Raw genomic sequence first — 144179 nt, 5'->3', positions numbered from 1 at the left:
TAAATGGGGGCAGACAGTTTTTAAACACAATTTAAATCACACAAACAGATTAAAACAGTCTCCTAAAACCACACTCTGCAAGATGTATGTAGTCTTTTTACTTAGAAGAGGGGGAAAAAGGGGGGAAGGGGTGGGGGGTGCCACAAACTAGCAAGGGAATTCACACAGTCACGGCAAAAACAATTTTTTAAATAAACACCACTTTAAAAGAGGCCAGGCTGCCTGAAACACAGAGAGTCCACAGTAAAACAAACACTTTTGAACAAATAATACTATTTACCCAGAAAAATCTTTGGGCTCCTTGCCTAGGTCTTTTTGCAATCCTTGAACACTGGGCTGTATCAGGACACAGGGGAGATGCACATGTGTTAAAAGCCTCTTCCTAACAGGAGTAGCAGATGTGTGCAGTACTCAGTCATGATAAATAATGAAAGTGTATAACAATCACCATGTTGTAAGCAGAATAGACTGTCGAGGGTTTAAACTAAAGATATTCTAGAGTTAAAAACTGGGTAGTTCTGTGACGATTCTCTCAGACATTGGGGTGTGTGGGGTGGGATTGGAAGAAACAATACTGAGAAGGCGTAGGTGGGAGGGTGAAGAAGCACAATGGGCAATGAGGGCAGGAGGGTAAAAATAAAGGTTATTTCAATCACAGCACAAGCAGCAAATGGACACTAATTAAGATGAATCAATCTGTGCTTGGTCCGAGTGGAGTGGCATTAAATGACGTGAAGTGGAGTTGTATTGTGCGGCTTTTAGCGGAGTGGAGTGGCATTGTGTGGCTTGAAATGATGTGGTGTGGCATTGTGTGGAGAGGATTGCCATTGTGTGGAGTGGAGTGACACTAAGAGCAGAAGAGTGCAGTGGCATGTTGTAGCATGGATTGGAGTGGAGTGGAATTGTGTGGTATGAATTGCAGTAGAGTAGCAATATGTGGTGTGGAGTGGCATTGTGTGGCATGGAATTGCTGGCGTGGAGTGGCATTGTGTGGCAAGACTCGACCCTGGAGCATAGAGTGGAGTGATATTGTGTGCCATGCAGTGGAGTGGTATTGGGTAGTGTGGGAGTGGAGTGGCACTGTGTGGAATGGAGTGAAGTGGAGAGGCATTGTGTGGTACAGAAAGTTGCCTTGGTTGCCACTGATTTGCTGTATAGCACTTCAAAGCCTTGTGCTATATAATTGCAATTATAATACAATATGCTTCCAATAATCTCGACTTATGATATGTAAACATCTGATGCCTTTGATCTGATGCAGGAGCCTGTTAGTATGTACAACACTTCTGCGAGAACTGTTTTTTTTGTGCAAATAAATGCGTTTTAGACCAGGAGGGGCCAGTGGTCGAGGAAGCAACATATATCGTATTGGTTGGAGAGAAAGGAGATGTAGCCAGGTGGTGGCAGTGATGTGGAGCTACTAACATTTGAAAGCCTTTTTTAAACAGAATTAGCAGATGTGCTCAGATCATGACAGAGAATAATAATCATTTTTTGTGAGACAAGGCAAACAGAACAGACTGTTGGAGGTTTAAACCAAAGATATACCAGAGTTGGAAATTGGGGAGCTCTGTGATGATTCTCTGACATTGAGATGTGGGGACATTCAACAGAAGAAGCAAAACTGAGAAGGAGTGGGTGGGAGGACAAAGAAGCACCATGGGCAATGGGGTGGGAGAGAAAGAAGAAACAGTACCTTGATTACAGTTCAGTCAGCGGACGGACAATAGTTCCAGTCATTGTTTTGAAGTGCTGAACCTGTGGGGCTTCTGCTCACTTCAACATATCCCCCCTTGTGCTCCAAAATGTGAGACATGCCCGGTGCCTGTAGGATCTCCCCCGAGGCGGGTACTAGAAACTAGAGGAGGGCTTGGGGAGCTGGAGGAGAGAAGAAGCATGTGCTTATTGGTGGAATGCAGAGATGGATGGTAAATTAAGGAAGCATACAGGTGCCATGCAGTGGAGTTGCCAGCTGACCAAGATGCATTTGAGAAAATGGGTCACATTACAGCCGTATTACTCAACCAGGACTAACACAGGCAGAGACAGAACAAGTGATACCTAGTTCTTGTTGGGAAGTGAGATGCAGTGGAATCAGGTCAACTAATGTTCCCACAAAGAAAACGTGGCTCCACGGGACGTTGGGAGACTATGTCGCTACAACTTATTGAGCATACGAAAGATGAAATGGCTTTCAAAAAAAGATGATGCAACACTGCCAAAAGCAGAGTTCAAACACATCCTCCAAGATTTCAGAGCTGACTGGATGGAAAATTTAAAGCAAGAGTTGGAGTCCGGCTGCAATATGAGAACTAAATCAATCATTACACTCTGGACAGATGTGGATTAAATAGGCCAACGGGTGGAGGCTACAAAGGACACACTGATAAATATAGAGCAGCTGACCAGACCCTCCAACAGCAAGCTAGGAGACTTGGAAACCACCACAGTATATCTGCTAGACAAGAACGAAGACCTAGAACACCGTGCAAGAAGAGGCAATATGTGCATTGCAAGTGTTTCATAGGAAACAGAGGGATCTGCTCTAACTGAATACGTGCAATCTGTCTTCAGACAAATCCTACAAGTAGAGGATGGAGAAGCAGTAGGAATTGAGAAAACACACAGAATCGTGCCAAAACTCCAGTAGCGTAGGTGGTCATTATGAACATGGCGGGAAAGACCGCACTGGCGGTAACTACTGCCAACAGGCTGGCGGTCTGGACCACCAAATAATGAAGCACATGAAAAACAGCCAGCTTGAAAACCACTCACCGCCAGCAGAGGAGTGCCGACATCGACGGAAGAGGCCACCCACAGGCCGACGGAAAGGCCCCACCTGCCCAACAAAAAATGAAGCACAAGACCGCCGTCAGTTCTGGGGGCGGGAACCACCGCCACGCAAAGCCTGGCGGAAACAAACCAAATAAAAGGAAACACTCACCGGAGGCACAACCCCTCACACCATCACAAGCCATACACACCAGAACAGGAGGTACTTACCCGACACAAGGCCAATACAACCTGTCAAAAGTACACACATGTACACACCACACCCCCACAATGAAACGATGAACAATGTCTCCAGAGTGTGCCAACATCAACACTGGGCACCCAAAATGTAATAGATTTTGAAAATTCAATGTTTAGATAAGGCCATTGGCCAGTCCAACACAAAAAAGCTGAAGGGACCAAATGGACCAAACTTGACTCCCATTTGTGCACATGGTACTCCACCATAAAGGGACATCAATGGGGCAGTGAGGGACATCAGGGAACAGGGGCAGGGGGTGGGGACTTACGTCTGGTGTGGGGGCTTGGGCTTATGTTTGGGAGGTGGTGGGGGTTTGGGGTTAGCCTTGGAAGGTGGGGGAGCAGGCTTGGACCGGGGGGTGGCAGATGGACCAGGGCCAGCACGGGTCTTTTTGCTCACTGGGGAAAGGGCACGAGAATGGGAAGGGCGGACTGGGGCGGACTTAGACGTGGAAGGAGTGGACAGGGCAAGGAGGTGGGTACGTTTAGGGACGAGAAAGGGTGGGCCAGTGGGTTTGAAAAGGTCAAAACGGGACAGGAAAAGTTTTTTAGGGGCAGTTGGGGTGGACATGGAGGAAGGTGTGGGAGTGGAGGTACAGGGAATGTTTGTAACAGGTGTAGGTTTGCTGGACGTAGATGCTGGTATCTGTACAGTATGCTGAGGTGTGGTGGATGTGTGTTGGGTGGGTGTCTGGGATCGTTTGAGTGTTTTGGGAGGAGGGGAGGTGGACACATTGGGACAAGACAAGCTGCCAGTGTACATGAATGTTGTCTGGGTGTCTTCAGGTCTGGTGAGTGTGCCACATGTGTCAGTCAGTGTCACTGTGGTGAGTGCAGGTGTGGTGTATGGGGTGCATGACTGGATGTCTGATGTTGTGTGTGGTGACTGCAAGAATGGGGTCAGCAACAGTGAATGATGGTGCAATGCTTGTGGGTGTGCATGTAGATGTGACAGTCAGGGGGAAGTGGATGTTGTTGTGTGTGCCTTTCTGTATTGGCTGTGTGTATGCCTGTGGTGGGAAGTGTGGTGATTGTGTTTTTGTGTATGTTTTGTATGTGTTGAGGTGTGTTCATGGCTGTCTGAATGTGTGCTTGGGATGGGTGAAGGGAGTGAGGTGCTGGAAGGGGCAGCGGTGGTTGGAGGGGAGACAGAAAGGCCAGGGACACTGGCTGCCGTCAAAGAGGAGGCCAGAGCCTGAAAAGATCTCTGTAGGCCAGACATGGCACTGTGAATGCCTTCCAGGTATGCATTGCACTGCTGCATCTGGGGTGCTAGCCCCGGGATGGCATTCACAATGGTTGTCTGCCCTACAGAGATGGTCTTCAGGAGGTCCATAGCCTCCTCCGTGAAGGCAGCAGGGCTGACTGTGGCAGGGGATGAGGTGCCTGGGGCGAAGGAGACACCCACTCTTCTGGGTGAGCGGGCACGGGCAACTGGGTGGGGAGCAACTTGGAGGGCGTGATGGTATGGGGATGGCGGAAGATGACACAGAAAGGGTGGGCCCACTAGAGTCCGCCACCACCAGGGAGCTCCCATCGGAGGAGGTATCAGAGTCACTACTGCCAGTGGTAGTAGCCTCCCCCGTGGTACTCCCCTTGCCCTTCAACCCACTGGTCCTCTTGGCATCGGTCGACTCTGCCTCCTGGGAACCGTGGGCCGCTGCATCCCCACTCGCCGGTGCCACTGCGTCCTCGCCAGATGATGCTGATGTACACAAAGGACACAAGAGCACGGGGATGGGAAGACAAAACATGAGAGATATATGTAAATAACTGAATGGATATACATATGTGGTTCACTCATACTCCCACCCAGCTTATACACCAACACGCAGCACCTACAGCTATAGTAATGTCTATGCCCCTAACTAGTGGCCACAACCCTAGCATACAACTCTTCTCCCACATGACAAAAGGACCTGATGAACTGAAGACCTGCCCCTAAACATTTCCGTGCCCATGGGGCCCGAATTGCTGTAAGACACCTGTCAGAATACCTGGCACTAGACAGTATACATCTGACAGCACCCTTAGACATCCATCAAAGAGGCATGATATTGTGTTGGTACTCACCCTCTTATGGCTGCTGTGCAGCTTCCAAACGCCCATCCAAGTCTTGATATGCCACCACCAGAATGTGGCGCATTAGGGGGGGGTCAGGGCCCGACGGACACCCCTTCCTCGTTGGGAGAACTTCCCTAGCTGGGCCTCGCAGGTCTTCCTGGCCCAGCGCCACAGGTCCTCCCAACGCTTCCTGCAGTGGGTGCTCTGCCGGTTGTAGACCTCCAGGGTCCACACCTCCCTGGCGATGGCCTGCCAAAGTGCCCTCTTCTGATGGGCATTGACCTGTAGGGGACACACAGAAAAGAAACACAGAGTTCAGAAAATGGCCATATGATACAGCTGACTATACGTCCCCTATGGGACGGACACTTCACAAGATCATTTCACCACCTCACTCACGGTACTTGCCACACATTCTATGCCTGTGCAGGTACATACCGACCACACATGCATACAGTCAGCCGCCACCATCACACACATCCATGCACATCAACTGCCTACTCACCTGCACCTCTGGTCGCCCATATAACTTGGCATACAGGGGTAGGACCCCATCCACCAGCTTCTCCAGCTCCTCCGTGGTGAAGGACAGGACCCTTTCCCCTGTGACTCGTGCCATTTGAGTAACCAGAGTCAGGACACAGCAGCACACTCAGTGGTGTACTTACATGCACAGGATCCAGGAGTCAAGTGAACCTGGGGTGATGACATGGCGTACGCTCCGTGGCGGTGTGCACCGTCACCGCTGGCGGCCATCATGATAGGCCCAGATTCCCTATTGACAGCCATGTTAACCAATGAATGGGTGCATGGCGGTGAACACCGTCTTACGCCATAAGAACAACCGCCAGCGGAATGAGGTCTCTTCCACTGCTACATATCTGGATGGCAGGGGGCGCCATTTTGCTAGCACAACGCAGATATTTTGTTGTCATGGGCCCCATGCAGGCCCTTTGGACCCCATTCCTTACTAGCATGCACACATGACTCTTTCCTCCCCATAACAGTCCAGACCTATGACCTCATAAATGTCCCTGCAGTTGTACATCATACATCGCTTGTATGTAATCTACATATCGTACAGCAGTTGTTCACACACAACATGTTGTGCATATGTATATGTGCCCCTCACATGTTCTCTACTTCCTCTAGGTACAGACCCATGTGGCGAGAGAGGGCCCCATTTGTGTACAGACCTCTTGTTGATTTGGAGACCATGGTGGGACGTCACATCATTATCAACTACAGACTCAATCGTGCTACAATCCATGAGCTATGTGCATTACTGGATCCAGTACTGAGACCGGCTAATCGGAATCAGCATGCCATCCCTACTGAAGTGCAAGTGCTATCTGTACTCATTTCAGGTGACAGTGGGCATGGGTGCAGGGTTCTCACAGCCAATGTTTAACCTCATCCTGTCCAAATTCCTGGATGCTCTTGTACTACACCTGCAGACAAAGGGCTGACCTCCCTGCCATTAAGTCTGAATTTTATACCTTTGCTAACATACCTCATGTGATAGGTTCCATTGATGGCACCCACATAGCTCTCATCCCACCAAAAGTAAATGAACAGGTGTACAGGAACAGGAAGAATTACCACTCAATGAACATACAGTTGGTGTGTACTGTAGACCTGTACATATCACATGTGAATGCCATGTTTCCAGGATCAGTCCATGATTCATTTGTCCTGAGGAACAGCAGTGTACCACACATGATGGACCAACTACAAGGGGACAGAGGACGGCTTATAGGTGAGTGTGTATGACACTGGTTCTGTACATAGCTGACAGCCAGGCTGTATGCAAGTAATGGCAGTCTGTTACAGTCCTGTTTCAAAACACTTTTGCAGGTGATTCTGGCCATCCCAACATGCCTTGGCTCCTGACACCTGTGAGAAATCCTAGGACAGATGCAGAGAGGAATTACAATGAGCTCCATGGACGTACCAGGAGAGTGATAGAGCGCACTATAGGTCTCCTGAAGGCTAGATTATATTGCCTCCATCTCGCTAGGGGTTCCCTGTGTTATGGCCCTGAGAAGGTGTGTAGAATAGTGGTGGCCTGCTGCATGCTGCACAACGTGGAGGAGGGTGCTGTATATCCAGACCTGCATCATGTGAGAGAGGATGAGAGTGATGGTGAGGATGAAGAGGGGGAAGATGTCCACTCCAGGAACCCGCTGATCCAACTATACTTCCAGTGATCATGCGGTACTGCTCACTGATGATGTTGTCTGCAATGCATAATAACTGTCTGACTTATTCACTATTGGGATATGGGGTCTGTAGTCATTGACAGTGTTACCTGTATATAGAGGTGGCATGTGCCATTGAGACAAACATGGTGTACATTTCTGTTTAGTCCACACAGTGTTGTGCGTGGGGTGCCATTCCTGCAATAAAGGTCTGATTATGGAATTGACTTGACAATCCATTCACATTTACATTTGATTCATCAATATGACAGGGGACATACGATTTGGTGTACATGTGTTTTATTTGGTGTCCTTAATGCATTGGTGCGCTTTACAGAGATAGGGAGTGGGCTAATGGTGGAGGTCCATTGTAGGTACACGGGCTGGGCGATTGGTGTTATAGGTCCATCTGTCTCTTGCAAGTTATGTTGCTATTGGCGGTTGAGGATGGTGGCACAGTGGAACACTTGGGAGACAGTCAATGTCAGAGTCACTTCTTGGTGGGGACCTTGGTCTTGGCAGGTGTTCCTGTGCCATATCTGGGTCTGAGGGTCTGTTTGAGGGTCTGGTGTTGGGCTCAACGGGTAGGGGTGCTGGTCTCCTGTGTGTCCTTTGCCAGTGCCACCAGTTCAGTAGCTGCTGCAGATGTGGATGGCTGGTCTGTTTCCTGGGCAGTGGTAGGGGCTTCTAGGTTTTTGGGGGTCTCAGGCAGGCTTGGGTAGTGGTGCTGCAGCATCCCTGCAATGGTGGCCATGGTGGCATTCAGTTATTTCCACTGCTCCATGGTCTCTTGATGTTGGGCTATCTGTAACCTTTGACTCTATTCCAGGGTGGCCAGAATCTGGCCCATCCTGTCCTGGGTATGGTGGTATGCTCCCAGGACCTCAGAGATCACCTCCTGGGCTACAGCATCCATCATTTGGCCTCCCCCCCCCGGGCTACTGATGCCCTCCCACTGGGCCTTCCCCCTGTGCCTGTGTCCCCTGCACAGGTCTGGTAGTACCACTTGTACTGGGGCCATCCTCATCCTGCCTGTTAGTAGGTGGAGAGTCTGGCCTCTGTACTTGTGTTCCACCAGTCTGTGACCTGGAGACACTGGTGTGGGGGTCATTTGGCCAGAGCTGATGTTGGTGGCTGGGTGGTAGAGGTGTCAGTGGTATCCTGGGTGGGGCTGCTGGAGGGTGACATTCCAGGACTGTGTGACGGGCCAGGGTATTCCTCACTGTTCACATTTCCCTCTCCAGTTCCCTGAGTAGGGCCTCTGTCTCCGTGTGGGGCCCTGACACTCCTTGGCCTTTCCGTCAGGGTGGCATGGGTGGTGGTGCCTGTGGGGGGGGGGAATGGACATGTATGTTACATTTCCTAACTAGGATGAGGATGCACATCTCTGCCCTATTTTTTGCAGTTTCTTCCCCAGTTGGGCCAATCAGGGACCTATAGTGGGGTTGCCATTGCATTTTGCATGGGATGTGGAGGTGCCTTGTGGGTGGTGTTGTGTCATTGTGATTCCTTGCAGGTGGGTGGCTGTGCACAAGGGGAGGGATGTGGGCCTGTTAGTGGGTTTGTGGTTATGCAGGGTGACTAGATATCATGTTTGTGGCCTGGGTGGGATAGTGGTGCTGGTGGTAGTTGGAGAGGTGGGGTGGTGCATGCACTACAGGTGTGGTGGATATGGGGTAATTGTAGATGTCTTACCCGGGGCCATTCCTCCAGTGAGTCCAGTGAAGCCCTCAGGGTGCAGGATGGCCAGTACCTTTTTCCTCCCAGTCAGTGTAGTCGGGGATGTAGGTAGGGGCCCTCCCCCAGTCTTCTGTACGGCGATGTTGTGCTTGGATGCCATTGACCTCACCTTCCCACACAGGTTGTTCCATCTCTTGTGGATGTCATCCCTTGTGCGTGGATGGTTTCCCACTGCGTTGACCTTGTTCACTATTTTCTGCCATAACTCCATCTTCCTGGCGATGGGTGTGTGCTGGACCTGTGCCCCGAAGATTTGTGGCTCAACCTTGAATATTTCATCCACCATTGTTCTTAGCTCCCTATCTGTGAAGCGTGGGTGCTTAGGGGGTGCCATGGTGTGTGTTGTGGGTGGTGTGTTGTGTGGATATTGGTGAGGGTGCTGTTGTGTGGTTGGGTGTGTGACTTGTGTGATATTGCGTTCAATGTAGGCGTGTTTTGTTGTCAATATCTGTCGTGCTTTTGACGTTGCAAAGGATTATGGGGTGTGTCTGTGAGTGTTTTATAGTGTTGTGGATGTGTGTCAGGTTTGTGGGTTTCAAACTTGCCAATGTGTGCATTTCTTGCTGTTGGGTCCCATTGCTGACCGTGAGGGTCTGTACCGCCAATGGCCGTTCGACATCCACTAACCGCCATGGTGATTTGTGCATCATTCTTTGGAGGGCTGGGGATTTGTCTGCTTGGCGGTGGCGTGGTGGGGTATGCAGCCTTTCAGCCGACAAGGGCCCTGGCGGCGGCTGTAGGTAGCAGAATTTTATGTGGATTCTGTTTTTGGCATCATTATATGGCGGGTTTCTGTTCACCACCCATGCCGGTCTTCTGTTCACCGTCGCCACGGCGGCCGACGTTGTTTACCACCATGTTCATAATGAGGGCCATAATTGTTAAGCTGTCCTCCTAGCCACAAAAGATTAGCTGTTGCACGAGTCTAGAAGAGATTCATGCCTCTGCTGCCTATATGCTAAAATAGTCCTGCTGCAGGGTCTGGCCCATACTACTTGCAAAAAAAGGAAGTGCCTACGTCCGATGGTGGATATCCTGAATTAAAAGATCCTCTACTTCAGATGGACTTTCCCATGTGGTTCCCACCTCCAATTGGAGGAGATACATCTTCATATAACAACAGTGCGAGGGGGCTACCATATTTCCTACAAGGCCCACAATAATGGAGTCCTAGCAGATGCAGGTAGGCCGGCGACAAAGATGGAACTTAACAAAATCACAGCTTAAGGCAAAGAACACAATACGTTGGCAAAAACAAAGCAAGCACTGACAAAGCCACTAGCTCTTGCCAATGAGAGGGCTATTGACTTTGTCAATGTTAGTATCTTTTAGCTATGTAGCTCAAGAGCACACAATTTAAGCATTGGAAAAGCCAATAGGTCTCGCCTTTGGGACGTACTGGCTTTGCCAATGCTTGTTATAAATAGCAAGCTTGGTCCTCAGAGTACTGACCTAGAGCAGTGGTTTCTAACATATGGTCCGGGGAACCCTGAGGATCTGCGAAGCCTCCTCAGAGTGTCTGTGACTGCTTAGAAAATTAAATAATATTGATAGATTAATCAAAGTGGCTAAATGTGCAACTGCAAAATTTAAAATGTATTGTAAATGTCACGGAATTTGAAATTGGAGGCTCAAAATTATATTAGTATCCACAGATTGATTCATATGAGCAATGCAGATGCATCAAACTGAATATAATATGAACGGTGTTTGGCTTCAACTGAATTTGTAAAAGCTCCAACTTACCTATTAGAATTATTTTTATTTATTTATATTTGTTTGCAAATTAAATAAAATATGTCATCATTTGTGTATGTGTTTGATGAATGCTTGTTTCTGTATTTTTTGTGTATTGTTTTGTGTTTCAAATCATCAGCAATGTTTAGGCTGGGGTAGCAACTTCAAGGTATGAATTGGCGGGGGGAGTTTGGAGGGAGGTTAGTGTTAATGAAATGTCCCTGGATTGCAATAATGATCCAGTGGGGATCCCTGGGTTCCAGTAATAATAAAGTGGAGGGCCACAGAAGTCAAAAGGTTGGGAACCACAGACCTAGAAGGGTGAAAATACTTGCCTGACCAGACATATTCAAAGCTAAGGGCCTGATTACAACTTTGGAGGAGGTGTTAATCCGTCCCAAAAGTGACGGTAAAGTGACGGATTTACCAACAGCCGTATTACGAGTCCATTATATCCTATGGAACTCGTAATACGGCTGGTGGTATATCCGTCACATTTGGGACGGATTAACCCCTCCTCCAAAGTTGTAATCAAGCCCTATGTCTTGTAGGTTGCATGCAGATTTCAGAAACAGGTGCATCAGTGCTTAATGTGTGCTTGTTGTTCCCGGTGCAGAGCACCAGCACTCATTTTTGGGGCTGGCACTTATTTTTCTGCCTCAAGCATTTACTGCGAGCAAAAGACACCGATGGGAAAGACAGAGGAAGAGAAAAACGAAAAAGCGTCACAAAGGGAAAAAGGAGAAAGCTGCAGGAGTGAGCTGAAGGGGCAGAGAGAGGCTGTAAATGGATTAAAGAGGCCCCGGATGGCTTTAATCAATCAATCAATCAAGGTATGTATACAGCGCGCTACTCACCCGTGAGGGTCTCAAGGCGCTGGGGGGGGGATCACTGCTGCTCGAAAAGCCAGGTCTTGAGATGCCTCCGGAAGGCGAGGTGGTCCTGGGTGGTCCTGAGGTGGGGGGGGAGGAAATTCCACGTCTTGGCCGCCAGGTAGGAGAAGGATTTCCCCCCTGCGTTGGTTCGGTGGATGCGCGGGACGGCGGCGAGAGCGAGGCTGGTGGAGCGAAGTTGACGGGTGGGCGTGTAGAAGGCGAGGCAACGGTTGAGGTATTCGGGTCCCTTGTTGTGGAGGGCTTTGTGTGCGTGGGTGAGGAGCCTGAAGGTGATCCTTTTGTTGATGGGTAGCCAGTGCAGGTGTCTCAGGTGGGCGGAGATGTGGTTGTGGCGGGGTACGTCGAGGCTGAGGCGTTCCAAGGCGTTTTGTATGCGCTGAAGACGTTTCTGAAGTTTTGCTGTGGTTCCTGCGTATAGGGTGTTTCCGTAGTCCAGGCGGCTTGTGACGAGGGCGTGGGTCACAGTTCTTCTGGTGTCGGCGGGGATCCAGCGGAAGATCTTTCAGAGCATGCGAAGTGTGAGGAAGCAAGATGACGAGATGGCGTTGACTTGCTTGGTCATGGTGAGAAGGGGGTCCAGGATGAATCCGAGGTTGCGTGCGTGGTCTGAGGGGGTCGGTGCGGTGCCCAAGGCCGTGGGCCACCAGTAATCGTCCCAGGCGGACGGGGAGTTTCCGAGGATGAGGACTTCCGACTTGTCTGAGTTCAGCTTCAGGCGGCTGAGTTTCATCCATTCTGCGACGTCTTTCATTCCATCCCGCAGGTTGGTTTTGGCGGTGGCTGGGTCTTTGGTGAGGGAGAGTATCAGCTGGGTGTCGTCGGCGTAGGAGATGATGTTGATGTTGTGTTTGCGTGCGATGTCGGCGAGGGGGCTCATGTAGCTTTAGGATTATGTGGCCTCAGTATTCCGTGTTTGCACATTTGGTTGCACAGCTGTGTGTTTAAGAGGAGAGCTTTGGGCACTGGCACTTTTTTATTTACAAATTAAGCACTGAGGTGCATTCACCCACAGTTATCCCACAACTGCACTACCTGTAGACAATAAAGACACATGTCCCTGTTTTGAGATCTGTCTGGGCTTGGCTGTGTGTTCTCCAGTAACTCAAGTGCCACTCTTATGCAAAGTTTGCACAGCGAAGGGGCATGACCCATTGTTGCTGCCTGAAGTTGTTTATTGCCAACAAGTAAACACAACCCTCTTTAGCAACATAAAATTGCATTGGTGAGTGGACATTGCACAAGGCTAGCTTTGAAGTGGGTGGTTTCGGGCACCCCGCTGCTACACACACAAGAGGTGACTGTCATGTGTGTACAAGCCATGACACATGAATTGTAAACATGTCTCTTCTAGACTGTCTAGCCGAGACCTAAGTTGAGCCAAAACATAAAAAGCTCTAAACCGATGTGTTCAATTGTGCATGCTTATGCGTTTGTATACTTTTGCTTTTATGTTGATTTCTTCCCCTTGGTACTGTATGCGACCACGTTGCAAAGGAAGGATAGAGAGGAGCACGGTATGTTAACTTCAAATTAAACTTTTCTCACTGCCTTCATGGGATAATGTTGGACACAAATGACCTAAAGCAAGGGAATATTTTGCCTTGTAATTATTTGCTTGAATTTAAGGGCAAGTGTGAGTTACAAAACAGTAATAGCTTTGCCTTTTTTCCAAGTTCCACCAAATGTTGCTTTTGTAAAGTCAAGCAAAAGGCCATGTCTATGAACATAAACAAATGTGTAAAAGCACAACAAACAGGTTGATTATATTATAATACTAATTTTGACGTTTATAATTATGAAGTTGATGTTTGCCCTCGTGGGCCATTATTAGACACCCATGATCTATAGTAAGTGAAGGGACTACATTGTCCCATTTACCCGTGAATATCGACTTGAGAAGAGTCATTAACAAAAAGGTAATAAGTGATAGGGGAACAAGTAAAACATGAATAAAAAAGAATCAAAGTGAAAACTTAAAACAAAGTATGGATGGGGTCAAGCAAGAAAGAAACGTGGGAAAGACAACCAAAGAAACTAAACATTGTGTACATAAGTGTATGCATAAAAAAACAATAAATGCTTTACCTTTGCCTGCAAGATTTCCTGTAATGTACAGAATACATGAAATCATGGTGTGTGGTCATATTTATTGCTTTAAGATGGATTTCCTCTACTATAAATGCATATAAAGCAGCATGTTTGGATGTGAGAGCCATCTGGCTGCATTTAGGATGGGTGGGCAGGAGGGGGGAAAAAGGCAACAGAGGACAAAGCCAGTGAAAACACGAGCACTTGTGTGGAGGGCTCACTCACAAAGAAAAAAGTAGCTACTAAAACTGAAACCGCGGATGGACACAATTACTTGGTCCATGCTCTGTGGGAGAGCTAAACACAAGAAGAGGAATGAATCATGCATGCATGCCATGGACAAACAGGAGCAAAGGATATGAGAGAAACGATAGAGCGAGGAAATGGTAAGCCTATGGGCGTGCTGCAGCCTACTGAATTGTAAGCAACATGTCTCTTCGAGACAGTGCATGTGCTGTCTAGCCGGGACCTAAGAATAAGAGGTATCTTTGCCAAGCATAGTGTCTGTGGAGGTTCCTGAGGCTAACTAGATGGATCTACAAAGTGGCCAAGCAAGGCTCTCAGCCTTCAGATGCCTATTTCAGAAAACTGTGGGAAGTATGGTTAAGAATGTTTTATTTTGTTCATATTTGTTAGAGAATTTTGTTGATTTACTAATGTAATGGAGGTAGGTGTGGGCTCACCCATGGGGAGACAGCAAGAGCGAATGTAATTGTGAAGAAGCCGTATCACGTCATTTTTCAACTACGCTTACTAAGATTGGCCTGGCTATTTTGCCTTTCAATATGTGGGGACTCAAAACCTCTGTGAAAGTTCAAGGATTTACAATATGTTAAAGGAAATGAAACAGAGAAAGTCCATTTCAGGGGAATGCACACAGATTTAAAACAATACACTATGATACTCAGATACACTCTACAGCACTGAATAAAACGAATGGAGTAGCCATCCTGTTATAAATTTGTTAAGGGCAATAATTCTAGAAACCTTAACGATGAACAGGCCCGCTACGCCTTTTAAGAGCTTAAGCTCAAAACGCAGAGTTGAACAATAGCCAATCTTTATGGCGTAGCCCAGGTCCGGATATCACGTGGAAATTGTATTTTAACATTTTAAATGTAGTTAATTAATGTTAGCCATGCTGATAGGTAATCGCTTACTGAAACCCATAGGCAATACAGCCAGTGCTTCCAACGGGCAGTTGATGTCAGGTTCATGGTATCAGCAGTTTTCAGCATCACAGCAATAACCGCCACTAGGTTTTAAATATATATATATAGATATATATATATATATCTATATATATATATCTATATCTATATCTATATCTAGATATATATGCTCATTGATTGGAAAGATCAAGGGATGATAGAATGGGATGAATTCCTGTTTCTTAAATGTGATCATCCGAAAATTCCAGTTCTGTATCTTCTCCCCAAAATTCACAAGGATGCGGTTAACCCACCAGGGAGGCCTATAGTTTCGGCTATGGAATCGCTCCTGGAAAGTACTTCAAAATATATTGACTTCTTCTTACGTCCTTTTGTGGAGTCAATACCCTCTTATGTTAAAGACACCACACATTTTTTAAAAATCATTGAGGATATCGTATGGGAAGATGACTTCTTACTGTTAACCCTAGATGTGACTAGTCTGTATACGAGCATAGATCATGGCTTGGGGGTGAGAGCTATTAGACACTTTCTCAGAGCAAGGTGACTGTCTTTTTTCTTCCATTCGGAAATGCTATGCACTATGATCGAGTTCTGTCTTAAGAACAATGTATTCATCTTTGATGGTCATCTGTACAAACAGCTTCAAGGGACAGCTATGGGCACCTGTTTTGCCCCCAGCTATGCAAATTTGTTTATGGGCTGGTGGGAGGAACAGGTGTCAGAAGAAATTACCCAATTCGATACCAATGTGGTCTTGTGGTGTCGTTTTATTGATGACATTTTTGTAATTTGGAGGGGTAACGAAGAAGCAGCTATGCAATTTGTGCGAGATCTGAACACCAATGAGTGCAACCTAAGATTTACTGAGCATTTGGATTCAAAGTGTATAGAGTTCCTCGATGTGGAAATTTCTGTGAAGGGTAGTAGATTAGTGTCCAAATTGTATAGGAAGGCAACAGCCGGTAATAGTCTACTAAGTGCTCACAGTGCACATCCGGGGACTCTAATACGGAGTATTCCGTTTGGAGAATTGTTGAGAGCCCGGAGGAACTGTAGCGAAGAAGCTGATTTTCACCAAGAGTGTAATGTGATGTGTGAAAGGTTCAGGAACAGAGGCTATGGGGCTAAAGTGATCGATCAAGCCAAACGCAAAGTGGTGACATTAAGTAGAGATGATGTTTTGTATGGAACTAACAGAAGGCAAGAGAAGGAAAGTGAGTCCATTAGATTCATTACAACCTATAGCAATCAGTCGTACAAAATACGCTCACTACTTAGTAAGAGTTGGCATATCTTGCAGACGGACCCTGTTTTGGCAGACTGGATCAGTGATAATCCCCAAATAACTTTTAGGAGAAATAGATCTCTCAAGGACAACTTGTGTCGCAACGAGATAACATCAGTAGGACGGATACAGAATACGGGAATGAAAGGTTTCTTCTGTTGTATGAAGTGTAAAGCCTGCAAGACCAGCAATAGTTGCAGGACATTATATGTTCCAGGAAGGTTAGACAGCTTTGTAATTAGAGGTAATTACAATTGCAATACATCTTACTGTGTGTACTGTCTGATGTGAAAAATTGTATGTGGGCAGCACGATACATAATGCAAAGAAAAGAGTTTTAGAACACAGACGAGCCATTAGAAATCAGGATAAAAACTATCCAGTAGCTAGGCACTTCTTCAGCCATCATTTTGGCAATGAGAATCTACTGAAGTTTGTAGTTATAGACCAAGTAAGGATGAGTAAAAGGGGAGGCGATAGAGAGAGATTGTTACGTGTTTTAGAGTCTAAATATATAATAGACTTTGAAACGTTGGAACCTGTAGGGCTAAATTCGAGTGAGGAGCTGAGCATCCATCTAGGGTAATCGATACTTTGTTTGGTGGGTGGTCATCTGATAGAGAATGTGAAGTAGGGGTGATTTTTTGAATCCTATTTGATTCTTAGTAGAAGGGTACAGGTGTTGGGGTCTATAAGGTTTCTACAATAGAAGAATTTGTTCGTCTACCCACTTGGGTAGAGAAGCTCCATATACCAATATGAGATCCCCCAATAATATGAGATCCCCCAAAAGTTTTGTGTAGGTGTACAGGTCTATTTGGATGGTATAGGATGATATGTAATTAATTCAAGCATAGTTAATAATGTTCAGGATTTAAGTGATATATTGAATTTTAAATTTTGAAAACATTCATAGTTAACAAACTTTTATAATGCAATGAATTATTCTATTTACAATTTTTGTACTTTGGCAATTGAATTTTACTCTATTTATTGTGCGAATTATGATATCACATTAATTTAAAGATTCTGATGGATTTGAACAATAATTTGAGTTGTATTTTGATAGGACTATGGTACAAACTACTGTGAAACTTATTTATAGATGCACTTTAAGATGGCCGCCACATTTTGTGTCTTTTGGTGGGGATTTGAGATTTTGTCTGTTTTTTATGTCTAGGATTGCATGGTTTTTAACTTGGGGCACTGTAACAATGATGTATCCATGAGTAAGGCTGCTGCCGAAACGCGTTGGATTTGTGTGCTGAAATAAATTGATTTGCACCTTGGAGGTGTCCTGGGTCTCCTGTGATTTGGAGGAGAGTTGGAGGATTTATTAGGGCCTCTCGGAGCCCACCCGGGACCGCTGTGTGGTGTTCCTGCAGTCCGAGTGCTTTATGTGAATTATATATATATATATATATATATAAATAAATAAATATATACATACACACACACAATATATAACCTATTGGTGATCGCCTCTAGGTTGTTATAGTTAGGATCTACTTTCTATACAGTTGCTCCCTTCAGTACTGTGTAAATACTTGATATCACTCTTTTTGAAGTGAGGATTTTGCCTATCATCTTTTCAAACTTTGTCTCTAGTACCTGCTGTTCTTATCAGAGTGTGCGTAACCCAGTAGCAGAGCTGTGCTTAGAGTAGTCTTTCAGTTTTCTTTAATCTAAACATGTTACATTGATTGAGAGACTGAATTTCCTCTTAGAAAAGATCAGAAATTGTCAGACAGCCACCCTCCTTCCAGTGTGTGTATGAGCCAGTCTTTGAGAAGAGTGCAAAATTTACGTTATAATATATTGGCGTGTATGGAGAGGGGAAGCTAGTGAGGCCGGGTGTCTCAGTAACCATATTCCAAATAGAGAGGAGGGTGCCCACCGGCTTAGATAAGTAAACCTTTTGTGGCCAATCTTCTTTCCGGAGCCAAAGTAAGGGCCTGATTCTAACTTTGGAGGACGGTGTTAAACCGTCCCAAAAGTGGCGGATATACCACCTTCCGTATTACGAGTCCATTATATCCTATGGAACTCGTAATACGGTAGGTGGTATATCCGCCACTTTTGGGACGGTTTAACACCGTCCTCCAAAGTTAGAATCAGGCCCTAAGTCCCACAAGGGTTGCCCCACTATGGTATGGCCTATAATGACCCACTTCTTGTCTGCCTCGCATTTGGACCATTCTGTGATGACCCTTAGTTGGGCAGCCCAGTAATATACCTTGAGGTCTGCAACAGTCATGCCCCCATCCTCTCTGGACTGCTGCAGAAGTCACCGTAGCACCCTTGGCTTAGCCCTGTTCCAGACAAACCGATTGACTTATCTAACTAAATTTTCAATAAATCAATTTCTGCATTTCTACTCTCATTGACAGGGTCTGAAATACATTCAGTACCCTTGGGACGATATTAATTTTCATTGCGTCAATCTGGCCATCCAAGAGAGTATTAAATTCTGCCATTTGTTAAGATCACGTTTTTCTTCAAGGAGCAAGAGAAGATAGTTTACTCCATACAACAGGTCCTTGTTAGATCTAAAGTGTATTCCCAGATATCGTGTCTGTTTTTAGACCCACCTGAATGAACGCTCCATCCTCAGAGACCCCCTGGGTGATAAGCTGTGCATTATAAATGTTAATTGATTGATTGATTGAGAGCCTGTACCCCCAAAGGTGGAAGGGTAATATTCAACACCTCTGATTTGTCTATATTTTTAGCCCTGCTATCCGTTTGTACCAATCTACCTGTCAACCATGGTAACCAGTAAGTTTTCAGGATTCCCCAGCATTAGGAGAATATAATCAGCACATTGTGACAATCTGTATTTGTCCACCCATATTTGATACTAGTTATATTATGGTCTCTCATCATTCGCTCAGTCTCTATGCTTAAAGCAAAAAGGACGAGAAACATCAGGCCTCACTGTCCGGTGCCTCTCTTTAAATGCGCCAGCCCTGAGAGTGCACCATTCAAGGCAATACTCACCATTGGAGAACTATATGCTGGATGGTTAAGAACCGTCTGCCGTATCCCATCCTTTCCAAGGCCAGCCTCAGGAAGGACCATTCCACCAGGCCGAAGGCCTTTTCAGCACCAAGAGACACCAACACTGCTGGCATATGTTTTTTCTGAACCTTCTTGACCAGGTACACCATCCTTTAAATATGGTTGTGTGTCTCCCTCGTGGGCAAGTCTGCATGGATCTGACAAGGGAGAACCAACCCTTCCTACTCCCTAGGATAGTAGAGTATAGCTTAAGATAAGTATTTATCAACACTTGTGGATTGTAAGAAGAGCATAGTTGTGGTTTGTCCCTTGTTCGTACAAAATCAAAAGTGTTGCCTCTTCCATGTCTGTAAAATATTTAACTATAGTTAAATAATGTTTCTAGTTTTGGAACCAAGAGGTCTTGGAAGGTTTTTAACAGGAATTTGTAAACATCTTCGGGCCAGGGACTTTATTTCAGTTTGTATTTTTTATCGCCAATTTTCTCTCCTCCTAAGAGAGCCCTGAATCTAGGGTCTGTCAGTCAGTGTCTTTGAAGCAGGGCAGTACTGCCTCTTCTAAGAATTCCAACTGGCTACCCATAGATGTGTGATCAATAAAAAACGAGGTTAAGGCATGGGTCATGCGGAAAACCAGAGACCATCCGTCTCGTGCGAAGGGAAGCGCGAGCACGTGCCCCCAGCTGGCGCGCACCGCGGCTCCTGAGGGGTCAGCCCAGGACAGCGGCGCGCAAGACCAGCCACTCCAGCAGCAGCAGCGCCAGCAGCGTTGGACGCGGTGCGCGCGAGAACCCCCGGGGCGCACCTGTCAGACTTACTATGGTCTCTGGTTTTCCGCATGACCCATGCCTTAACCTCGTTTTTTATTGATCACACATCTTCGAAAATATTTGAAGTTTTTCAATATAAACTTCACTTCTACATTGTTTAAGCCTTGAAAAAGTCAAGGGTGACGAAACACGTGTCGGCTGTTTTCTCTCAACTATGGAAATTGTTATTGGCTTCCAATTCAGTTGCCGAATGTATTCTATTGGATAAGGGCATTTCTCAAAAACTACTGAGCAGATTTACATCAAATAAGCGAAAGTGTAATCTGCGTACCTAAAGCTGACTTTCTGCCAAATTTGGTGTAATTCCGTTCAGTAGTTCAGGCTGTAGCTTTGTTGAAAGGTCCTATGGGAATTAACATGGGAAACACAACTTTTTGGACCACCCCCTTTTTCTCGGCCCCCGCTTGACAGATCACCTCAAATCTCTCTGTGTGCAACAAAAATCAATGGGGCACTTTTGTTTGTGAAGGTAACCAGTGAATCCGCTCACCACGAACATGATGCTTATGCGTGTCGAGGCCCAGCAATGAACCGCCCCACTCCTTGAATGTGGACAGTACTTTGAGGGCTCCCCACCAGATATTCCAGTCCCCAGGCACAATTCTTGGTTCCACGCTCACACCATGGCTATTAAATGGGATCCAGCAGACAAAGTGGATACTTACAAGGGCACCACTCTCCAGGTATCACAGTTAGAAGGTGTGAGTCCCTCCTGGGAGGTCTCTGATATCCCTGAGACCTCCACCAAAGAACAAAGGACAAGCCAACAAGCCCCTGGAGGGCACACTTCTGAGGGTCACGTAGCAGCAGGCAGTCAGGCCAGGACAGCCACTATTCAAGAAGGGTGCCCGGTCCCTTCCAAGGGCTATAATTACTTCTCATGCACAACGATTCCTCTGGCGTTGTACACCACGCAGTCCAGTATCTCTAGTCCTGCGTCCCCACAAGTGTATCTCCAGTTTGCTGCAATGTGGCACCAATAGTTCTACTGGAGTGTGCCTTTGAAGTTGGGGTGGTTCAAAGGGTACCCCTTTGAACCACAGATGTCTCCCCTAAATTTCAGTCCTGTCTGCCATGGGGCCGTGGAATGCAGATCTTAATCTTTACTGGGGTCATGATCTGGCTCTGAGAGGCCAAATGTCAAAACCTCTCCCTCCAATCTATCTAGCTAGGCCCTCAAATGGCAGAGGTCTGTCATTCTGGTTGTGTGCCCAAGGTTTATAGCTGTCACTGGGGAATGCACAGATGTGCTCCCTCAGGCTCCAGTGTGGACTAAAGTCCAATTAAAAGGCACACAAAAGAGTTCTAGAACATAAAAATGCCCACTTCCTAGAAGTGGCATTTCTAAGTTATTATTGACAAAACCACCTTTACCACAGGGAGGAGTTTGTCAAGGTGAATGCAATGACAGGAAACATTATGAGGCTGCTCCACTGCAATCCACTATTGCAGCTAGGAGTAATGGTAAACTTTTCACATGTTAACCTATGAGCAGAGTAGCTCTCATGGGTAATGAAAACACACATGGGCATTCTTCACGCCCTGGGCATATGTGTCCTTGCTCACACACAAACCTGCAATGGCTGGCTGGACACATGTCTAAGAACACCCTAGGTGCAAGTTGCGCACACACAGGCCTGCTATAACAGGCTGGTCTCATGTTTAAGAATGCCATAGGAGCAAGTGTGCACACATAGGCCTGCTATGACAGGCTGGACTTATGTTTAGGAAAATCATAGGTGCAAATGCGCACACACAGAGAAACGCCACTTCATAACATCTGTAGGAAAGGAACACGCACTTTCACACTGTACTTACAGTGGGAAAGTGTCCAGAGCCTAAAGGCCACTAAGAGAGAATCAGCAAAACCTACAGGAAAAAAGCAAAAAAGTTTGGGGAAGCACTACCTCAACGCGTCATGTCTAACACGGGCGGTTGTGGCAGGTCGTGACCGTTCCCTTTGAGAAAGCTGCCACGCAAGTGGAAAATATGTTTGAGCAGCAGAAAAAAAAGCAGCCGTTTGACGCACTGCGTTGCCATTCACACTGAATTTACAGAACAGAACAAGCTCCCAGTGCTAAAAATCAGAACAAGCAGGGTGACGTGCCTGAATTCCACCCACTCACAGAACTCTGCGAAAACGTACATGGAATTTTGCAGAGTGAAACTCCATGAGTTCCACTTAGGCCTTTAAAAATGTTCCAAGGATGGCTATGTTTCTTATGCTGCCTATCACATGGGCAAGTGTTGAATGATAGTTTTCCAAGTTTGCCCTGGAGAAAACCTATTCCACATTTAGGCAACATTGACTAAGAGTCTTTGCTGATACCAATAATAGAGCAAATACTGTACAGAACTGTCGATTTAAATGAATGTAGCTGAACTTTGTGTAGATTCTTCATTTTCTATTTATTAAATCGTTTTACTTGCAGAGCTATAACCTATTGGTGGGTCAGTGTGTTTAGAGCAGCACAGCTACCTCCATAGTAACTACCCACAAGCTAGGCACGCACATACCAACCTTTTAGGAACATTTTCAATGCACGTGCTTGCGCGGGCCCTGCCTTTGCGCTGCACATTTATCAATTATAGAGAGTCACCACTGAAACTGCAGGTTTCTCGTTGAGGAAGTTTGGGATAGCTATAATTAGGAGATGGCCATGGAGAGCAAGGAAGTCTTTCAACAATTTCGTAGGAAAATTGTGCTGTAAGTTGCACAGTCTGGCTTTATTTTGTCAATGTTATCTTAGATGGGACTTCAAAATACCCATTTGGAAGGTTTACTTTCCTAAGAGACCATAAATTATTGTAATATTTGATGAGTCTCTGCCGCGAGCAGCCACCAGAGCTCTCTTAGGATTGTATCATAAAGGAAGCCTTTTACTAAGGAAAGTCTTCAAATGTGCCAAGGGATCCAGTTCAAATTGCACACGATACAGAAAACTCACTGTTGCCCTGGGTGCATAAGTGATATCATATGACCAATGACTAACACACTTTAAGAATGTCATAAAATTTGGTATTACCCCAACATTGAGAAGTTATTGCTTCGACCTTCAACACTTTTATAGTGACATCTATATGTATATACAAATAATAATAATGGCAGTATTTCTAATACTGAAAAAGCATTATTTGTAAAAGAGTAAAAAATAGGAACTATGAAACTGAAACCGGGATAAAGAGGGCATGAAAGAGAAAAAAGGGAGTAGACTCCCACCCTTACAAATAATGGAGAGAAATAATATAAAGAAGTTGAAAGAGACCGAGGTCGGGTGAAAACAGAAAAGAGAAAGGACTGGACAGGGAAGGTGAAAATCAAGAAGAAGAGACTGGATAGAAAAGAAAAAAATGGGATGAAGGGGGGTAACTCCCTTAAAGAAAAAAGGAGAATTAAAAACACCAGACATAAATAACATGGACGCGTGGAGGGCAATTTAAAGTTTTAAAAAACAAAAAAGATAATTAAAAGCACAATACATAAATAAGAAAGGGAAAAAGTAACCTGGAAGTGTGGAGGGCAACTTAGATTTATTAAAGAAACAGAAGTAAAGACAAAAAGAAGAAAAACATTAGATCTACAAAAAATATACGAAATAGAACTTAAGAGCAGTACAAGTAATGGTGTACATTCTTAATTTTAGGTGAATCTTCCATCCATTCCAATCTGGAAAAAACGTGGCTCTGCGTCAGCCTGTTAAAATATGAGTGACTAGGCTACCTCCATTTGCAATTGGCCATCTGGAAGTACTTGCCATCTTTGCCCCGTCAGTGCCGTGTCTGAAATTGAATGCTCAAGAAAAAAAATAGAAATGAAGAAATATGTACCAACTCGTGACTCGTAACCTTAGACACCAAAATGCAAGTCCAATTTGCAGTTTTAATCAAAATGCCACGGGCTAAATGCTTGAGTGGAAACACTAAGGGCAAGATGTACCAAAGGATTTTACCCATTCTATGTCTATGGGAAAATGCTTTAGTACATATGGACCTAAGAGTAGCATACTGATAATTGATTTGTTCTGAAAAGAGGAAAATGTTTGGAGGATGCTTTTTAAGAGATACCGCAGAAAAGGCCCTCACGGGACGCTCCCATTTTCCTGTACTATTTTTATTAGGTATGGAAGTGTTCTCGTTTTGACGCAGTAAATCACAGGCCCGTTCGTTGGCTGCGGCGCATACTCATGATTGAGCGAGTCACAGCAGCTGCGAAGATGCGCCCTGGCAGAGCAAGAGAGGTTTGGGGTGGGGACACGCCACCCACCCCGCTGTCCTAAGGCGGTTCATTTTACACAAAGCGCACTACATAAACGTACCCTCTCGCTCACGTGTCCACGACGGAATCGGGAGAGGCTGCCACAGCTGTCTCTGCTGACGAGTGCTAGGCATCACCTGTCTCTGGGAATGCTGCCCACGGCAAGTGCACAAACAGCCCCATGCCCGAAAAGGCCTTTCCGTGGATTCCAGGCGGTGGCATGTAGCTTTGGCAGGCGCGGTTCGGGGGCGAGGAATGGCTGTAAGCAGCATCGGTAACAAATGGTGTTTATCTTTTGACTATTACGGCTTGCTCACACTTGCTTTTAAAGTTTCATGTATTTAAAAAAAAAAATCAAAGTCTACCCCACATGACCAATTTAACACACAGACTGTGATGCCATCTGTATTTAAGCAACGATAACTGTGTGAGCTGTGGCTTTTGGGCGTTGTTTGAATGTTCTGGTGCTTGGAGAACATATTGATCTGTTTTCTGATGGGTAGCAGGCGTTCACCCACTCTCCCTGACTAAAAAAAGAGATATTTAATTATAAGACCTCTAATTGGCATACTGATAACGTCTCTGGAAATTACACGACACAACCTTTGCCCAGATGACCACATCATAGGAAATTACATTCTCTACTGTGGCCCCCAGATCAGAGAAAAGGGCCTGTGGCATCTGACCCAGATGGCATCATGATAAATGCGGTAACATAAATGTTCCATGTGCGTGTGCAGGGTATAGAGGGGAGTGAGCAGGGCAAATCTCAAGCTTGGTTCCGGTTTAAGGTCTTGCTCTGGCTCGCCGGTGGTACAAGGAGACTAGTAAACCAAAATAGAGCTAAGCCAACCACGCAAGGAGGTGACCTTTTTCCTTTAATGTTCATTTACAAAAAAAAGAACAAGTTACTTACCTTCGGTAAAGCTTTTTCTGGGGGATACAGTAGCTACCTGTGGATTTCTCACCTTATGAATTCTCCCAATGCGCCAGCATTAGACGGAAACTTTCTTCTCAGCTCTTCACGTCGACGAGGACATCACAATTGCACGGCTCTGCATGCGACTCCGTCTGACGTCATCGTGGCAATAAGAGGTCCTCGCCGGCGTGCTGACGTCAGTTTCACCCTTTTTTATGTGCCTTTGAGGCAAACAGGTGAAAACTGACCTCACAAAAACAACATGTATATTGCAATCCAAATACCAAATAAACACAATATTTATTTACATAAAAATACCCAAAAACATACATACAAAACTAAAAAAAGATGTCTTGGTATGACCAGACAGGCAGCGGGGAGGTGGGTGGGGCTGTGAGGAATCCACAGGTAGTTACTGTATCCACCAGAAAAAGCATTACCAAAGGTAAGTAACTTCTTCTTCTGATGGATACAACTACCTGTGGATTCCTCACCTTATAAATAGAGTCCCAAAGCAGCACCGCACTCGAAGGTGGATGCCTGACCGGTCACACCAAGAAATCCTGCAACACAGAATGTGCAAAATGGCCATCCCACCTAACTTCAGAATCCAAGCAATAATGCTTCACGAAAGTGTGGAGGGAAGTCCAAGTTGCTGCCTTACAAATATCCACCACTAGTAGACCTCTAGCCAAGGCCGAAGTGCAGACTTAGCCCTGGTGGAATGGGCTCTAATACCCTCAGGAGGAACCTTCTTTGCCAGTGAATAACAGATCTTTATGCAAAGAATGACCCACCTGGATATGGTTCTCTTATGGACAGCTTTGCCCTTCATCTTGCCCACATATCCAAATAAGAGTTGGTCATCCACACAAAAGTCTTTTGTTCTTTCAATATAAAAACTCAGAGCTCTTCTCGGGTCTAGGCAATGAAGTCTTTCTTCCTACTTTGAAGGGTGGGGAGGAGGTTAGAAGGATGAAAAAGTAATAGACTGCCCCATATGGAAGGGAGTGACAACCGTAGGAAGGAAAGCGGCCCTTGTTCTCAACACCACCTTCCCAGCATAAAAGGATGTAAAGGGAGGTTTGACACTAAGAGCCTGGAGCTCACTCCCATTCCTAGCAGACATGATAGCTATGAGGAAAACTGTTTTCAAGACTAACAGCCTCAATGAACAAGAATGTATAGGCTCAAACGGTGAACCCATTAAAAAAGTTAGAACCAAATTCAAATCCCACTGAGGCATGAGAAACAGAGTGGGAGGAAACTTGTTAGTCAGACCTCTCAAGAACCTGACAACTATAGGAGATTTAAACAAGGAAGGTTGATCAGGAAGGCACAGAAAGGCCGATAAGTAGCCTTTCACAGTCGCAACTGCACAACCCTTCTGTGCTAAAGAAAGGGCAAACAGCAAAACATCAGATAAACGGGCCTTTAAGGGATCAATTTGCCTCTCTCCACACCAGGTAACAAATTTTGCCCATCTGTTGGCCTAGACAGTTTTGGTGGAGTGTCGCCTGGCCGATAAAATAACATCAACCACTTCTGGAGGGAGAGAAAAAGAACTTAGATTGCCCCATTCAATCTCCAGGCATGTAGGTGCAGGCTCTGGAGGTGGGGCTGTAGAACCTGCCCTTGAGACTGCGAGAGGAGGTCTGCCCTGTGAGGGAGACGGAGCGGAGGGTACAGTGAGAGTTGGAGAAGGTCTGAGTACCACACCCTTCTTGGCCAATCCCGAGCTATTAAAATGTCTTGGGCCCGGTCTTGGTGAATCTTCCTCAGAACCCGAGGAATCAAGGGTATGGGGGGAAACGAGTAAAGTAACTAGCCGTACCAAGATATCTGAAACGTGTCCCCAGTGCTCCTTGCACTGGATACTGGAGGCTGTAGAACGACGGGCAGTGCGCATTCTTCCAAGTGGCAAACAGGTTTATCTGTGGAAAAACCCACATCTGGAAGATGTGAAGAACCAAGTCTGGATGGAGACGCCACTGGTAATCGGCCGAGAAATGCTGTCTCCGACTGTCCACACATACATTGAAACCCTAGCCAGATGGTTTGCTGCTCTGCAAATCCAATGGTCCTGTGCCTAGGACCAGAGCCGCAGAGCATCTCTGCAGAGAAGGTACGACTCTACCCCTCCCTGCTTGTTGATGTACCACATTGCAGTAGTGTTGTCCGTCAAGACCTGAACTGACTGACCACGAAGGGATGGGAGGAAGGCCTTGACAGCCAGAAGTATCGCTCGTAATTCTAACAGATTGATGTGAAACATCTGTTTCACTGGAGACCAAAGACCTTTGATCTCCAGGTCCCCCAGATGAGCTCCCCACCCTAGAGCGGAAGCATCCGTTATGACTGTGGCCACTGAAGGTGGAAGACAAAACGCCTTCCTTGGGAAAGGTTGCCACCCAGAGCCCACCATCGTAGATCCACTGCAGCGTCTCTGGAGATCGTTGACTCCTCGAGATCCCCTTTGTGTTGAAACCACTGCTTGCGGAGGCACCACTGGAGAGCCCTAGTGTGCCAACGTGCATGAGTGACCAACAGAATGCAAAAAGCGAACAGACCGAGCAGACGTAGGACCTTGAGGTCTGTAACAACAGCTAAATTTTGAAACACTAGAATCAACAACTGAATGTCCTGAATCCGCTAAGGCGGAGGATACTCCAGATTCAATGTCGTATTCAGTACTGCCCCTATGAACAAGAGACGCTGAGAGGGCTCCAAGTGAGACTTCAGCACGTTTACCGTGTAGCTCAGGTTGAACAACAACTGTGTTGTCATTGGCAGGTGATGCAGTGCAAGCTCTGGGGACTTGGCTTTTATCAGCCAATCGTCCAGGTAAGGGAATACAGACACTCCCTTCCTTCTGAGGTTTGCTGCAACCACCGCCATTACCTTCGTGAAGACTCAAGGTGCGGAAGTAAGACCAAAAGGAAGGACCGCAAACTGGTAGTGTTGCAACCCTACCACAAACTGGAGGTACTTCCTGTGTGATCTCAGAATGGGGATATGAAAATAAGCATCCTGCAAGTCTACAGACACCATCCAATCCTCCTTGTTCAAAGCCAAAAGCACCTGCGCTAGAGTCAGCATTTTGAATTTCTCCTGTTTGAGGAACCAATTCAAAATCCTCAGTTTCAGAATAGGCCTCAATCGACCATCCTTCTCGGGAATCAGGAAATATCTCGAATAACAACCCTGACCCCCTTTTGTGCTCAACTTCACTCCACCATTTGATAAAAGGACTTGAACTTCCTGCTGCATCAACAGGAGATGATCTTCTGAACAAAATGAAGAACGGGGAGGGATGAAAGGGGGAAACTCCCGAAAAGGAAGGGCATAACCTTTCCCCACAATACTTAGCACCCAAGAGCCCAATGTGACTAACTCACACTTGTGGAGGAAATGAAATATCCTGCCCCCTACGGGAGAAGCATGACTTAAGATGGATGGACAACTAGGGCTGCTTTCCTTGTTGTGTTCCCCCACAGGAAGAGGATGAGGCAGGGTGCTGTTGGGTGGCTCCTCGTGTCCTAACCCTCCCCCGCCCTCTAAAAGATCTAATGAGAGGGTTGGCAGGCTGTTGAGTGCTGGACTGAGGCCTTCCAAAATAAGTGGATCCACGGCCAAATCCCCTAAATCTCTGAAAGGATATGAAGAGAGTAGATGCAGAAGCCTGTAGCCCCAAAGATCTTGCAGTGGCCCTGCTGTCTTTGAAACGTTCTAAAGCAGAGTCCGCCTTGGCACCAAACAACTTTTCGCCATCAAACGGGAGGTCCAATTAAGTTGCCTGGATGTCTGTGAAAACCCAGAAGACCTTAGCCACGCATGTCTCCTGGTGGCCACGGAAGTACCCATTGCCCTGGCTACCGAGTCTGTTGTATCCAAACCAGACCGGATGATCTGTTTGGCCGCCACTTGGGTGTTCAATAGGAGCTTGTCAATTGCCCTTGCATATCCTGAGGCAAGTTAGGCACCACAGCTCTAGCTGTGTCCATCAGGGCATGAACATATCTACCCAGCACACAGGTAGCATTGACTGATTTTAGGGCCATACTACAAGAGAAGAAAGTCTTTTTGGCTGCTTGCTCCATCCTCTTGGGCTCCCTGTCCGATTGAGTAGCAGGAAAGGAACCAGGTGCAGAATGCGCCGAACAAGAGGCCTGGACCACCAAGCTCTCAGGAGTCGGATGTTGGGATAAAAATCCTGGATCCCCAGGAGCAACCCTGTACCTCCTTGCTACAGTCCTGGACACCGCTGGAGACGTCACAGTCTTTCTCCAAATGTCCAAAATAGGCACAGTAAGGGCGACATTGAAAGGGAGCAGGGGCTCCGCTGAAGTGGAGGAAGGATGCAATACCTCTCTCAAAATGTTTGTCTTTACTTCCGCAGATGGCAATGGAAGCTCCAAAAATTCCGCAGTCTTCCTTATGACAGTGTGATAGGAAGCTGCCTCCTCCGTAAATTCACCCGGGGATGAAAGATCCCACTCAGGGGAGATATCCAGTCCACTAGCTGAGTCCAGACTCTGAAACTCTCCCAAGGGCTCAGAAATCTCTCCTTCCTCCAATAACTGTCGCTGGTATTCTTGCTCTTCCAAGAGCCTCAATGCTCTCCAATTCGATCTCAGCCTGGCCTCCAACCTCTGCATCGACAGAGAAGTTGCCGACGTTGACGATGCCGGCTTCAGGACAGATCGACATGGCATAGGAGATGGAGATACACTTCGGCACCAGAATTTACTCCATCAGCGCCATCGGCATCATTTGAGGCGACATCATCGGTGCCGAACCAGCACCCTCAGCCTGATAGAAAGGCACACACGGAGCCGACTTATATGGAGCCGGTGAACCCAAGGAGAACGCTAGTGGGCCCGTGGGACCAGCCGGGGCACCAGCAGGGGTCATAGCTTTATTAAAAATGCTGAACATAGCATTTAGAAAAGCTGCCGGATTCACTCCCGGATACGGGAAGGCAGGAAACCTTTGTTGTTCTTGTGGCGGTTGGGTCGGATCTGAAACCGGTGCCACTGGCTCCTGAACCAACACAGGTGAAAAGTGAGTCGGAGGACTCGTCGGGGACTCGACCATCTCGATCAGTGATGGTGCCGGAGAAGTCTGAGGACTCGGAGGTTGGGGAGTAATAGTAGGACTGACCTCCCACGCTGTACAATGTTATCTAGAAGGAGACCGAGATTGAGACTGATCTCTAGAAGAACGGCGTCGAGAATCGTGCCGGCGCCGCTTCTTGTGTGATCTCGCCGACTTATGAGATGAAGAGTCCCTGTCTTAGACCTCCAATGACTCTTGTGTCCTCTCTTGGCTTTTGCTAAGAACAGTTTAGCCTCTCTTTCTTTTAACACCTCTGGATTCATCCTCTGGCAAGAAACGCACCCTTCCAAGTCGTGGTCCGAACTCAGACACCACAAACAGTCTTCATGAGGGTCCGTGACTGACATACGACCCCCACACTCCTGAGAAGGCTTAACACCTGATTTCTTAGGCAGAGACATTGTAACAAGTACAATAAGACACCTTCGAAAAAGTAGCTGTTCAAGAACTAGGAGAAAACAGTTAGCGTTGAAGGCACGGAAAAAAGGGAACTGATGTCAGGACGCCCGGGAGGACCTCTTATTACCACGATGATGTCAGACAGAGTCGCGTGTGGAGCCGTGCAATTGCGACGTCCTCGTTGACGTGAAGAGCTTGGAAGAAAGTTTCCATTGAATGCTGGTGCATTGGGAGAATTCATAAGGTGAGGTAGTTGTATCCATCAGAAAAACTGCTAACCATTTTTCTACTTCAACTTTTACTTTTAGTAGGTGTCCCTCAGTGAAGAAACAAAGCTAATGTATTAAATTGAAACAAAAATATTGAAAAGCAACTTTAATTTGAAATGGTCTTTATCGTATTTTAAATGATGTTAATACATGTTTTACATGCCAAAATTGTGTGCTTTGACTCCTAGAGCCAATTCGGAACGCTGGCTCTGCTCTAGCTTGGCCAGCTCAGTGTGTTTTCTGGCTAGTCTTCCTCTAAATGTGGGCTGTTTTAACCTTGATGATTTATTCCTTCATAAGCAGACGTAGCTCTGCAGTGCAATGATTTCTCTGAGTAAGTGCCTCAGCAGCTGTAAAGCTTACAGTTCAGAGCACTACAGGACTTTCAGAGGCCTTCTTGCAATGCTCTTTCTGATCAGGGAGGTGCAGATCACCTCTTAATAGGTTCACTCTGCATTTTCACCAATACCACTAGGATGACTGAGGAATCTGTAGGCTGTGGCATTGCAGAAAAAACGCAGTAGCCTACCTCCTAAATCAGTATGGCTGGCAAGTATGTGTTTGGGGGGTATGTTGCAGGTTACTTAGGACTGGTTCCAAATGACTTATTTGCTTGCGTAAGGCTTGGAAACCCAGGTGTTCAAAGGAAGGTATGGGGAAATTTGAAGTCAGACCAGTGAAGGAGGCTCTGAGATTTCAAGTTTAGGCTTATTTTAGTTTTTTTTATATAGCACTTCTAAGAGCTCCATCATAAAACAAGAGAGGAGTAAGGTGTAAAGACTGTATGTCATTGCAGACAAACATTGTACATCAGGCAAGCGTTACATTAAGGTGTCTGTCAAACCCATACATTGCAGGGAAGGTACACTTTGCCTAGCGAGGCTCATCAGAACCAGCATGCAGGGCAGTGGGCGAGGGCACACTGCTTGATTTGTAAATAAAAACGTGACAGTGCCCAAAGCCCTCCTCATAAATACGCGGCTCCTGCAATTAAGAGTGAGTGTGCTGAGGGGGCAGGGAGTGGCTGTAAATGTATTGAAAGGCCAGAGATGGCTTCAGGATTACGCTGCCTCAGTTTTCCTTGTTCACACATTTAATTGCAGCAGCGTAATCCTGAAGCCATCTCTGGCCTCTTCAATACATTTACAGCCACTCCCTGCCCTTTCCGCTCACTCACTCTTGCAGCTTTCTTCTTTCTCCCTTTGTGACGCTTTTTCGTTTTTCTCTTCCTCCGTCTTTCCCATATGTGTCTTTTCCTTGCAATAAAAGCTTGAGGCAGAAAATTAAGCGCCAGTCCTCAAAAATAAGGGCTGGTGCTCCGCACTGGAAACAACAAGCACAGATTAAGCACTGCTAGGGTGACAGTTAAGGGCACAATTGTGGTATCATCAACAATGTCTCAACAGGTATCAATGAAAAATTAACATGAATAATGAAAAAATCATACAAAAACCAGAAAAAGGAAGCTTCAGGGTATTTTGCAAATTTATTTCAAAATTAGTTCAACATAAGAATACAATAGCATCCACATTTATCCAAGAGTGTGCAGTGACTAAAGAAAAGTGAACACATAGTGCTCCTAAACAAGTGCCCAAAACGCATGTGAAACACAAATAATGAAGTAACATGAAAAGCAGATGGCATATAGACAAAAAAAAAAAAAAATACATGAAATTAGCAAGTTTGTAGAGATATCAAAACTATCATGTAAGACAAAAAGCCTTAGTTTGCTGTTTTAATTGTCGACGGCATTTCAACCATGTTTATATACAGTCATCATCAGGACCAAGGATGCACGTAGAAATTGTGGTGCTGTTAATGGAAAAAAGAGATCTTTTTAGAGAGAGGAAAGATAGAAGTACCAAGGCTGCCAATGAAATTGCAAGGATATAAAACTTACTGGCCTACTAAATCAAATTTCTCAATGGCGACCATCAAAAGGAATGTGGTAGTACCTCCAGAATCAAAACACAAATTGCCACCAAAAGAAGCGGAGGGTCGGTTGCTAATCCCTTAAAAATGATGGGAGAAGTAATCATTAATCAAATATACCGCCCCAAAATGTAGAAATCCTACATGGCCAAAATATGAATTCGGAGATCCATGGGAGAGTCATCCAAATTCCACCACTCCATTATGAATGAATGAATCAGAATTTTCTGTATACAAAATAAAATTAAAATGAATCAACACGATCCCCACAGATGTAGTAATCGGTCATAGAAGGGAACTTAATGTATGTAAGGTGTACCTCACCTGAATACAAGGGCATTTGCTTTTGAATCAACACATGAGGCATCAAAAGGAAATAGATTCCAAAAGGGGCAAAGGTAACCCGAGTCCAGGGTGACAGGACTAAGCACCAGTATTTCAGGCATGCTGGTTAGGACTATTTCAGTGTTTGGTGGTACTACATCTGGGTTAAAGCTACCGGAGCCTCTAACGGAGCAGGATTACCTCAGTGGTGCTTTGTCTAGCAGCTTCATAAGTTATTTCTGGAGAGTCTGCCTAAAGCTGTCCATTGACACGTCGGTTCGCACCAGGCCTCTCGACGTCCCTGCACGTTGCTTTGTTTTCCCTTCTTTAACTCCCTCAGCTTAGGTAACCACCTGCTGTGCTTTGGTAAGGCTTCCCTTCGTGATTTCTTCACACTCCTCTCTACTGCTCTGCTTGATGTCTTTTGGTCTGAAGGATTCCACTTCCTCCCTGGCTGTGGTGAAATCTGGTATTCACTTCAATCTCCACACAGCATCTTTGGGAGGAGGTTGGGTTAAGTGCTGTTAGTGGTGCTTATATGCTGATACAATGTTAACTGTATTTTCTTATGAGTGGGCCGAAGTGACCTTCCGCTGTGCAGTTTCTCATTTGTCTCCTCCCCTTCCCCTTTTCCCTCAAGATCTCCAGGGCTCGCCTAATGTGTGCATCAGGAATCGGTTTGGCCACTTCAGACTGGCATAGAGGTGGATAAAGTGGGACGAGTCCCAGCCCCACTACCAGCTTTCCTCATTATAATATAAAGACAAACTTAGAGCTCTGCTGCAGGTAATGGCCAGATTCCTTGAAAACTCTACTGCTGATATGGCCATGTCTCTGTCGGTGATCTGCCCCTGCGGTTAGCTAGACCCACCCACACCTCCACAGTTGATAGGACACAGCCATGCCTGGAACGAGTGGCTTGGTACAGCAAACAAGGCTAAGCGCTTGCTTACAATGCCTCAAACAAAGTACACCTAGTTGTCTCTACAAGCCACAGAGAATGGCGATGTGCAGGGGGAAAAGGGATCACGCTTCTGGTGACTCAGGAAAAGTGGACATAATTCGTGAAGCACTTCAATCCTCTTCAATCATTGAGTTCTTAGTGTGTTGTTTAAAAAAGAGCTTGCGGAAAGCAGATAATAAGCACGTAAGGTTACTGAACACCTGTTCATTCAGTCACATTGGGATAGCTGAGGAGGTTAAGAGTCTGCTGCAGCGATCTGAATATAACCTGCACTTTGCAGGTTTAGAAGTCAGTAGGGTAGCTTGGTGATAATGCATCTGCTGTACTTGTGTGCTATTTATATTTTATATTGCATATGTGATAATATCATGAATCCGAAGTCCAAAGAGCAATGGGATACTTCAGAGAGAAAGGGTAATGTTGACAGAAGCCTTTCGAGGTGTTGTACATGGAGCAGTATCTGTGCTTTGGGTCCGGATGAACTCATTACCAAAAACAGACTGTAATGAGGACGTGATGGATAGTAACATGGAACTGTAACATTACTAGACAGTGCAACATATTGATAGGTTTTACATTAGACACTTTAAGAATTTGAGAGGTGGGAGACGCAGCAGTTTACCCCAAATCACAAACTCACAATGAAACCAGTATGAGAACCCGTTCTGCGGGTTCCTAGGGCACAGTAATTGGATTTCAACATGGTAATAATAAAAGCTGTTTCCTGGACATAGAGGGCGGGATGTGGTAGCCTGAATTTGTTACCTGATATGCCTCTCTGCTGTCCGATGGAAAAAGGCCTTCTAACGTGCAGCAATCTGAATTTAGGAATATAAAGAAGTAACATTGCCCATTATAGGTCTGGCCAAATGGACTGTCTTCATAAAGATGAAGAGGTGCATGGACAGCTCGATGCATATCCGTTACTGCTCCTGTAAAAACAAGCAAATAGGAAGAGGGCTGTCATATATTTTACTTCTGCACTCCCACTTCACCTACCTTCTTCTGCCCTTCTCCAAAAAACAGGAAAGTTGATGTTTCTCATCCTTCCCCCTTTCGATTACAACAAACAGCACTTGGAAATTGTGTGCCTCGAAGCCTCCTTCAAGATCAAAAATTAAATAAAAGAAAACATTTCTCAGTAGAGAAAAGGCAAGGTGCGCACTTTCAAATGTAAAAGGGTTCTCGGCAGTAGCTGGTTATCCAGTCATCAGGGCTCAATGCTTAATCCTGATCTCACTTGTTTTGTTCGTCAGGTTGTGTGTGTAAATGGAAGAGGGGTGTGTTGAAGTGGTCAACTGCACGGTTCAGGGAGCAATGTTTATTTGCACCAAAGAAATGCAGATCTCTGGGGAAACCAACAGAGTCGCTGCCTTAAATAACTCTGAGGCCCTAGACTCAACTACCAACGGGAGAATACCTTTATCAGGTGAGTGTAACATCCCACAATACCTCCTCAAACTACACCCCTGTTCTAACCCAGGATCAGCACTCCATAAGGAGAAGTAAGGCCAAAGCCTTAGAGCACCACATCTAGTTGGCATCGAACAAAAAGGACTGATAATCAGATCATCTTTCTTATAGGTATTTTGCCAAGTGCACCAAACATCCTTGACCACTCCTGCCTCCAACACAATAACTCCCAGTTGACTTTTATACATTGCTCATAAAAAATCAACTAAAACAATCAGCCTGCCTCACACATCGAACAAACTCCAACATGTAGCATTCTTTGTCTTGACCTCTTCGAAAGCAATGCAGATGATATAGCTCAACTCATTAGATGGAGTCACCTGATACAATCATAGACCACTTGATAAGGTCACGCGATCATCTCCTGGGCCAACCATTTGGTCAAGACTGATACCCAGGTAGTGGAAGCAAAGGCTGGATCTGCAGCGTGCTGTGATCAATGCTGAGCTTCAGGCAGTCTTTAGGTCACAGGGGGCTCTGGGTTGGGCTCTGGCTTTCAGGGAAGGCCTGGATGAGGACAGAGCAATGCGGCAAAATGCTTCTCAGTGCCACAGAGCTCAGGGGTTTTGTTGTGGAGTGGCATCTCTGTCAGACATGTGGAATTCCAAACGCATAATACGAGGAACTGCTCTGTGACCCTTGCTGGCTCTAACAGAGACAAGACAGGGAAAAGTCAGTAAACAGTCCCATCCTCAGAGCGTGGGGAAAATACACATCTTGGCTGCAAATGGGATTTCCACCGTATAATAAAATACATTTGGAAACCAATATACTATATTAAACTTCAATAAAAATAAAATTATTGTCATAATAAAAGGGTTTCAAGGTGCACCTGGAAATGCCTCTTGGGAGGACTAACTGCTGTGGTTCTTTGCTGAATTTGCGGCATTGATTTGGCAAAGATATATCCATCATATCCAAAGCAAAACTATGCTTACACCAGCTTGAAACGGCTATAAACAACATGTATCTATCACTGGACCAGAGGTTTTATGTTCTGACTACTTTGTTTACTGAGGTTCATACTGATAAATGTGTGCAATAAGATCGATCCTTCAAAATATAGTAAACAAAGGTCTGGAATAGCCCAGAGGTTTACTGACTTCTCTTTCTTTAAAGAAAACTGCAAGCATTTAGACACTCGGTGGCAGGGCCCAGATATCGATGTCAGCTGTGATAGGAAACGCCCAGAACAAAGCATTGGGAACAACACGGACATTTTCCACGCAAGCGTAACCATGCTTGCCTGAACAACACCTGGCTTTTTCTATGCCTTAACCATGCATGTTCTGAATTACACATATGCGTGGTTAAGGCAGAGAAAAAGGCGGAGAGGATTGGGACAGGACGCGGTCAGGTAAGTGGGGTTGGGGTAGTTTTTAGGGATGGGGGCGGATAAAGGGCCTGGGTGGGGTGGTTGGGCTATTTTTGTTTTAGGGATGGGTGGGGGGTGTTTGGCATTTTTTTTTAAGGGTAGGGCTTGGGGTGGTGGGTCGCGCAGAGTTAGTGGTTAGTTTTCAGGGGTGGATAAAGGGGTGGGGAGGGTGGGCTATTTTTTTTCAGGGACGGATGTGGGGGTGTTTGTTTTTGTTTTGTTTTTTAGGGAGGATCGGGAGAGGGCGCAGTCAGGTATGTGGGGTTGGGGGTAGTTTTTAGGGGTGGGGTGGATTAAGGGCATGCGGTGGGGGGATTTGGGCTATTTTTTTTTTTAGAGGCAGGGGAAATTTTGTTTTTAGGGCGGGTGAGGAGGATGGGGAAGTTTTGTTTTTAGGGGCAGGGGTCGGGTAGTTTTGTTTTTAGGGTGGGTAGGGGGGTTGGTTGTTTTTAGGGCGGATGGGGGGTAGGGAAGGTTTTAGGGCTCGGGTTAGGTGAGGGGGATGTTGGGGTAGTTTAGTTTTTAGGGGCGGGTGGGGGCTCGGTGTAGTTTTGTTTTTGGGGTGAGGGGTCAGGTAGTTTTGTTTTTAAGGGCGGCGTGGAGGGGTCGGGGTAGTTTTGTTTTTAAGGTCAGGGTAGTTTTGTTTTTAGGGGTGAGGGTCAGGGTAGTTTTTTTTTTTAGGGCAGGTCGGGCTAGTTTTGTTTTTAGGGCGGGTGGGGAGTCGGGGTAGTTTTGTTTTTAGGACGGGTGGGTGGTCGGGTTAGTTTAAGTATTAGGACTGGGGTACTTTTGGGCCTTAGGGAGGGTGGGGGAGTGGCGTGATAGAACCATGCATGCCGTTCCCACACATGCCTTTACTAGGCATGCTTTTACAACGAAAAATCATTGTAAATGCATGCGTGGTAAAGGCATGTGTGGAAACAACGCCGTTGTTGTTCCGACCGCGTTGTTAAGGCATAAGTGGTTCCCGCATGCATTGTTCCATCATGCAACTACAGTGACAGCTGATGCTGCTAACTGAAAGGAAAGTTTAACAAGTAACAAGAGTATATTTTTCCCAAAGAGGAATATCTAAGTATTAGGATCATTAAAGCTGTTAATCAACTTCAGGGATTCATTAAGGATAATCAACTCCGATTTACAATAACATATTGAACTCCCTCCCAGCTGAACGCTGTGACAGCTTTAATTTATTTTTTACTAATAAAATCTCTGTGATCCATGCCTCTTTTCCACAATAAGGGCCAAAAACCTGTAGCGTACAATCAGGACAAAACTGATGTTATTGATCATATCCTGAGTTTGTGCCTGAACCCATGCCTCTTGAGGTCACACCTTCTTGCAGAACATCTCAAGACCCATTGGCTTTGTGGAAGACCCTTCACCACCCTTAGAGACCTCTAAATATACCAAAGTTGACGGCACCTCTAAAAAGGTAGGTGATTTTATTGTTTGCTGTCATCTGCAATAGTGTTTCCATAGCCAAACTGCAAAGTTCTAACTTCTTTGTCGAAAACGATTCTTTTAGATTTCATCATTTTGAACTGCTTTCACCTCTTCACAGGCCTTCCTAAGATGGGGTTGAATCACCTAAAAATGTCTGTCACGGAGGTAAGCATGGGTTGGTGACGCCCCTGTTGACGTTCCAGGGTTTCCAGGCTCTTAAATAAGTACAGAAGGCTACTTTAACCACCCCACTCTCCTTCATATGCCATCGTCAGGGCTGCAGCTGATCTTGCACATGCGCAGAACTCAGGTTACAATGAAAGGGGTTGGGGATGGCATGCCACCACATTCTGAAAGAGAGCCAATCAAGAGGTCGGCTTTGGCCTAAGGTGCCAATGTACTATTCCAGCCAACGCAAGACCTATCTTGTGAATTATGCAACAGATGATGAATAAAGGTATAACAAAACTCTTTCAGATTCAAAAGTAATTCTTTTTAACATTTGTAAGAGGTTTATTTCCATGCAATGCATCGGATTATGTCTCTGCCTCGAACTGAATACTGTGCAAAAAATAAGGGACTGTAAAGCTGCCCGAGCAATTGCAGTGCGGCTGAGACTACTTGCAAGCATCCCACTTACCAGCTTTGTGTTTTCCTCAGTGCCTGCAAAAGGCAGGCGTTACTGTCCAATTAACGTCTGAGCACCACACATAGCTCCCTCCTCCTTTTCATAACAATATTTTGAGGTTAGGACTACCCACTTCATGGGGTTGTGATCCTTTTCTATTTTGCAAGGGTTCCATGAGGGGCCTAGACCAGCTGACTCCAGAGGCAATTCCAGAACAAGTAACTAGCCCTCTTCCAACCATGCTGACCTTCAGGCAGACCCTTTGTACTTTATCGCTCCTCATGAAGACAACGATACTCGAGTGAGCACTCCTGCCTACAGGCTTGCTTCATTCTCTGAGGTTCTGGACCAAACCGGCTTTGGACTTCACAAATCCTCTCTAGTAGAATGGGAAGAGTTCTCAATCCTCCAACAATTCTCCAGCTGCCAGGAAGGGTAACCCAGAGTTTAAGGTGGATGCAGTAACCGCAGCACCACAAACCTGCCAGAAGTCCGGGTTATGATGACATTATGGCCCGAGGTGAGAGACAGGTAAGGCAGTCCTCTTGTGGTCCTGTGAAGATCCCTTATTCTATGCCACAACAATATTAAAATATTTTAAACCATGTACAGAGGAATGGTTCTGTACCTACACACACTGAGCTGAATCACTTATAGATGTCCACAACGTTTGCAGTTAAGGAAAGTGAGGCACAGTGGGGTAAAAACGTTTGCAGAAGATCTTGCAGCATTCCGTTTGGGAGACCTGAAATTTGAGTCCAGGAATCCTAGTGTTAGACTTGGCATCCTTTTTGTAGTCTCCCCTAACTTCTTGCCTCTACTTCCCAGGCTGAACTCTGTTTTGCTGTTTTTGTTACTCTGGGCACTTTACCACTGCTGAACATTGGTAAAGTGCAAGTGCTCCCAATGTGAAATTGTATGTGTAATTGGAATTTCCATAATTGGCATATTTGATTTACTAGTAAGTCCCTAGTTTTAACCCCTTCATTGCCAGGCCTTTTCTCCTCCTGTGCCGGGCCTTGTTTTGGCTATTTGGGGTAGTCTGCACTTAGGCCTCATACCTTTTTGTCCACATGAGCTACCCTTGCCAAATTTGCGTCCTTTTTTCCCAACATCCTAGGGATTATAGAGGTACCTACAGTTTGTGGGTTCCCCCGGGGGAGATCAAGAAATTTGCCAAAATACAGCAACATTTTTTATTTTATTTTTTTTAATGAGAAAAAAGGCTGCAGAAGAAAGCTTGTGTGTTTTTCTCCCTGAAAATGGCATCAACAAATGGTTTGCGGTGCTAAAATCACCATCTTCCCAGCTTTCAGGAACAGGCAGACTTGAATCAGAAATCCCAATTTTTCAACACAATTATGGCAGTTTACTGGGACATACTCCATTTCTACTATTTTCTGTGCTTTCAGCCTCCTTCCAGTTAGTGACAGAAATGGGTGTGAAACCAATGCTGGATCCCAGACAGCTAAACATTTTTGAAAAGTAGACAAAATTCTGAATTCAGCAAGGGCCATTTGTGTAGATCCTTCAAGGTTTGTCTACAGAATGTAACAGCTAAAATAAAAAAATATTGAAATTGAGGTGAAAAAAGAGCCATTTCTGTCCACATTTTCTTCTATAACTTTTTCCAGCTACGGCATATTTTTTAAAGCAATATACCGTTACGTCTGCTGGACGTTTCTGGTTGCAGGGATACATAGGGCTTGTAGGTTCATCAAGAACCCTAGGTACCCAGAGCCAATAAAGGAGCTTCACCTTGCAATGGGTTTTCATTGTATACCGGTTATACAGCAATTCATTAGGTGAAAAATAATGAGTGAAAAATAGGTATCAAGGAAACCTTTGCATTTCTAAAATGGGCACAAGATAAGGTGTTGAGAAGCAGTTCTCTGAATTCTGAGGTCTCCATACTAGCACGTGAATTACAGGGCATTTCCAAAATAGATGTCTTTTTTACACACTGTCTTACATTTGGAAGGAACAAAATGTAGAGAAAGACAAGGGGCAATAACACTTGTTCTTCTATTCTGTGTTCCCCCAAGTCTCCCTATATAAATGGTACTTCACTTGAGTGGGTAGGGTAGGCCTGATGCGACAGGAAACGCAACATGAACACATCACATTTTTACATTGAAATCTGACGCGTTTTTTGGAAAGTGCCTAGCTATGGTTTTTGGCCTCTAGCTCAGCTGGCACCTAGGGAAACCTACCAAACCTGTGCATTTTTTAAAACTAGACACCTAGGGGATTCCAGGATGGGGTGACCTGTGGGGCTTTCACCAGCTTGTGTTACCAAGAATCTTTTGCAAACCTCAAAATGTGGCCAAAACAAAACACTTTTTCCTCACATTTTGGTGATAGAAAGTACTGGAATCTGAGAGGAGCCACAAATTTAATTCCACCCAGCATTCCTCCAAGTCTCCCGATAAAAATGGTACCTCACTTGTGTTGGTAGGCCTAGTGCCCGCGACAGGAAATGCCCCAAAACACAACCTGGATACATCACATTTCCCCAAAGAAAACTGACCTGTTTTTTGCAAAGCGCCTAGCTGTGGATTTTGGCCTCTAGCTCATCCGCCACCTAGGAAACCTAGCAAGCATGGACATTTCTGAAACCTAGACACCTAGGGGAACCCAGGATGTGGTAACTTCTGGTAACTCTCACCAGGTTCTGCTACCCAGAAATTTAGCAAACCTCAAAATATGGCCCAAAAAAACACTTTTTTAACACATTTCGGTGCTCCCAAGTTCTGGAATCTGAGCGGAGCCACAAACTTCCTTCTACTTAGCATTTCCCCACATCTCCTGAAAAAAATGGTACCTCACTTGTGTGGGTAGGCTAGAGCCCACGTCAGGAAATGCCCCAAAACACTACATGGGCACATCAAAATGATCAAATAAAAAACAAACTGTTTTTTGGGGAGGGCACCTGCGTTTTTGGTCCTGGACTCAGCAGCCATCTATGGAAACTTACCAAACCCAGACATTTCTGAAAACTAGACATCCGAGGGACTCTAGGGAGGTGTGACTTGTGTGGCTCTCCCAGTGTTTTCTTACCCAGATTCCTCAGCAAACCTCAAATATAGCTAAAAAATCTCATTTTCCCCACATTTCGTGTGTGGATCACCGCACCAGCACAAATTTCCTACCACCCAACATTCCCCTCCGTCTCCCGTTAAAATGATACCTCACTTGTGTAGGTGGGCCAAGTGTCTGTGGCAGGGAAGAGCCAAAAACAAGTTGAAATTGAGGGGGAACCAAAGCGGGTCCAAAAGGGCAGTTTGCAAAAAAACGTTTTTAGGCTGACAAGTGGGGCAGTATTTTTCTCGGTATAGATGTGACAATGCTGGGTGGTAGGAATTTTGTGGATTCCTGCAGATTCCGGAAGGTTCCATCACAAAAATGTGGGGAAAATGTGTGATTTCAAGCAAAGTTGGAGGTTTGCAGGGCATTGTGGGTAAGAAAATGGTGCGTGTGCATGTGAAGCACACCACCCTGGACTCACCCAGATGTTTAGTTTTCAGATGTGTCCAGGTCTCACAGATTTTTCTACATGGCAGAGTCCCAAAGTCCAAAAAGTGCAGCCCTCACCAATCCAAGTGGGGCGGTTTTGAGAGTTAGACAAGCTCTCATGGTCCAAATGTAAAACCATAACCCAAAATAATCAAATGTCCTCTTGCTTGTCGTTGGGATAAGATCTTTTAGTGTGCGGAGGTAGAGCTGAAAGTCTGTTACCCCCCTCAGTGGGGTGGAGGCATAACCCTGCCCATACTGGTTAGTAGCAACCGCCCCACTATTTTGTTTAATTCCCTGGCATCTAGTGGGCTTTCTGCCTCCCCTAGGGAGTGGATCGGGGGTAACTGACCCATCTGCCCACCTGTGGGCAGAACAACTTTGTTCCCATTTATTTGGGGTGGGGTTATGGCCATACCTGCGCCCTCTTTTTTTGACAAAAATTCTTCCCTGGTCTCTGGTGGGCTTTCGGGGCAGATGGGCCTTACAAAAATAAGCTGATCTGGGCAACAGTAATGTTCCCCCCATGGGGAGCAACCCTTGCCCAAGGGGCTGCCCCCCCAAAACAAAACACACACACACCAAACCCTGGTGCCTAAGTGGTATCTGTCTCTCCTGGGGGCAGACCGGCCTAATAGAAATAGGCCGATCAGCCCCCAAGGGGACAGAGATTGCCTAAAATAAATTTGCCCCCAGGGGTCGCTCCACATCTGTAAAAAAAGAAAAAAATGAAAAATCCCTGGTGCCTAGTGGCTTCTGCCCCCAAGGGGGGAAGAAATGGGCTAAAATAAATTTGCCCCCACCCCAGGGGAGCGAACCTTGCCTGAGGGTTCGCTCCCCTTGCGTGAAAATAGCTAATAAAAAATCCCTAGTGGCTAGTGATTTCTGCCCCCATTGGGGGAAGATTAGCCTAAAAAAAATAGGCCGATCTGCCCCCAAAGGTGACAGAAATGTCCTAAAATAAAATTGCCCCCCAGGAGAGCGACCCTTGCCTAAGGGAGTCGCTCCCCGTTAGAAATAAAAATAAAGAAATTCTCTGGTGCCTAGTGGTTTCTGCCCCCCTCAGGGGGCAGAGCGGCCTAATTAAAATAGGCCGATCTGCCCCCAACGAGAGCGGAAATGGCCTAAAATAAATTTACCCCCCCAGGGTCGCGACCCTTGCCTAAGGGTTTGCTCACTTTGCGTGACATTGGTGCAACGCTCCCCGTTAGTAAAAAAAATAAAGAAAATCCCTGGTGGCTAGTCATTTCTGTCCCCCCTTGGGGGCAGATCGGCCTACTTAAAATAGACCGATCTGCCCCCAAGGGGGGCAAAAATGGCCTAAAATAAATTTTCCCCCCAGGTGAGCGACCCTTACTTGAGGGTTCACTCCCCTGTAGTGAAATGATCATGAAAAAAATAGCTGGTGTCTAGTGGATTCTGCCCCCCTTGGAGGGCAGATTGGCCTAATAAAAATAGGCTGATTTGCCCCCAAGGAGGGCAGAAATGGCTAAAAGCAATTTGCCCCCCAGGGGAGCGACCCTTGCCTAAGGGGTCACGCCCTATGTCTAAATAAAAATTGCTCCCCAGGGGAGCGACCCTCGCCAAAGGGGTCGCTCCCCTTCATTGTTTATTTACAGAAAACAAAAATCCCTGGTGTCTAGTGGGCATTTCTGCAGCCTGATCGCTTCACGACTGGGCTGCAGAAATGCTCAGAAAGACATGGAAGGGAAGGCAAGGCCTTTCCTTTTATGTCTCTGTGCTGTCCCCCACCCCTGATCGGAACAGAAATGTAAGCATTTCTCTTCCGATCGCGCTGGAAGCTGAGCTTCCAGTGCGATGGGGGCGGGCTCTGATGAGGTCAGTGCGCAATAGTGCACTGACATCACGGGGACACGATTTCCCTTCTATCCCTGCCCTGGGGGGTGGGGAGGGGTGGCCTATGGTGGGAGTGCTAGCACTCCCCCCATGAACCGGTGCCAGGATGTAATGGTTACGTCGTCGGCACAGGAGCACTGGGCCGGGGGAAGTAACCATTATGTCTGCGGCACACGAGCTGTTAAACTGCCAATCTGACTTGGCAAGTGTACCCACTTGCCAGGCCCAAACCTTCCATTTTATACATGTAAGACACCCCTAAAGTAGGCCCCAGGTAGACCCATGGGCAGGGCACAGTATATGCTAAAGGTAGCACATGTAGTGATGTATTTTTACAAGTCTTTACAGTAAAATTCTGCCAAATTCGTTCCTCCATGTTGCAAGGCCTATCTCTTTCACAGGTTAACATGGGGGCTGTCTTTAAATATTCTTAAAGTGCAGTTTCCCTGTGAGAGCAGATTGACATGTGGAGTTTGGGGTCTCTGAACTCACAATTTGAAAATACATATTTTAGCAAAGTTGGTTTTTAGATTGTTAGTTTGAAAGTGACACTTTTAGAATGTAGGCATTTTCTTGCTTAAACCATTTTATGGCTCTGCCTGTTTATCGATTCCCTGTCTTGGTCAGACTGACAGTTGGGCTGTTTATGAATCCCCTCTAGACAGTGAAACAAACAGAGCTGGGGTGTAGCCTGCATTCCTGATGAGCCATCTGGGCTAGAGTGGTGGGGGAAGTGGTCACTTACACCTGAATGGGCTGTGCCTGCCCTCACACCATGCAGTCTCCAGCCCCCTGGTGTGTGTCTGAGGCCAGGCCTGGGTAAGGCAGGATTCTGTAAACAACAGAGACTTTTCTTTGAAGTTGGGCAACCTCAAAGGCAGAAAGGGGTATAAGTATTGTACCCCGAACCTTCCGTAAGTCCCGAAGTGCTGTGTCACCGACGTCCGTGACACCCGACTTCACCATAACCGATGGATATCAACCCGCCGGAAATGCGCGGATTCAGCGCTTTGCACCAACGCCGCCTCACCTCCACCTCTCCGCAGCAAGGACTCAACACCTCTTCGTGATGCCTCTGCGCCGCAGCAACGGAACTGATGCCGCATTGGATCCAGCGACACCGCAATCCCCGACTCCATGCACCAGCTTGTTTTCTCGTTTTCACAAGGTATCTTACCAAGGGGTCCGTGTGACTCCGTGACTGGCACCGTTAGCGTTGGATTATTGGGAACGACTCCATCACGATGCTGTGATATCACCACTTCAAAGCATTTGTGTTCCTAAGCGATATATTGAAGTTTAATCTTTAAAAGTTCAGAACTTGACTTGTGTATGTTGGATGTTTGTTGTTTTGGTCGTGTTTTACTCAGATAAATATTGGCTATTTTTCTAACCTGGTGTTGAGTCATTTTGTATTGTTTCCACTGTATTACTGTGTGTGTTCGTACAAATACTTTACGCATTGTCTCTGGGTTAAGCCTTTCTGCTCGTGCCAAGCTACCAAGGGTGTGAGTGGAGGTTAACCAGGTGTGTTTCTCCTTTGCCCTGACTAGAGTGAGGGTCCTTGCTTGGACAGAGGGCAACCTGACTGCCAACCAAAGACCCCATTTCTAACACCTGGTCACATGTAACTTGATTTAAAAGAGGTTACTACATGAGGGTCTCCATGAAAATGTAGGATCCACTATCTGAGCCTCAGACTGTTTCAGTCCTATTTGGAATTGCCTCCATGGCAGACGGCACTTTGGCAGAGACACCACTGTTCAACGGATATGCCTTAAGCTAAAGCTTACACCTCTGATGATGGTTTGAATCTTCCTCTCCATCAAAAGTATCAGGTCCGCTAATATGTTTAATGCAGTTGGACCTATGAAAGATTGCCATACAATGTGACTTGCACTTTGACGGAAAGGTGACTAAAATCCATAACATGCTTGAAACAAAACATTACAGTATCTAGACCAAATTAGTGGGTACTGACACTATGACCAAATCAAACATTGACTCTTTTCCACACAATATTTTCATGAAAGTTCTACCCCATTCATTGATAACTTGACCTCCCTTAATACTCAGGAATAATCACAATATAAAGAAGAAATCAAACACCATTAGCTGGAATGTTCAAGGTCATAATACATAAACGAACGAATCCTATTTGGTAGCAAGGCTTTTTGAAGAACAACATTCACTGGTAGAGATTACACTTCAAGTTGTGGAGCGTATTCCACACTCACCAAGCAATGGTGATAGAAACTGACTGTTAAATCAAAAATAGATCCTTTGTATTAAATAGATCCTTTGTATTAATAATTCAGTAGCCCTGTACCACTGCCCTTTGTCTAGATTTGTCTGTAGAAATACTACAAGCATTCAATACAGTAGTCCCAAAAGAACAAACAAAAGGGAGGATTTCAATTCTTATTTATTAATCAATTGTGTGGACATTGCCTATGCCAAAATCATATATTTTATACAAATATCCTATTGGAAGATATTAAATGCATTGATTTTCTTTTCTTTGTTTAATTTTCCAGTCCTAAAGTTTCCTTTTTGACCGTATAATAAGACAGTACTAGATGAAGTAGATGATGATCTCCGAAATGTATTGAAATGATATATGAGCCGTACTGAGTTGCAGATAGTATTGAAAATCTGAAGTGTGGAATCATTGCGCAACAAAATGTCCAATTTTTATAATAAAATAAAACAAGGAGTAATTGCATTTTATGCTGCTTTGAATATTTTGAACATGAGTGGTATTAATACTGTTATTATTCTATGAAAGGTTATTTGATCTTTCACTTGTCTATGGTGCCAGTGTACTCCCACTACAGGGCTAAATGTTAATTGCACTCATTTAATGGTGAACATTCTATTATCAGTGGGAGACATTAGTGGAATTTCTTCCATAGGCTCCCCTCCTCAGGGGTTCCTCCTATTACGAGGACAGATTCTGTAATGGTGAAACTACATACCTCCATGGCAGAGAATTGTGTCAGAATTCTCGTGCAACTGTGATATCTCATAGTCTGCAATCCCACCACTGGAGCTACAGGTGTCCGAGTAACAATTTGTTGCAAGAGCCAAGACTCCCAAAATAATATTGTGGTGCCAATTCAAATTAATAAGAGTGACTAATTTTGGATGTGCGGAAATTGAAACAAATAACTGTAGGAATGAAAGCAGAGTAATCTTAAGTATCAAAATGAGATACCAAAGTCCGTATTCATGTTTGTTGCATCAATTTGTAGCCTGCTCAGTTGAATTTTGATTTCTGAAAGTCATTGATCAGTATGTCTGTCTAAGAATCTGCTGTTTTAAGGCATACTCCTTTCCATGTTTCACTCAGGATGTGGTGGCATTTTTAACTTTGGGAAGAGTCTACTGAACAGCTCACAATGCATGTGCTTTGACCTTTTAAATCTAGGAGCATTGGTTAACCCCGATTGTCATTCCTGACTCTTTAATAAGGCACAGTAATGCGGCGCAGAAAGTGGACCAGTGGCTTAGAGGTCACATAGCTGCAGTGTAGTTTTACACCATCCACATAAGTGGTTTTAACAGCATGACTTTGGAATTCTGACCACAACCTAAATTGTCGCAGACACATTTAAAAGGTAATAGCCCTTATGACAGTTAAAAAACATCTACTTCTCAATCCGCCACAGCTTCCTTAGCTCTATACTATAGCCTTAGAACCTGCCGTAGCGGGCTCTAACGACCATTAAAGGCCCCCTCCTGCGTTAAAGAGGGCCTTTAACATGGGAGAGGGCCTTTAATGGCCGGTAGAGCCCGCTACAGCAGGTTCTAAGGCTATTAGAACATTCTGCCGCTATTTCTCATCCAGACTCGGAAAAAGGGCAGGAGTGGCAGTGCTAATGGCCAGACACTTCTCGGGGAGCGTGGTTCAAACACAAGCAGAACTGACATGCGCACAAACGACCACCAGGAGGCCTTCCTCCAGGGCGCTGTGGGGTGGGTATTGGCCACACCTGATGCAGATGTACTTATAGTGGGTACTTATAGGGGGTGACTTTAACTTTGCCCCTGGTACACTCCTAGACAGGTTGGCTCAAAGGACGTGACAAACGGTAGTCCTCACCCGGCGAGCTGGCAGTGGCTGGCAGATATGGGGATGGTGGACGTGTGGCGAACATGTCATCAAGCCATGAAAGAGTACATCTTTTTCTCTGCAACACATCAGATATACGCCAGGATAGATTCCCTTTTTACTCTCCACACCTTACTACCGCTAGCACATCCGTAGACATTGGTGTAGCCACCCTTTCAGACCATTCGCCTACCATCATTATACTTCACCCGCCAGACTCTATACCTCTACATCACACCTACCATCTCAATCACAAACTACTAATATATGACACCACCATATCTGAAATTTCTGACACCATCCACACCTTCCTGGACACCAATGACAAACCAGACAACCCTATTGCTGTACTATGGAACACCTTGAAGGCAGTAGCCTGTGGCCACTTCATAGCATTGTGGCCCGACTCATAAGGGACAGAAGAGACAAGTGGGCTCAGTTGGAGGAACAGGTAAGGGAATTGGAGGAGACCCACAAACAATCTGGCTCCCTTAAAATACAACGCCAGCTGAAGGCGGTTCACAAACAACTTAAATCCCTCAACATGAATAAGGCGTTCATGGCCTCCTGCGCACAAACCAAATATACTATGCAGGGGGCAATAAAGCAGGTCACATGTTGGCACATCGTCTCCATGCCCATGCCCTCAAACAAAGAGTAGCAGAGATTGAGGGGTCACGGGCAGCAGGGTATACCAGGATGAACAAACTGCCCAAGAATTTGAACTTTGCTACTCTATCCTATACACAGCGAAGGTGTAGTAGTTTGACTCTTTCTCTAGGCAAGACTGCTGGTTTAAGGATGACAGTACTTATGTTTGTAGGTGACTATGCCAGTCCTACAAGTCGCAACTATCGTCCTAACCCTCCAGGCACACAAGCAGCACCTCACCATAAACCCAAACAGTAAAAGGTGATTTGTGGCAGCCTTTACGCATGAACTCAAGAGTGTGACATCTCAGGGAGTCTTGTGGTTAAATGGAGATTACCCCTTTCTCACATAAACACCATGTCTCAATCAAACACAGGCAATGAAGAAGATGCAGTAAAGTTTCAATAAGTTTTATTCAGCAAAACTGCAATCTGTGATAAGTTGCATGGGCTGCAATGATTAGGATAATGAACAGAGCAAGAAACAGAATGGTAAAGACAAGAGGCATTAATACAAAGACCCCCACCATCTTGCAATAACATGTAATGACATAAAGTATGAGATAAGTCCTAAAACGCTAGCATAGTGAGCCTAACCTCTAACCTAAAAGAGAGCTTGGTGTGATAAACCTAATCTGCCAATGCCATGTCCATGAGAAGAGCCCCCAACCCTCAATGCCTTGGAATGAGGTCTCTAGCTCAGACTCCGTAGGGACACGAAGACTGGGTCAGCGGCAAGGCGACGTGCATCATCAATAGCAGCAATGGCATCTGGTCAGAATCCCTCTGCCTATCTGTTTAAGAAAGGAGTATTTATACAGATCTGCTTGGACCCCTGACGTAGGTCTGTTCCCAAACAATAGAAAACAAGACATGCTTTGGACCATAATTTATATGAACAATTCCCTTGAAAGTGTGAAGAGGGAAGGTACCTAATGTGAACATCTACAGTTTTTTTTATCTTTGCCGCTTGATATTGACCCCTTAACGTGGTGGCACTGATAATGCCAACTAAAACATGGGCCTAAATAAAAACAAGGCAGCCATCTTAAAAAAATTAATTAAATAAATGCACTAAAACAGAGCAAGCTAAGTAGGGTAAAAGTCACTAGGTGACGGGGGCACGAGTCTGCAAGCCAAAGGCTAAGCTAACTCCTGCATCCCATAAAAACAAACTAGGATTCACCACAAAGGCCCTTGACCTGGGGGACGCTGACTCATATTTAATACAGGTCCCACTGGCCCACATCCCCCAAGATGATGCTTCGAAGTTGGACAGGGCCATTTACCCTAATGAAGTGCTTAAGCCTATAAAACATCTGCAACCAGGCAAGGCACCTGGCCAGGACGGCTACACCTCAAATTTCTATAAGATGTTTGCAGCCTCCCTGGCTCCCCTCCTGGCCAACCTACATAATTACTTTAGTGCTACCGTCTCCCTCATGGACAGCATGAGAGCAGTGACCATTAGGGTACTTCCTAAATCTAGCAAAGAACCCCATGCTCTGCTCGTTTTACCACCCATCTCACTGTTGAATGTTGACGCCACGATCTTTGCCAGTATCTTGGCGCCCTGCCTTGGCCCATATATACAGGGCCTTGTGGACCCTGAACATGCAGGGTTTATATCTGAGAGGGGCTGCAGCAATAATACTAAACACCTCTGCCATATTGTTGACAAAATACAGCACTCCCTCGTGCCAGCTCTCCTATCAGTCAATGCCGAAAAGGCATTTGACCTTGTGCACAGGCCGTATCTCCGGTTGGTGCCTATTAAGATCGGCCTTGGTGCGCTGTTCTGCCGCTGGATCAGTGTAGGAGGCTGGCCTGGTTCGTAGTGGGTACCTTGGGTACTTACACCTTATACCAGGTCCAGTTATCCGTTATTATTAGTGAAATAGTTGTGTTCTAACAGCTTAGGCCGATAAGCAGAGCAGCGTAGGCTGAACTAGGAGACATGCAAACCTCATGCAACACCACTTATAGTTACACAGTACTTATACACAAGTAAAGACAATACTTAGTGTTACCAAAAATAAAGGTATTTATTTGGGTGATACAGTACCAAAAATATCTTAGAGGCAATACTCCTTCTGGAGGTAAGTATTATACACAATATATACACTAGACACCAAAATAAGGTAAGTAATTAGACATAGGATAGTTATAGGAAATGCTATAGAATGCAATGGGAGAAAATAGGTCTAGGGGCAACACAAACCATACACTAAGAAAGTGGAATGTGAATCACGAATTCCCCCCTAGACAAGTGTAGTGTATGCAGAATCGCTGGGAGAGTAAGAATACAGTAAAGGTAAGTAAATTACCCCACCCCAGAGCCCAGAAAAGCAGGAGTAAAGTACTGCAAGTTTCCTTAGGACACACTACACCTCGCAATTGGGATATTGTAGTAACCAACCAAGTCTGCAAACAACAACTTCTGGATTACTGGACCTGAAGAACTGCAAAAGAAGGGGACCAAGTCCAGAAGTCGAAAGAAGTTCCAGGAAGGGCAGGAGCCCCTGCCAACCCAGAAAACGGTGCAAAAGAAGAGTCCCCGGTTGGATGAAGACTGCAGGAATGCACCCTAGGAAGATGATAGCGGGTTCCTGCATGATGCAAAGGATGTCCCACGACGTGAAGATGGATGCAGATGTGATTTCGTGTTGCAAGTCGCCAACAAGCCTTGGTCACGACAACTGTGCGTTTTGCGTCAAAATGTTGCTGGACCCAGGAGGGACCTGGGGGCCTCAACTCTGTGTGAGGAGGAAGAGGGGGCTCTCAGCACTTTAGAGAGCCCTCAGGATGCCAGGCAGCACCCACGGGAATCCCAGGACACGGGGACAAAGGAGGTGCAAAACGTGGTTGGTGCAGTACTAAAAAGAAGGGTCCCACAATGCCAGAGGTCAACTCAGCGAGTTGAGCGCCGCAGGATAGAGTGCTGGGGACCTGGGCCAGGCTGTGCACGAAGGAATTTTGCAAAAAGTGCACGGAGGCCTCAGGAGGTGAAGAAGATGCAGTACACAGAGGTACTGTTGCTCTTAGGGAAGGCACAAGGTTTTACCTCCTCCAAATTGTGTCAGCAGGACCTCAGGACAGTCTATGTCAATGGGGTCCACCTCTGTGTCCTTAGGAGCACGCTTGTCGCTGTGAGAGGAGTCCAAGGGTACCAATCGTCATCTTAGAAGGTGTCTGCGTGAGCAGGGGAGTGACTCCGTCACCCCACGGAAGATTTCTTCAGTCCTTCTGGTGCAGGATGAAGACAGGGAGTCCTCAGAGCGTGCACACCATGGAAACTGTTGCAGTTGCTGACTGGAGCTGAAGTTGCAGAAGAAAAGTATCTCTTGTGGATACGTTGTTGCTGTTACATCGGTTCCTGGAGCAGGATGCGGTTGATCTGAGGTCAGAGGATGAAGTAGTAGTTGCAGAGGATTCCTGCTGGATTGCAAGTAGAATCTGAAGAGAACCCACAGGAGAGACCCTAAATAACCCTGAGAGGGGGGTTGGCTACCTTATCAGGTAAGGACCTATCAGGAGGGGTCTCTGACGTAACCTGCTGGCACTGGCCACTCAGAGCCCTCCAGAGTGCCCCCACACCTTGCAAAGCAAGATGGCTGAAGTCTAGGACACACTGGAGGAGCTCTGGGCACCACCCCTGGGGTGGTGATGGACAGGGGAGTGGTCAGGTCACTCCCCTTTCCTTTGTCCAGTTTTGTGCCAGAGCAGGGGGCAAGGGGTCCCTGAACCGATGTAGACTGGATTATGCAAGGAGGGCACCATCTGTGCCCTTCAAAGCATTTCCAGAGGCTGGGGAAGACTACCCCTCTCCAGCCTGTAACACCTATTTCCAAAGGGAGAGGGTGTAACACCCTGCTCTCAGAGGAAATGCTTTGTTCTGCCTTCCTGGAACTGAGATGCTCAGACCCAAGGAGGGCAGAATCCTGTCTGTGAGGTGGCACCAGCTGTAGCTGCAGTGCAGCCTCAGAGAGCTGGTTTGGCAGTACTGGGGGTCCATAGTGGATCCCCCAGGATGCATGGAATTGGCTCCCCAATACCAGATTTGGAATGGGGGGACAATTATCATTGTGAAGCTACATATAGTATTGACCTATATGTAGTGCACGCGAGTAAAGGCACTACACTCACAAAGTCCGGCAAAATGGCCCTGAACTATGTGGGGGCACCTTTACTAGTGGAAGGGAGCCCTCACACTTAGTAACTTTGCACCTAACCTTCAGCAAGTGAAGGTTAGACATATAGGTGACTTATAAGTTACTTAAGTGCAGTGAAAATGGCTGTGAAATAACAAGTGTGTTATTTCACGCAGGCTGCAGTGGCAGTCCTGTGAAAGGGTTTGTCTGAGCTTCTTATGGGTGGCAATAGAAATGCTGCAGCCCATAAGGATCTCCTGGAACCCCAACTGAAAAGAACCTCTATAATATGGTGACCATATTATAGAGGTTCTTTTCAGTATTTAGAATACTCTACCTTTTTCATATACATTTTGAAAGGCTTTTGGAGCATAATCCTCCTCTACACTTTCATAACTATGTTTTTAACCTTGGTCTTCATCCTTGTAGATTAGACTGATTAAATGATGGAGTTTAACGGATGAATAACCAATTTTAGACCTCTTTTTCTGTTGCTGATGGTGACTTACAGCACCTTTATTCTGCATAGTTGAACGCTTTTAGTCACTGTCTCAAAAGTTGGCTGAGAGCCCCCCACTTCGGGGTGCCCACTAGGCATTGCAGCGCCAGCCTAGTGAGGAGCAACTCCCGATGATGATGCCAGTCATCCAATGGATGCTTGAGGGTTCTCGCTCCTGAGACTACGGGTCTCTCCTGTCTATATATATTTTCAAGTGGAACAGTGTACCTATATTCATTCAAAAGTGGGGGTAACCATGCTAGAAAGAGGCTACTTTCTCACAATCAGGTGCAGCTATACAGGCCCCACGGCAACGGTCAGAGTCAATGGGTTGATTTTGCGACCCCTCGCCACAGCCAGAGGCACTCAACAGGGTTGCCCAGTGTCCCTATTTGTCTTTTCCCTGTATATGGAGCTGTTTGCTGAAAGAATACATAAACACCCAAGCATAGCAGGCATAGCAGGTTCACAATCTCTCTTTATATGCAGATGACGTCATAACACAACCATTCACCCCCTGCTCCTGCTGGTGCGTGAGACGGAGGCGCTTGGAAGAGCGACAGGATTTAAAGTCAATCTCCACAAATCTCAAGCACTTAACCTTACCATTCCAAAAGCTGACCAACACAAGATTGCAGACCTCTTTCCCTTTACTTGGGCCACCCAAAGGGTTGTGTATTTGGGCTTACATAGCTACCCCACGCCGGAACGTACTCCCAAAAGCAATTACGCCATGCTCCTCTCTAATGCCTGATCTGATCTGCTTTCATTGAAGGGTAACACCCTCTCTTGGCTGGGATGGCTCACAGCGGTCAAAATGACCCTACTTTGTAAAATCCTCTCTGTTATGCAGACACTGTCACTGCAGCCTCCCCCCACTTAACAAGTAAACTGCAACACCTCATTGATGATTACATCTGGGCAAAGAAACAAGCATACCTCGCCCAGCAGAGAGTGGCTTAGGTATTCCCCACTTGGTGCGATACAATAATCACAACATTCATATTTGGTGGAATGGTCTAGACCTAGTACAGAGAAATATTAGAGACCAGGCAGTAGCTGGGATCCACATTTGGGAGGTACCATGGTTGTCCAAGCCCCATTGGCCACCAGAAGTTTATATTTCCCATGTAATCAGGGTGATGATGGGGGTCTGGGGTTGGGCACAAGTATTGTGCAAGCTCTCCAACCTCATCTCACTCCAGACTCTGATCATAAGGAATCCTGATTTCCCACCAGTGCTCCAGGGGACTGTTTTGGACAGTGGCAGACCGCTACTTGTAAGAGGGTGAGAGACTTATTTGATCAGGATGGGCTCATTAACTTTATACAGATCCAATCTAACGATGGCGTCCCTTCCAGTGCATATAGACAGTATGCTGCCATACGGCACTGGGTTATGCAACCCCCATTCGCCCACATGCCAGCCGACCCCTTTCACCATTTGAGAAGTGGCTCATCACCCGCCACATGGACAAAAGTCTCCTCTCCGACAACTCCGACATCTACGCCTTCCTCACTGTCCCGGTAGCCCCCACCAAATCTTTGGCACAGCAGTGATGGGAGTTAGAATGTGAGCACAACTTCACCCCCATGAAGTGGTCCAATATACTACATTGAGCACACCTCTGCCCGTAGTGCATCTGGCAAAGACATTTTCCTCAAAATCACACACTATTGGTACTACACCCCAGCTAGAGCAGCTAAATGGAAGCAGGGAGGGGATGCTAACTGCTGGAAGCAATGCAGACAACTAGGCACAATGACACATCCTGTCTGGCATTGCCCCAAACTACAACAATACTGGACGGAGGCCCTAATGGATGTTAATCAGATGTACCACACCGACCTCCCCAGGTTCCCCGAGTTACATTTTAATAGGACTCCCGAACACTTTAACATAACCACTGAAGTCGGCGAAGGTGCTGGCCATCACACTAGCACTCTGCGCAGCCAAACAAGGCATTCTATCCCGATGGAGCACAGATAAGGTACAAACGCGATTGGACTGGCGAGGGAACTTCTTGGCATGGAGAAACTGATGGCGGGGTGGCCTGCACACAACCACAGTTCATGAATTCATGAATGCATAGTTACGAACACTCCGTCTTACACACACAAAACATATTGCCAGCTGAAGAATAGATGTAAAGTTCTCTCATACACTCCCCCCCTTACAACCTGAGCACCCTACCCATTCTCCTATTGAGGGCTGTCGAGCAGAATCCCACTCACCATCCCCTGTCCTTCCTTTCTACTAGCCCCTTCCGCCTTCTCTCGAACCTACCCATTGTTTTCCTTCTCAGTTTGTTGCCACCTCATCCCCCATTGTTCCTCGCCGGCCAATGGATGTAGGTGAGATGATTGTTGTATTGTGAACCTTCTAAAAACTAATAAAATAGATTTAAACATAAAAAAATCTACTTCTAACATTGAATCAGACTCCTTAAGAATTGCCTTGAAGCCACAGCACTTGGGTGCACGATGCCTATAAAGGTGAAATGCCAAATACTAAAACTGACCTCTCCTTGCAGTGACAAGATTAAGAGTATTGTTTCACTGCATGTGCAGCATCAGATTATCCCTATTTCAAAAGCCTATTACTGCAAAATTTCCTTTTGATGACTTAGGGGGTCTTTTAGAAAAGTCTTCCATGCTCTGTAATATTTAATAAAAATCTAATTCATTTTGATGAGTATACTCCAAGATTGATTATCTGCTTGAAAACCTGGACAGTCGTTAAACCACTTCTGCCAGGCTTATCTTGTACAAGTGACAGTCGTAAACTCCTCAGCTCAGTTGGTTAGGCCTGATAAGGCTAATCTAGGAGAACAAGAATCTTGACCTGACGAGCAGCCCTCTAGCAGAAAGTCAAGCGAATGTTAATTACAGGCAAGCCATCTCTAGTCATCTTGGAATATGAGGGTGAATAGTGCAAAGAAACAGAATAGGCACTAGAAAAGACAGGCACTACAAAAAAGAGGCCAGGATTCTGATAGTTGACCTGTTTATGGTGACCAGGGCTCTGGTGTGTGGCTTGCTTTGATAGCAGCCTGCTCCCAGCCAGGTTGTCTTTCATTACTGCAGGTGGCTTCCTGAGTCCAGAAGCAATCTGAATGGTTCTGTGACTGGGTGGAAAGGTGAAAGTCTTATTTCCACTGGACAACCCCTACCAGTATACAACAAGCTCCACACCAGGGCTTTGAGATTCCCCCCACTTTGAAAGACTTTTAGAACAAGATTTTCTGGGATTACATTTTTTTATTATGATTTTTTTTTAAATGTATTTATTTATACAGATTTACAATAAAACATCAACAATAGCCCCAGGAGCTAGGGAATATAACAGAAGGAGTTCATCAGTGTGCACATAGTATCGCTAGGGCCAGCCAAAGGTATAGTACAAAGAATCAAGGTTACCAGCATTTCCAGTTCAGCAAATTCAGACGGCATCCCAGATACCTAACAAGAACAATCACATGAAACACACCGCTAGGGGTAATCTGAATGCTAGAGCTCTCCAGGGTACAAACTCAACAACAGCCGAACCAACATAAAAGTGGAGGCGGCAGAGCAGACTCAAACAGCAGGATCGTCCACCAAACAGCACGTACTACGCTTGCGGGAAACAACGTCTAATCCAAACAACCATGTGCATGACCAGTCATATGTAGCCGAGGCCCTCTCAATTCAGTCATGAGACTCCAAAAAGGAGCGGAAGGGTGCCCAGACGTCTCTAGGGCGAAAGCACGCGGGGACCTGCTTCCAAAAGATTGACAGCTGCTCCTGACAGAACGCAGCATCACGTAGCCAATCAGACCTCCGCGGTGCCCTGCCCCGCCCCCAGCACATCGCCACTCTTCTCTTTGCCAGCAAAAGCAGCATACCCACCAGACACCTCCACACCGACAGCACCCCATCCAGCAGCCCAAGCAACGCCAGCACAGGAGAGAAAGCAGATCCAAGCCAGTCATTCCAGCTATCGCATGCATCACCTCTCTCCAAAAGGCGCGCACCTCTCCACAATTCCACGGCAGGTGCAAAAAATCAGCATCCTGTGCATGGCAACGTTCGCACCGCTCATCGTCATGCAACCCCATATCGCGCAATCCGCAAGGGGTATAATATAACCGATGTAAGAATTTAAAGTGTATGAGCCGCCGTCTATAATTAGGCGACAGTATTCTCATGAACGCGCAACAGCTTCTCCACATAGTCTCAGTAATCGCCTCCCCAACATCCATCTCCCATTGAGCCTTAGCAGCCTCCACCACCGCCTTCCGCTGCTCCTGCATGCATCCATACAACCTGGTGATGAGCCTACGCGGCAACTGCGCCCGCCACAGCAACTCAAGCGCCTGACAGGTCTTAGGCATGGATGGGAGACCAATAAATCGTGCACGAAGCATCGCATATACACACAGCAAATATAGCCTGTGCAGCACATTATCGGCTCCAGTCCTCAGTGCCTCCTCCGGCGAAAGCAAGCGCTCGTTCACAAACCAGTCCCCCAGCAGTGACAACTCAAAAGCAGCAAGAAACTCTCGCAATCGGGGGTCGCAGGACATCCTCTCATCTGCAACGTCCGGCATCGCAGGGGCAAGGGGTTCACCCGTCCCCGACCGGCACACCAGAGCAGCCCAAGCCCCAGAAATGCATGCAACCATATCCACTCCCCTGGAGCGAGTCTGAGACATGCATCCAAGAACCCTTGTCAGCCGGTCCGGCCACACTGCGTCGCTCTCAGGCGCAAGATGAGGCAGATACCTTACTGGACGAATCAATCCCAAAATACTGCGCACAATAATAATAAAGCTCCAGGTCAGGGGCGGCAGGGCCCCCCATCTCAAACGGCAGTGTCAGCTTCTCCCAGGCTATCCTAGGCTGCCCGCCCGCCCACACCAGCCGCACCAAAGCAGATCTAAGCCTCCGCAGGAAACTCACGGTGAATACCAACGGGAGGTTAACAAAAAGATACAGAAACTTTGGCAGCACGACCATCTTGGCAATGCCGATGCGCCCAATAAGCGAAAGCGGCAGCGAACGCCACACCTCGAGCCTGTCTTCCAACCAAGCCACTAACATGCCATAATTGGCGAGCCAAAGGGTCTCTACATCGCAACTCAGCCAAACTCCCAGATAGCGAACCGGGCCGTCCGCCCATTCAATGGGATAACGCGACGAGAAACGCGCAGTGCCACAAGTGAGGGGAAGCACAACCGATTTAGACCAGTTCATCATGATGCCAGAGAAGGCACCGAAACGGACAACCTCAGTAAGCAAGACATCAAGGTTCCCGCCCGGCTCCTGCACATACAGCGCAATATCATCCGCGTACATCGAAATTAGAATCGGACGTTGCCGGAACTGCAGCCCTCTGTGATTATGATGTTGCCGCAAATAGGCTTCCAGCGGTTCCATTGCGATAGCAAAAAGCAGCGGAGATAAAGGGCACCCCTGACGAGTCCCCCGGGCTACCGGAAAAGGGACCGAGACACAGCCATTCAGCCTCAGCCTCGCAACCGGATCCGTATACAGCAAACGGATCAGCTTTATAAATCGGGCACTCATGCCCACCCTGCCCAGCAGTGCAAATAGGTATGGCCAGGCCAAAGAATCAAACACCTTTGTTGCGTCTAAAAACACTGCAGCAGCCTCATCTTCCGCCGAAAGGCCACCGAGCACCGCAAAATATGTGCGCAAATCATGCATTGTCGACCGCTCCGGCACGAAACCGGACTGGTCCGGGAGCACCAGTCGCGACATCAATGGCTGCAAACGCAGCGCCAGCAACTTACCCAGAATTTTATTATCTACATTGATCATGGAGAGCGGGCGGTACGAATCACAGCTATAGGGATCTTTCCCCGGCTTAAGTATTGTAACGATCAACGACTCCCGCAGGGAAGCAGGGAGAGACCCATTCTCCAACGCCTCGGCGTAAACCTCCAGCATGTAGGGAGCCAAAATATTGGCATACTCTTTATAAAAAGCAGTGGTTAAGCTGTCCAATCCCGGGGCCTTGTCACCAGACAGCCCACTAATTACTACCTTGATCTCTTCCACAGAAAAGGGCTCATCAAAGTAGGCTCTATGTGCATCATCGAACCAAAGCAGACTGATCCCTGAAAAATAAGCATGCGCTGCATCAAGATTCTGCTCAGCAGGGGCCGAGTATAAAACCTCAAAATATCTCATAAAGACCTTCATGACACCCTCCGAACCCACCACTCGCTCACGCCCTGCCCATCTATTTCAGTGATGTAGCCACTCACCCAAGGTTTGCGCAACATGTTCACCAGTGTTCGAACAGCTCTGTCACCCTCCCCATAGCGCCGGGCCCTGGCATGTTTGCCCAAAAAACAGACTTCCCGATGGGAGGCCTCCTCATATCGAGAAACCGCATCACATAAAGCCGCCATCGTCTCACCAGCCCAGTCCGCCACCAATTTTGCCTCCAGTTCCGATATCCGCGATTCCAGCTCGGCTAACTCTCGGCGCAAAGCGCAAAGCACACCATGCTGCTTAGAGAGACACACTCCTCGAATGACCACCTTGAAGGCCTCCCAGAGCGTTCCGGCTGAGCCAACCGACCCGCAATTCTCAGCGAAGAAATGTAAAATGGCCTCACAAACCTCCTCACAAAACACCTCATCTCGAAGAGCCCCCTGCGGCAAGCGCCAAACAAATGCAGCACTCGGGATCCCAGGTACAGACAGCTGCAGCTTAACCGGGGAGTGGTCCGAGAGGGTCCAGGCCAAATGCTCCACCGATTGCGTCCACATCTCCACATCTCTAGTTCCCAGCCATCGGTCTAAGCGAGACCAGCTTTTATGCACATAGTTGACACACGTGCCCTCTCTCTGATCTCCATGCTTTGTCCTCCATAACTCAATTAATGCGCCATCGCTCATTACAGTCATTAAGGCAGCGGCGGAATGTCGAGGCCTACTCGCACTCTCCCGGTCTCGCTCCGGATCTAAAACCACATTGAAGTCATCCCCCCAAATCACAGCCCCACCCCCCATTGAGTCAACCAGGCACCACACCCCACAGAAAAATTCAGGGTCATCAACATTAGGGCCATAAACCGACACCAGCCGACAGGGCCTGTATAACGCGGTGCCACTCAGCAAAACGTAGCGTCCATTCGGATCCACTATTGCACATTGCGTTCGCCACTGCAGCCCCTCTAGCATATCGCGAGAACACCGCTCCATGACACTCACCAATCCTCCCAGCCTTCAGCCGATTCAATGTGGAATCCTCCAAATGAGTCTCCTGGAGCATACACACATCTATGTGATGACGCTGAATATATGCAGACATGAGCCGCACCTTACGCTGATCATTCAAGCCACGCACATTCCACGAAAGGCAACTAACCGCCGACATCGTCTCCAGCCTCGTCACAGCAACACTTCCATTCATCCCGCCACAGAGCCACTTGTCGCCGCCTACCAGATCCATTCGTCACAAATAGACAATAACAACAAATCCAAACAGCACAGAAACAACGAACCAGAACACAAACCCACCCCCACCCACGCAGACCCCCCAAACAGGTCAAAGCAGAGACCAGCCCCCAACAAAGAAGATCAGGAACCCACAGCATAGTAAAAGGACTCATCCAGGGGTCGTAAGCCTAGCCATCCAGTCCATCTGCAGTGCAGACAGGCTGGAGAGGACAAAGGGCTAAGGAAACAAATAAACCGACACAGCGGCTCCTAAAGAGGGAATCAAGAGCATTGCAACAATAACACCCAACAGGAATCAGGGCCCAACAGCGACTCGGCTCCAAGGGCAGTCAATCAGTGTCACTAAGGTTCGCCCGCTCTGAGCCAGGATCTCCAGATTCCTCAGCCACAGAGCGCCGTGGAAGCGTCTTAACAAATTTGGCCGCCAGCTTCAGATCCGTAAAGAAGTGTAGAGTGCAGCCATGCTGTATCCGAAGCTTCGCCGGATAGATAAGAGAGAAACGAGCCGCAGTCAGGCTCAAAGAGCGATTGATCTGCAAAAACGCCTTGCGCGATGCCTGCACACTCGGAGTATAGTCTGTAAAAAAATGCAGCTCTGTGTTTATATAGATCACCGGACGTCGTTCCCGAGCCAGCCACAGCACATTGTCACGGTCGCGATAATTCAGGAGGCGGAAAATGACAGGTCGCGGCGGAGTCCCGGGGGGGCCGAGAGCCCAACGATCGATGAGCCCTCTCCACCACCAGCATTCGAGAAAGCTCGCCAGGAAACAGGTCGGCAAGCAATTTCTCTATGAAGTCCTCCATCCTGCCCATGTCCGTGGACTCAGGAAGGCCAATCATCCTAACGTTATTGCGCCGGGACGCGCCTCCAAATCTTCATTTTTATTCCTGATTACCTCGAGCACCCACCTGCAATAAGCGTTCTCTCTCACCGTGCCTCTGGTCCTCCATCTCCGAAGTGCAGGACTCAAGTTGCTCAAAGCGAGCATCGTGTTCATCCACCCGGGCCCTGATGCGGTCCATCTGCTCCGTCAAATGGTCCAGCTTGGCATCAATGCCCCCAAGCTGCAGTGGAGATCCAAAAACATGGACCTAACGGAGGCATCTGAGGGCCCATCGTCCATCTGCACCTCTCCAGGCGGCGGCATGGGGGAGCCCCCCCTCCGCTTGCCACCGTCAAAGGAAAGCTTGGCCTGCCGCTGCTCCGCCTTGCCCATAGCGCACTCCACTATGAGCCCAGCAGTAGATGCACCTCCAATTGCCAAAAAGCAGGCGGATCACCCAGATAGTATGGAGCCCAGACAGTGACCCACAAAGGAACTCCCAGCAGCTAGGCGAAATCCACCAGCCGGCAACCGCACTCTTCCAGAAGTAATTACCAGAGATCCTCCAGGCTAGTCAATCGTCTTCCAGGAGGCGCCAAATGCCAACCAGAAGCTCTCTCAGTCCGCCTTCATCACCAAGATGCCCTCCGTTGCCACCAGCAGACTAACTAGCAATGGCGGCGGTCCAATATAGGGGGCCTAGTTCTTCAAAAGGCCCAAAACAGCTCAAAACGGCTCCAAGCGGCGCAAACAGCTCCCCCCGTCCTGACCCGGCCAGCGACCAGTACTATCAGGTCCCCCAGCAGGGGCCCAACACCAGGAGGACCAGGGCTAGCCCGCCCGATCACAGGGCCCGGGGCCAGGCCCCCCACCACACAGGATGGCGCCCCAGCCACCAAATCCCGGGGGCCCCCGCACTCTGACGGCAGCCCTGCCCAGAGGGCCCCCGCCTTCTACCACCAAGCCGGCGCAGCACCGCCGCCGACTTCACTACTCCCAGGGTAGGGCAGGCCTCACTCCTCCAGGCCGCGCCACCAGGCGACCGCACGCCACAAGGCCTCAGACCACCGGAGGCCCGGGGCTGTAAAATCTCGAGGGTGCCGCGGCCCGATTAGACTGCCGAAGGTCCCCCTCCAGCAGCACTCACCTCGCACCCCGCTCCAGCGGGGGACAGAGGCCTTTTCCCGGGCGCCCACGGCAGCCCACCCAAGCTGAACGCGCCTCTTCCAACAGGCCTGACTCCGGCCGAGCCCGCCTCCGTGCTGCCTGCTCACAAGCCCACAGGCAGCCAAAATCTCGGCCGGACGAAGGCACCGTACTAAGCTGGAAGTCTCCCAGCTGGGGGAAGCACTACCAACGCCGCTCCGTCAGGATAAATGATAAAAATAGCCCTAAGTCCGGCTTGGTGTCGGCCATCTTGCCCGCAGGCTAGCTCCGCCCCCAGATTTTCTGGGATTACTTTGCACCAAACAAGGCTGGTTATTGAGACAACATTTTAGGATTGGGTTAAGAGTTATCACTAAATATTAGTTAATGGCCACTATAAGTGAGGTCTCCACCACCAGCTCCTACAACTGGATATTTATTTAGGCATAAATTAACTTGATGACTGCCTTTTGAAAAGGACAGGGCCCTGCCCTCTGTTTCTTTGTACTCAATAATTAAAAATATTTGTTAAAGGTAAGACTAGCTGGCTTCCTGTAGTCATAGGGACACAAAGGACAAGCACAGGCACCTTTGGAGAGGGACTCTACAAGACCAGTATGGACTCATGGATGTATTTCTAAGATAGAGTGTGTAAGGAAATGCCTCCTTGGTATGGTTACCCCCTGACTTTTTGTCTTTGCTGATGCCAAGTTATGATTTGAAAGTGTGCTGGGACCCTGCTAACCTGGCCCCAGCACCAGTGTTCTTTCCCTAAAACTGTACCTTTGTCTCCACAATTGGCACAACCCTGGCACCCAGGTAAGTCCCTTGTAACTGGTACCCCTGGTACCAAGGGCCCTGATGCCAGGGAAGGTCTCTAAGGGCTGCAGGCTGTCTTATGCCACCCTGGGGACCCATCACTCAGCACATACACACTGCTTGCCAGCTTGTGTGTGCTGGTGGGGAGAAAATGACTAATTCGACATGGCACTCCCCTCAGAGTGCCATGCCAACCTCACACTGCCTGTGGTATAGATATGTCACCCCTCTAGCAGGCCTTACAGCCCTAAGGCAGGGTTCACTATACCACAGGTGAGGGCATAGGTGCATGAGCACTATGCCCCTACAGTGTCTAAGCAAAACCTTAGACATTGTAAGTGCAGGGTAGCCATAAGAGTATATGGTCTGGGAGTCTGTCAAATACGAACTCCACAGCACCATAATGGCTACACTGAAAACTGTGAAGGTTGGTATCAAAGTTCTCAGCACAATAAATGCACACTGATGCCAGTGTGCACTTTATTGTAAAAATACACCCAGAGGGCATCTTAGAGATGCCCCCTGAAAACATACCCGACTCCAGTGTGGGCTGACTAGTTTTTGCCAGCCTGCCACACACCTGACATGTTGCTGGCCACATGGGGAGAGTGCCTTTGTCACTCACTCTGTGGCCAGGAACAAAGCCTGTACTGGGTGGAGGTGCTTCTCACCCCCCCCCGAAGGAACTGTAACACCTGGCGGTGAGCCTCAAAGGCTCACCCCCTTCGTTACAGCGCCACAGGGCATCCTAGCTAGTGGAGATGCCCGCCCCTCCAGCCACTGCCCCCACTTTTGGCGGCAAGGCTGGAGGAGATAATGAGAAAAACAAGGAGGAGTCACTCCCCAGTCAGGACAGACCCTAAGGTGTCCTGAGCTGAGGTGACTCTTACTTTTAGAAATCCTCCATCTTGCAGATGGAGGATTCCCCCAATAGGATTAGGGATGTGCCCCCCTCCCCACAGGGAGGAGGCACAAAGAGGGTGTAGCCACCCTCAGGGCCAGTAGCCATTGGCTACTGCCCTCCCAGACCTAAACACACCTCTAAATTGAGTATTTAGGGGCTCCTAGCAACCTAAAGAAGAAGAAGGACTGCTGACCTGAAGCCCTGCAGTGAAGACCGAGACGACAACTGATTTGGCCCCAGCCCCACCGGCCTGTCTCCCTACTTCGAAGAAAATTGCAACAGCGACGCATCCAACAGGGTCCAGCGACCTCTGAAGCCTCAGAGGACTCCCCTGCATGTAAAGGACCAAGAAGCTCCAGAGAACAGCGTCCCTGTTCAAGAAACTACAACACTTTGCAACAAAGAAGCAACTTTTAAAGACCACACGTTTCCCACAGGAAGCGTGAGACTTTCCACTCTGCACCCGACACCCCCGGCTCGACCTGCGGAAAACTAACACTACAGGGAGGACTCCCCGGCGACTGCGAGCCCGTTAGTAGCCAGAGTTGACCTCCCTGAGCCCCCACAGCGACGCCTGCAGAGGAAATCCAGAGGCTCCCCCTGACCGCGACTGCCTACTTCAAGGAACCCGACGCCTGGAAAACACACTGCACCCGCAGCCCCCAGGACCTGAAGGAACCGAACTCCAGTGCAGGAGAGACCCCCAGATGACCCTCTGCCTAGCCCAGGTGGTGGCTTCCCCAAGGAGCCCCCGTGCCTGCCTGCATCGCTGAAGAGACCCCCGGGTCTCCCCATTGATTCCTATTGAAAACCCGACGCCTGTTTGCACTCTGCACCCGGCCGCCCATGTGCCACTGAGGGTGTACTTTCTGTGCCTGCTTGTGTCCCCCCCGGTGCCCTACAAAACCCCCCTGGTCTGCCCCCCAAAGTCGCGGGTACTTACCTGCTGGCAGACTGGAACCGGGGCACCCCAATTTCCATTGAAGCCTATGTGTTTTGGGCACCACTTTGACCTCTGCACCTGACCGGCCGTGAACTGCTGGTGTGGTAACTTTGGGGTTGCCTTGAACCCCCAATGGTGGGCTACATGGGACCCAACTTTGAACCCTGTAAGTGTTTTACTTACCTGTGAACTTAACATTTACTTAACTCCCCCAGGAACTGTTGATTTTTGCAGTGTCCACTTTTAAAATAGCTTATTGCCATTTTTGCCAAAACTGTACATGCTATTGTGATAATTCAAAGTTCCTAAGATACCTGAGTGAAAAACCTTTCATTTAAAGTATTGTTTGTAAATCTTGAACCTGTGGTTCTTAAAACAAACTAAGAAAATATATTTTTTCTATATAAAAACCTATTGGCCTGGAATTTGTCTTTGAGTGTGTGTTCCTCATTTATTGCCTATGTGTGTACAACAAATGCTTAACACTACCCTCTGATAAGCCTACTGCTCGACTACACTACCACAAAATAGAGCATTAGAATTACCTCTTTTTGCCACAGGTTCAAGATTTACAAGTAATGCTTTAAATGAAAGGTACTTCACTTAGGAACTTTGAATTAGCAAAATAGCATATACAGTTTTCACACAAATGACATATAGCTATTTTAAAACTAGACACTTTGTGCAATTTTCAACAGTTCCTGGGGGAGGTAAGTGTTTGTTAGTTTTTGCAGGTAAGTAAACCACCTACAGGGTTCAAGTTTGGGTCCAAGGTAGCCCACCGCTGGGGGTTCAGAGCAACCCCAATGTTACCACACCAGCAGCTCAGGGCTGGTCAGGTGCAGAGGTCAAAGTGGTGCCCAAAACGCATAGGCTTCAATGGAGAAGGGGGTGCCCCGGTTCCAGTCTGGCAGCAGGTAAGTACCCTCGTCTTCGGAGGGCAGACCATGGGGGTTTTGTAGGGCACCGAGGGGACACAAGTCAGCACAGAAAGTACACCCTCAGCGGCACGGGGGCGGCCGGGTGCAGTGTGCAGACAAGCGTCGGGTTCGCAATAGGATTCAATGGGAGACCAAGGGGTCTCTTCAGCGATGCAGGCAGGCAAGAGGGGTGCTTCTCGGGGTAGCCACCACCTGGGCAAGGGAGAGGGCCACCTGGGGGTTGCTCCTGCACTGGAGGTCAGATCCTTCAGGTCCTGGGGACTGCGGGTGCAGAGTCTTTACCAGGCGTTGGGTCTTTGAAGCAGGCAGTCGCGGTCGGGGGAACCTCGGGATTCCCTCTGCAGGCGTCGCTGTGGGGGCTCAGGGGGGTCAACTCTGGATACTCGCGGTCTCGTAGTCGCCGGGGAGTCCTCCCTGTGGTGTTTGTTCTCCACAAATTGAGCCGGGGGTGTCGGGTGCAGAGTGCAAAGTCTCACGCTTCCGGTGGGAAACGTGTGTTGTTTCAAAGTTGCTTCTTTGTTGCAAAGTTGCAATCCTTGGGGGAACAGAGCCGCTGTCCTCGAGAGTTCTTGGTCCTTCTAGATGCAGGGTAGTCCTCTGAGGCTTCAGAGGTTGCTGGACCCTGGGAACGCGTCGCTGGAGCAATGTCTTTTAGAAGTGGGGAGACAGGCCGGTAGAGCTGGGGGCAAAGCAGTTGGTGTCTCCGTCTTCTCTGCAGGTTTTCAGTTCAGCAGTCCTCTTCTTCTTAGGTTGCATGAATCTAGTTTCCTAGGTGTGTTTAGGTCTGGGAGGGCAGTAGCCAATGGCTACTGTCCTTGAGGGTGGCTACACCCTCCTTGTGCCTCCTCCCTGAGGGGAGGGGGGTCACATTCCTATCCCTATTGGGGGAATCCTCCATCTGCAAGATGGAGGATTTCTAAAAGTCAGTCACCTCAGCTCAGGACGCCTTAGAGGCTGTCCTGACTGGTCAGTGACTCCTCCTTGTTTTTCTCATTATCTCCTCAGGCCTTGCCGGCAAAAGTGGGGCCGTGGCCGGTGGGGGCGGGCAACTCCGCTAGCTGGAGTGCCCTAGGGTGCTGTAACAAAGGGGGTAAGCCTTTGAGGCTCACCGCCAGGTGTTACAGTTCCTGCAGGGGGAGGTGAGAAGCACCTCCACCCAGTACAGGCTTTGTTACTAGCCACAGAGTGACAAAGGCACTCTCCCCATGTGGCCAGCAACATGTCTGGTGTGTGGCAGGCTGCTAAAACCAGTCAGCCTACACGGGTAGTCGGTTAAGGTTTCAGGTGGCACCTCTAAGGTGCCCTCTGGGGTGTATGTTACAATAAAATGTACACTGGCATCAGTGTGCATTTATTGTGCTGAGAAGTTTGATACCAAACTTCACAGTTTTCAGCGTAGCCATTATGGTGCTGTGGAGTTCGTGCATGACAGACTCCCAGACCATATACTCTTATGGCTACCCTGCACTTACAATGTCTAAGGTTTTGCTTAGACACTGTAGGGGCATAGTGCTCATGCACTTATGCCCTCACCTATGGTATAGTGCACCCTGCCTTAGGGCTGTAAGGCCTGCTAGAGGGGTGACTTATCTATACCTATAGGCAGTGTGAGGTTGGCATGGCACCCTGAGAGGAGTGCCATGTCGACTTAGTCGTTTTATCCCCACTAGCACACACAAGCTGGCAAGCAGTGTGTCTGTGCTGAGTGAGGGGTCCCCAGGGTGGCATAAGACATGCTGCAGCCCTTAGAGACCTTCCCTGGCATCAGGGCCCTTGGTACCAGAGGTACCAGTTACAAGGGACTTACCTGGATGCCAGGGTGTGCCAATTTTGGAAACAAAAGTACAGGTTAGGGAAAGAACTGGTGCTGGGGCCTGATTAGCAGGCCTCAGCACACTTTCAAATCATAACTTGGCATCAGGAAAGGCAAGGGGGTAACCATGCCAAGGAGGCATTTCCTTACAGAGAGCATTGGGATTATACTTTCAGAACTTATTTAGTGGCACTTGGACAAAGTGAGGAGAAGGCTCACCTATTCCACTCTCATTCCATCTATTCTCTCAAACCATTTACTGTGACCCATCCACTGTCTCACCCATCCACTCTCATGCCCTGCATGCACTTTCTCACATATTCCAGTTTAAGTCCATCCGCTCTTTCAACAAATCCACTGTCACCTAATTACTCCTTTACTTCATCCACTCTCTCTTGCCCCACATGCATTCTCTCATATTCCTGTTATCCCGCTACCCTGTCAATCGATCCACTGTCACTCCGTCCACACTCTTGCTCAATCCAATCTCTCATGTCCCACATGCACTCTATCACCCTCTGGATTCTATCTGACATGTCTGGGATTCACTCTGATACTGCAACTTGACAAGCCCCAGATTCATTCTGTTCCACCATGAATCCACTCTGACACACCCTGCATCCACTCTTTCAATTTTTTCAGTCTTCTACTCCTCCTTCACTCACTATTTGTAAAATAAAATAAAATCAGGAGCTAACATTTTCAACAAATGAAACATAGAAAATAAAGTTGTAGTCACAGTACCTGATAAAACTAAGAACTTTGTGTGTGTGTTCCTAGTTTGCACCTCGAATGAGCCAATGAAGTGTTATAGCCTGTTTATGTGTGTGACAGGGGTGATACATCTTTTTTTATTTTACATAATATTTTTAGTGTTATTACGGTGAAATTGTGCTTTGTGCTGCCAAGATAACTCGTAACGCGCAACACGAGGTATGCAGTAGATACCAGTCTGTTGTGAAATATCTAGTGAACTATAGAACTTTCACAACAGATTGATCCTCTGAAAGGCAGTTAGGACTGAAGACAACAGTTCACATGTCTGAATCTGTCTTTTATGCCATTGACAAATTACTTACCCGTTCATCTCTACTCTGGATTTTTGATTCGCACCCAAGCCCTGGTGGTATCTCAGATTGAGTATTGTAATGCTTTATTCACAGTTAATGGTGATAGAGGGATAAAACTGAAGTAAACTGGAAAAAAGCTGTTTGAAAGTAATCTTATAAATTGGAGTGTTAGTATCCTCCATCGAAATGCTTTACTCACGGCATTCCCAAGATGCGTGTAGCTCTTCTCAGTTCTTCACTCATCAGTCTGACCGGTCATCAATATCTTGAAATTTATTTGGTTATCTTCTGTTCTTGAGTCTTTAAACTACCTACCCCTTGACTCTCTAAAAAGGACCTCCACCACAAATCAACTCCATGGATCTTATAGAGACTTGAAATATCTGTTACAAACAGAGCTCTAAGAAACCATCCTTTCTACACCTTGATTGTTCTTATTTTAGGGAAAGCTTCTACTCTCACAAGATATTTCTCTGATATTATTCCTAGAATTTGAAATAATCTAGCGACCCGTATAAGAACTGCTTCCACATTACAGATCTCAAAACCAGCCTAAAAATACCTCTTACTTCATGGCCATTGATTCCTTAGTAAACCACACACTCATGCACACTGAGCGTCTACATTTATCTCTAGTTTCTATCTCCTATCCAGGTCACAAAAATCTACTTTTAGGTGGCCAAGATGGCGGCGTGAGAGGACACGTTGGTCCGGGCTCTGCCACCTAGGCCCTGGATTCGCAGCTCGACCCCGATTTGGGGGGCCCGTGGGGTCCAGACAAGATGTTTGGCGCTGTCGGGCACCGGGGGCCCGTGCATTGAGGCGCCCCGCGATTGCTTGGTGACGCGCGCGGGGCCGCGTCTACTGGGCCGGCGCTTGCGGCTGGTGGAGGCGGCGGCCCGCGGCCCATTCGGGGCTGCGGGCCTGGAGCCGGGAGGCGAGCCAGGAGGCAGCAGTGCTGCAGCGGTGCCCTTAGCGGGGAATAAGACCCCCTGAAGGACGGGCCGGTGGCGGGGCCTCGCTGGTGGGCTCGGCACCAGTGAGGAGAGGCGCCGGGGCCCGCTGGCTGGGCCCGGTGAGCTGGCCCTTTGGAGAGGACGACGGAGGGGCGAGGACCCCCCTGGGTGACTGTGCTCTGCGGCGGTGGTGACGCAGGGGGCCCTGCACGCCGGTTGGAGGTGTAAGCGGCCTAGTTTGACCTTTGGCTGGCGCGGAAACGAGCTGCCTTTGAGAGTGGCCCCACGGAGTGCACTGCGGAGAAGAGGCTGACGGCTGCTGGTGAGGGGCCCGCCTTGGAGGTACGGAGTCCGGTGTTGGTGCGCAGAGGTTTGGCTGAATACCTGGGCTGTAGCTGTCAGAGGTCATAGATATGGCGACCTCCAAGCCCAAGCGAGATCGGACGGTAAGAGAAATGCTGACGGGAGGACGCCCGGAGCTGGGGGGGGCCCTGAAGATCCGCCAGCCGCAAGGTCCCCTGAAGCAAGGAAGGAGACATCGGAGGAGGAGGCGGCCCCGGTTACGAAGGGCTTCCTCATCTCCCTGTTTGAATCGTTCCTGCAAGTACTCCGTAAAGATATATCGCATGAGGTGAAGGAGTTGCGGATGGAGCTCTCGTCCCTGGGTGAGCGGATAACCCAGGTTGAGGATGGGGAGGTGGCCTGCGGCGAGGAGGTAGCGGTCCTGCAGCAGGAGGTTCTGCACTTGCGGGAACAGCAGGACCTCCTTCAGATGACAGTGGAGGACCTGGAGAACCGCTAGCGCAGACACAATATCCGCATTAGAGGAGCGCTGATCAGAGCTGAGAAGGATGATATTAGAGACTTCGTGGTGGCGTTGTTGCGTTCAGTGCTGGAACTGGAGGCGTCCCAGGAGATTGTCCTGGACAGAGTACATCGTGTGGGCCGAGCTGGGGGAGTCAGGGACCGCCCGCCGGATATCCTGGCATGCGTCCACAACTATGGACTGAAAGAAAACATTTTGCAGCGGGCACGCAATACCCCGCAGGTCCACTTTAGAGGCCATTAATTGCAGTTATACCAGGACCTGTCGGTTCGGACCTTACAGCGGCGGCGGGAGTTTAAGCCTATCACAGAGCACTTACGTGTGCATGCTGTATCCTATACATGGGGTCACCTGTTCCACCTTGTTTTCCGCTGGGAGGACCAGCTTCGCCAGGTGAAGACGGTATCAGAGGCTTGCCGGATTCTGGGCCTGGAGGAAGACGGTCAGGGCTCGGACACAAATCTAGGTCCGGCGGAAGGAGATCGCCCGCGCTGGAGGAGGAAGGAGAGAAGGAGGAAGCAGCAGTAGTGGATGGGACAAGTGCCTAAGCGAGGAAGGCGGAGGGCCATTGTTCAGCAAGGGGTCGCTTATGGCGGGCTTGTGCCCTTGTGAGAGGACCTGGGCGGCGGAGTCGGTGGACTTAGCGGGCGATCTAGTGTGGTTCTACGGCCCTGTGGAGACTTTTCCTCTTGGGGATGTGTGTGAGAGGACCTTTTTGTTATGAGCACCTGTTGTGCGTTTTAGATATATGTTTGTATGCTTCCCTGCGGGTTTGGTCATCATGGGCCCCAATGGGTCGGTCATGTTACTTGGTGCGGTGGAGATGCTGTTGTGAGTCCCGGATCCTCTGTGGATTCTCTCCCCCCGAGTGATTTTCTCCCTTTGATGGTATGACAATTAAGTGCTTAAGTTTGAATGTCCGTGGGCTTAACAACCCAACCAAGCGGTTAGCGATACTGTCCGCTCTGGAGAAATCAGGGAGCCATATCTGTCTATTACAAGAGACCCATTTGTTACATAGGGATACGTTCCGTATGCGCTCCAGATGGTTCCCTAGGCAGCTTTGGTCCTCAATAACTACGAAACATGCGGGGGTGGCAATATTGCTCTCGAGGACATTTGCTGGGGAGATAGTGGGGAAGGTACACGAAGTCCCCGGTAGGTTCCTGGCTATTAGAATTAGACGTGGGGCCTTCTCTTTTACCGTTGCTTCCCACTATGCTCCGATTTCCCAGCAGGAGACCTTCCTGAGACTGTCAGTATCCCCTATACTTAGTTCGCCTGAGAGTGCCATTTTGGTAGGGGGAGATTTTAATTTGGTGATGGATAACGAGCTTGACCGCTCGGGCAAGTGCTTTGGGCAGACTGGAGCCTTGTCGGAGATGGGGCGTCAATGGCTGGCTGAATGCGGGCTGGAGGACGTATGGAGGAAGTCACATCCCACACTCCTGGATTATTCCTTTTATTCAGCAGCGACCAAGACATATGCACGGCTCGATCTTTTTCTGGCCTCACATGAGTTTATGTCACGGGTCAGGGAGGCTACGATTGAGCCCAGGGCCCTGACTGATCATGCCCCTATTACGGTTGAGCTGGCCACGGAGATAGGTCGCGTTGGCATACCGAGCTGGCGCTTTAGGGATTCCCTGCTTCAGAGCGAGATAGCGGTGGACTCGCTTCGTCGTGCGATTAGGGATTATATTAGCTTCAACGATGAGGGCAGTACCTCTGTGGAGACTGTGTGGGAGGCGCTGAAGGCGGTAGTGCGGGGCGAGGTGATGGCATTATCGGCGAGGGATAATAGACCAAGGAGACAGGTGAGGGAGAGGCTAGAGCAGAAGGTAGCTGTCCTGGAGCGTTCCCATAAATCCACTGGCGCGCCTAGAATCTGGTGAGAATTAGAGAAGGTACGGCAGCAGTTGAAACGACTGGACTGGGATAGGGCAGAGTACGTAGTAGCACGACTTAAGCACAAATACTATATCAGGAGCAATAGATGTGGAAAGCTATTGGCACACCGGTTGCGAGTGCAGCGTGCGGCATCGGCGGTCAAATTGATTCGTTCTTCTTCGGGTGAAGAGGTCTGCACGAGCGATCAGACTGCAGAGGCATTTGCGGGGTTTTACCGGGGGTTGTACGTGGCGGATGAGCGGGATGACGCGGCCCTGGATTCTTACCTGGAGGGCATAGCAATCACTCGGAGGAAGTTATATCGGCTATCTCCCGCTTAAAGAGCAGGAAGTCCCCCGGACCTGATGAGCTCACGGCATTGTTTTATAAGACCTTTTGTGTTGAGCTCACCCCGCTTCTTGTGAGGCTTTTTAATTCCTTTCGGACGACGAGAACCCTAACGCCGAGTATGCTGGATTCTACCATTACTGTTATACATAAACCGGGCAAAGACCCGGAGGAGTACGCTTCATATAGGCCGATATTGCTTCTGAATATTGATGCTAAAATATTTATGGGGATTCTTGCTTACCGCCTTAATCCTTACATGCCGGGTCTTATTGATCCGGATCAGTCTGGTTTTATCCCGAATCGACAGTGTGGCGACAATACGAAGCACCTTCTGCATCTGCTAGATAAAATTGATAGATCCCGCAGAGAGGCGCTTTTTTTCTCTGTCGACGCTGAAAAGGCATTCGATAGGGTCCATTGGCCATATCTCTTCCGGGTCCTGGAGCGTTTCGGTCTGGGCCCGGGCTTTAGACCTTGGGTCCAGTGTGCCTATCGGTCCCCTAGAGCGGCAGTCAGAGTTAATGGCGTGCTTTCTAGGCCGTTCCTGGTTGGGCGTGGGACCAGGTAGGGGTGCCCGCTTTCCCCCCTTTTGTTTGCGTTATATATGGAGCCCCTTGCACAGCGCTTGCGGGACAGTCCCTTGGTTTCTGGGGTGAAATTTGGCAGAGACCACCATCTTATTACCTTATACGCTGACGATGTTATTCTTACACTTGCGGAGCCTGCGACCTCTTTACCTGCGCTTATGGAGATACTAGTTGAGTTTAGCCAGGTTTTGGGATTTAAAGTGAATATGCAGAAATCTCAGGTCCTTGGTCTGCCTCTGAGCGCTGATCACGAGGAGGATTTGAAGGCTCGATATCCCTTTATTTGGTTGTCCTCAAGCCTTTCCTATCTCGGGGTTGAGTTGGCGACGTCTGCCGTTAAAACGGCGAGCGTGAACTATGTGAAGTTGGTTCGCGATGTACGGCAGGACCTGGAGTTGTGGGGGAGCCATAAACTGTCTTGGCTGGGTAGGGTGGCTGACCGTCAAGATGACAGTCTTGCCGCGAATATTATATATGTTTCAGGCACTCCCACTAGCCCCACCTCCTCAGATGATTGCCACCCTGCAATCGGAGGTCCTGAGATTTATATGGGAGGGTCATCCGCCGCGTCTATCGCGGAAGGTTTTATATCGTCCCAAGGGCAGTGAGGGATTGGCGATACCATGTCTTCTGAGATATTTTCAGGCAACACAGTTGCGCTTTCTTGTGGATTGGAGTCGCCCACTCACGGAGAAACACTGGTGTTTTATGGACCAGGCGGTGGCGGGCTCTCATATATGGAAGGAGCCTTGGCTCCGGCGCCGGCATAGGGCGGGAGGTCTTTATTCTTCCCCGATTACCGGAACAACGTTACGCGTATGGGATGCGGCTGCTTGCCGTCTAGGGCTGACTTCCTTTCCGTCCCCTATGACCCCCATAGGCGCGAACCCTGACTTTGAGCCTGGACTTCGTCTGGATGGCCTGAGACGCTGGTTTGAAGGGGGCTGTAGGAGAGTAGGAAGTCTTTTTGATGAACAAGGGGTGTTGTCCTTCGACCAGATGAGAGAGGCCTATGGCCTAGTGGAGGCGGATAGATTGATGTATTATCAGGTTCGCCACTGGGCTCTCTTGCCAGTGAACAGACCTCTGATAGATAGGCCTCTTACGCCATTTGAGAAATGGCTGTTCCTAAAGAAGGATGATAAGAGAATTATTTCGGAACTTTATCAGCTTCTGCAAGGGGAAAACTGCCCGCCTAAGTCAAAGGGTCAGTTGCGATGGGAGAGGGAGCTGGAGAGAGAACTCTCAGATGAGGAATGGGACAGCATATTCTATAGAATACACCACACAGCATATAATGCAGCTGGGACAGAGACATCATATAAAGTCGCTTCGTATTGGTATTACACTCCAGCGTGGTTGCATGCATGGAATCGTGATAAGTCGGACCTTTGCTAGAGGGGGTGTGGAGCTACAGGTACGCTTACGCATTTGCTTTGGCACTGCCCCAAGCTGCATCGCTATTGGGAAAGCATTATAGATGATATTGATGCAGTGTTCCAAGTTAAAATCCCGAGACTCCCATCGTACATTTTATTGGGGTTGCCTAATTCCCTTACTTTTCCTTTACGGTCCTTAAAAGGGAGGCAGATGGCTCTAGCACTTAACGCAGCGCTGCAACTGATCCTAGCTCTCTGGGGTACAGATAGAGTCCCGACGCGTATCTCATGGCTCCAGAAGTTGTGGTTTATCTTAGCTATGGAGAAACTTACGCTAGCCTCCCAACAGCGGGCAGGAGACTTGGGCGAGTTGTGGAAGCCGTTGCTTCGGATTCTCTCCGCAGAATTTACTGAGCTGACATGCCCGATCTACCTGAGAGTCTTGAGGCTGATTTGAATTCTTAGTTGGAGGGCTGGGGGGGGGGGGGGGGGGGGGGGGGGGAGTTGTGGATGGTGGGGATGAGCTTGGATGATGCAAGGGGTCGAGGTGTGGAGAGACAGGAAGATGACATGGTTTCTCGGGGGAGGCATAGTTGAAGTGTTTGCGTTTATATGTTTATGTGTTCTCATCTGTGGGACTAGCACCTTGGAAGACCATTGGACACTGCTGATGGACACATGATTCTGCAACGTGAAGATTTGGTGGGTGGTTCCTCTGGGTGTGGTCTTTTGATTACGAGAGAGACTTCTGCATGAAGATATGAGATTGTCATTGTGCTGATATCTTGCATTCATGTCCCGCGATGAGCTGTGTTTTGTATGTTTATATTTCTTTGCTTTTCTTTCAAAAACAATAAACAGATTTGATCGTAAAAATCTACTTTTACTACTATGGCCAGAAGTATATGCTAATTATCTTACTTTATTTACTGATATTTATTGTTGCAAATTGCTACTTTATTTGTATTTCCATTACCTTTGTAGTGATCAGTGATCTTAATTAGGATCCTCCATGAGAAAGGGCATACACTGTCACTAGCGAGTCTATTGTTCCTTAAAAAAAATCTAAAAGGGGCTTCGAGCTCATCCATTATTTGCCACTGGCACGCTTTGTTGTCACACTCATTTCCTTTGTTTTCATTGGCAGCAACAGTTCACAATCGCATTTCTCTTATTTTTATTGGTCAGTAGCAGCTGGTTTCACTTGGTCATTCTTGGTTGCTATCAACAGCTTTGGGAGGATTTTGGTTTTATCTTCTTTACATCTGACACATACAAAAAAAACACATTGGCTAAGTTAATTGGTCTCGCCTATGGAAGATCTATTGTCTTTGTCAATGTTTTTTTCCATTCATCCTCTGCAGAAGAAGGGGGCCGGGTAATTGTAATCACCTCACCTATCCTCAGCATGTGGATCAGAAGCTAGTCTAATACTTTCATGCAAGGAAAGTATTTGTTTACTAGCGCTGGATCGATCTTTCATTCTTTCTACTAATTGTAGTTGGAGACGTCAACCCATAGGTAGGGTTGATGATGGGCCTCGTGTGATGTGCTGCACATCTTCTGTTCCAGCGCTGAGACGCTCGCTCTGCTTTGCTGATGCACCTCATGTGTGATGTGCCGCTTACAGGGGTGTACCTTCCCGGGGGGTGTATGGGGTGTTACAACCCCTTAATAAATGTATTCTATACTAAATAGATGCAGGTGCTTCCAGTCGGGTATGGTGAGGTGGTTGTTGGATTTCTCCTATGATTTTTAAATGCACACACAGCCAAAGCCACACACACACTCTCGCTCTCTCCTCTGTGTTTGAAGTTCTTAAAACAGTTGGTTATCTTACAGCATATCGACTTTTAAATAACCCTAACAATCTGCAATCCCCTCCACTGCACTTTAAGCTCATCATGCTCTGCTTCTTAAAGAATGTATTTTATCAGGATATGGCAGCCTGATTGTTGAAAAATATGAAGCTCACCTCCCCCCCCCCAATCTTACTGATCAAGCTACGTCCTGGCCGCTCATTTTGTGTTTCAGTGCTAGACTCGCACAGCTCTGCCAATGTACCTCATGTGTGATGTGCCTCTCATCATCTGCTGCAGCGCTGAAACTGTCACACAGCTCTGTCGATTCACCTTATGTGGGAAAGGCTGCACATCCTCTGTTCCAGCACTTAAATTATCACAAGGCTCGGCTGATGTACCCTATGTGTGATATGACACTCATTTTATGTTCCAGCACCTAGACTCTCAAGCAGCTCTGCCAATGTACCTCATTTGTGATGTGCAGAACATCTGTTTCAGGGTTGAGACTCTCACACAACTCTGCAGATGCTCCTCATGTGTGATGTGCGGCTTATTCTCTGTTTCAGCCCTGAGACTCTCACACAGCTCTGCTGCTGGGTGATGTGCCACACATCTTCTGTTCCAGAGCAGATAATTTCACACAGCTCCACTGATGCACCTCATGTGTACTGTGAAGCACATCCTCTGTTCCAGCGCTGAGACTCTCACACAGCTCTGCCAATGCACCTCATGTGTGCCGCTGATCTTCTGTTCCAGCGCTGAGACTCTTACACAGCTCCGCAGATGCACATCATATGTGATGTGCCGCTGATCTTCTGTTCCAGAGCTGAGACTCTAACACAGCTCAGTTAATGCACCTCATGTGTGATATGCTGCTCATCTGCTGTTCCAGAACTGAGACTATCACACAGCTCTGTGGATGCACCTCATGTGTGATGTGCCGCTCATCTTCTGTTCCAGTGCTAGGACTTTCAAACAGCTCGATGATGCACCTCATGAACAGTGCGCAGCATATCTTCTGCCCCAGTGCCGAGACTCACACAGCTCTGCCAGTATATCTCATGTGTGATGTGCTATTCATTCTGTGTTTTCTGAGCTGAAACTCTCACATAGCTCTGCCAATTCACCTCATGCCTGATATATTTCACATCTTCTGTTCCAGCGCTGAGACTTTAACACAGCTATGCTGATGTAACTCATGTGTGCTGTGCTGCACATCTTCCGTGCCTCTTCTGAGACTCACACAGCTCCACCAACAGTGCTGGAATAAAGGGGGAACCCACTGGATCCTTAATCTGGCAGCCATTTTTCTGTCACATGGGGGCTCTACTTGGCTGTAGTGAAATATACTGAATTGGTCCCGGTGTAATTTACCAGGACATGCACGTTTCTGCTTTCTGTTTATGTTCAGGCAACAGGGGGGCTTTGTTATTTTTCTTCTCTTCCTGCTTGAGGCTAGAACAAAGGTTGAATTTAAAGGGCTATCAACCATCCTTTTGCTCTGAGTATAACCCTGGCTGGAAGCTATCTGCAGCCTAACACTTAGATGTCAATGTAATGGAAGGAAACAAAAGAGCACAGCTCGTTATTACTTCACAAGTACTTAAGAGAAACTACAATTTGGCGGCAGGTTTTTGACTTTGTGCAACCCCCTATACATAAGAGATTTGCATGCACTGTGAGAATGTCAGTTATATCAGTACCTATAAATATTTACACAAATAACAATTTAAATAACACGTTCTTATTTATCTATTTAATACTTTTATAGCACTTACTCATTCCACTCTAGGGTGTCAGAACGCTTTGCATCACACACACACTTTATACAATGACAATAAATCATACAATTGTTTAGTCTTAACCAATGTGCTGGCAGTACTTAATTTGAAAACAAAGTGCTGGGGCCCAAAGTATTTCACACGGGTCCACTGAGCTTGCAGTATCCACATATTACTTTAACATAATATGTTAAGGGTTTTCAGTAATAATGGATTTGCTGCTTGGACAGTAGTGCAGATCGATTTATAGTGAGTTTTGGTGGTGGGTTTTACTAGCTAAAAATAAAAGTATGATACTTGACAATGATTCTAATATCTTATTTCTTAAATTAAACATGGCAATATTTGGGATTATTTTGGCTAGACATTTTAATAATGAATTCGCAAACTCGATTATTGTATCCAGCGAGAATGAGGTAGTCTTTTCTTTATGTCTACGATTGGTGAATTCGAAAATGGAGAAAGGACTCTCACGCATACCCATGTTGATAGAAAGCTCAGAAATTATAGAGATAGTGCACCAGTCTCTATCTACATCTACTGATGTAGAAGAGGGCTTATTTAAACACCAGGAAGTCGCGCAGCTTGTTGGATTGATTTTACGTGTACTCGCTTCGAAAAAATCTGGGACGTTGCAGCGCATACAGCGGTAAAACGTGTCTCTATCGATATTACGCGCACTCGCACTCGCACACACGAGCTAAGCAGGATATCTTTTGATGCATTAGTCATAGTGAGTGCTTTTTGAAGATTTCAGGGCTGAGACATCTGTACCCTGTTTTCCATTTTTCAGTGTTACACCGTTAGGTGTGTACCCAAACTTAACTAGGATTACTAAAACAGTCATTTGGTGAGGATTACGCTATACCTTTATAAATACAGAGAGAGGGATAAACTTGGATTGCTTTCATAACAGGTATAATTTCTAGTATTTACTGAGGGCAGTAGGAATATTTAGAGCACTGAAGTAACTTTCACGGATGGCACTTGGTTTAGGGATGTCACTTGGGTGTTCATGGTTTATAACACACGGGTAAGGTATACAATATTGAAAAATAAGTTTGTTTTTTTCTTTTCTTTGACGAAGAGTGTTTTAGTTTCTTGGGTGTTGAGGATAATGGCCTATTAGTCACTTATACAACTTCCACCTTGCACCATAATTAATTTCCAATAATCTAGTTATATATTGTAATGAAGGAATTTGGGGCCATATGTACCAACGCATTTTCCCATAGACACAGAATGGGTAAAACCCTTTGATTCATCTGGCCCTTGATGAAGTGTAATAGAATACTTTTATATATACTGTTGACAGCCTTCAATGTCCTGAAGAAGTCAAGGGGAGATTTAACACTGATGAAACACATGTTGACTTGACTTGGCTGGAGCATAAAAGAAGAAGCAATAAAGAAGACTAATTTGTGACGTATTGTGCGACTATATATTGAATGTTTGTGTAAATGCAATTACGGGTGCTCTTGGTTTTCGTTGTTTATTGAGGACAATCTTCTGACTGTCTATTACTAGGTTCTAGGGGAGGTACCTTGTTAGAGCACCGTATAGCTCTGTACATTTATAATGCGGGTGAGCGCTTCTCTACTTAATACCACCCCTCTGTAGTATTTAAACTATATTATTTTAAACTCTAGGATTAAGCCCCAGTTGTATCATATATTTTAGTTAATGTTAAAAAGTGAAATGATCCACTAATGAACTTGACTAATAAAAGACACAAAAAGAGCCACCATGTGGTGATTTCTCTTAAATAGGTGCCTTGTTTAAAACAGATACTGGCACGGAGCACTGGTACACACCGGCACAAATTAAGCACTGTGTGCAGGATGTTACATAAGAAAAAGAAGGCTTCGAGGTATAGGAGTCACACATTGTGTTTACTGGCAGGGAATATATGTTAAGATTGTATAGCTGAGAGATATAGATAGACAGAATTTAAAACCTAAAGCAGTGCTTGGGGTTGTCCTTTCTTAGTATCTAAAAAACACTTCTTACAGCTTCATAATAACAGATAGAAAACATAAGGTTGTAAATCCATGTGTTGCAGTCTACATGCAGGTCCTTGATGCCAGTTCATGGCTCACTGTGCTATATTAGGATTATGATTTATGAACTGTGAGTGAACTGTGTCAAAAGCAGTAACCCACTTAGCTATCTACATTACATAATAATCTGTCATCTGCTTGTTACCTAACATGCTTTTTAGTTGACACATTAAGTTGACATTTTGAGTCAAAACTGAGACTAAATAAAACACAAATCTCTCCAACAAGTGCTTTAACCAGCAGAGTGATCTTTTCCATTATTATTATTATTCCCTGAGATTTACTGAGTATACAAAGCTCTCTTCAGCAAGTGCTTTAACCCCATAAGATATTTTAAAATACAGACGTTGCAACCAATTAAGCCAGAACAGATTTTCTGCTACGTTTCTCCTTGGTGCCAATTTCTTTGTGACAGAGTTTCTTTTTTAAATAAATGTATACGTTGACTGTAAGACTGCTTTTCAGGACTCTGCGTCTTGTGACTCCACCTTCTTTTGTTGCCCACCTTAACACGCAATGTATGGGTTCCCAGAGTGAAGTTTTTCTAATTCCAGCACTGTTCGCCAGTGCACCTTCTGCACAGCTGATCTTCTGTTCCAGCACTGAGACTCTCACACAGCCCTGCCAACACATTTCTTTTTTTGATTTGCAGCACATCTGCTCCAGCGCTCAGACTCCCACAACTCTGCTGATGCACCACATTTCTGATGTGCATCACTCCTCCTTTTCCATCACTGAACCCCACCACAGCTCCTTTGATGTACATCATATTGAAGTACAGCATCCACTTACATTCTAGCATTGAAGACCACAAAAGACTCTGCCACTTGACCTCACTCCTGATGTGCTTTACCTGCTGCTATTCTAGCATTGAGAATCACACATAGCTCTGCCATGCTCATCATTTCTGATATGTATCACTCTCTGCTACTGAAATAGTAAGACTCACTTAGAGCTCTTCTGATGCACCACATTTCTAATGTGCAGTACTCTCAGTATTTCACCACCAAGTTCCCCAAATAGCTTTTCCAGCGCATTTCATTCAAATGTGCATCAAAGTTTGCACCACTGGCACAGTAGAATGGTGCACGTCAGAACAAGATGCATTGGAAACAAAAAGTCCCACACACAGTTCCCTTGACGCACCTTGTTTCTGATGTGCAGCACGCTGTGCTAATCCAGCACTAGGGTCTGAAGAGAGCTCTTCCGAAGCACAACACTCTCTGCTATTTTACCACCAAGACCTACGTTACACACAGCTTTTCTGATGCTTCTCATTTCTGCTGCACAGCAGCCACACTGCTGGACAACATGGCAAACTAAAACTGCCAAAGTCAAATACCTCTATTCTTTGGCTTTGTCAATGTTTAAGTTATGTTGTTCAACAGAGGAGAAGCGGTGTAGTCTGGTTGACATTTAAAAAACACTATGACGCAGCCAGCATTGACAGCATCATAGCTTCGCTGTGCAACATGACAAAGAAAATACATTGATAAGAGAACAGATAGGTAAGACCTATTAGCTTTGCCAATGCCTGCTTGAAGTTTGGAAGTGCTACCACAAGGATATGAGCCCCCGCATTACTTGCCTCTGAAAACATCTCTGCAAGATCTTTTGTATTAAGTTTAATACAGGTAGATTTCTGAGGACAGAACCAGCAGTTATGTCCTTCTGCAATCAATGAATGATTCAAATCATGATTGCTATTGAGTACGATTTGCTGGATACAGAAAATAGAAATCAGAGTGCTACAGAGTACGATATGCTTATTAAAACTTATTTGCTAAACATTTTTATTGAGCACTTCATAACTGAAAAGCAGAAACACAGACACGCAGCATCATCCTGGTATCAATCACAGCCACCCCATAGACTCTGAAATGAAACACCAAATAATACATAAGTGAGGACAAGTGCAAAAAGAGCGCGAGCAGACTGGGAGGAAGGGAGAAGAAAATAGTATCAAAGAGACAAAAGGATGTCCATTTATACCCTAAACTGCCAGTGTGATATAACCACTACTGGAAGTAGGAAGCCTAGATCACAGGAAACCTCAGGCAGTAGAGCTGAGTCTCTAGGGCCCTGTCTAGGAAATCCCAAGCTGGGTAAAGAATAAAATACTGAACACAAGGACCACTCTTTACCGTGCCAAGATACTACTTAAAAGCTTTGAAATAGTTTGCCAACAACTTCTCTTTAATCCCTTGAAGTTACTTTCTCTTTTATGTCAAGAGACACAGGACCTCGAAGATAAGAACCTTGCAATCTCTGAACTACAGGTTCTTTCTCCAGACAATAACTCGGGTCACTCTCTGGGAGGAACCTTTCAGCTTGAAGATTAGAATCACAGTATCCGGGGTTCAAATCAAATCAAACAGGATTTACAGAGCGCAGATAGTCACCCGTGAAGGCATCCAGGCGCTGAGAACATAGCTGCTAAGATAGCTGCTAAGGGGTTCGGTTGAACAGCTAGGTCTTGAGTCCTTTCCTGAATTCCAGAAGAGAGGATGAGGTCCCTAGGTGAAAGGGGAGGTCATTCCAGGATTTAGATGCAAGGTAGGAGAAGGAGCTTCCTCCACAGTTGCTTCAGTGGATGCGGGGGAGAGTGTGGTGGAGAAGGAAGCAGAGTGCAGGCTTCTGGAGGGCTGGTGAAACTTCAGGCAGTAGTTGATGTATGCTGGTCCTTGATTGTGAAGGGCCTTGTAGGTTTGGATCCCCATCTTACATTGACATTTCTGCCGAATTGGGAGCCAATGGAGCTTCTTGAGGCGGTGTGGCTCCATTTTAGAAGGTCAAGGATGAATCTGGCCGCTGAATTCTTTATGAACTGTAGTCTCTTCAGGAGGTGCATGGTGATGATCTCACGGAGCATGTGAAGAGTGAGGAAGCAGGCAGAAGAGATTACATTGATCTGGTTTTTCATGGTGAGCTTGCTGTCCAGGATGATGCCAATGTTGTGAGGGTGGTCTGTCAGAGTGGGTGCTGGTCCTAATTTGGTAGGCCACCAAGGGACGTGTTGTTCCATTTTGTCTGTGAGTTTTAGGCAGTTGTTTTTTATTTCAGTCAGCGATCTCTGTCATGCACCTGCAGATTTCGGCCTTCATGGTGGAGGGATCTTCTGATAGTGAGAGGATGTGCTGGGTGTCATCTGTGTAGGATATGATGTTCATTCCATGGGTTCTAACGATGTTGGCCAAGGGAGTGATGTAGTTGTCGAACAGTGTAGGGCTGATGGACGAGCCTTGAGGGACGCCGCAGATTATGTTTTTGGGTTCGAGGGGAAAGATGGTAGGCGGATTCTCTGGATACTTGCAGCCATGAAAGATGCGATCCATTTGAGGGCATCTCCTTGGATTCCGATATGAAGCCTCTTGATAATGGTATGATGGGATATGGTGTTGAATGCTGCTAAGAGGTCGAGGAGGATCAGGGCTGCCCTTTCTCCCCAGTGGAGGAGGATTCTGGTGTTGTCAGTGGCAGATATCAGGGTGGTTTCTCTTTTATGTCAAGAGACACAGGATGCAGAATTCAGATTGGGAGGGGTCCAGAAGATTGTTGATCTTAGGTATTCTGTGAGTTTGTGGTTGATGGCCTTTTCGAGGACTTTGATGAGAAAGGGGAGCAGAGAGATGGAACAGTAGTTTTTGAGTTCTCTGGGGTCAGCGGAAGGTTTCTTGAGCACAGGTTTGACTTCTGCGTGTTTCCACATTTTGGGGAAGGTGGCCATGGTTCCGAATGAGTTGAAGATGGCGGGGAGCTCTCTGCTGATCATCATGCTCCTGAGGTTGAAAACGTGGTGGGAACAGGGGGCTGTGGGTGCTCCTGAATGGACAGAGTTTATGATGGCTGTAGTGTTTTGTGTGGAGAGCTGGTCACAGGCACTGAGCAAGTGGTTGGAGATAGGATTGGGGTTTGCATCCGGGGGAGCGAGGAGGCTGAGGCTGTCGGTGGTGGCGGGTTAGGGTTTGAAGTACTGGATCCAACACTCTTTAGTGGTTTTCAAAATATTATCCAAGTATTCCACTTCTTGCTCCAGGTATAGTTCAGTGATCATAGCAGAGTCCCTAAAGAGAGAGCGAGAGAGAGCGAAAGAGAGACAGAGAAAGAGTATGTGTGTGTTGCTCTCTTGCAGTCTAACCTTAACTTTCAGGTTAGTCGTCATCTTTGGTTGAGTTCCTCTTGAAACCCAAATCACCACAAGAATCAGCTATTATCACAATGCAGGAGAAAAGAATAGGGCCTACTGGTCCAGTCACTCTCCTTGTGTCACCAGTCAGTCACACTGTTTATTGAGGCCACACTGAGCCAATAAAAAAAGGACAAGCCACAGTGCTGTCAATTACTATACGGGGCACTCTGCAATACTGTGGCCGATTCACTGGCCCTCCTACTCTGATAGGGTTGGGCACTAATTACTTTGAAGACTTCCTTCAGTTCTGGTGGGCGCCACAGAACCGACCTGTCTTATGTTGATTTTCCAATGCCAGAAGGAAATCGGGTTACCCTAGCATTTCCATATACCTGGGACAACAGGGAACAAGAGCAATTTATTTAAGAACCAACTATTTCGGAAGAAATATAATCTTCCAATTCATTACAGGCGATCCTATAGATTAACAAGACAGTGTGGCTCCAGAGGTCACAAAGAGCGTTCTTCCTGGTTAGAACGTATTTTAATTCACAGTTTTGAGTTTATTTTAAAATATAATTTCAGAAGAAGAGAAAAATCAGATTTGTCGGGTACGATTTTTGCTTGTGCTGTTTTACTGCAAGATGCTGCTTGTTTTTTTTCTTTGAACAACTGCAATTAGGAGGTAAAAGAGAAGGCTGTGAATTGGATCAGGTCAGCTTCACCATTCAAATGGGACAAAAAGCTGAAATGTTGCTCAGATCAGGCTCCTGACTCCCTTAGATTGACCATTTATATAAGAGAATATGTAAATAGTGTCTTATAACACAAGCCAATATCTCCTCAGGTGACTGTTTCTCCCTCCAGTCAGCCACAATGTAGTACACTCTTCAAGTCCCTACTATGGGGGTCATTCTGACCCCGGCGGTCTCAGACCGCCGGGGCCAGGGTCGGCGGGAGCACCGCCGACAGACCGGCGGTGCCCCGCAGGGCATTCTGACCGCGGCGGTTCGGCCGCGGTCAGACAAGGAAAACCGGCGGTCTCCCGCCGGTTTTCCGCTGCCCTTGGAATCCCCCATGGCGGCGCAGCTTGCTGCGCCGCCATGGGGGATTCTGACACCCCCTACCGCCATCCTGTTCCTGGCGGTTCGCCCGCCAGGAACAGGATGGCGGTAGGGGGTGCCGCGGGGCCCCTGGGGGCCCCTGCAGTGCCCATGCCAATGGCATGGGCACTGCAGGGGCCCCCGTAAGAGGGCCCCACTGTGTATTTCAGTGTCTGCAATGCAGACACTGAAATACGCGACGGGTGCAAACTGCACCCGTCGCACCCCTGCAACTACGCCGGCTCAATTCTGAGCCGGCGTCCTCGTTGCAGGGGCATTTCCTCTGGGCCGGCGGGCGCTCTTTTGGAGAGCGCCCGCCGGCCCAGAGGAAATGTCTGAATGGGTCATTTGGCGGCTCCCTCCAGGCGGGCGGCGGGCTCAGAATGAGCCCCTATATGTTCATGTGTTGAAATTGCAGAAAATACAGACATTGGTACTTGAACAAGAACATATACTAATTGGCTGGAAGGTTTCAGTTAAATTTCTAGCTCTGTTTGCTTTTGCAGAGAATTTGGAGTAGTACAAGCAATACTGAAGTACTCTTGAAATGTTTTAATCTAATTTCTGCCAGAAGCTTTTAATGCAATGGTTGGGGTGTCTAAAATAATATTGTATGTTGCAGTCTGCCAGAAATAATATTGTATTACACTATGGCACTCTTCAGATGATTAAATTAAATGGTTAGCATAGAGGAACAAAAATAAGAATGTAGAGACTTGAGTACATACAAGTTCCAACGTCACCTGATTTAAATGAGGGATGTATGAATTTGCGTAATTTGACATCGAGACGCAGTTCGCGTTTGAAAATAGCACGAAATGGCAAGCTGTGTTGAACAAGCGTGCAGTCATTTTATTTACTCTAGCCTGCTCCTGTTCCAGCTGTACCTCATGTTTCCTTGTTTCCGAGGCCCATCCGCCTCCACCCACCCCGTTGCTGCCCACCTCACCTCTTTTTCAGCTTTGTTTTCACTTTTTGTTACCTGACTCCCCATATGCGATTCTGTTTCATGTTTTGTCCCGTTTGCCTATTATTTTTTGTCTATTATTTGTCTATTATCTTCCCTTTTCCTTTAGTTATCACTATCCTCATTTATGGCAGAGGCAGGCAGCACCGCCATACCCTTCTGGACCCCCTGTATTAAAATGCAGCAAAAGGGGATAACGCCCGGACACATTCTTAATAAGGTGCAGATGGCAGCAATTTATTTTAGGGCAGGTACACCTCCCTTCATGCCGGCAACAAGCGGCAATCGCAGAAAAAGGTAGAGCCCGGAGGGCACTCCAGAACTCAGGTGAGGCACCGCTGGGCTGACCAATTTGACATAACCTGCTCAACCTTCTTGGTGTTGAGGTGGCGAGGCTAAGTAAGTGATACATAATTTTTTTATTTTATATTTATTACATTTCGGAAGGCATTATTTACACCGTTTGTGTAATACATATATTATATTCACTGAAAAAAACAAAGGTTACAGGGACGTTATAGTTAGGTTCTGAATTTACATGAACAAAACCAAAGAAATTCAGCTGTTACAGTTTCATTTATCTCAAGTAACTATAACTCATGTCCTGGGGCGAAGATTTAGAATCATGCAGGGGGCTGCACAGCCTCTCACTGCCCTGGGGACCGCCACTTCCCGGAGCTAATTTAAAAAGACATAGGGCGCCCGTTGCACACCACCAGGACCCGGGGACAACCACCTCCACGGGACTATTAATGTTGGAGGGGGGCTCCGCGGCCCCCCTCCAGAAGCCACTGATGGCCCTGGGGACCGCCCCTTCCTAAGGCTGGCTCCTGCTATGTCCCGGGGTGCCCACACCCGGATCATAGTTTTGACAGCATGCAGCGAGTCAGAGCAAACACTCCAGTCACAGTGAGGGAGAGCTGTTAAACAGCTGTTAAACAGCTCTCCCTCACTGCGAGTGGAGGTTCCCTCTGTTTCCAGTGCCTGCAGAGAGGCAGGTAAGGAAACAAAGAAAACATTGCTCTCACAGAGGTGGGAAGCCAGCTAGGACCGTGGGGTCCCTGGGGCTGAGATCGGCCCTGGGGAGAGGAGCCAAGTGACCGGCCTCCCCCCCCACCCCACCCCCCCCCCAAAAAAAAATATTTCGGCCGGGCCCTGGAGGATGGGGTCACCCAGGGCCAAGATCGGCCAGGTGTGGTGGCCAACGCCCTCTGCTCATGGCCAAATGTCATGCACAGTAAGGGGTTAGGTGGTTATAGGGGTTGGCTGCAGGGCCTGGCCAAAGATCACTGCAGGGCCTGGCCTGCTGTGCACGGGCAAAGGCTGTGCGCAGTGCTGGTTGGATGGTTATAGGGGCTGGCTGCAGGGCCTGGCCACAGGCCAGGCTCTGCAGCCAACCCCTGCAGTGCGTGGCCGTAGGCTGTGTGCAGCGCGGGGTTAGGTGGTTATAGGTGTTGGCCGCAGGACCTGGCCAACCCACCACCATGCCCGTCCAAAGGGGACATTAGAGTTAGGAAATAGAATTTCAAAAACATAGAAATTCACTGAAAAAAACAAAGGTTACAGGGATGTTATAGTTAGGTTTACATTTCACATGTACAAAACCAGTGAAATTTAGCAGTTATAGTTAGCTCAGCTAACTATAACTTGCGCCCCTGTAATACACTGCTTATGGCCTCACATGTTACATCACTCATGACATGGTCAGTGACATCACTGATGACATCTCAAATGACATCACTGATGACATCATCCAGTGAGGGTAAGTGGTTATGTAGATGTGTGAGTGGGAGTGTGATTGGCTGTACAGGTGACTGGGTGCATGGTTGCTTACATGGGTGAGGGACAGAGTGTGTTTGTGACTGTATCAGTGAGTGAGCCAGTGCCTGTACAGGTGAGTGAGTGGATGTATCACAAGGATAAAATATCAACATCGCTTGCATTTACTGTAGAGTGTCTCTTAGATAGTTGCAAATTGTCAACTCCCACATGGGCATCATGAAATACAGCCAACAAATTGTGGATCATCAATCTTGTGTTCATTCATCAATATGTAGCATACAAAAGCCAACACGTGTTTCAAGACTGTCTCTTCTTCAGGGCTGCATAATACATACAAAAAAACTAAATGAGCTCATCTAATAATAAACCATACATATAAATTCACATAAACATTATGAATATCTCATTCTTCTCTACGTCTCATAAACACTCTTTGTATGATATGCACAATCCTATCCCCATAGGAAAAAAAATCAAATTAACTGGGTCGGTTACATCCTAATAACATATTTAAGTATTCCATGTTCACAAAAATCATTTTGATATTCTGTAATCAAAAATTAAAAATGAATCGTCAATGAAACCAGCCCTCCAAAGCCTCAAGGCCCCCTAGTCTAATATGTTATTAGACTTGTATTATTATTATAGTAAATACAAATCATTGACAGTCTGCCCTTAATGTACCTCCACTCATAAATATCATATGTAGCTTGATTCGACCCCCGTCCCATTCTAAACATTTTTTTTTACTAACCAGAATTTATTCAGCAAGAACAATAATTATGAGCAAACTGAGAAAAATCATCATGATCATAGTATATTTTTTCAACATCACCGGTAACTTACATCACTGATGGGACCACCTTCATGAGAACAGATTATCATTGAAAAAAATATATATTCAGTATTCTTACTCAAACTCTATTAGTCATTGCTTAGTGAACTTAGCTCTTACCTGAGTCAATGCCCAATCTATATATATAATGGATTCATAACTCCTTTGTCCCTCAAACAAGTGATTCAGCTACCTACATTAGTTGTCCATAATGGGATTCTATCAAAACACCTTCTTCACTATACCATCATCAAAAAACTCATCTTCATCTACAAACCCATTGTTATAAGATAAAAGTTACCTTCTTATCCAAAGCACAATTACTCTCCCGCCTTGTCCAATAAGATATCAAAATGCGCTCCTATAGATCATCCATAAACTCCTGATACGGTATTCCCTATACAAAAAATTTAAACAAAGCCCATAAGCCACTCCAAATCATACTAATAGGATCAACTTCCCAAACCTTCCCAAATTTACATAATCACAGACTATGATCTATGTCACCTGGTACCTCACCTGATAACGTCATGTTTTCGGCTCCTGTCTGTTAGTCCAAACTCAACCAGAACGCCAACCACCAGTTAAATACCCCACTCATGATCACTAACACCTGTGAAAGGGGCGTCTCCGGTACCAGCAGAAAAAAAGAACTACTTAAAAATCAAAATATAAATATATCATTAACATCTTTAAGAAGATATTCATCGATGTGTATGCCACAACGTAGTGGGGAACATTAATCCAAATCCTATTTAACTAACATAGGCAAAACATTAGCCGTTATGCAAACTTCATAATACGTATGGAGAATATCATCCATGATTAAAGAGCCAATTAAAGCATATTTTGACCGTCCTATGTATCGTGCAGAGGATAGTCCCTCCATCTCGATGAACACTAGACTGCTGTCGGTTAACTAATAAATGTCCATTTTGTTAATAAAAAAAACATATCAAGATATTGAACACAGTCTATTAAGGTCCTCATCTATCCTATAAAGAATTATCAAACCCTGGACTCCAAGGCGAGATCCAATTGATATTGTCCTTGAACTATTTCTGATGTCATGCCTCCAGCCATACAACCAAATCACCTCCTTACGTAACCTAATTCAGTTCACCCTGTGAAAATATACCACAACTCTTAATCGTAAATCACTAGAATACCACTTCATAATAACTCATGATGCTGTACAGATAAAACGTCCATTTTAAAAATAAAAATCTTAACAAACTATTGCTTACTGCTTCCTCTAGCCCCAGTATGTAGATCTCTAGAAAGGTGGCAAAATAAGAAAACTGCTATAACAGGGCTTGAAATTGCTAGTAATCAAGTCCCACTATCAGTATTAGCTCTGGTATAATTAGAGAGGCTATTATCAGAGCTCTCACATAATAAGATTGCTGCTATAATTTGTTGCTGTACTACGTGGTACCAAAGGGACAAGTCGATTTTTTACAGAACAAGTAGATTTAAGAAGCAACCTGTCCCATGGACAAGTAGATCTTTTATTAAATTCCACAACCCTGGATAGGAACGCAAAAATCAAATAAAATAATTCAAAAGCTGCTTGTGTCCCTTCAGTGCCCATAAGACTTCTGAAGACAGGCAACAATCATATAAATTAATTAATGACAACAGTTGTCTACTATAGACTACAACAATCAGCCACAAACATAAATAAATATATTAGGAAAAATACATTAGGAATGTACTTTTGTGACCGGAAAAATCCTTGACTCTCAATTTTGAGGGGACTGGAGTGAAGTAAAACTCTTCTGATTGGTGCTGCAATACCATGGTATGAAACATTGACCGGTTGCCTTCAGAGGCCAAGTGACTCTAAATTGTGTGTGTTTTCTTCTGCAGTAGGTGGGCTCCTTATCCTCTTTTACCCTTCCCCCTATATGTTGAAGGTTTTACACCGAGTTTAATTTGGAGAAGATTGCATATGATTTCCTAATTCTTATTACTTGTAATTGACATGTAAGATTACTTAAAGGGCAAGCATTTTAAGATGGCTTGTGATGATAAGTTTCTGATTAGGCGATTGCCAATAAATACTATTTAAACCATAAAAGTAAACTTAACCAAACTCCACTCATTTTGTTTATTTTTACAATTTCTAATGTTTAAAAAGAAAGCTAATTGAAATAGGTTGATCTCTGACGCACACGTGCAAATGCCTCTTTAGCACCCTATTTGTGAATGTTGGCATCAAAGTGGAAAGGCTTTTCATTAGGGACCTTAGGCAGTCAGGGGTTGCAGTGCATTACCTTTTAAGGTTATTGTTGTATTCCACCGGTGTTTCGTGACTCTAAATTGAATGACCAACGATTCACTTTAGGTCCTTGGTTCTCTCAGGGTAATAAGAACACGTAGTCGTGGCTTATTCCAGCATACTGTATAACACATTAGATAAAACTTACCAACCTAAGTTTCAGGTCAGTGCTTTACTTTATGAATCAAAAAAGACTCTAATGACAGCTATATAGAAAAGTGCCTTTAATTATATGATATGAAAATAATACTGAAAGGTCCTGTCACCTTCTGGACGCAGGATCTATCTTTAAACGTTGTTTTTAATAAAAGGATGTGCTACTAACATATAGTTCAAACTGATAAACATAAATAATGGCTATGCCAAACTCCCACTGCTCAAATAACATGATTTACACTCTCAGGAATCCTTGAAAACGTCCTTGATTATCTAGGTGGTAAACATGCTGGGAACTAGGGACTTCTAGGGGGTCACATGGGTCTATGGCCCAAATGATCCCTTAAAATTCTCAGTTGCCTGTTTCTTGGTTTCTGCCAGTCATAGAAGATATTTTTCAGGGATGAGGCGCCCACTGACCTGGAGGTACCCACAGCAGTTCGCCAAGCACTCACAGAAATGGGGACACCAATTGATGTCCGGGATGTCACTGGTAGCCAAGAGATACTGATCATATTGGAGTTTCAGGAAACTGCAGCTTTTAATAGCAATATCTCCAGACCCTTAAATACTAGAAGTATGGTTAAATGGTTGCAGTCAGCAAGATCTGTTCTTTTAGTGGGACTGGACCCTGTGCCAAGGATGTGAAGGCTGACTGTCTCCTAGACTGCCAGGGGCAATGAAATGTAGGTAGGAACACATTGTGTGCACATGCAAGGGCAGGGATGATGCAGACTCGCCCATGCCGACTTCTGGAAGCACTGGAACAGTTCCCAGCTATAGATCTTGCTTCTCCTGTGTCTGGTCTGTGGTGACCTAGTGGATCCATTGAAACCTCAGTTCCACGGGATACCCTAATTACTGCCATCTCAGCAGCCGGGCCTTTGCTCCCTTTCTCAGAATCAGGGCACCTCCTCCTGGCAGTCACAGTCCAAGTACCCGAGCAGGCAAGAAACTCTTCCTTCTCTTGCAGGTCATGAAGCAAAGTGAGTCTGGTAGCACCCCAGACATAGGCCTAGAGTGGAGTGAGAATGCAAACCATGCAGCAGTCCTAGTGTTGATTCTTGTCTTCCTTCTTACACTTAGGGGGTCATTACAACATTGGCGGTAAAAGCCGCTTACCGCCGTGCAGAAGACCGCCAACATACCGCCGCGGCCGCGGAATTCCGCCACAGCTATTATGACCCACATCTCGGAAACCGCCGAAATTCAGACACCCACACAAGTCCGCCACACCAAAGGTCAGTGTTAAACTGGCGAAAACAATTCCTCCACCGTCACGGCAACAGAAACACGCCCATGCTATCATGACACACGAATCCACACGGCGGTCTTTCAACCGCGGTATTCCATTGGCGGTACACACCGCCGCGCTCAAAATACACACACATCTCCAAAACACCGCCACATTGGACAATTCAAAATACACACACCTGACACACATACAAACACCACTCCCACACACCCAACACAATATAAAACACACACCCACATCACCCACAAACCCCTACAACCATAATTCACGAACGAAGGTCAGAGAGACAGAGAGCACAGCAATTGAGAACCCCACCACACAGAGGCACACAACACCATCACCCATACAACATCCACGAACAAAACACCACACACCACTACACATCACCACACACATCAACACTTACACCACCCCACACATCACCCACACCACCCCATGTCACGCCAAAGATACCCCCGGTTTTCCGAGGAGGAGCTCAGGGTCATGGTGGAGAAAATCCTACGGGTAGAGCCACAGCTAATTGGATCACAGGTTCAGCACACCTCCATAGCCAGGAAGATGGAGCTATGGCGCAGAATCGTGGACAGGGTCAACGCTGTGGGACAGCATCCAAGAAATCGGGAGGAAATCAGGAAGAGGTGGAACGACCTACGGGGGAAGGTGCGTTCTGTGGTCTCCAGGCACAACATTGCAATTCAGCGGACTGGCGGCGGACCCCCACCTCCTCCCCCACAACTAACAACATGGGAGGAGCAAGTCTTGACCATCATGCATCCAGAGGGCCTCGAAGGAGTCGGTGGAGGAATGGACACTGGTAAGTCAAATCTTAACTATCATATCCCCCACCCTACCTGCATGCTATCACACACCCCCACCTTCACCCCCTCCCCTATCACTCCAACTCCTCACTAATGTACTAATAACACAAACCACTCATCCCAACACCAAGCCCTGCATGACACAACTAAGCATGGTCACCCCTCACCAAAGCATGCTCACTGCACATACCCAGAACAACCCCCTAACCATCATCACACAAACCCACACACAGGAATGCTTGCACTGGGGTACACGCACACCCACCCATTGCACACCATTACACACACACATGCAATAATCATGCTCTCATATCCCTGCAGGACCACTAAGGAACGTCACCACACCGGAGGGTCCAGACATCTCCACTCCATCCACAGAAGAGGCCCACAGTGACGACAGCAGCTCTGCCCTACTGGATCCTGATGACCAGCCCGGACCATCGTGGGCCTCGGGACAGTCGGTTCCCCTTGCACAGGCACAGCCCAACACTGACCTTCCACCCTCTGGAATCACCAGCACAGCACCAACCCAGCAGGCCCATACCTCCGTACCCAGGACACGTCAATCAGCGGTGTGTCCACCACTACAGGGAACCCAGGATAACCCACCACCCCAACAACAACAGGGACCTGGGGGCAGTGGTAGTGGGCACACGGTTCAGGGGACGGAGGCACAGGAACACAGGGGAACTGGGAGGGCTGCTGTGCGACAGGGGGCGGACAGGCCAAGGGAACCCACTCTCCACAAGGCACTCTCCTCCATCATGGGAGCATACTACCACTCCCAGGAGACGATGGCGACGGTCCTGGCCAAGTTTCAGGAGACCCAGCGCATGCAGGAGGAGCAGTATTTGGGGTTCAGGGAGGAGCTCAGAACCATCAGCTCCGCCCTGGGCACCATTGTAGAGGTGCTGAAGGACATACAAAAGACCATGAGGGACACCGTGGCACTCCAAGGGGCCCCTGACACTAGCCTGGATGATGAACTGCCCACCACCTCCGCCGGTGCTAGTGGACAGGACGCCCCGCCACAGGACCACCACTCGAGCACCCCACCCCCTGCAGACTTACAACCACCCCTCAAGCGGTCCCTGAGATACAGGAACAGGACAGAGCAAGATGGCAAGACCCCGGCCAGGAAATGAGACCGCCCTGATTGTCCTCCCACTGTCCCACTTTGTTACCCTGTCCATACTTTAACTGCCCCAGCTCCACTTCCTATGCCCATATGGGCAGTGCACCTGTGAGACTAATAGACTGGACTCTGCCATGGACGTTCCTCTACTGTCCCCCATCACAATTTTACAACCCCCCTCTATTTTTGAGCACTTAAATAAAGACCCTTGAACCAAAAAACAATCTTGAGTCAGTCTGTGATTTGGTAAATTTGTATTATCAATGACAGTGTCAAAATGTGTTTTCAATTGTAAAGCCAACATACCTATGTCACACATCACAAGTCCTTGAAGGATGCAAGCAGATGACACACGTTGGTAACCACACCTGTGACACCGTAATGGAAAGGTACAACTCAGTGACCAAATAGTGCTATGGAATGACAGACATGATAGAGGTAGAAGTGTGAAAGTGAATGTAATGGTAAAAAAGGAATGTTCTCACCTGTCTGTCACTGGAAATATTGTTGTATGACTGACTCCCTGTTGTCTATGTCTTCTTCCTCAGCTTCCTCCTCATCACTGTCCACAGGCTCCACAGCTGCCACAACACCGCCATCTGGACCATCCTCCTGCAGAAAAGGCACCTGGCGTCGCAAAGCAAGATTGTGAAGCATCGATCAGGCGATGATGATCTGGCACACCTTCTTCGGTGAGTAGAATAGGGAACCACCTGTCATATGGAGGCCCAAGGTGCGTTCGATCACCCTCCTAGTCCGCCCATGGGCCTCATTGTAGCGTTTCTCTGCCCTGGTCCTGGGATTCCTCACTGGGGTCAATAGCCAGGACAGGTTGGGGTAACCAGAGTCCCCTAATAGCCACACACGGTGCCTCTGGAGTTGACCCATCACATACGGGATACTGCTATTCCGCAGGATGTAGGCGTCATGCACAGAGCCAGGGAACACAGCATTTACCTTGGCGATGTACTGGTCTGCCAAACATACCATCTGTACATTCATCGAATGATAACTCTTCCGGTTGCTGTTCACCTGTTCACTCCTGTGGGGGGGACCAGAGCTACATGGGTCCCATCAATAGCACCTATGACGTTGGGGATATGTCCAAGGGCATAGAAGTCACATTTAACTGTAGCCAAATCCTCCACCTGAGGGAAAACGATGTAGCTCCATACGTGTTTCAGCAGGGCAGACAACACTCTGGACAGCACGTTGGAAAACATAGGCTGGGAGATCCCTGATGCCATGGCCACTGTTGTCTGAAAAGACCCACTTGCAAGGAAATGGAGCACTGACAGCACCTGCACGTCAGGGGGGATTCCTGTGGGATGGCGAATTGGTGACATCAGGTCTGGCTCCAACTGGGTACATAGTTCCTGGATAGTGGCACGGTCAAACCTGTAGGTGATGATTAAATGTCGCTCCTCCATTGTCAACTGGTCCACCAGCAGTCGGTACACCGGAGGATTCCGCCATCTTCTCAAATGTCCAAGCTGACGGTGCCTAGGAAGGACAACAGCGACCACAGAGTCAACAAATTTCCAGGTATGTACCCACAGATACACAGAACACGACACCAAACACAAAACTCTTCCTGTATGTGTGTTGAGTGTAGGCCTAGGTATTTGTGACGCAGTAGTAAATGAAGCCATGTGGGCCCCTGAAATGGCGGCTGCCTGACCTCTAAACTGGGACAATGGGATGTGAGGCATCTGGGCTGGCGTTGTACACCGTCGCGGTAGGCAGTCGTAGACCGCGGCGCAATGCTGCATTGGTTAACATTGGACCCTATGGGTCCCAGGAGCCAATGATGAAGTGCGCCGGCGGTGATGATACGCACCGCCACGGACGTCACCGCCGCGGACGTGACCGCCATTTTCTATCTGTTCAATCACTCGATACCTGATCTTCGACAGGAGAGGACCAACACTGCAAGTGCTGCTGTGACCTCGGTCTGGAAGAGACAATGGCTGCTGCGTCTGGGGAAAGGGCCCCTGCCTTCACTGCTCAGGAGTTGGAGAAGCTCGTGGACGGGGTCCTCCCCCAGGGAGCACGTTGTATGGGCTATGCCTGGGTGGAGAGGGCTGGTTGTAAGAAGGAAGGGGGCAGAGCTCAGGGAACAGGAAGGACTGTGAATGCATGTGCCACATGGCAAGGGTAGGGATGGGGGCCACTCACATCGACGGTGCAGTTGGTAATAGCTTTTCTTCTTCCCCTGTGCATGTCATGTAGGTCAGCGCCCACCAGAAGAAGGACATTTGGCATGCCATCGCCAAGGACGTCCGGACCCTGGGGGTCCACCAGAGACGGGGCACCCACTGCCGTAAAAGATGGGAGGACATTCGCCGCTGGAGCAAGAAGACGGCGGAGGCTCAGCTGGGATGGCCTCCCAACGTGGGAGGGGTGCCCGTCGCACCATGACCCCAATGATGTTCAGGATCCTGGCGGTGGCCTACCCGGAGTTGGATGGGCGCTTGTGGGCATCACAGCAGACACAGAACTCTCATTCTGGGGACTTTGCGCGCAGTGGAGGGGTCTGGGTGGGGGAGGAGGGATGTGGGTTTCCCCAGGCCAGGGCGACTTACGTAGGCTAGGCCCCTCCGTAATGCAGGCTATGTGCCACTCCACCCCACCTCAGTGAGGGCCAAGTACAGGTATACATGCCTCTGTGGCATCCATGTGTGCAGATGTCCACCATAGCCATGTAGGCCAGATCCCAGGAATTGCATCTGTAGTGGCCAAGAGCACGGCGTAGTGCAGGGGGCTGCTGTGTCTGTACTGTCCGCCAACGGTAGCGGTAAGCCATGCACTCAACCTGTCTTTCTTCTGTCGTCCCCCCCCCTTTTCTGCACTCCCTGCTCTTTTGTGCATCAGCATCATCAGGCGGAGGTACGGTGGCACCGGAGCAGGGGGGAGCTGCATCCCACTTGGCCATGGAGGGCCACACCACGGACTCAGAAGACACGAGTGGGACAGAGGGCGAGGGGAGCTTCACGTCGGTCACCGGATCACCAACCAACGAAACGGACTTGTCCGCCGATGGGAGTTCCCTTGTGGTGGCGGCACCATCTGTGCCCCCCCACTTCTACAGGTACAGCCGCCACCTCCCCTACCAGCACTGCCCTCCCAGCAGCCCCTCAGCGTTCGCCCCATGCCCACTCACCCAGGAGGGTGGGCATCACCTTCGCCCCAGGCACCTCAGCCCCTGCCCCTGTCACCCCTGCTGCCCTCAGTGAGGAGGCCATTGACCTCCTCAGGTCACTCACTGTTGGGCAGTCTACCATTGTGAATGCCATCCAGGGTGTAGAAAGGCAGTTGCAACACACTAATGCATTCCTGGAGGGCATTCATTCTGGTCAGGCTGCCCATCATCGAACCTTGCAATCTCTGGCCTCAGCACTGATGGCAGCCATTGTCCCTGTGCCTAGCCTCCCCCTCCAACTTCCTCCACCCAGACCCAATCCCCTGTACCCCAGCCAATCCCAAGCACACCATCAAACAAGCATGCATACACCTCAACACACACAAGTAGCTCAGGCAAACATAGGCACCACACAACCCACAGGCACTCACGCAAGCATCACCCACATACAGACACAGCAACATCCACTGCCTCCACTGTGTCCCCCTCCTCGTCGTCTCCCTCCTCCCTCCCAGTGCCATCTACACTCTCACCTGCATGCACTACATCTACAGGCACTAGGACTCGCACCAGAACACCCAGCACCACACCCCGCTCACCTGCACTCACCACCCCCACTACCATTTACATGTCCCCTGTGTCCACTCCCAGTGTGTCTGTGACGCCCCCTCCCAAAGTACACAAACGCGGGCACCCACACACCCAACATCCATCCACCTCACGACAGCCTCCAGTACCTGCACCTGCACCCAAAACACCTAAAGTTACACCTCCTACAACCACCTCCTCTTCCTCCACTCCCAGACCCCCTCCAGCTACCCTTCCCAGTCTTCGTCAGCAACTCTTCCTCAGCAACGTTGACCTCTTTGCCCTCACCCCCACCCCTCCAATTCATTAGTCCCGTAGTAGCACCTCAGCCAAAAAAACTCCAGGACCTGTGGTGCGTGTTCAAGGTTTGTGGAGTGCACCGGCCACCAGGGCAGCCAGTGTGACACGGAGCCAAAGCACTGCCAGTCCACCCCCTGTAAAGCACCTAAAGTTGGAAAGTGGCCGACGGGACAGGGTGAAGAGGTCACAAGGGTCCCAGGGGGATTGCAGAGTCAGATGTGACTCCTCCAAAGGTGGTGAGGGGCCAGAAGAAGTCTGCACAGTCTGGGAAGAGCAGCACGGCGGATAAGGGCGCCATCCTCCCCGGTGGCCGGGATGCCACCGCCAGCACTGTCGTCACTGGTCAGGAGACCACCGCCGGAGTCAGTGCCCAGGAGGGCAGCAGTATCGTCACTGGTCAGGAGACCACCGCCGGAGTCAGTGCCCAGGAGGGCAGCACTGTCGTCACTGGTCAGGAGACCACCGCCGGAGTCAGTGCCCAGGAGGGCAGCAGTATCGTCACTGGTCAGGTGACCACTGCCGGAGTCAGTGCCCAGGAGGGCCCCGGCAGCCACAGCCCCGCTGGGCAATGACGGACCGTCATGCCACACACCAATGCACAGGTCAGAGCCCGCCATCGTAAAGCACCGCTGCACAAGGAAAACACCGCCATGGCAAAGCACCGCTGAACAGGTCAGAGTCCGCCATGGCAAAGCACCGCTGAACAGGTCAGAGTCCGCCATGGCAAAGCACCGCTGAACAGGTCAGAGACCGCCATGGCAAAGCACTGCTGAACAGGTCAGAGACCGCCATGACAAAGCACCGCTGAACAGGGCAAAGCACCGCTGAACAGGTCAGAGACCGCCATGGCAAAGCACTGCTGAACAGGTCAGAGACCGCCATGGCAAAGCACCGCTGAACAAGGAAAACACTGCCACATCAAGCATCGTTATCCCATGTGCAGCTGGGACAGTGACGGAACAGGAACCGTCCCAGGGAGCCTGATGCAGTCTGGGCACCATTCCCCCTCCAGAACCAGTGGAGACATGCATCCACTCCGTCTGTCCTTAACAGGATGAAGCACTATGGGCACCAGTCCCCCTCCAGAACCAGTGGAGACATGCATCCACTCCGTCTGTCCTTAACAGGATGAAGCACTCTGGGCACCAGTCCCCCTCCAGAACCAGTGGAGACTGTTATCCACTTGAGAGACTGTGGCTTTGCACTCCCCAGGATGGTACAGTGGGCAACCCACCCACTGTAGAAACTTGAGAGACTGTGGCTTTGCACTCCCCAGAATGGTACAGTGGGCAACCCACCCACTGTAGAGACTTGAGAGACTGTGGCTTTGCACTCCCCAGGATGGTACAGTGGGCAACCCACTCACTGTAGAGACTTGAGAGACTCTAGCTTTGCACTCCACAGGATGGTGCAGTGGGCAACCCACCCACTGTAGAGACTTGAGAGACTGAACTTTGCACTCCCCAGGATACATCAATGGGCATGGAGCCCCGTCGTGGATCTGGCGTGGTGCTGTAATCCGGCTGAGGTGCCCCCCCCTTCCCTTCACCCTGAGGTGCCTGTTGTATTTCTATCTGATGCCCCTGCAGTGTTCTCTTCGTTTGTGGACAGGTATCTAGTGTGGGCCTCGCCCATGCATTTTTGAACCAGTGGTGCACGGACATTGATATGTGCATACCTGCACTACTTCTCGTAATGTGTATATAATATTGAATGAATGTGTATATATATCTGTATATAATTGGAACTGTATTTTGATACATTACAATGTTTGAACTGATTTCCTTTTGTCTTTGCATTCTTCCGGGGGGGTTGTGGGTTGTTACTGTGATGTTTGGAAATGCATTGGTGTGTGTGTTGTAATGTGCGAGGGTGGGGGTGTTCCGTGTGTGTCCCCCTGACTTTTGCCTCCCCCCTCCCCTATGTCGTAGGTGCAGTACTCACCGTTGTCTTCGGCGCCGCCGTTGCTGGTGTTCGTAGATGAGCAGGAAGACAAGGGCAGGGAGTATTTGTAATTCCGGCTCCATGGTGTCCTCCTTCCTCGTGGAGTATGTTGAGGTGAGCGTTTTCCCATTGCAAAAGCTGTTTCCGCCGTGTTTTTATTCACGGTGAATCCGCCCCGGAAAAGGTGGCGGATTGGCGGGTTGTGATAATGTGGGCGGTACATTGTCTCCCGCCTGTCTGTTGGCGGTGACCGCCGCGCTGCTTGTCTGTACCGCCATGGCGGGCGGTGTGTTAAAGTGGCTGTCTATGTTGGCGGTTTCCGCCACGGTCATAATTCCCTTTTTTTGTCCGCCGGCCCGTTTGCGGTATTACCGCACCTTTAACACCGTCCGCCAGGGTTGTAATGACCCCCTTAGTGTACATCTCCTCAGTTTCTAGTCAACACACATTAAGCAAGTACTGACTGATATAGTCAGCTCTTACACTTCTCATGAGACCAAGGCAGCAGTCCACAGAAAAGAAAACAGGAGTCTGCAGTTTGTGTAAAATAAACTGCCCCTGCAATCCTGGGCAAACATTTTTCCAAACCTGTTGAAAAAAAGAGACCAGTTTGAACTTGTTTGAGTGTCTTATTATTTACCTCATTTAGATGTTCTGCTGTCAGAAAAGATGACCATAATTCAGTAGCTGTGGCTCACTTTGGGAGGATAGGCCTTCCCTAAAACAAGGGACCTGGTCTAGTTACCGTGCCAACATAGCACTTACACTAGTGACCTAGAGGGGACGAGAGAACAGTGAGAATGTCCAGGCCGGAATGCCAGAGAATGCGAGCACATGACAATGAAGAGCAAATGTACGGCAAAACAAGAGGCAAAAAACGCATCACTCATATTCCATGCATGTTTTATATATGCCCTAGACACACTAAAGGGCAAGGACTCCAGTTATGGGGAGTGACTAGACCTTTTCCAGGGGAGAGTGCATAGGGAGTGTCCCCAGAAGAGGTACAGGTTAATAAACTTGTGGCCCTTACTATAAACATGTTTCCACCAGCCTCCATGGCTGCATAGTCTGCGTTGAGATGGCAGTTGCCACTCTCACAAAAAGAGTGCTTTGGGGGCACTTACATTAAAGGTAGGGACTCCAGTGGGCGTACATGTTTATCACCCCCAGTTACAGAAAAAACACATGGCTATCCAAAAGTGTTCGAATCGTACAGGTTGAATAATCCCATGCAGAGGACTTCCATGGCAACACAGTTCATTCGCATCTCTTGAAGTTGGCTCTGTATATACTATCTCAAAGTGAGAGGTAGTGTGCACAGAGTCCAAGAGTTCCCCTTAGAGGTTGATAGTGGCAAAATTAGATAATACCCATGCTCCATTTTAGGTAATGTGGTTGAGCAGTAGGCTTACCAGAGGGTAGTGTTAAGCATTTATTGTACACACACAGGCAATAAATGAGGAACACACACCCAAAGACTTAACTCAAGGCCAATAGTTTTTATATAGAAACATATTTTTTCTTAATTTATTTTAGAACCACAAGATTCAAGATTTGAAGTAAATACATAAAATGCAAGGTACTTCACACAGGTAATTATAGAACTTTGAATTAAAGCAGTCGTACACACAGTATAGATTAAAATGGCAATAAGCTTTTTTTAAAGTGGACACAGTGCAAAAATCAACAGTTCCTCAGGAAGGTAAGTTTGGTTAGGTTTTGCAGGTAAGTAAAGCACAGTCAGTCTCCTGGGCATAGGCAGCCCACTGTTGGGGGTTCAAGGCAACCTCAAAGTCACTGCACCAGCAACACAGGGCCGGTCAGGTGCAGAGGTCAAAGGAGGGCCCAAAACACATAGGTGCCTATGGAAAACAGGGGTGCTCCAGTTCCGGTCTGCTGGCGGGTAAGTACCTGCGTCCTCGGGGAGCAGACCAGGGGGGTTTTGTAGAGCACTGGGGGGGGACACAAACAGGCACACAAAACACACCCTCAGCGGCACAGGGGTGGCCGAGTGCAGTGTGCAAAGTAGGCATCAGGTTTGCTATAGGAAGCAATGGAGGACCCGGGGATCACTTAGGCGATGCAGGCAGGGCACAGGGGGGCTTCTCAGGCCAGCCACCAACTGGGCTAGGAAGAGGGCCATCTGCTGGTCACTCCTGCACTGGTGGGTGGTCCCTCTCGGTCCTGGGGGCTGTGGGTGCAGTGCTTGGTCCAGGCGTCAGGTTCCTTGTTACCAGGCAGTCGTGGTCAGGGGGAGCCTCTGGATCTTCTCTGCAGGCGTCGCTGTGGGTGCAGGGGGGTCGACTCAGGTTACTCATGTCGTCGCAGTCGCCTGGGAGTCCTCCCTGCAGTGTTTGTTCTCTGGAGCTCAAGCTGGGGGCTTTGTGTGCAGAGTGAGAAGTCTCACGCTTCCGGCGGGAAAGGAGAGTTCTTTCAAAGTTGCTTTAAAGTTGCAAAAATTTTGCAGTTTGTGAACAGTGCCGCTGTTCTCTGGAGTTTCTTGGTCCTTCGGGTTCAGGGCAGTCCTCTGAGTCCTCAGAGGTCGCTGGTCCCTGTCGGATGTGTCACTGTGCAGGTTCTTTGAGTCTGGAGACAGGCCGGTAGTCTCTGGCGACAAGTCAGTTGTCGTCTCCGTTGAGTTTTCAGGTTTGCTGTCCTTCTTCTTTGTGTAGGTTGCAGAAATCTGAATTCCTGGGTTCAGGGTCGCTCCTAAATACTAAATTTAGGGGTGTGTTTAGGTCTGGGGGACAGTAGCCAATGGCTACTGACCTGGAGGGTGGCTACATCCTCTTGGTGCTTCCTCCCTGAAGGGATGGGGGCCCATCCCTAATCCTATTAAGGGAATCCTCCAATCTCAAGATGGAGGATTTCTAAAGGCAGGGGTCACCTCAGCTCAGGACACCTTAGGGGCTGTCCTGACTGGTGGGTGACTCCTCCTTGTTTTCCTCATTATCATCTCCTGCCTTGCCGCCAAACGTGGGGTCAGTGGCCAGAGGGGCGGGCATCTCCACTAGCTGGGATGACCTGGGATACATTTCCTACAGGGGGAGGTGAGAAGCACCTCCACCAAGTACAGGCTTTGTTCCTGGCCACAGAGTGACAAAGGCACACACCACATGTGGCCAGAAACTCGTCTGGTTGTGGCAGGCTGGCAGAAACTGGTCGGACTGGTATTCAGGGGGCATCTCTAAGATGCCCTCTGGGTGTATTTTACAATAAATCCCACACTGGAATCAGTATGCATTTATTGTGCTGAGAAGTTTGAGACCAAACTTCCCAGATTTCAGTGTAGCCATTATGGAACTGTGGAGTTCGTAGTTGACAAACTCCCAGACCATATACTCTTTATGGCTACCCTGCACTTACAATGTCTAAGGTTTTGCTTAGACACTGTGGGGGTGAGAGAGCGTAGCTTTTATAATCAATATTAACATGAAATGTTTATGAACTAATGTATAATAATGCCAAATAGAAAATGTATTAATATGTTTTGCTAAAACGTGCGTTTGAAATGTGCCCACGGGGAGTGGCTGCCAATATAAACTGGGACTAATGAAAATGACAGGTTATGTTGCTAAAGTTCTGCTAATAAATCATTAGGCCTTAGTTAGCATGAGTTGAGGCCTAGCTGCCTGGCTCTCATATTAATGTGTTTTTCTAACGTGCAGTGTGCTGACTTGCTAAAGGACATGAACTCTTGTTTTCCTAAAAGTTAGAAGCTGAATGTAACTGTAGTAGATCTGTTCTCATGAAATTCAATGTGCTTGTAAAAACATTTTAGCTGAATGCAACAGTGTAGATTTGTACCTGCTACAAGGCCGCCTGAACCGGTACAGACAATGGAGCTACTGGCTGAAGATGTGCAAGGGACCACGAGAGTATAAAATCATACCGGACATTCTGCCCGCTGAAGACGTCAATCATAAGGACCAATAAACTACGTGAGAACAGTTATGGGGTGACAAATGTAATGAAGTAATTACAACTTTATTGCAGGGAGATAGTGAGGTATCGACTTTAACCAATTAAATTTTAGGGGAATGTACCACGAAAAAGGGATAAAACCTCTTGACACAAGGAAGTAGGGGAGAACAGGGAAGGACAGGAGACGGGAGAACGGCGTGAATAGAGAACAGGAGAGAATAGTTAGGGAGATGCTGTTGCGATTTGTTATGATCCAGATACTTTGTCACTTTGCTTAGTGACTTGATAATTTAGTTAGAACCATCCTTGTCCTTAGATTGCCCATTATACTTTACCTCCTTATGAGGGAAGTGCCCCCTTTTACCTGACTGAGTTCCTGACTGACGGCGAACCAACTGATGTCCTGAAGACGAAGACCGAACCTGAGTGCCGACCCAAACGGAGGGTAACTATATGACAATGATATTGTGATTGTCTGTTTGCTTTTCCTTTCTAGGTACCAACTGCTTCTTTTGACAGAGACCATAGCTAGATGTTTTCCAAATTGGTGTTACTAAATTGTTTTGCATTAAGCCCAACATGCTAATGCTAATTCGAGGTTAGAATAGGGGTTCACTGAACTGACGCAAATAGACAAATGACTGAATCTATGCTTTGTTGAATAATGTGCCAATGATACTCTGCTAAGAATAACCTATGTTAACGACGTTCTATGTTCTAATTGCACTGTTATAATAAATATTGATGACGTCATTGATATATTTATTGACATGTTAATTAGCTATCTCGTCCTAAGGTGTCTTCAATCAAGGTCAAAAGATTCATTGGCCTTAAACGAGTCCCAAAGTGAGTAAATTAGTCATAAAGGGACGCGTTAACAGTTCTGGTAGCAGAGCGACGGTTTGGCCCTTTAAGGCCCTAGGACGGGGAATCATTGTTTAGATTTGTTTTTCAAGATAATGAAAATTGGAAGTATGATGTGTTTCTAAATTCCCCATGACTTTCTCGGAATCTCGGAGCCTGCCTAAGTGAGTTGGGATATGTTATCGGCGTTTTAGTATGTGTGATATAGAATTTGCGCTTGCTCAGCTTATGCATATTGCAGGTGATTTGTGAAGTTTGTGTGGTTAGGCCAGGTAATGTTGTTTTCGTAGGAGTGGGCGTACTCCGCAGTATGAGAGTAGGGAAGTCGGCGAACTTCATGTGAATGTGGCGCTTTGTGCTCAAAATTATCCACGTGGTTGGTTGGTGATGTGCGGACGTGGTCTAAGACTCTGGAGTATATTGACAGGTGTAGGGGACACTTGGGTTTATGTTGTAATTTGTGCGGTTCAATCGGGCGTGGTTGACAAGTCGGGTTTGAGTCAAATTGTGTGGGTGAAACCTTCGATGGAGATTTGGCAAGTTCTAAAGTGCACTAGAACAAACCATTGACAAGTCGAGAGTAGGATTTGCGGGTCAAATTCTGCTTGCGAGTGCGGGAGCTGAGAAGGAGAGAGTAGCGGCCGAGGCTTCAAGTGAAATCTCTGTAAAGTTCTGAAGCGATTGTGTACCCTTCCTGTAGTAAACCGGCAAATTTGGGTTTTGTTGTTAAAGGTGCTCGCAATAATTTTGCATTAGTTTGGTGTGAATCCAGTGTGAGGAGGACAAGCCGCGAGACTTTGTCAGTCGCAGTGTGTGTGTGAGTGTGACGTCAGTGGTGCAGCGCTGGGATAGGTCAGTTGCCGAGAGGGGTCGCGCACGGATTGCCAGCCGTCCATGAGAGGCAATTGGTGGAGAAAGGGGGGTGAAGAGTGTTTTGGGAATTAAAGTCACTTTCTGGTCAGATTCTAAACAAAATAAAAGACGCGAAAATGAAGTTTTTCAAGGCGCTAAAGAGTGCTTTGAAGGGAGACATATATATTAGGGCGAGTGAAGGGGAGCCTACACCGCCTGAGGGTTCTCCAGCTCATATTGTAATGGAGGAAAAGGGAGTTGCGCTGTGTCTTTGGATGAAGCAGTGGCGCAAATTGACAGAGAAGGAGAGATGTTTAGCGTTTCCGGAGCATGGAACGTTCAATACAAGAATTTTAGAGAACCTAAGATGGATGTTAAGTGTACAAAAGCCGCCTCCGAGACCAGCTCAGTATGAGGCATTAGCAGTCTGGGATTTAATGGCCATACGACAAAGACTTGAAAGTAGAATGAAAAGGGCTCTAGCGGAGGCTAGATGGGACAATGAGAGCAGAATGTGGAGGAGAGGAATAGTTGACGGACTTAAACTGTTTCCGGCAATAACCCAGGAAGATGAGACACAGGGAAAGAAAGCCACCTGTAAGACAGACAAGGGCTCTAGCAAGTCAAATGAGACTCAGAGGTCTTGGGTAGATGAAGATGATTCAGAAGAAAAAGAGTTTCTTAATCAGTTGTTACATGATCGCCCGCCACCATATGCTATAAATGATACTGCTCTGAGCACTAGTGCGGGTCCTGAAGAACAGGCACAGAGTAAGGGAATTACAAATACAGTGCAGACAAGTGATACAGTTTTGATACAAAATGGTGTCAGTGTATCCACTGCACTAGACACACAGATACAGTTGCAACCTCCGCTGATACAGAGGCTCTATCCAGATGTCCCAGTACTAGAGACAAATACGAGTCTGGTGGTTCCGCCTGATACGATATAAATGAGATCGAAGCTAGTGCAGATTGAGCCAACTCCGCAATTGTTGCCCCAGCCACAGCAACAGCTGGTTCCGAATTACAATCCAGTTGCAAGACCGCAGTCAGTACCTACAGCACCCACGATGAGTCAAGCTTTGGGAGTTAATGCTCCACGGGGTTCGCTCCTGCACTGGAAGTCGGATCCTTCAGGTCCTGGGGGCTGCGGGTGCAGTGTCCTTACCAGGCGTCGGGTCTTTGAAGCAGGCAGTCGCGGTCAGGGGGAGCCTCTGGATTCCCTCTGCAGGCGTCGCTGTAGGGGCTTAGGGGGGTCAACTCTGGCTACTCACGGGCTCGCAGTCGCTGGGGAGTCCTCCCTGTAGTGTTTGTTCTCCACAAGTCGAGCCGGGGGCGTAGAGTGCAGAGTGCAAAGTCTCACGCTTCCGGCGGGAAACGTGTGTTCTTTCAAAGTTGCTTCTTTGTTGCAAAGATGCTTCTTTCTTGGAGCAGAGCCGCTGTCCTCAGGAGTTCTTGGTCCTTTTAGATGCAGGGTAGTCCTCTGAGGCTTCAGAGGTTGCTGGACCCTGTGGAACGCGTCGCTGGAGCAGTTCTTTTGAAGTGGGGAGACAGGCCGGTAGAGCTGGGGCCAAAGCAGTTGGTGTCTCCATCTTCTCTGCAGGTTTTTCAGCTCAGCAGTCTTTCTTCGTCTTAGGTTGCAGGAATCTATCTTGCTGGGTTCTGGGAGCCCCTAAATACTCAATTTAGGGGGGGGGTTTAGGTCTGGGGGGTTAGTAGCCAATGGCTACTAGCCCTGAGGGTGGCTACACCCTCTTTGTGCCTCCTCCCTGAGGGGAGGGGGGCACATCCCTAATCCTATTGGGGGAATCCTCCATCTGCAAGATGGAGGATTTCTAAAAGTCAGAGTCACCTCAGCTCAGGACACCTTAGGGGCTGTCCTGACTGGCCAGTGACTCCTCCTTGTTTTTCTCATTATTTCCTCCGGCCTTGCCGCCAAAAGTGGGGCTGTGGCCGGAGGGGGCGGGCAGCTCCACTAGCTGGAGTGCCCTGGGCTGCTGTAACAAAGGGGGTGAGCCTTTGAGGCTCACCGCCAGGTGTTACAGTTCCTGCAGGGGGAGGTGAGAAGCACCTCCACCCAGTACAGGCTTTGTTACTAGCCACAGAGTGACAAAGGCACTCTCCCCATGTGGCCAGCAACATGTCTGGTGTGTGGCAGGCTGCTAAAACTAGTCAGCCCACACTGGTAGTCGGTATGGTTTCAGGGGGCACCTCTAAGATGCCCTCTGGGGTGTATTTTACAATACAATGTACACTGGCATCAGTGTGCATTTATTGTGCTGAGAAGTTTGATACCAAACTTCACAGTTTTCAGTGTAGCCATTATGGTGCTGTGGAGTTCGTGTATGACAGACTCCCAGACCATATACTCTTATGGCTACCCTGCACTTACAATGTCTAAGGTTTTGCTTAGACACTGTAGGGGCATAGTGATCTTGCACTTATGCCCTCACCTATGGTATAGTGCACCCTGCCTTAGGGCTGTAAGGCCTGCTAGAGGGGTGACTTATCTATACCTATAGGCAGTGTGAGGTTGGCATGGCACCCTGAGGGGAGTGCCATGTCGACTTGGTCATTTTATCCCCACCAGCACACACAAGCTGGCAAGCAGTGTGTCTGTGCTGAGTGAGGGGTCTCCAGGGTGGCATAAGACATGCTGCAGCCCTTAGAGACCTTCCCTGGCATCAGGGCCCTTGGTACCAGGGGTACCAGTTACAAGGGACTTACCTGGATGCCAGGGTGTGCCAATTGTGGAAACAAAGGTACAGGTTAGGGAAAGAACACTGGTGCTGGGGCCTGGTTAGCAGGCCTCAGCACACTTTCAAATCATAACTTGGCATCAGCAAAGGCAAAATGTCAGGGGGTAACCATGCCCAGGAGGCATTTCCTTACACAACCCCCCCCCCTCCAAACGAAAGAGGATGAGACTAACCTTTCCCAAGAGAGTCTTCATTTTCTAAGTGGAAGAACCTGGAAAGGCCATCTGCATTGGCAGTCCCAGGTCTGTGTTCCACTATAAAGTCCATTCCCTGTAGGGAGATGGACCACCTCAACAGTTGTGGATTTTCACCTTTCATTTGCATTAGCCATCTGAGAGGTCTGTGGTCAGTCTGAACTACAAAGTGAGTACGTAGGTATGGTCTCAGCTTCTTCAGGGACCAAACCACAGCAAAGGCCTCCCTCTCAATGGCACTCCAATGCTGCTCCCTGGGGAGTAACCTCCTGCTAATGAAAGCAACAGGCTGGTCAAGGCCATCATCATTTGTTTGGGACAAAACTGCCCCTATCCCATGTTCAGAGGCATCAGTCTGCACAATGAACTGCTTGGAGTAATCTGGAGCTTTGAGAACTGGTGCTGTGCACATTGCTTGTTTCAGGGTGTCAAAGGCCTGTTGGCATTCTACAGTCCAGTTTACTTTCTTGGGCATTTTCTTGGAGGTAAGTTCTGTGAGGGGTGTCACTATGGATCCATATCCCTTCACAAACCTCCTGTAGTACCCAGTCAAGCCAAGGAATGCCCTGACTTGAGTCTGGGTTTTTGGAGCTGCCCAGTCCAGAATAGTCTGGATCTTGGGGATGGAGTGGCTGAACTTGGCCTCCACCTACAAGGTGTCCCAAGTAAACCACAGTTCCCTGCCCTATCTGGCATTTGGATGCCTTGATAGAGAGGCCTGATGATTGCAGGGCCTTCAAAACCTTCTTCAGGCGGACCAGGTGATCCTGCCAGCTGGAGCTAAAGACAGCAATATCGTCAAGATAAGCTGCACTAAAGGACTCCAAGCCAGCAAGGACTTGATTCACCAACCTTTGGAAGGTGACAGGGGCATTCTTTAAACCAAAAGGCATAACAGTAAACTGATAATGCCCATCAGGTGTGGAGAATGCTGCCTTTTCTTTTGCTCCTTGTGCCATTTTGATTTGCCAGTACCCTGCTGTCAAGTCAAAGGTAATTAAGTATTTGGCAGCACCTATTTTGTCTATCAATTCATCTGCCCTTGGAATGGGATGGGCATCTGTCTTGGTGACAGAATTAAGTCCTCTGTAGTCCACACAAAACCTCATCTCTCTCTTTCTATCTTTGGTGTGAGGTTTGAGGACTAAGACCACTGGGCTAGCCCAGGGGCTGTCAGAGTGCTCAATGACTCCCAATTCCAGCATCTTGTGGACTTCCACCTTGATGCTTTCCTTAACTTGGTCAGACTGTCTGAAAATTTTGTTTTTGACAGGCATGCTGTCTCCTGTGTCCACATCATGGGTACACAGGTGTGTCTGACCAGGGGTTAGGGAAAAGAGCTCAGCAAACTGTTGCAGGACTTTCCTACAGTCAGATTGCTGTTGGCCAGAGAGGGTTTCTGAGTAGATCACTCCATCAACTGAGCCATCATTTGGGTCTGTGGAGAGGAGATCAGGGAGAGGTTCGCTCTCAGATTCCTGGTCCTCATCTGTTACCATCAACAGATTCACATCTGCCCTGTCATGGAAGAGTTTGAGGCGGTTTACATGGATCACCCTTTTGGGGGTCCTGCTAGTGCCTAGGTCTACCAGGTAGGTAACCTGACTCTTCCTCTCTAGCACTGGGTAAGGGCCACTCCATCTGTTCTGAAGTGCCCTGGGAGCCACAGGCTCCAGAACCCAGACTTTCTGCCCTGGCTGAAACTCAACCATAGCAGCCTTTTGGTCATACCACAACTTCTGGAGTTGTTGGCTGGCCTCAAGGTTTTTACTTGCCTTTTCCATATACTCTGCCTTCCTTGAACGTAGGCCTAGTACATAGTCCACTATATCTTGTTTAGGCTCATGAAGAGGTCTCTCCCAGCCTTCTTTAACAAGAGCTAGTGGTCCCCTTACAGGATGGCCAAACAGAAGTTCAAAGGGGGAAAACCCTACTCCCTTCTGAGGCACCTCTCTGTAGGCGAAAAGCAGACATGGCAAGAGGATATCCCATCTCCTTTTGAGTTTTTCAGGGAGCCCCATGATCATGCCTTTCAATGTCTTGTTAAATCTTTCTACAAGACCATTGGTTTGTGGATGGTATGGTGTGGTGAATTTGTAAGTCACCCCACACTCATTCCACATGTGTTTCAGGTATGCTGACATGAAGTTGGTACCTCTGTCAGACATCACCTCCTTAAGAAATCCCACTCTGGTAAAAATACCAATGAGTGTTTTGGCTACTGCAGGGGCAGTAGTCGACCTAAGGGGAATTGCTTCAGGGTATCTAGTAGCATGATCCACTCCAATAGTATGTATTGGTTCCCTGAGGCTGTGGGAGGTTCAAGTGGACCCACTATGTCCATACCCACTCTTTCAAAGGGGACCCCACCACTGGAAGTGGAATGAGGGGGGCCTTTGGGTGTCCACCTGTCTTACCACTGGCTTGACAGGTGGCACAGGAGACACAAAACTCCTTGACCTTCTGGGACATGTTGGGCCAATAGAAATGGTTGACTAATCTCTCCCAAGTCTTGGTCTGTCGCAAATGCCCAGCAAGAGGAATATCATGAGCTAAGGTCAGAATGAACTCCCTAAACTCCTGAGGCACTACCACTCTCCTAGTGGCACCAGGCTTGGGATCTCTTGCCTCGGTGTAAAGGAGTCCATCTTCCCAATAGACTCTATGTGTTACTGTTATTTTTCCTTTGGACTCTTCAGGAGCTTGCTGCCTAAGGCCTTCAATAGAGGGACAGGTTTCTTGCCCCTTACACAACTGTTCCCTTGAGGGTCCCCCTGGGCCTAGGAGCTCAACCTGATAAGGTTCTAACTCCATGGGCTCAGTTCCCTCAGAGGGCAGAACTTCTTCCTGGAAAGAGAGGTTCTCTTTTTCTTGTGTTGAAACTGGTTCCCCAGTTTTCTTTCCTTTTCTCTTCGAGGGTTGGGCCCTTTTTCCAGGCTCCAACACCACTTTTTCACCCTGAGCCTTGCACTGTGCCATTGTCTTGACACACAACAGTTCAGGGATACCCAGCATGGCTGCCTGGGTTTTGAGTTCTACCTCAGCCCATGCTGAGGACTCCAGGTCATTTCCAAGCAAACAGTCTACAGGGATATTTGAGGAGACCACCACCTGTTTCAGGCCATTGACCCCTCCCCACTCTAAAGTTACCATAGCCATGGGATGTACTTTAGTCTGATTGTCAGTGTTGGTGACTGGATAAGTTTGTCCATCCAGGTATTGACCAGGGGAAACCAGTTTCTCTGTGACCATGGTGACACTGGCACATGTATCCCTCAGGCCTTCTACACTTTGCCCATTAATTAAGAGTTGCTGCCTGTATTTTTGCATATTAGGGGGCCAGTCAGCCAGTGTGGCTAAATCCACCCCACCCCCAGAGACTAGTGTAGCTTCAGTGTGGACCCTGATTTGCTCTGCCCACACTGTTGATCCCACTTGGAGACTGGCCATTCCAGTGTTAGCTGGAGTAGAGTTAGAAGTGGAACCTTTCTTGGGAAAGGCCTTGTCTCCAGTTTGGTGTCCTTGCTGATTACAGCTACGACACCAGGCCTTTTTGGGATCAAAGTTTTTACCCTTGTACCCCAAATTGGATTGTGAAGAGGCTCTGGACCCTCCCTCCTGAGCAGGTTTTTGGGGCCCTATAGAAGACTCTTTACTTTTCCCTTTGGATGTCTCAACACTCTTCCCCTGGGGAGTCTTTGTGACCCCTTTCTTTTGGTCACCCCCTGTGTAAGTCTTGGTCACCCTAGTCTTGACCCAATGGTCCGCCTTCTTTCCCAATTCTTGGGGAGAGATTGGTCCTAGGTCTACCAGATGCTGATGCTGTTTATCATTGAAACAATTACTTAACAGGTGTTCTTTCACAAATAAATTGTACAGCCCACCATAATAATTTACACCACTGCCTTGAATCCAACCATCCAGTGTTTTTACTGAGTAGTCAACAAAATCAACCCAGGTCTGGCTTGAGGGTTTTTGAGCCCCCCTGAACCTAATTCTATACTCCTCAGTGGAGAATCCAAAGCCCTCAATCAGGGTAGCCTTCATGAGGTCATAGGATTCTGCATCTTTTCCAGAGAGTGTGAGGAGTCTATCCCTACACTTTCCAGTGAACATTTCCCAAAGGAGAGCACCCCAGTGAGATCTGTTTACTTTTCTGGTTGCACAAGCCGTCTCAAAAGCTGTGAACCATTCAGTGATGTCATCACCATCTTCATATTTAGTTACAATCCCTTTTGGGATTTTCAACATGTCAGGAGAGTCTCTGACCCTATTTATGTTGCTGCCACCATGGATGGGACCAAAACCCATCTCTTGTCTTTCCCTTTCTATGGCTAGGAGCTGTTTTTCTAAAGCCAATCTTTTGACCATCCTGGCTAACAGGAGATCATCTTCATTGAGGCTGCCCTCAATGCTTCCAGAGTTGCTGGACTCTCCTGTGAGAGAAGCAGCATCTCTGACTATTACATTTGGAGTCAGGGTTTGAGAGACCCTGGGCTCCCTATCTAAGACTGGAGGTGGGAAATCCTCCAGGTCACTAGGGCCCCCCTCTGTGAGGCCATCATCAGAGGGATTATTTTTAGCAAACTCTGCCAAAAGCTCCTGGAACTGTACTTTGGTAGGGTTTGAACCAGCTTTAATCTTTTTGATTTTGCAGAGAGACCTTAACTCTGACATCCTAAGATGCAGGTAAGTGGTGAAGTTGAGTTCCATCACTATCTCTTCTGCATTAGACATTATGGGGGTCATTCCGACCTTGGCGGGCGGCGGAAACCGCCATGCTGCTGCCAATGCGGCCGCACTCCCGCGGCCCCCATTCCGACATTCCCGCTGGGCCGGCGGGAATGAGGCCGCAACACAGGAGCCGGCTCCGAATGGAGCCGGCGGTGTTGCGGCCGTGCGACGGGTGCAGTTGCACCCGTCGCGCTTTTCACTGTCTGCTAGGCAGACAGTGAAAAGCTGGCCGGGGCCCTGTTAGGGGGCCCCTGCACTGCCCATGCCAGTGGCATGGGCAGTGTAGGGGCCCCCAGGGGCCCCTGGACACCCCTTACCGCCAGCCTCTTCCTGGCGGTAAAAACCGCCAGAAACAGGCTGGCGGTAAGGGGGTCATAATCCCCAGGGCAGCGCTGCTTGCAGCTCTGCCCTGGCGGATTATCACCGCCGGGGCATAAACGGCAGAAAACCGCCGGCCCCGGCGGTGCGACCGCGGCTATACCGCCGCGGTCAGAATACAGAAAAAAGCACCACCAGCCTGTTGGCGGTGCTTTGGTCTTTTTTGCCCTGGCGGTCTTGGACCGCCAGAGTCAGAATGACCCCTTATGTTTCTAAAAGTTGGAATACTTTTTAAGAATCTAAAACTATCTCTAGAACTTAATTCAAACTTTTACAAAACTTTTAAACTCTAAAAGAAATGCTAACAGGGACTAACACAAGGCCCTAGCAGGACTTTTAAAAATGTAGAAAAATAGCTAACATTTCAAAAATCAGTTTCTAATGCCAATTTTGGGAATTTAGTTGTGTGATCAGGTATTGGCTGAGTAGTCCAGCAAATGCGAAGTCTTGTACCCCACCGCTGATCCACCAATGTAGGAAGTTGGCTCTGTATGTACTATTTCAAAGTAAGAAATAGCATGCACAGAGTCCAAGGGTTCCCCTTAGAGGTAAGATAGTGGCAAAAAGAGATAATTCTAATGCTCTATTTTGTGGTAGTGTGGTCGAGCAGTAGGCTTATCAGAGGGTAGTGTTAAGCATTTGTTGTACACACACAGGCAATAAATGAGGAACACACACTCAAAGACATTCCAGGCCAATAGGTTTTTATATAGAAAAATATATTTTCTTAGTTTATTTTAAGAACCACAGGTTCAAGATTTACAAACAATACTTTAAATGAAAGGTATTTCACTTAGGAACTATAGGAACTTTGAATTAGCAAAATAGCATATACAGTTTTCACACAAATGGCAATAAGCTATTTTAAAACTGGACACTGCAATTTTCAACAGTTCCTGGGGGAGGTAAGTGTTTGTTAGTTTTGCAGGTAAGTAAACCACCTACAGGGTTCAAAGTTGGGTCCAAGGTAGCCCACCATTGGGGGTTCAGGGCAACCCCAAAGTTACCACACCAGCAACTCAGGGCCGGTCAGGTGCAGAGGTCAAAGTGGTGCCCAAAACGCATAGGCTTCAATGGAGAAGGGGGTGCCACGGTTCCAGTCTGCCAGCAGGTAAGTACCCGTGTCTTCGGAGGGCAGACCAGGGGGGTTTTGTAGGGCACCGGGGGGGACACAAGTCAGCACAGAAAGTACACCCTCAGCGGCACGGGGCGGCTGGGTGCAGAGTGCAAACAGGCGTCGGGTTTGCAATGGAGTTCAATGGGAGACCAAGGGGTCTCTTCAGCGATGCAGGCAAGGGGGGCTGGAGGGGGGGGGGGCTCCTCGGGGTAGCCACCACCTGGGCAAGGGAGAGGGCTACCTGGGGGTCACTACTGCACTGGAGGCCGGATCCTTCAGGTCCTGCGGGCTGCGGGTGCAGTGTCCTTACAAGGCGTCGCGTCTTTGAAGCAGGCAGTCGCGGTCAGGGGGAGCCTCTGGATTCCCTCTGCAGGCGTCGCTGTGGGGGCTCAGAGGGGGCACCTCTGGCTACTCACGGGCTCGCAGTCGCCGGGGAGTCCTCCCTGTAGTGTTTGTTCTCCACAAGTCGAGCCGGGGGCGTCGGGTGCAGAGTGCAAAGTCTCACGCTTCCGGCGGTAAACGTGTGTTCTTTCAAAGTTGCTTCTTTGTTGCAAAGATGCTTCTTTCTTGGAGCAGAGCCGCTGTCCTCAGGAGTTCTTGGTCCTTTTAGATGCAGGCTAGTCCTCTGAGGCTTCAGAGGTTGCTGGACCCTGTGGAACGCGTCGCTGAAGCAGTTCTTTTGAAGTGGGGAGAAAGGCCAGTAGAGCTGGGGCCAAAGCAGTTGGTGTCTCCGTCTTCTCTGCAGGTTTTTCAGCTCAGCAGTCCCTCTTCATCTTAGGTTGCAGGAATCTATCTTGCTGGGTTCTGGAAGCCCCTAAAATACTCAATTTAGGGGTGTGTTTAGGTCTGGGGGGTTAGTAGCCAATGGCTACTAGACCTGAGGGTGGGTACACCCTCTTTGTGCCTCCTCCCTGAGGGGAGGGGGGCACATCCCTAATCCTATTAGGGGGGAATCCTCCATCTGCAAGATGGAGGATTTCTAAAAGTCAGAGTCACCTCAGCTCAGGACACCTTAGGGGCTGTCCTGACTGGCCAGTGACTCCTCCTTGTTTTTCTCATTATCTCCTCCGGCCTTGCTGCCAAAAGTGGGGCCGTGGCCGGAGGGGGCGGGCAACTCCACTAGCTGGAGTGCCCTGGGGTGCTGTAACAAAGGGGGTGAGCCTTTGAGGCTCACCGCCAGGTGTTACAGTTCCTGCAGGGGGAGATGAGAAGCACCTCCACCCAGTACAGGCTTTGTTACTAGCCACAGAGTGACAAATGCACTCTCCCCATGTGGCCAGCAACATGTCTGGTGTGTGGCAGGCTGCTAAAACTAGTCAGCCCAAACTGGTAGTCGGTATGGTTTCAGGGGGCATCTCTAAGATGCCCTCTGGGGTGTATTTTGCAATAAAATGTACACTGGCATCAGTGTGCATTTATTGTGCTGAGAAGTTTGATACCAAACTTCACAGTTTTCAGTGTAGCCATTATGGTGCTGTGGAGTTCGTGTATGACAGACTCCCAGACCATATACTCTTATGGCTACCCTGCACTTACAATGTCTAAGGTTTTGCTTAGACACTGTAGGGGCATAGTGCTCATGCACTTATGCCCTCACCTATGGTATAGTGCACCCTGCCTTAGGGCTGTAAGGCCTGCTAGAGGGGTGACTTATCTATACCTATAGGCAGTGTGAAGTTGGCATGGCACCCTGAGGGGAGTGCCATGTCGACTTAGTCATTTTATCCCCACCAGCACACACAAGCTGGCAAGCAGTGTGTCTGTGCTGAGTGAGGGGTCTCCAGGGTGGCATAAGACATGCTGCAGCCCTTAGAGACCATCCCTGGCATCAGGGCCCTTGGTACCAGGGGTACCAGTTACAAGGGACTTACCTGGATGCCAGGGTGTGCCAATTGTGGAAACAAAGGTACAGGTTAGGGAAAGAACACTGGTGCTGGGGCGTGGTTAGCAGGCCTCAGCACACTTTCAAATCATAACTTGGCATCAGCAAAGGCAAAAAGTCAGGGGGTAACCATGCCCAGGAAGCCTTTCCTTACACCCAGGTACCGCAGTACCACATGGCACAAGATGTCCTCATTCAGGTAGCGCAGATAATTGCAAAACTTTGTAAAGCAAGGGGTTCTGAAAGAGGTACTAAGCAGCCCGTGTAACTCACCAATAATGGGTTTGAAAAGGCCTTGTGGGAAAGTTCGAATTGTTCAAGACCTGAGAAAAATAAATGAGATTGTGGTAAAATGCTGCCCCATAGTGCCAAATCCAGCAGTGATTATGTTTCAGGTTCCATGTGATGCAGAGTGGTTCACAGTTGTTGACCTGTCACAAGCATTCTTTTAGGTGCCTCTTCATGAGGACAGACAATTTCTCTTCAGTTTCAAATTCCTGGATAAGGTGTACAGTTGGTGCAGAATTCCTCAAGGGTTTTCTGAGTCACCTTCCATCTTCAATCAGATATTGAAGAAGGATTTGGAGTCGTTAGAACTGCCTTTCAGTTCGACTCTAGTGCAGTACATTGATGATTTGTTAACTGCATCCAGGACAAAAGACGACTGCAGGTATGACACAATTGCCTTACTGAACCATTTGGGAAAGAACTGACATAAAGTGTCCCCAAAGAAGCTGCAATACTGTCAGAAAGAGGTGAAGTACTTAGGTCACTTGATTGAAAAGGGCTCCAGGAGAATATCCAAAGAAAGGGTGGCAGCCGTATTACAGATGAATCCCCCGACAACCAAGAGAGATATCAGAATGTTTCTGGGAATGGTGGGCTACTGTCATCAGTGGATCCCCAACTTCTCAATTATCTCTAAACCATTAGTGAAACTGACAGCTAAAGAGGTCCAGGATGACCCGGGTACCATAATCATGTCCGAGAAAGAGATGGAGGCATTCATGGAATTGAGGGAAAGCATGTGCAGGGCACCAGCTTTTTAGGTATGCCTGATTACACGAAGCCTTTTCTATTGTTTTACCATGAACGTGATGCTTGTTCTTTGTCTGTCTTAACACAGGTCCATGGAGGTGCAAATCGCCCAGTAACATATTTTTCAGCTACTTTGGACCCAGTCGCAGCAGCCTTACCGGGTTGTTTGCGTGCAGTTGCAGCAGTTGGTCAAAGCCTTACACAGTGTGAAGGCATAGTGATGGGACATCCCTTAACAGTAATGGTCCCACATTCAGTTGAAATTCTGTTAACCCGAACCAAGACGCAGCACATGACAAATGCTAGGTTGACCAAATATGAAACAATCATACTGGGGTCGCCAAATGTGTCCCTCAAGAGATGTACTGTATTGAACCCGGCAACTTTACTTCCCATTGAGAATGCAGACATTAATGATGCTGAGGAAGTAGAACATGATTGTCTTGAGGTAACCGAACTATGCACCAAACCAAGGCCTGACATCAAAGATACCCAATTAGAAGAAAATGACTACATTATGTTTGTTGATGGTTCATGCTTGAGAGACTCAGTAGGAGTGCTGAGAGCTGGGTATCCTGTGTGTACAATCTCTGGTATTTTAGAAGCTTCCTGGCTCGAAAGAGTGTACTCTGCACAAGTGGCTGAATTAATTGCCCTTACTAAGGCATGCCACGCAGCCGAAAATCTGAAAGTCACTATCTATACTGACAGCAGATACGGATTCGGAATTGTACATGATTTTGGCCAACTATGGTCACAGAGGGGTTTCATGACCTCTTCTGGTTCACCAGTGAAAAATGGCGAAAAGATTAAGGATTTGTTGCATGCGATTCAGTTACCTCTTGAAATTGCTGTGGTGAAATGCAATGCTCTTGTTAAGTCACAAGACTTTGTGTCAATGGGAAACGGCTATGCAGATCAAGTCGCAAGGTTTTGCGCATTGAACTGCATATCGTTCCGGGATCAATGGGAATTGTTACCTGAAACTGAAAATGAAACGTGCTTAAACTTTGCATTAAGAGTGGTTGACACATTAGAAGAGCTAAGATCACTGCAGGGACGTGCTAGCAAAGAGGAAAAACGCTCCTGGCAGAAAATGCAATGTGTACAGAGATCTGATGACTTATGGGTTTCAGGAGAGGGGAAAATGGCTTTGCCAAACAGTCTTTTGTCACAGTTTGCAAGGTTTTACCATGGTCAAGCACATCTGGGGAGAGACGCCATGATCAGATTATTCAAAATCGATTGGTTCAATCCGAAATCCAGACAAGCTGCAGAGGTTATCTGTCACAGGTGCATCATCTGTCAGCAGATGAATGCAGGAAAAGGGACTGTGGTAAATATGAGCCACGTTGGGAGAGCCGGCAGTCCATTTAGCAGGATGCAGATGGACTTCATCAAAATGCCTGTGTGTGGAGGCTTGAGGTATGTGTTGTTGATTGTGTGTGTTTTCAGTCACTGGATTGAGGCTTACCCTACACGTAGAAATGACAGTCTCATAGTAGCAAAGCTGTTGCTTAGGGAGTTAATACCAAGTTTTGGATTCCGATCTCTTTAGAACCAGATAGGGGCAGACACTTCGACAATGAGGTGATTAAGCTCTTATGTGCTGCATTGAACATCAAGCAGAAGCTGCATTGTAGCTACCACTCTGAAGCATCAGGACTAGTGGAACAGATGAACGGTACCTTGAAGTCGAAAATGGCAAAAATGTGCGCAGCTACCAATTTGAAATGGCCAGGCGCATTGCCCTTAGTACTGATGTCAATGAGAAACACACCTGACAAGAAAACGGGACTGTCTCCCCATGAAATTCTAATGGGTCGAGCTATGAGATTGCCCGCAGTACCAGCAAATGTCCTTGTGAATATCACGGATGATATGGTGTTGGACTACTGCAAGGGTCTGGCTGATGTGGTCCGCTCTTTCTCTCATCAGGTGGAGGCCACTACACTGCCACCGATAAGTGATCCAGGTCACACCCTAAAAGCAGGTGACTGGGTGGTTGTCAAGAAACACGTGAGGAAGTCGTGTTTGGAGCCACGCTGGAAGGGGCCATATCAAGTAATACTGACAACAACCACTGCTGTGAAATGTGCAGGTGTTCCAAACTGGATACATGCCAGTCACACAAAGAAGGAGACGTGTTCAACTAATGAGGAACTTGAAGTGTCCAAAACAACAACTACAGAGAAGGAAGTCTGAGGGACGGAGAGTATTCAAAGGGGAACAGAGACTGAAGGAGAGCTTGCTGAGGATGGCTTAGTCCCTCAAAAAGTAAACAAGTTCGAGAGAGGTGACAGTGAGCCTATCTCAGCTGAGGCAGCAGGGGAACCGAGACAAGGAGAGGTTCTCCCAGAAGCAGACGGATACGGGTTGGAAGTTGAGCCCATAACAGACCCTGAAGGCGAAGGAAGTGAGGCAGAAGAAAGTCAAGGTGTTCTGACTCCTCCTGAGCCGCTTGCAGGTCCATCAAGAGAAAACACCATAGCACAAGAGGAGGGTGCTGTTCAATGTTCTGAAAGGCCAAGCAGGAAGAAAACACATAAAGGAGATAATTGGCCGGAGACACAAGCTGCAGGGGAAAAGATGATCCCTAGTGACACAATAGAGGAGGAAGTTGACACAACCAGAAAAGAGGATCTCAGTGAAGGAGAGTTGCAGAGTGAACGCAAACTGAAAAGAAAAAGAGTTGCAAACAGAAGGCACGCAGGTCCTGAATGGGCATACGCAACATCAGCTGAATGGCAACAAGAATTGTTGGCGTTCTGTTTTGATCGAGAGGTACCAGGTCAATACTACGGCACCTGAATTCAACTCTAGAAAGAGACTGTGTTAAATTGAAATTGAAAGCTGAGAAAAAAGACTGATAAATTACCGGATGTGACACTGATAACCTGAATTGACTTTGAAAAACCGATTATAACAAGCTGCTAAACCTGATTTGACAAAAGAGTCCTGGAGTGAGTGAACGCTGTAAATACTTGCTGAGAGAGACTTTGCATTAGAAAAAAAAAAGAGGGTTTTATATTGTCCTCAAGTTGATTGTTTGCTTTGTATTATTCTGCTATCTGACTCTTTACAGATCATGAGTTACACGAAAGGTAGATGTGTGGTTGGTTGAGTGTCATTCTAGGTATTGTACGTGCAATAATAATTATAGGTGTGATTGTGGGTGTGCCATGGGTAGATAAGAAAGTGACTAACAATGCTTCAAATCCTGAGACCGCTACATTAACATCAAGGGAGAAGTTTGAGCAGGATGCAAAATACTTACATGCAGGAACTAATCCAAAAGGGGAACTATCTACTAAAGTCTTCTATCGCTTGCTGAATGAGTATGTTGATACAATGGATGCAAAGAATTGTTATGTGTGTACAAAGATTCCTTTGTCAGTACAAGATGGGGTTACTTACCATAGCCTGGCACTAACATATGGGATAAGCTGTGATTTACTACTAACAAGATTCTATGATCAAGAACATGTGCAATACTTCTACTCTAACTTAGATGTAGTGTTTTCTTTTGTGCCTGTGATTGAGTTTCTAAACAAATTAGCTAAGAACATAGCATAAAATTAGTTAGGGGTTTCTTTGAACCGACACTGACATTTGGGACAGCTTATGCGCACCGCAATAATTTAACCTGCTTACTAACACCTGTAGAGAAAAGCTTCTTAGATCACACTGATGATAGACGCAAGGCTTTAAAGGAAAGGCTAGAAAAGGGGTTAGAAAAACGCACATTTGCAAATGATTATGCTTACACCGCAATAAAGACACAAGGCAAATTAGCTATAGATGCATTACATGTAGGTAGGCTTTGTATATATAGGCCGAAATCTGAGCATGCCACTTTATTTGTAGGAACGAGTGAATGCAGGCATGTGTTTTTGTTTCAGGGTAAATGGACGTTCATGTTAAATGGATAGGATCCAGCGATCCCTGGGATCTATTATATATGTGGGCTTAATGCTTATTACCGTCTTCCTAAAGGATGGTATGGGACATGTTATTTGGGAATAGTTTTCCCAAAGATCTACCAGATTGATGACTTAGAGCAAATTCCTAAAATGTCTGAATTACAACATACTAGACAAAAGAGAGAGACAGCGGCTGCTGTCGTTGGTGACATATTTGGAGCCATAATTCCTTCAGTAGGGGTTATCTTACACGCCATAAAGATTCGAAAGTTGTCTACTATTGTGGATAACATGCTGACAAACTTCACAGGGGCTATACTCCTGATGGATACTGAACTTGCTACGGAAAGAGCTATGACTCTTCAAAACCGGCTTGCTATAGACATTCTTTTAGCGAAGAGCGACAGAGTCTGTAAGATGCTTAATGAGCGCCATTGTTGTGCGTTCATACCAGATAACAGCAAAAAGATTAGAAGTATGCTTGCTAACCTAACAAGAGATAGTGCAGATTTGAAGGAATTGAAGGAACCTGGAGTTTGGGAGAAAGTTGGGAAAGGAATTACCAGAGTAGGGAATTGGTTTAGTAATATTTGGAATGGAGTACTTGCAAAAAATATTGGGGGGGGTCTATTGATTGTCTTGATCTGTTTATTGGGTTTATGGTTATCATACAAAGTTAATGAAAGAATAAAAAGAAATCTGACAAAACGAAACAAAAGAAATGAAGAAAATGAAAGAGAGAAAATGTTTAATGAAATTTGGGAAAGTTCACACAAAGGGCAAGATGTTGAAACCTGCATAATGCGGAAAGTGAAAAATTGAAAAGGGAAAGGTTTGTGTGATGACAAGGGTCATCAGAGGAGGGAAGGAGAGAGCGTAGCTTTTATAATCAATATTAACATGAAATGTTTATGAACTAATGTATAATAATCCCACATAGAAAATGTATTAATATGTTTTGCTAAAACGTGCGTTTGAAATATGCCCATGGGGAGTGGCTGCCAATATAAACGGGGACTAATGAAAATTACTAATGTTGATGAATTATTATGCTAAGACATAGTTTTACACTAATCATTACAGGTTATGTTGCTAAAGTTCTGCTAATAAATCATTAGGCCTTAGTTAGCATGAGTTGATGCCTAGCTGCCTGGCTCTCATATTAATGTGTTTTTCTAACGTGCAGTGTGCCGACTTGCTAAAGGACATGAACTCCTGTTTTCCTAAAAGTTAGAAGCTGAATGTAACTGTAGTAGATCCGTTCTCATGAAATTCAATGTGCTTGTAGAAACATTTTAGCTGAATGACCAGTGTAGATTTGTACCTGCTACAAGGCCGCCTAAACCGGTACAGACAATGGAGCTACTGACTGAAGATGTGCAAGGGACCATGAGAGTATGAAATCATACCGGACATTCTGTACGCTGAAGACGTCAATCATAAGGACCAATAAACTACGTGAGAACAGTTATGGGGTGAGAAATTTAATGAAGTAATTACAACCTTATTGGAGAGAGATAGTGGGGTATCGACTTTAACCAATTGGATTTTAGGGGAATGTACCATGAAAAAGGGATAAAACCTCTTGACACAAGGAAGTAGGGGAGAACAGGGGAGGACAGGAGACGGGAGAACGGCGTGAATAAAGAACAGGAGAGAATAGTTAGGGAGATGCTGATGCGATTTGTAATGATCCAGATACTTTGTCACTTTGCTTAGTGACTTGATAATTTAGTTAGAACCATCCTTGTCCTTAGATTGCCCATTTATACTTTACCTCCTTATGAGGGAAGTGCCCCCTTTTACCTGACTGAGTTCCTGACTGATGGCGAACCAACTGATGTCCTGAAGACGAAGACCGAACCTGAGTGCTGACCCAAACGGAGGGTAACTATATGACAATGATTTTGTGATTGTCTGTTTGCTTTTCCTTTCTAGGTACCAACTGCTTCTTTTGACAGAGACCATAGCTAGATGTTTTCCAAATTGGTGTTACTAAATTGTTTTGCATGGAGCCCAACATGCTAATGCTAATTCGAGGTTAGGATAGGGGTTCACTGAACTGACGCAAATAGACAAATGACTGAATCTATGCTTTGTTGAATAATGTGCCAATGATACTCTGCTAAGAATAACCTATGTTAACGACGTGCTATGTTCTAATTCTCATAATTCTTGCTTTGATGAAATCTTATTCGAGTTGCCAAATTGTGACAATGTTGATAAGCTTACTACTGCTAAGATTAATAAACTTGTTAGTAGAATTGCAATCAATAGGGAATAAATATCACAAAATCGTACTAAACTAGTGTGGTTATTCATGACTGGAAGGTCATGGTGGTGTCCTGAGTTTCATTGAATATCATTGACTAAGGTGAATTGCACTGTTAAAATAAATATTGATGACGTCATTGGCATATTGATTGACATGTTAATTAGCTATCTCGTCCTAAGGTGTCTTCAATCAGGGTCAAAAGATTCATTGGCCTTAAACGAGTCCCAAAGTGAGTAAATTAGTCATAAAGGGACGCGTTAACAGGGGCATAGTGCTCATGCACTTATGCCCTCACCTGTGGTATAGTGCACCCTGCCTTAAGGCTGTAAGGCCTGCTAGAGGGGTGGCTTACCTATGCCACAGGCATTGAGAGGTGAGCATGGCACTCTGAGGGGAGCTTGTGTTGCTAACCTATGTTGACAGTTGCCTCTACAGTATGTCTCCTTGTAGTTCCTCCTTCCTCACTTTTACAGACTTTAGTCTTGCCTGGAAATTGAGGCAGACATAAATAATCAGCAAGACATTCATACATGTCTAGACTTCAAATTTAGTCCATAGACACCCAATTTTTCAACCTAAGAGTTATGTTATTTTAGGCTTTTGCCTCTTAAAACACACTCCACTCCAATGGAAATGAAGAAATACATGTCAATTGACTGGATTCACACAGGCAACTCCTACTTTTTAACGCTAAAAAATTGCTTTATTTTGGCTGTGTATCATCTGAAATTGCCTCTCCTTTAGTAGAAGTCAATGGTAGAAATACATTGTTTCAATTATTTAGTTTTAATCTCCCACTTTCTTCTTCTAAAATGTTGGTATGTACGTAAATGGCAAAATCAAACACCCCTATTTTTTTGCAGATCTCCATCCTAGCAGCTGCTAAATACTGGCACGTGCAGTGCTTTAAATGGGCACGTACTGTCTGGTACAAAGTACCTGCAATTCTTTAAATTGAAAGAGAGGGTACCTGCACTTTTTAGCCTTACTGCAATGCTTTTAATGGGAGTGTAAGGCACTTCTTCGGAGCAAACTGGTACTGTGGAGGAGTACCAGCACATACATATTTCCATTTAAAGCCCTGGGCATATATGGAAATGGCCAAATATCTACTGTCAGTTTCCAAAATGTATGACCGGGTAAATACCAACTGCTCGTTTTTCTAATTTTACCTGCACCATCTCTTTGTGATCAATAGATATTTTTGGACATGGACATTTGGCTCAGATTTGTTAAGAAATGTTAATATATAAGGAAATTAAAAGCCATCCATATACCCACTGGCTTTGTAGATATCTGAAGGAATGTGTTTTTGTTATCATAACGTAACACGCATTAACAAAGCCAATAGGTATGGATAATAACTGGAGCTCTCTTTAATCACGTATCAGTTTATTGACTTTATCACCATAACCAACTCAAGCCTACTATGTTGAGCATAAGCTTTCATACAAGAGAACCATCAAGTGTGCAGTCAAAAAATTAAAACGTTTCCAAAATCAGAATTAACAAAACAAGACATACCCTCCTAAGAGGTATTCTCAGTATAGATCGTTTCCTGCCTGCCGGGGTGTTTTTCGGAGAGGTAAACAATGCCTATTGTAGTAATCCGTGGGAATCCACGTAACGCAAGCCAGAACTAAAAACATGTTCCCTGGCGAGAAATGCAATTCTACCGTTTGTGAAACGACGTCCGCTTCCGTCGTTACATTTCCTTTCTACACAAAAGAAACAAGTGCTGCCAAACTGCTACCAATCAAAATAGTGGAATTCTGCGAGCGGCAGCTTCGCATTCCAATCATCAATGCGAGTACATGTGAGACAGTCGTCTCTGTTGAACGTAACTGCAACCATCACTTGGTGCAGAAGACGAGGCGTCATCCAATCATTTTCAGACAGTTGCCACGAGGCGCGGCAGAGGGCGGGATTGCTGGCAGTTTTTTTTTTTTTTACTGACAAGGCAGCTGCCAACGGCTGAGGGTGATCGAAAGATGCCGCGAGGACATTACCAAATGAGCTTAGAAGCCGGTTTGAAACGGCCAATGGAAGGGTAGCAGGGGGGCGGGACGTTCTGGGTAAGCTATGTAAGAGTGGGAGATAAACACGCAGTTCTGTAGCCGCTGCCTGTCGGATTCATTGCGTTGCACTGTTTGGGCGCATTTAGTTCCTCTTTTTGCCCTTTGTCGGCTCTTACTGCTCGTCATTTAGGTCTTTTAATTTTTGCCTATTACGACATTAATCTGCAGCAACGCCATGACGACCACCACCACCTTCTCCGGTGTGGATCCCAGCGGCAGGAGCAGTTCTAGGTAACTAAATGCATGTGGGGTGCTTTGCGTGAGAGCGGGGGTGATTGGCATGGGGGTGGCTAGTAGGCACCCTAGGTGAGTTGGTTTAATTTTCTCGCCGTTTGATGGGCATGTATTCTATGGGTCTTCGGTGGCATATGGGTTTTTCTTGGGCGTGGTTCTTTGTGTAATGCTCGTGTTTGTGTCCGGTTGTTACCCGCTCACTTCTACCGATCTTTCAGCAGCTTTTAATCCCCCTTGTATGACATTTTGTGTTGTGGAGTCCACTGATGTGTTTAAGGTCTACTTCATGTCTTTCCTACCCCATGAGGAGTGGTCCTGGTGCTGTCAGTACCCGCAAAAGCTTGGGCCGTACTCGTATTACAGTCTTGCCTATGCGCCACCTATGCCCTCAGCTATACCGACACTTTATAAACGTATCATATGAAATCTGCCTTCCTTGCAAAGAGACTTTGGCATATTGCCTGTACTTTATGTATACGATTAAAGCATTATAACTGCGATCATTCCACCTTCGTAGGGTGTACCCGTCAATATGATTGCACCAACCTCCTCGTCCCCCAAATGTTTACCGAGGGGTTGCTTGCGCTAATAGTGGTCACTTACATAAAGACTGCGTTGGGGATGCAGCTGTTGCTTGTGTGATCTTTTATGTTCTAAGTCACCGTGGTTAGGGTCGTTTCGTTTTTGTCAGACCCAGCCTCTTTTAGGATCGTGTATTGTCGCCGGATCTCGGTTGTATCTTGGTTTTCTCACCTGCTGTCCCGTTTTTTCATCATTGGTTCCCCATGGTAGCCAAGTAATCTTGGGACTATGCTTGATCTCTTCAAAAATACGCATATGAAATCCATGTTTATACTTGGCCTACACCTATATTGAAAGTCATACTCTCTTATGGTTATTGGGTTCGTGCCTGAACTAGGAGTGGTAGCAGTTGCTGCGGATTTCTGGGCACCCTCGGTGTGACTCAGGCTTTTGTCAGGATGATTTCATAATGACCAGTGCCGGGATTTTTTTTTTTTCCTGACTCTAGCGGTGACTTTTTTCTCATCTCTTCGTGCAGTGATAAGCGTTTATAATTCACATGAGCCATAAAGCAGAAGTGCACCCATTCCTTTTGCGTGAGCTGGCCTGGTGCACTCCTATTTCCGGGTTTACTCGGACGGTGAGCTCACTGCCTGCATAGCAGTAGCGAGATCGAATATTTCCCCACCCACCATTTCTTGTTCATGGCCCTTCTCTGGGGCCGAGGTATGATCACATCCTGCCACTGGGTTCTGAGAAGGGTCCCCGTCATGTGCTGGGTGTGGCTTCCGCCTCTTCATTGTGATATCCGGTGCAGCTGCTCGAGGAGTAACGCCCCCTTCAAAGCTGCAGAGGTCCTCTACAGTAAAAGCTTTGCTCGTTACTTGGCGAGGCCCAGATTGATACCACCTTTATAGAACTGCAGGGATCGGAGTAGGTGCGGTGGTCTGCGACATCCCGTATAGTTTTTTGCTGTACGTTTCACGCAAATAAATGTGCCAACCCGCTAAAAAGGCTTTCTAATGTGTAAACCGTACATGGGTTGTTACCCTTGGATGCAAAGGCCCAATATGAAAAAAATAAATTTATCTGATTATTTTCATGATTGTGTGTATATGTATATATTTGTGTGTATACTAGATTTGTAGCATTGAGATGCAGTTCAGTTGAACGCTTAACATCCTATACTTTTTGATTTATTTTTTAACCGCTTGGACTTAGTTCTGCAGTATATTTCTGCTTGGTAAGCTAGAAACAGCCTCATTGTCTTTGGTGATTGACTTGGTTACAGGAAGTAAGTAGCTTGTGTACCCTCATGATGATTAGCCCGTGGAATGCTGAAGATTAATGCAGATGTATTGGCTGCCGAAGATGGGCAGTGTTGTAAGCAGTGTGTATGAATGTATAAAAGACACTCGAGTTTGTTTTGTAGCTTTTTGTTGGGTTGCACAGCTCAGACTTGCAGCCAATCTGAAATGATACTAACTCCGGTTGGGGCTTTCTTTGCTTAGGGTTTTGCGGCCACCTGGAGGCGCTTCCAACTTCTCTCTTGGCTTTGGTGAGCAGCCGGATCAACCAGCAAGAAAGTACAAGATGGCATCTAATATATTCGGCCCTCCCGATGACCTCCCAGCTCCTAAACCAGGTATAGTAGGTATTTGCGCGTTAAACACTACGGATACGCTAGTGGCGAGCACTTGACCAGTTTCCACTATTGATTGGTTCTTGCGCAACCTGTTTCCTTTAGTGCCATTTAACTGTGTGGTCAACTGACAGGAGCTTTTTTTCAGGGAAAAAAGAAAGTGTTTCCAGCGATGCGGAGCCGTCAGTACCGCAGAGAAGGCCGCTACCTGGTGGGGAGTGTGGCGACTCCATTGAACAAACGGTGGGTGGCAAGACTACCTAATTTACATTCCTTCTTTGTCTAATTTCTGCCTCCGAAAAGTTAGCTATAATTTAACTGCTTTGGATAATTAAGTTCTAAACATTGTTCTCGCATTGTAATGCGTGTGGATTATTGAAGTGTTATTTTGGGCTCCTGTAGTTGCAGTTTGTACTGTCTGGTATACTGTGGTTTTGGTCTTCAAACAATGTAGGTTGGCAGATGTCTTGCCGACATTGCCCAGTCTGTTTTGTTTAACCTTTCTTTTCCACTAACGAGGTTCTTTTCTTTTATTTTTTTAGGGCGACTCCGAAGAGTATGGTAAGTGCATTGTCCTTATGATTATAGTGGCTTTTGAAATGTGACGTGTGTACTATGCAAGAGCTGGAGCTCGTATTCCCGGCCCACCATGGAGCTGCCGCGCGCTGTTTAAGAGCAGTAGATGCTGAGGAGTGTTTTGGTCTACAGCGCTCCTCAGGATGATCCACCTTATCCACCAGGGGTGCTCTACTAGAAAATAATTTTTACTGGTCGTAACTTTGTGTCACGGTAGAAAGTAAACATGCTTCTTTCAATAGTTCATATGGGCAGGAGCGAAGCAGCATAGTTATGTTCCATTTCTGGACATTCTCTGACAGTGTACTAGTTTGTTTTTTGGAACCACCACCTGGCAGCCAGTTTGCAACCACAGATTATTGGATAGTAGATGGTGCGAAATGGGCCGTGCATGTAGGTTTGGGTGCGAATTCATTCACGGCAGTGGACGAGGAGTCGATGCTGGAATCTGACTGCCATGTATTTGGCGGCACTTTCTGGTATGACCTGCTTTTTTTGTATTCATGTGAAACTCTAACCCTTGCATTACTCAGTTACAACGTCCTGCTTTTGGGTGCTGCGCTTTACACAGAAACAAGTAATGCCAGTACAAACAAACTGACAATGGAGTAGGTGCTTTAATCGGAGTAGCTTATGACAGTGTCTTTACCGGTGCTAACTAACCATGCCCGTGGACTTGCCCCTTAAGTCGAGCACTCCATGGCTTTTTTTTTTTTTGTCGTGTCTGAGACAATATCCACTTAAGAGAAATTGAGCCTTTGATTGCCAAGTCTTTTAAAGCATAATGATAGGAACAGCTGGGTTTTCTGTATCACAGGCTCGTTGTGCATCTGTTTTTGCATGCCATGAAGGGCCAAATCGATCTGGACCAAGATGAAAAATTGAAACGGGTATTACTAACCAGGCTCGAAGATGAGCAACTCCTGTCGTTTGTGGCATGAACCCTGATTACACTCCGGCATCCGAGAGGAAAGGGCGAAGGCCTGACAGATGGTGCTCTTGAAACCTTGGGAAGGGGTGTTGGATTTTGCATTGCTATTCTACGGCCTTCTTGAGATGCGACGTGAAAAACTATTTCTCCTAGCATGAAAACAAGCTGTTGTCCTGTGAGGTGCAAAACAGTGTAGTGATGGGGTGGTCGTGGTGACCATGCAGCATATAACCGGTAGCTGCTGATGCTTCACTCTACCCTTTGATAGGGAACCCCTCTACAACAACTTGTAGAAACTAAGGTAGATGGACAGGATCAAGGTGGTGGAGCTTGGCCTAGAGCTCGTGTCCTCACTTGTGTAGCAGTCTGAGACATGGGGAACAGCAGGCGTTTTGTCCGTTTTAATGGAATATTGTAGCACAGGCTTACTTGACCTGAGGCTCCACGCCACCGAATCTGCAATGCACGGTGTGAATTTTGTACCATTAATTCTAGGAATAATATAGCAGATGCAATGGAGGATCTCCTGGAGTGGTGAGCACTCTTTGAATGACCGAATCCCCCCACACGGCAACTGTAACCACGTGAATAAGTAGAGCGCGATGGGAGACTACTGAAGTGGTACCATCCTAATTCCGTGGGAGGCAGGAGATGGGGTCGCCTCCTCCCAAACTGCAGCTCATTGTTGGAAGGGAGCCGGGTCCTGTTATTTCCTAAACGGAGTCCGAGACCGCTGCACAGCAAAACCCTACTAGCCGCGGAGCGAAGAGGTTCTCGGTATCCGTGTCTCAGACACGGCTGTACTGAATCTCACTTAAACACTGTTTAATGCTTAAATGTTACCTTGCTCTTGTATATCCAGAGTACTGTGAGGCGCAGACGTCACCAAGTTAGGACCTTGATCCTCTTTACCGTTACAGTAGTTATGCTGACACCCTTACTAAAAGGTGTGAAACCGTTCAATATCCGGAAAGACTTGCACCGCTCCCGCAGCCCTTAATTGACTATCCGGTTTAAGCACTAGGTTCCTTTTTTGTATTTATTGATTTATTTTACACACTTCCTGGGAGACTAATGTGGAACCGAGCAGTGTTTGGAGAGTACACGCGATCGTGTAGGTTTAAATCTGTCAATTGGCTCAGTTGTATTTGACATTTTCACCCTCAAACACGTGCTGAGGCTGAAATTTGAACATAGGCCCTCCTAGGTTCCAACGTCTCAATAGCTCCTCTACTTGCACAAGACTGCACCTAAACAGCTATTCTGTATCATTGATCAGTTCTCCGCATGTCATTAGATTTGACCTGCTTCTGCCACCGCAGTGATTGCCTTTCTCCTCCAAGCAGTGAAGGTCTTCAACTAGGATTGTCAGAACCACATTCTTGTAGGCTTTCTAAGCAGAATTGCTGGCTCATCTGAGTAGAATCATGGGTTCTTTGCCACAGAATACACCTGCACACAGGAATGTGGAAGCTAAAGGCGGCATGGAGCAGAACACTGACTGGACACTTGAACAGAATGTTTTTTGGGCATGTGTCTTGCATTGAGACACAAAGCACCTACACCAGGAACACTGGCCCGGAGGCAGGATCATTGATCAGTACAAGGCATATGAACCTACATTGTGACAGCACATAGACGTGGACTGATGGGTTCCTCCACGGGGCAATATCCCTTCCCAGAAATGGAATGGATCACTTTTGTGACCAACTTGTAATGCTTGGTTGGGGAGTTTTATGTTCAGATGGGCACAGATTACAAACGGGGGCAGTTGGAGATTAGGAATACAGTCCACCAGGTGACCCTTTTACCACCAAAAAAATGATACATGGAAAGTATTTGCTCCAGTGGAGCCTGGAATACACCTACAGCAGCGATGGATGGTACTTCCTTGAATTGCCAGGGGTTCCAGCTGGACAGAGGGGACACTTAACTTCTTATCCATGCAGTCAAATCTAACGTGGCCTGGCATGATGTGTTAAGTCATCCACGTACTGGGCTGTAAATAGTTGAAAATGTGAGTTCACCCACCCAGATTCACATAAGATCCACTCTTTGCGAGATCCAGTGCCCATGTATGAACCAGGACATTGAATGTACTGAGACAAGACTAGGCTCAGATGTAATTCCAATTAAGCAATTATTTCATTTTCTGAAAAGTTGCTCCACTTATCGCGCATCTCCATTTTAGCACCGGGGTAACCCGAATGACCAGAAAGTGAGTGGCTTAATTGCACCCAAGTTTTTTTTTTTTTTTTTTTTCTGCACGAATGTCCTCTCGTCCGTCAATATTGGAGGTGAAGATGTATTTCACGTAAAATATAGCCCTTAATGCCCGTTTTGCTGTTTGCTGGATGTCATGAAAACAAATTGCGTGCACACGTACGCTGGGGCAGGGAGTACACTTCGGCCCAAGTGTTTCAGAGGGAGCATTCCAAATCCTCTTATCAAATGAAAAGCCTGCCATGAGTGACTGGTCCTATCCTGGATACAAGTGTTTAGCAGACGCGAACTAGTAAGGTTCTGCTTTAAAATGTGTGTATTACAGATGCAAGGGGAAAAATTCTTCTGTGGAACGTGGCTGTACTTGATCAAGATGGCTTCTGGTAGTTTAAAACACTAGGCTGAGCACATTCGAAACTTACTTGCAAAACAAGTGCTTATGTGCAGAAATGGGTAACCTGATCCACTGTGATGACTGGGAAATACTTTGGAATGGGCACTGGAAACAGGATCTTAATAGTATGTTGCCCCATCAGTGCCGGGGCTAGCAGACTCCACACAAGCACTCGTGCAAGAGTGCGCTTGTTTAGCTCACCAAATGAGTTTTCTGATCAAACCACGCCAGCGCCTTTGTCTGAGCAGTACCAACCATATAAACAAGCACTTGCAATGGGTCTCGCATTTGCTCAGTTAGACCTATAGAGACATTGTACTCAAACTTCAGACCATCCGTATCCGTCAGTGCATTTGTTTTCCATTCAGATACGAAAGCAAATGAAGTGGTCTACTGGCTGGAGATCGCAGAGACCAGAAATATAAACTCGGGTCGCCAAGTGTCGACATTTCAGTACACATTTTATTGCTATGTGCAATAGTTTTTAAATCTCCCAACACGTTGCAGAGCCAAAAACAAGCAAATTCAAAGCGCTGCCGCCATGAGTGTGTTATTGGCTCCCTGTGTGAATGTCTAAAGGATCGCCACTGCTAAACTGATTGCCGTGGAGGTGCCTAAGCTGAGTGCCCTGGGTTAATATACTACAGCCTTCTCCTGGTAAATTTGCATTAAATGACCAGGTTTGCTGAACTGTAAAATGTTAAACTCAAAAGTGACTTAGTCGAAGCCAGTTATATTTGACCATGCTCTAGGACTGCACGGATCTAGCACATTGTTGTAGGTGTGGCTTATAAATGACCATTCAGGGACACTTGAACCCTGGTAGCATTTAGATGACTTGTTCATACATATCTGCATAGCTAATACATTGGCTGTTTGACAGTTGTATGGATCGTGACAGCCACCAGTCCAATTCAGGTTAAGTTTTAATTAACTTTGTTTAGATATCTGATTTGATCTCTATTTCGAATCTTTTTATGGAGAAGGTTAACAAGTATTAACTGATGCACGTTAGCCAGTAATTCTTCCTTTGGGGCCATCAGCTGTTTATGCTTTTAAACTAGCTCGCTTCTTGCAGAGTACTGAATAGAAGTAGGTATGTTTGTGGTGTAGCATCATGCACCCATCCATTTAATAGATGATAGCAGTGTATTGAAAGGTGAAGACAGCATACCTATGAGTGCTCATTGTGAAAGGATTCTAATTCAAGTACATAGCATACTCTTAGATTTACAACAAAGCAAGTCCTTGGTTGCTAGAGTATGCCCAAGTGACTTCATCTTCCCAGTTTTGGGAAATAGGGATTTGTTGTATATTTGGTAATGGCTATTTTTCATAGTATGTACTGAATATTAAGTTCTTCAGAACATGTAGTTTGATAGCTAATGCACAAACTTTTTTTTTGCAGAAAACGTTGAGGCAGATCAAGCTATCCCATCTGACAGTGAAGTGCCTTCTGAACCAGCACCTACAGACTCTGCCCCTGCAGTGCCAGCACCAGTGCCAAGTAGAAGAAACCCTCCTGGTGGCAGGTCCACCCTTATACTTGGTTAATGCTGCTGTTTCTTGCTGACTCCATGTTAGTCTTGTTTCTGTGTTTTGTGAAATGACCATGCGCCTGGACTGTCCTCTTCCATTTCTTTTATGAAGCACTTTATGTATCTGTCCTCCTCATTCTATTTTTTTTATGTTCACTTTTTTCACTGTCAGAATGGCATGTAAGTTGTAGGGATTTCTGTGGAAGCCTACAGTTTTCATGGTGTATTACAAACTGAAATAAAGATTGATTCTAGTCTATGGTTGAGACTTAAGCAATTCATTGACTCGTCAACGTACGTTAGTATGTATTTCTTTGTTATTGTTGGGAGTGTACTCCCATGTCCCCAGAATATACTAAACTGGCAAATGATGATCTAATGGCACTATACACAATCCTCCTACTAGTGGACTCTTTTCTGTGCATTATACTCTGAGCTCATCAGTCACTTAATGGATGAAAATAGATAGCTTTATTTCTATTGCACGATCAGTTCACTTTCATTTCACAAGTTACGCCTTGTGTGGGAATGATTGTAAACTATAGGTACCAGCAATTAACAGCACACGCTAGTGGTGAGGGCCTAGAACAAGGAAGTGGGGCATAAATGGCTAGAAGTCCACTGTGCTATGAGGCTATTGGAACATTCGTCGCCATGAGGGCTGAATGTTTTAAGTCTCCTGGGAGACACTGGGTTTAAAACCCATGGAGCTACAGAGACTCATGTCTCCTATGTATGCGACCACACTGCTACAGCAGTAACTGTTAGGAATGGACAGCAGATGCTGTGAATGGAGGGTGTAATCTACCACACAAGCTCGCTCTGCCAAACTGCTTTTCTTAGTTTGCCCGAGCTGAAGACAGTGCTGCTATGGCAAGTGCTATGTATTGGTCAAAAGACTAAAGAACTTAATGGCTAATTTACAAAGGGTTGTGCATTTTATAACCAGATAATGGGACTCCAGTAACAAGTGGTGGAAGAGCTTGTGTTAATAAACTATACATGATAAACTATAAAACGTGGATTTGTACGTCACACAGTCTCCCGTGAGACTATCCTGACTTGGCAGATGTGGTGGTAGCCTCGAGGGGGCTTATTCGAAGAGCCATGTACTCTGCTTCTGGTGAACTCAAGAAGCAACGAGGAGACTAATGTAGTGTCATAGGTTATCACACACTTTAAGGACAATGTATGACCAGGCTGGACTTCCTGATCTGCTTTTTTGGGTAGGATGAATGCTAGTCAGTCCGGCTGAGCGGAGGTGCCCAGCTGTTTAGGTAGGCTGGGCCTATGCTGTGTATTGCTTAGCATTTGTGCTAGAAGCTTTTTCTGTCCGCTTATGTAGCGGAACCAGTATAATTGCCTCAGCTGTGGGGGTAATGAGACCATCATGGGAGGGTTGAGGAGCAGTCTGGTTGCTGAATTCTGGATGGCCTGAAATAGGTTTTGGACTTCATCTGAGCTGAAAAAACTAGTGAGACTTCAGGTTGGGGGGGTGCAGGGGGGGAGGCAGGATGGCTCTGGAATAGTACTCCTACATACGGGTAGGTGGCGCTGTGCAGCTTCGTTCTGCTGGGGAAATGACAAGTAACACAACACAGGTACTACCCTAGTTCCTTTCTTGCCATGCCTTTACATGTGGAGTTCTACTATCGTTTGGGAAGGTTATTTCCTGAATTTGACTAGCTTGCAAGGGTAATGTCCCTTCCTAAAACACGCCCATGTAGGGACTATTACACACATGTCCTACAGATCTCACCCAAGTAGGCCTCTGGTGCTTTAGGCGAGAACACATCCACAACCTGCCTTACTGTGCCAAGATGAACTCTAAGCCTACTCTGGATCACAAAGCTTGAAGCATAAAATTACTGGAAGCCTCTGCCGTGCCCAGTTTGAGAGGCAGGCTGTTACCACCAGTGGTTCCCGTGGGAATCTGCCCCTTACCACTATTTTTGATCTCTAGCGCATGTGCGAGGGCGCCAACGTGCTACATGTTCCTCCAGAACGAAGTTAGTCTAGTCTCGGTGCACCTAGACTTTCTGGGTCCACTGGCAATGCTGTGTCTTTTAGGGAGGCTATGCTGTACATTTTCGGCCTGCTTCTGTTCCCTCTGGAATACCAGTGATCTACAGGGGCCATTAGTTGAAAAACAGACCGATTTGCCCTCTGCACTTTGTCCCCACCCTATACTCTGTTCTGTGCAGACTAGCATTGGGGCCAAAATCTGTACTGGTTCCTTAGACACTGGTGTTTTAAAACACTAAGCTGAATCTTTGTCAAGGCAGTGCTCTGAGCCAGTCGGGCAGGGTGAAGCCTTTTTGTAATTATTGCCTGGCACATTACCATGCAGTCGTGCAGAGACATGTCTCCTAAGTTTTAGTTCAGATGAAGGCCAAAACCGGCTGTACTGGGTTAGTCGTCCCCACTCTTCAAAGTCCACCATGGAGAAGAGTGCACCTTTCGCAGTAGTTAGCAGAAAGGCTGTAGAGGTCCTTTACCTGCAGTTTCCAACTAAAGCTAACATACTTACCAAGCTTCAGCTTGGTCAGGTGCCTATTGACTTTCTCCTGCCCTTAAATGGTGCTCTTATGGATGCATACTTGGGTAAATCCATGTTCTCGCCCTCCTGTTCACATAGGCCGCTTGTCCTAGACCAGCTCTTGGTGACGGAATTTGGCACTGCATCCAATGCCAGAGCTGTGGTTCAGGTGTCCACGAGTAAGGCCAACCCGAACGCCTTTCCTAGAACCACCTTCCAACTGAATTCAAACATAGGGAACTGTTGGAGAAGCAGTTTCTTCCGTCAGTCTTGCTGTACATTTAGTAAGTGTTGGTCTCCTTGGTCCCTACACCAATGTACTGTGGGACAGTCTAGCATATCTTATCTGGGGCTGTCAGTAAAATATCAGTGAGGTCAAACTTCAGAGTGGCAATGTTGCGTCAAACTATCTGGTCTGGCTTGGACAGGACAGATTGCGGTTGAGCAGCCAGTGTGGTGCTTCTGCCCCACCCTTTGAGGTCTACAGGCTACTCGTGGGATTTCTAGGTATCTGATAGTAATGCTGTTTAATGGCTCTTGCCTCTTTTGTGAGAAGGCAGATTAGGCCATAGAACAATTCAGTTGGGCCACAGCACACTCATTTGGTCTTTCAACGCCGCCAGGCAGTTTCCTAAACAATTCTTGCAATTTCAGTGGTACACACGGTGTTGGGTATATTGACAACATTATACCCTGTCGCCAGCACAGCAGGCTCCTCAACCCATTTAAGGTCAGACTGCAGCTCCCAGGGGCAATACTCAGGAAATCGGCTAACACAGGGCGAAGGCCCGCGACCACCGGGAGCTCAGAGTGGCCGGAGCGGAAACCCAACCGCGGCCCTGAGCATAGCAATCGCTCCAAAACATGGCACCCTAGACAAAAAAGAAAAAGGGTGGCGAAGGCACCCCCCCCCCCTGCACTTCGCCTTCCGGCCCCATCGTAGGGCCAACGCTTAGGGCGGAAACGGAAAGAGGTGGGGGGACAGGAAGAAGCGCATAACCAATCGTGGGAGCGCAATTTTGAAAACAAACAGCAAGGGGGGGGGGGGGCACCCTGGGGGTGGGCAAAGGCATTTAAAAGGGGGGCTGCCCGGCACCTTGGGCAACGCAGGTGACCAGGCAGCCAGGAGGAGAGAAACACCCACCCACACCTATAGATCAGCAGGAACCCAGAGCGTCGCAGGCTGGGTCGTCAGACGAAAACAGAGGGAAGGAGGCGGCGGAAAGAAAGGATAAAAGAACTACAAAGGCCACACCCAGCGCCGCGGGGTGGCAAGGCTACTTACCTTGGGATGCCTCACGGCAGGGTAAGGCAGTCAGGGGAGTTACTCGGTAACACGGCACTCGCAGCCCGGGTCCACTGGAGAGCGGGACACAAGGACCAAAACAAGGTAGCGAGCTAAGCCTAAAACCAAAATACGAGTACCCTCCTAGTTAAAGAATGACGGACAACGTGGGAGAATGATTGAAAACAAAGAGCAAACGGCATGCCATAAGAATCATCGTCTAAATGAGAAAGTTAAGGAAAGCATGTAACACAAATGTATCAATGGTATAATGATTTATTGCCCTTAACAGCTAAAATTATGATTGATTTATGACCCTCATAAAAGAAGGGCTGACATGCTGTAATTAACCTCTCAATAAACTGCGGCCAATATATTTCCAAAACTACGATCTGTGGTATCTTTTGCGGATTGGGCCGTCTGGAGGGGTTTACAGCTCCGTCCCCTGCCCCTTGAGCAGCTACAACATCAAAACTGCTTTAGTGTTCTTCCTGGCATAAAGCCATCCTGTAGCAGACGGGATCAGCTGTTTTCTTCAGCAATGGCAAGACATTCCCTCCAACAGGTAAGCCCTCCAAAAAACATGGCTGTGCCCCTCCATTTTTTTTTTATTCCCCCATGCCCTTGCATCTTCCACGCCGCAGGGCAGTTGACTGAGGACCATGTCTTGCAGGAAGTGCAGTCCCTCTCAACCAAAGAGGCCAGGAGGTTTTGTGTTCATAAGCAGGAACTGGGTGTTACTCCTGCAACTTTGTTGTGGAAAGGATGAAGGACCTGGTCCTATTTAGGTCTTTGCCCTTAACACCATACTGCGTAAAGACAAATTTAAGATGCTTATGCAAGCCCTGGTTTGGTCTGATCTGGATTCTGGGTAACAGATGGTAGAGTTAGACCTGCCGGATGCTTATTTCCATATTTCAGTCCTGCCAGCCTACTGCTGTTACAAAATAAAATGATGGCTGCTGTGTTAATCAATCGTTATTTTGCTCCGTTTCACCCCAGTTTGGACCCATCCATATTCAGATCAGTCTTGACCCTGCTTCCCAAGTTAACAGTCCAGCCCATATTGCTAAGCCAGGTCCTCACTCAATGGGAAACAAGCATTCAGATCAGTTTAGTGGTATTGCCCCATTATCAGCCAGACTAACTGGAACCCAGTGGTGCAGCAAGCTGGGGACCCATGTCTAGGTGTACCCTGGCCACTTAGGGCGCACATAAGAAAATAAAATGAAGGACTGAATGTTTAAAGTTTGGCAATTTGAGCTCAACTGTTCCGTTTTGGCAGGGGTGTGGGGGTGGCGTTTGGGAAGAAACTAGGTCAAGACTGATTTGCATATGGCTGTCTCCAAAACGGGGGTGAAGTGGTGAACAAAACAATTGATTAAACCCAGATCTGTGACTGAGGGTGAGTGTTAGAAAAGTTTCAACTCTCGTCCATTTTATTTTGTGGTATTGCTAGCTTACTGGCTTTATTTACTGTTCACAATTGCCTAGGAACATTTCCAGCAGCAGACCCTTCAATGCCCACTAACCACTTATTTCCCTCCCCCCCCCCCCTCGAAGAAAATCCCCAGCAGCGAGGCATCACATTGTTAGAGTTGAGGACAATATGCTTGGTGTTGAAAGCTTTGCTGCCAGCCATCAAAGGGAGATTGGTACAAGTTCTCATGGACAACACCACTGCCATGTGGTACTGCTACGAGCTGGGCAGGGTGAGGTCTTGTACCCTGTGCTGGGAGGCTCTACACATCGGGAACTGATTAGCTGAATTGTCAGGCCATTTCTTGGGTAGTGCACCACTTGCAAGTGTCTTTAAAGAACAGGCAGGTGAACTCCACCACCAACTTAGCAGATCACAAAGGGCAGTTGCATTGGGTGGTGTAGGGCACCCTTCAACAATTGGGAGAACCTTGCTCTACCCCTTCACCACCATCCAGTGTGCAATGTCAACACTTGCTTGCTGGACATCCCAAGAAGGTGGTTCGTCATTCCACTTAAGAGTGGAGCTTGGGACCCTATATGCCTTCCTGCTGCTGGCTCAACTTCTGAAAAGGAGCAATGACCAGGCCAAACATCTTTGTGGTTCCTGATTATGCAAAGAGTGTGGTATATGGAACATTTGGGCATGAGCATTTCTCCTGATCCAGCTTCTGCTTCAGGGCGATCTGCAGCAGCAGGACACTGTTTTGCACCTGGGCTTTTGTAACCAACATTTCATGCATTGAGATTGAACCGTGGCAGTTGATTGTTTGATCTCCCTGTCAAAACTATTATGTTGATAGCTAGAGACTTTTCTGCAAAATCTGTATATGCTGGGACAAACTTGTGTATTGTTGCGGCAACCACACAAAGGACCCGTTAGATGCAAACTGTTGGATGTTTTATTTTTGTCCAAGCGAGGACTTTGTACTAGGCACTGTTTAAGGACACTTGCAGGTTTCTTGCAGTTGCTGGATCAGCTGTCTTTGTTCAAATCACCTGTTGTGTTTTCTTAAAGGTTTACAAGACCTGTTTCTCCTCCCCTTCCCAAAGCCCTTTGTAATGTCCCAGTAGGACTTGACTTTGGTTCTCACTTGTTAATGTGCACCCTGTAAGGAAATGCCTCCTTGGCATGGTTACCCCCTGACTTTTTGCCTTTGCTGATGCTATGTTTTGATTTTGAAAGTGTGCTGAGGCCTGCTAACCAGGCCCCAGCACCAGTGTTCTTTCCCTAACCTGTACTTTTGTTTTCACAATTGACACACCCTGGCATCCAGTTAAGTCCCTTGTAACTGGTACCCCTGGTACCAAGGGCCCTGATGCCAGGGAAGGTCTAAGGGCTGCAGCATATCTTATGCCACCCTGGGGACCCCTCACTCAGCACAGACACACTGCTTGCCAGCTTGTGTGTGCTGGTGAGGACAAAACGAGTAAGTTGACATGGCACTCCCCTCAGGGTGCCATGCCAACCTCACACTGCCTATGCAGTATGGATAAGTCACCCCTCTAGCAGGCCTTACAGCCCTAAGGCAGGGTGCACTATACCATAGGTGAGGGCACCAGTGCATGAGCACTGTGCCCCTACAGTGTCTAAGCAAAACCTTAGACATTGTAAGTGCAGGGTAGCCATAAGAGTATATGGTCTGGGAGTCTGTCAAACACGAACTCCACAGCACCATAATGGCTACACTGAAAACTGGGAAGTTTGGTATCAAACTTCTCAGCACAATAAATGCACACTGATGCCAGTGTACATTTTATTGTAAAATACACCCCAGAGGGCACCTAAGAGGTGCCCCCTGAAACCTTAACCAACTACCCGTGTAGGCTGACTGGTTTTAGCAGCCTGCCACACTCGAGACATGTTGCTGGCCACATGAGGAGAGTGCCTTTGTCACTCTGTGGCTAGTAACAAAGCCTGCACTGGGTGGAGATGCTATCACCTCCCCCAGGCAGGAGCTGTAACACCTGGCGGTGAGCCTCAAAGGCTCACCCCCTTTGTTCCAGCACCACAGGGCATTCCAGCTAGTGGAGTTGCCCGCCCCCTCCGGCCACGGCCCCACTTTTGGCGGTAAGGCCGGAGGAAATAATGAGAATAACAAGGAGTCGTCACTGGCCAGTCAGGACAGCCCCTAAGGTGTCCTGAGCTGAGGTGACTCTAACTTTTAGAAATCCTCCATCTTGCAGATAGAGGATTCACCCAATAGGGATAGGAATGTGACCCCCGCCCCTTGGGAGGAGGCACATAGAGGGTGTACCCACCCTCAGGGCTAGTAGCCATTGGCTACTAACCCCCCAGACCTAAACACGCCCTTAAATTTAGTATTTAAGGGCTCCCCTGAACCTAGGAACTCAGATTCCTGCAACCTAAGAAGAAGAGGACTGCTGAGCTGAAAAACCCTGCAGAGAAGACGGAGACACCAACTGCTTTGGCCCCAGCTCTACCGGCCTGTCTCCCCCCTTCGGAAGAAAACTGCTCCAGCGATGCTTTCCCCAGGACCAGCGACCTCTGAATCCTCAGAGGACTGCCCTGCTCTAGAAGGACCAAGAAACTCCCAAGAATAGCGGCCCTGTTCACCCAAGACTGCAACTTTGTTTCCAAAGGAGCAACTTTAAAACGACTGCGTTTCCCGCCAGAAGCGTGAGACTTGCAACTCTGCACCCGACGCCCCCGGCTCGACTTGTGGAGAAACAACACTTCAGGGAGGACTCCACGGCGACTCCGAGACTGTGAGTAACCAAAGTTGTCCCCCCTGAGCCCCCACAGCGACGCCTGCAGAGGGAATCCCGAGGCTCCCCCTGACCGCGACTGCCTGACTCTCA

At 47.2% G+C, this 144179-nt stretch overlaps 1 protein-coding gene and 1 long non-coding RNA gene across 2 annotated transcripts; one reads left to right on the top strand and one right to left on the bottom strand.

The window, feature by feature from the left end:
- Nucleotides 1–32504: 32504 nt before the first annotated feature.
- LOC138247367 (uncharacterized) lies at nt 32505–127641 on the bottom strand. The gene is made up of 3 exons (XR_011194471.1): nt 127440–127641; nt 35015–35181; nt 32505–32841 (listed from the first exon to the last, which is right to left on the bottom strand). It is a non-coding gene; the product is annotated as an uncharacterized lncRNA (long non-coding RNA).
- A 347-nt stretch (nt 127642–127988) lies between these two features.
- JPT1 (Jupiter microtubule associated homolog 1) lies at nt 127989–136314 on the top strand. The gene is made up of 5 exons (XM_069200123.1): nt 127989–128224; nt 130261–130394; nt 130540–130634; nt 130934–130952; nt 135924–136314. Exons 1-5 carry the CDS (start codon nt 128169–128171, stop codon nt 136067–136069), a joined length of 450 nt encoding a protein of 149 aa, XP_069056224.1. The 5' UTR covers nt 127989–128168; the 3' UTR covers nt 136070–136314.
- The last annotated feature ends 7865 nt before the right edge of the window (nt 136315–144179 follow it).

This window comes from Pleurodeles waltl, chromosome 7, assembly GCF_031143425.1.
Source record: "Pleurodeles waltl isolate 20211129_DDA chromosome 7, aPleWal1.hap1.20221129, whole genome shotgun sequence".
Lineage (NCBI taxonomy): Eukaryota > Metazoa > Chordata > Amphibia > Caudata > Salamandridae > Pleurodeles > Pleurodeles waltl.
This window is presented reverse-complemented; position numbering and strand designations above follow the sequence as displayed.

Coding starts and splice junctions, on each gene's coding strand:
- JPT1 (XM_069200123.1), top strand. CDS start 128,169: ATGACGACCACCACCACCTTCTCCGGTGTGGATCCCAGCGGCAGGAGC. Junction 128,225..130,260: donor AGCGGCAGGAGCAGTTCTAG/GTAACTAAATGC, acceptor TTCTTTGCTTAG/GGTTTTGCGGCCACCTGGAG. Junction 130,395..130,539: donor CCTCCCAGCTCCTAAACCAG/GTATAGTAGGTA, acceptor GCTTTTTTTCAG/GGAAAAAAGAAAGTGTTTCC.